Source organism: Carassius auratus, chromosome 48 (assembly GCF_003368295.1).
Source record: "Carassius auratus strain Wakin chromosome 48, ASM336829v1, whole genome shotgun sequence".
Taxonomy (NCBI): Eukaryota; Metazoa; Chordata; class Actinopteri; order Cypriniformes; family Cyprinidae; genus Carassius; species Carassius auratus.
The window spans coordinates 2,036,064-2,180,242 of record NC_039290.1 but is presented as its reverse complement, the minus strand read 5'-3'; the positions used below and the strand labels follow the sequence as shown (position 1 = coordinate 2,180,242).

General features: G+C 37.7%; 7 protein-coding genes and 1 long non-coding RNA gene across 16 annotated transcripts in view; all 8 read right to left on the bottom strand.

Moving 5' to 3' along the window:
- The window catches only part of LOC113065497 (sodium channel protein type 8 subunit alpha), a 50,847-nt gene extending 42,747 nt beyond the window's left edge, over positions 1-8,100 (bottom strand). For 4 of the 5 annotated variants that reach the window (XM_026236768.1, XM_026236771.1, XM_026236766.1 and 1 more), the window contains exons 1-2: positions 7,782-8,100; positions 2,973-3,304 (exon numbers count right to left, since the gene is read on the bottom strand). In XM_026236768.1, coding sequence (XP_026092553.1) covers positions 2,973-3,248 — 276 coding nt within the window. In that variant the 5' untranslated portion in view covers positions 3,249-3,304; positions 7,782-8,100. Of the gene's footprint in view, positions 1-2,972; positions 3,305-6,873; positions 7,298-7,781 lie in introns of those variants that run through there. The other variant, XM_026236767.1, reaches the window with a different exon arrangement.
- A 17,193-nt stretch (positions 8,101-25,293) lies between these two features.
- LOC113065496 (disco-interacting protein 2 homolog B-A) lies at positions 25,294-70,035 on the bottom strand. 2 transcript variants are annotated; one of them, XM_026236763.1, is made up of 39 exons: positions 69,786-70,035; positions 45,202-45,273; positions 43,885-44,022; positions 42,814-42,939; positions 42,267-42,506; positions 41,847-41,984; positions 38,819-38,938; positions 38,086-38,283; positions 37,795-37,886; positions 37,122-37,232; positions 36,912-37,035; positions 36,696-36,805; positions 36,519-36,621; positions 35,977-36,041; positions 35,792-35,885; positions 35,537-35,656; positions 35,325-35,439; positions 35,099-35,238; positions 34,200-34,336; positions 34,030-34,110; positions 33,726-33,853; positions 33,516-33,630; positions 33,085-33,286; positions 32,640-32,752; positions 32,259-32,282; positions 31,674-31,754; positions 31,471-31,594; positions 31,036-31,157; positions 30,838-30,949; positions 30,641-30,750; positions 30,389-30,519; positions 30,043-30,211; positions 28,823-28,993; positions 28,678-28,739; positions 28,534-28,591; positions 28,377-28,451; positions 28,059-28,233; positions 27,034-27,157; positions 25,294-26,886 (listed from the first exon to the last, which is right to left on the bottom strand). In XM_026236763.1, the coding sequence occupies exons 1-39, from the start codon at positions 69,874-69,876 to the stop codon at positions 26,634-26,636; spliced, it is 4,764 nt and encodes a 1,587-aa protein (XP_026092548.1). In that variant the 5' UTR covers positions 69,877-70,035; the 3' UTR covers positions 25,294-26,633. The 2 variants fall into 2 exon arrangements, with proteins under 2 accessions (XP_026092548.1, XP_026092549.1); XM_026236764.1 differs by lacking the exon at positions 32,259-32,282 and having other exon boundaries at positions 26,634-26,886.
- A 3,257-nt stretch (positions 70,036-73,292) lies between these two features.
- LOC113065493 (cyclic AMP-dependent transcription factor ATF-7-like) lies at positions 73,293-97,108 on the bottom strand. Its single transcript, XM_026236759.1, has 12 exons — positions 96,973-97,108; positions 85,349-85,420; positions 80,352-80,448; positions 78,780-78,910; positions 78,395-78,559; positions 77,423-77,580; positions 77,080-77,173; positions 76,761-76,880; positions 75,980-76,129; positions 75,634-75,822; positions 75,387-75,492; positions 73,293-75,309 (listed from the first exon to the last, which is right to left on the bottom strand). The coding sequence occupies exons 1-12, from the start codon at positions 97,078-97,080 to the stop codon at positions 75,074-75,076; spliced, it is 1,626 nt and encodes a 541-aa protein (XP_026092544.1). The 5' UTR covers positions 97,081-97,108; the 3' UTR covers positions 73,293-75,073.
- Positions 97,109-98,054: 946 nt separating this feature from the next.
- On the bottom strand, positions 98,055-103,652 carry LOC113065494 (ankyrin repeat and SOCS box protein 8-like). 3 transcript variants are annotated; one of them, XM_026236762.1, is made up of 4 exons: positions 103,548-103,652; positions 101,490-101,674; positions 101,311-101,415; positions 98,055-99,800 (listed from the first exon to the last, which is right to left on the bottom strand). In XM_026236762.1, the coding sequence occupies exons 2-4, from the start codon at positions 101,616-101,618 to the stop codon at positions 99,165-99,167; spliced, it is 870 nt and encodes a 289-aa protein (XP_026092547.1). In that variant the 5' UTR covers positions 101,619-101,674; positions 103,548-103,652; the 3' UTR covers positions 98,055-99,164. The 3 variants fall into 3 exon arrangements, with proteins under 3 accessions (XP_026092547.1, XP_026092546.1, XP_026092545.1); XM_026236761.1 differs by lacking the exon at positions 103,548-103,652 and adding an exon at positions 103,246-103,540; XM_026236760.1 differs by lacking the exon at positions 103,548-103,652 and adding an exon at positions 103,336-103,540.
- Positions 103,653-104,314: 662 nt separating this feature from the next.
- LOC113065492 (la-related protein 4-like) lies at positions 104,315-116,931 on the bottom strand. Of its 2 annotated transcripts, XM_026236757.1 has the most exons (17): positions 116,308-116,931; positions 113,886-114,012; positions 112,311-112,442; positions 112,091-112,178; positions 111,846-111,982; positions 111,661-111,764; positions 111,466-111,576; positions 111,331-111,384; positions 111,037-111,249; positions 110,831-110,934; positions 110,006-110,047; positions 109,069-109,278; positions 108,681-108,732; positions 108,430-108,588; positions 108,226-108,350; positions 107,954-108,146; positions 104,315-107,402 (listed from the first exon to the last, which is right to left on the bottom strand). In XM_026236757.1, exons 1-17 carry the CDS (start codon positions 116,419-116,421, stop codon positions 107,016-107,018), a joined length of 2,352 nt encoding a protein of 783 aa, XP_026092542.1. In that variant the 5' UTR covers positions 116,422-116,931; the 3' UTR covers positions 104,315-107,015. The 2 variants fall into 2 exon arrangements, with proteins under 2 accessions (XP_026092542.1, XP_026092543.1); XM_026236758.1 differs by lacking the exon at positions 110,006-110,047.
- An 838-nt stretch (positions 116,932-117,769) lies between these two features.
- LOC113065336 (uncharacterized) lies at positions 117,770-119,942 on the bottom strand. Its single transcript, XR_003278991.1, has 4 exons — positions 119,742-119,942; positions 119,110-119,183; positions 118,915-119,014; positions 117,770-118,802 (listed from the first exon to the last, which is right to left on the bottom strand). It is a non-coding gene; the product is annotated as an uncharacterized LOC113065336 (long non-coding RNA).
- Positions 119,943-124,879: 4,937 nt separating this feature from the next.
- On the bottom strand, positions 124,880-136,539 carry LOC113065491 (histone lysine demethylase PHF8). Its single transcript, XM_026236756.1, has 22 exons — positions 136,186-136,539; positions 134,833-135,222; positions 134,637-134,722; positions 133,812-133,932; positions 133,432-133,592; positions 133,201-133,342; positions 132,648-132,834; positions 132,358-132,520; positions 132,145-132,232; positions 131,950-132,056; positions 131,747-131,838; positions 131,147-131,236; positions 130,760-131,065; positions 129,888-129,979; positions 129,629-129,795; positions 129,398-129,483; positions 129,195-129,313; positions 128,755-129,071; positions 128,544-128,639; positions 128,359-128,468; positions 127,062-127,443; positions 124,880-126,979 (listed from the first exon to the last, which is right to left on the bottom strand). The coding sequence occupies exons 2-22, from the start codon at positions 134,928-134,930 to the stop codon at positions 126,891-126,893; spliced, it is 3,099 nt and encodes a 1,032-aa protein (XP_026092541.1). The 5' UTR covers positions 134,931-135,222; positions 136,186-136,539; the 3' UTR covers positions 124,880-126,890.
- A 3,228-nt stretch (positions 136,540-139,767) lies between these two features.
- LOC113065490 (ADP-ribosylation factor 3) lies at positions 139,768-143,710 on the bottom strand. The gene is made up of 5 exons (XM_026236755.1): positions 143,575-143,710; positions 142,818-142,979; positions 142,559-142,669; positions 141,663-141,787; positions 139,768-141,045 (listed from the first exon to the last, which is right to left on the bottom strand). Exons 2-5 carry the CDS (start codon positions 142,963-142,965, stop codon positions 140,884-140,886), a joined length of 546 nt encoding a protein of 181 aa, XP_026092540.1. The 5' UTR covers positions 142,966-142,979; positions 143,575-143,710; the 3' UTR covers positions 139,768-140,883.
- Between the last annotated feature and the right edge of the window lie 469 nt (positions 143,711-144,179).

The window sequence follows — 144,179 nt, the reverse complement described above, 5'->3', positions numbered from 1 at the left end:
TGCGCATGACACGAGACGTGCTTTATCAAGGGCTCGACCCGACCCGACCTGGGCCGATATTTCCTGCCGCCGGGTTGGGTCGGGCCCTTGATAAAGCACGTCTCGTGTCATGCGCAGCATCTCGTCCACTCGCAGTCTCGCATGCGTGACGCATCACGCGCGCTGTAGCCTACTATTCAGTAGATTAAGTGCAACATGGAGCTTGAAGAAGCATATATACAGCTCCACAGCAGCACCTGCGGGTTATAACGGCCCATATATTAAATAATGGTCGGGTTTAAATCAGGCTCGGGCTCATAATTACAGTGAACGTGTCGGGCTGGGCCCGGCTTTTTTATAAAAAAAACAATATAAAAAAAGAAAAAAAGATGCAGGTGAGGCACTGACCAGACTTGTGGAAGACACATAGAGAGGAGAGAAACACGAAGAAATGACATAGAGGGTGACGTAGCAATGGTGCTTTCAAACAGTCAGAGCACAAACCTCAAATCAAGAATGTGTATAAAAAAAAACGGTAAAATTTGAAAACCTTGAATTTAAAATGGTGCAGTGCTCAAGCAAAATAATGCATTGGATAGCTGGCCAATCAGCATATACCTCGCTTTTCAGAATGATGGGCTTTGTAAAAATCGATGCGTTTCAGAAAGATGGGGCATAGAGGAGAAAAAATAATGTACAGTATGTGAGAAATTTTGTGGGTAAAAATATGGAAACTTTTTTGATACTCAAACCGCATAAAAACATTTAATTATACCCAAATACCCAAAATAATGTTCTTTTTTAGCAACGTCATATGACACCTTTAAGGACCGTGGAGGATGTAGATCCAACATGTCCTACTTGGCTAAATCCTGTTAAGCCTCTCCATCTCACAATTGATTTGTTTAAAACATACTGTATAACCAACTCCTTGAATCATCTGAGTGGGGGACTCAGGGTTCATCAGCTGCTCCTGTAGCAAAGCTTCCTAGGCTAATTGCTTCAGAAAGTGTCACAGGTCTGGATTTAAATGCTGCCAGCTCCCATTTCTCAGCTGATTTTACACTATGAAGAGAGCTGCCCTGATCCTCAAGAATCAGGTTTCACTACTGCTGTAGACTGCAAGTCGAGCCTAGCATGAGGAAACAAAAGGACAATGGGATGCAGGGAGATCTGATCCCAATGCTGGCAAAGAATTCAATCAAAGAGCCATTAAATCCTTGAGATTGCAGAGCTAAAATATGTCTATGGCATGTGCATGAAAATGCAATGCAGAGACACATCTAAATATAAAAAAATATATATAATATAAAGCCTAATCTAAGCGATTGTTAATCGTTTAGACGGCATTTCACATACGCTCCTCCATGCGGTTTTCATCAGGAGACTGAAACCTCCTTCCTGTGCATGGAGCAGGCAGTTACATAAAAGACAGCGTGTGCTGCATGAGAGGGAGGAAGAGGAATGAGACAGAGGGAGAGAGCAAGAGAGGGAGGCAGGGAAACGTTTCTACACATGCACACATTAACAGACATTAACGCCCAATCGGGTCTGTTCATTATTTAGTAATGTCCAGTGTGGCAAACACTGCTGAAGGCTCACTACTGCACTTAGCGCCAAGCCAAACAGGAACACAGAGTTGAGCTCTGGGCTGAGCTCTCAGACAGAAAAGATGACCTCATCTTCCACCCATAGGCTACATCTCATAACCACAACTTGCTCCTGAAAATCTGTTTGTGGACTAGCTTGCATCTGTTATTGCTCATTTGCAAAATCAAAAATGAGCCGTGTTTTATGAATGATAACATATCAAGTAAATGTACATTTATTTAATTCTCTTAGAGCATGTGTTTTTATAATATTTACAACATTTTCACCATAAATTATATTATCAGCATAACATTTTTAATGAAAGGTTGAACTGAATTTTAAAATGTGGTGTTTGGTTTTTACTCCACAAGATTGTGAAGAACCTTTAGCATGATTTGTGAATGATCCAAAGAGCATCTTGAGCATCAATGAAAGCTCAGAATTCAGACTTTTAACAATTTCATATTCACGCTACATCATAGCATTAACAGTTTTTAATGTGGCAAAATGCAATAGAACAACCATTAATTCTGAGATCTGACTGGACCCAGCAATTCTGTTCATAACAATCATGTTTAAACATGTAAGGTCAGTAAGATTGTGACACAGAAGACCGGGCTAATGGCTGCTGAAAATTCTTTACCATCACAGGAATAAATTACATTTTAAAATATATTTAAAAAAATAGAGTCACTTTAAATTGTAATAAAATTGTAAGATATTACAGTTTTTACTGTATTTTGGAACAAATAAATGCAGTCTCTTTAAATCTTTAAATATCTTTAAAAATATTACCTAACCCAAACTTAGTCAAAATCTTTGGATAAATGGAAGTCACTTTTATTCACAGTTTTTCTCTCTTCACTTACATATAGCAACACCAAAGACTACCAGACAAGTGGCACCAAAAAAACAAAACTACAGGCCATCTTTAATTAGGCCTAACTATCTTACCATTGACCCACTACACAGAGAGTTGTTCTAATATGGTGCACTGTTCTTTTAAATGCACTGGAGCGATTCTTTTCTAAAGGATTATTGCTGGAACAATTAAAACAAGTCTGTCAGCTGGAACCATAAAGCTTCGGCAGACCACTGCTGACCTCCTCTCCAAAACTTCTTAAAGCATCATTTCATTCACAATCTACAACATACCTAAACCACAAACAAATGCTTCAGTATTGTAGCAGATTATAGGAGGAAGTTATTCATATTGGCATGTTTACCAAATAAACCCTACAGTTTCACCATCAGGGTTTTCTATATAAGAAAATAAAAATAAATGACCTAAAAGGCTGGTTAAAAACACATCAGCATCTTCACATCTATAATGATCCATAGTGCACTGCTTAGAATATAAAGTGTGAAGGCCAGCATATGAATAGACATGATGACACACTCACTTTCTTATTCATGTAGAAAGGATCGAGATCCTCCAATGGTGTTGCCACCATGCCAGGAGGGATGTCCCCATAAATGAAGGGCAGACTCTTTCCTGCCTCCAGGTCACCATTAGGCTTGGGCTTGTTCTCATCATCATCGTCGCGGTAGCTGCTGTCTGGTTTAGGTGGCGGTTTGGCTTTCTCCTCAGCAATGCGCTTCTCGATTTCACACAGAGATTCCCTGGTAAAGTATTTGAAGCTGTCAGGTCCTGGCGGTGCAGCAAGGGGTGCAGCCATGTTTTCATCCTGCAGCAACTTCTTCTCTTGTTATGTACACTACACGGCAGCCAGTTCTATGTTGGGAAGAAAAAAGGACATTACTGGACAACTAGGCTCACACAGTCAGAATTATACAGTACTCTTGTCCACACTGCAACTCGTTCTGGCTGGATACCTGTAAAGCAACTGACATTAACCTGGTGTACCCTTACCACCAAAAGTCAGCCACTGGGAAAAGTGCTTACCAAGTCAAGAAAGTCCTTTCTGACAGAATGAATAAATGCAGTTTCTGAGTCCAAACCTCGACTTTTTTGAAGAATGTGGGTAACTAAACAGTTGATGGTCCCCATTGACCTCCATAGTATGTTAAATTAAATGATAAAAGAACAAAAACATTGGAAGTCATTGGGGACCAGAAACAAAAATTTTTTTTAAGTATCTTCTTTTGTATTCAGGCAGCAGAAGACAACATACAGGATTGGAACAACTTGAGGGTGAGAATCTATCCTTTTAACCCAGGGGTCAACAAACTCGGTCCTGGAAGGCTGGTGTCCGTACACCTCCCCTCCAGGACCATGTCTTGTGAGCCCTGCTTTAACTTAAGCTTATGAAAAGCAAAGACTTTAGTGGACATACACAGACAATGCACTCACATTACTTATATGTCCAGCCTTCTAAATACAAAAGCCAAATGACAATTGGTAAAGTTATTGCACATTCACACTGGCTGTTTCAGCCTGAAAGCTTTTTATTACTATTTGAACATAAAAACAACAACAATTATCAGACCGTTTTATGAGTCACATTTTATTGCTGATTTGAAATATGTAATTTAAATGTGAGTGTGGCAAGTAGTTTTAAGATTTCAGGCTTCTCCATATAAGTAGGTAGGAGTTGGTTTTGGACACCTGAATTAGCTTCCTAGAGGTACTGCAAAAAGACTTTCACTGAGAGGGACTTTGACAGCAGTCTCTAGGCTCACAGTGTCCCGGACACCAGTATTTTAAGAATTCATTATAGATGAATCAGCCAACTGAGATTTCAGTATTGAGATGAAGGTTAGGATCATAATTTTTTAGGTATAATAGATGTCATAGAAGAACCATTTTTTCCCTTTTGTGAAACAGAAAGGTTCTTCAGATGTTAAAGGTCCTATATGGAACCATTTAGACAAAAAGGTTCTTCTATGACATGGTGAAGCACCTTTATTTTTAAGATTGTACGTAACTAATGTTTGGGGTGATAATATGTATTACTAATATGACATTAATATTACATTTGTACATTGAAACTGATCATTCATCAACATATGATCATTAATCATCATCACTTCAGTGACTATTTATACCAGCTACTACTATCTTGTATTACATTATAGCCTAAATACTTAAAATCTAAGTCAAGAGAACCCACACAATCGTGTCACAATTAAAGAAAATAATAATAATTTGCAAAATCAACTAAATGTCATTAGATTTCATTCTAGCTTGTGGAAAGATAAAGTCTTACTGAACAATACTACCTTGTTACATCATCCAATCACACAAACTGATATGTTCAGCACAAGAAAGTAAAACCCTAAGCCTTACGTCTAAAAATATTACCTTACACATCAAAACAATCCGTTGCTAAATTGAGAGCATGTTAAAGAGGGACTGGCAGTAGATCCTGGATGAGTCATCCACTTCATGAAAAATGAAAAGCACCCTCCATTATGAGCAGATGAAGGTGATACTTAATGTTTGTCTTTGGATTATGCTCGCAATAATATTAATTGATTTGGTGATAAGTGATCGATTGGACTTTTTTCCTGATATGTGCTTGCATAGGTTCTCATGGTATGGTTCTTTTGGGTCATTATGATGGATGTTTCTATTTTAGATGAAAGGATGCTGGTAGCTGAAAGGATGCAGACTGGGTTAGAAGATACCACATGATAGAACAAGAAGATTCGAAGCTGCCTCCGTTATGAACAAAACCTCCACTGAGATGTCGATTTGGGACATGCATTATGTCCCTAAGGATGCAGAATAGGAAATGGGGTGGGTGAAGGGAGGTCTGGTGAACCACATCATCTAAAAGCTTGCGTGCAGCGCACTTATGGGCAAGACACTTAACCAAGCCATATCGTGATATTACAGAGCTACTTAGCTGACTTTTAGCTTTTCTCTCTATCAAATTCCAGTTTTGTTTCAGAAATTGCATTTGCATTTTCATCCTGCCTCTGAAGTAAATATACCCCATTTACCTTCAAGCATATTAGACACGTAAACAAATATCAAGGAATGCCACAAACATTGGCTCATAACAGACACTGTTAGTGGCAGAAGTCCCATGGGTATGAACGCTTGGAAAAAAATCAGCTTAAACCAGCCTAAGCTGGTTTGTCAGTCTTAGCTGGTCTCTTGGCAGGATTTAAAAGGGTTTTGGGCACTTTTTACCATGTCAGATTAGGAGACCATCTTAAAGTGAAGACCTGCAAATCTTAGGTTTGGTTTAAGTCAATTTATTTTCCCAAGCAATTAAAATGTTTATACTAAACAAATCCAAACACATTATGTATTATGTACTTATAAGTAATCCTTGTGGTCCAAACAGCAAAAGCAAAGACAGACTTGCCTTACAGGAGCTGTCCAATCAGCACCACACGGGAAAAAGGGAATTACACGTTGTTGGGTGTTTTATTTTTATCACATATGGAGGAAATTTGAATTATTATACATCTAGGCCACATTAAAAAGATATAAATAAATAAATGCAAGAGCAGCAATATTTCTGACCATTTTGACCCACCAAGCCTAACAGATCTGTATGAATAAACATTTACATACACTGCAAATTTGAGGTTTCTCGAGTTTCCAGCATGCATTGCAGTATGAACAAATTATGCAGTTACAGTTATAATATTATTTATTTATTTGAACTGTGTTGTCATGTTAGGTATTTGTTAAAAAGCAGATCTTATTTCATTAAATTGTTTACATTTCACAAAAATTGATTACAAAATTCCTTGTTCAACAAATTATCTACTATGAAAAAATATAAGATTTTATTAGCTATAGAGAAATTTTGCTTTTGGTGAGCAATCATATTCAAATTAGTTCAACAGTAGTGTGCAGTGTTACTAAAGGCAGTTCAGAAATCACATGACACTGCTGCTATGAATTTATTTTTTGCTTTTTACAGTGCACCTTCTATAAGCTGAAGTATATGGAAGCATGTTGTTTCTCTGCGGGTTACAAAAAGGGTGTGAGGGAATGAGTGCGGTGGGCTTCTGTTGGGTGGGCCTATCTCGAAATAACTGAAGGAACTATGCTGTGCTGCAAGGGAACGCATAATAGCTCTAGAAAATCAGGTGGGCTACGTGGTCCAGCTTACTTACAGACGGGAGAACATGGGTTAATTTGCGAAGCATTATGAATAAAATAATAAATTCATTTTTATCCGTGTTTCTTTTTAGGTTGAGGTTCTATGCGCCACATCATTTTCTTGTAAAAAAAACGACACACTAACGTCTTGAAATGCAAAATACCCTTCAATAAATTGTTTATTCGTACATAACTGTGTAACAATTTCTTAAAACAAACCTCATTTCAATAACATCGTCATGTTGTATTGTTATTGACTGACGCAGTGGTCCTACCTTGAATTCCTTAATGTTTGGTCACGAAATCCTTGGCTTATTTGCACGACTGTTTCGCGAACAGCATCTTTCCGTTATCCAAAACGTTGTCACGTTTTCCTCGGGGTCAGAAAACGATTTTGTCTGAAAACGTACGTTTCTAAAAGCCCAATGCCTTCACGAGAGCGGGCCGAAGCCGCAGAGGAAAAAAAAATACTGCAGTGGCTTTTTCGCTCTGTCGTCGTATTTACCCTTTTATACTCACACAGCCAGCATCTTCTTAGTCATATAACCCAATTTCGTTTAACCCAAGTAAAACGTCTATCGTTTTCAGAGGACAGCGAGATATGTCAACGACGTTGTGCAAGGTTTCTGCTCGCGAGGAACATAAACAAGAAAATGTAGCATACCACACCCGTGCAACCTGCGTCCACCCTGCAATCAATAAGCAGCCAAGCATGTATTGCCTTTTGAACGTCTTAATTACAACGGATCACTTCAAACCTGTCCACATGTGCATTTTTGCTCATTTGCTCAGCTCTACATATGATTAATGCGGACAAGAAGACCTTTATTCATATGATGGTTTAGAGCTACAGGCTGCGGATCACGTCATTGATCATGCAAATACAAATAACACTCTACATATTGCCTTGAAGAATTTTGTTTGACTCATACGGTGAGCTCTTAAAATTGTCATTTGGCCGAATCAGAATAGGTTTATTTTAACAAAAATAAATAAATAACGTGAAAGGATAAAGCGTCATCGCAGTTATAACCGAATATAAAACCTAACATGAATTTGGCAAGAAGCATCTAGCAGAAAAATCCCCTCATCGTGCGGGGTCTCTGCGACATTTGACAGTGCGACGACTTCCACTGCAAGGAATAAACACATCGCATGTTCGAGATTTAAACACAATACCTACCCTAATTGCGTTAACGGGTATCCAAAAAATCCTCACTGGACTGCAGATGTCGAATAAATTCGGAAGAAACTGCGGATGTCGCCATATTGTTGCTGCTTCCTTCGGTGTGCTGTGCACCGTTACCATGCATAATTGATGACTCCCAGCAAAATATAAGGGACGGTCTGTCAATAGGTAGGACCAGTTCCACAATAAGAGGAGTTCGGTTTAGATTTCGTTTATTGGAATTTCAGTTCGATCCTTCTTCGAGTGGAGGTGCTTCAGGGATGTTCAGGAATGACGATTTTGATGTTACGTAGCCTATTGTGTCTGAAGTAACAAGCACACAACCTTAATTGTGTAGAGGTTTATAACCGTCTTTAAAACGCTACTAATAACAAACGGGATGTTGGCTTAGTGTATTATCATAGGGACAAACTCGAATAAAATCATCTTATATAGCCTAATGGAATTGTTTCTGATGGCACATTTATGCTTTTGTCTGCATAAAGATTTGAAATGTGTTGGTTTGCACGTTCTTCCTGTAACCCGGTTGAAATAATTTTCTTTAGTGTAAGATGTACTAGTTTGAATAATTAATTTCATTGTTTAATAAATAGTTTAAGGTTAAAAAAAAAGTTAAAATTCATTGGCAAAGAAATGTCGATTTTGCTCAATGAGAGAAATACATGTATACATGGTGTAATATTCATTTATGGTATACAGCATTTAAAATGTTAAATATTTGTTGGGTAATAATATATGTTAAAATGTTTAAAAGATGCCTGTGAAAATAATAAGAAAGAGTTACACAAATGTTTTGTGAATTTATTTTATTTCTGAAAGTTTTGTGTATGATCCAATCACTGGAGAGGTCAAGGGTAAGAAGGAAGTAGGGACAGACGTGAGTGAGACCAAGGGGCAAGGAACTCGACCGGAAGTTGAAGTCGGGTGGGGGCTGCCATCTTTTAGCAGAACTTCACTTGCGTTAGCATTCCCATTGACTCCCATTCATTTTGGCGTCACTTTGACAGCGAATAACTTTACATCTGAGGCGTTTAAAGACTCTGTTTGTCCATTATTTATTTCTAAAGATACACGACAATGTATAAAGGGCTCCATTACCTTCTATGTTACATTATGGCCCCGTATAAACAGTTTTTGTAAAAAATAGGCTAACGATTGCGTCATAACCACTCGGCTCTCTGTCGCATTACCGTAGAGACAGGAGGAGAAGCTCGCAGGCAATTAACTTAATATGGCGTACTGGCGTTACATTTTAAAATACTATACAAAATAATTAATCAGAATACTTACTCCTGCTCACTCACGCCAAAGAACTCCCAGCTTAAGCTCGCTGTCTCTGCAAGATTAACGATGGCAGTTTGCACGCACAGCTACTAGAAGATCTACATCTGTCAGACAGGTTGCTGACGTCGTCAAGCTTCGTTTGAGTCTGCGCATAAGAAACGGAAGTGCTAGAAAACGCTAAAACTGGGCTTCATTTGTCTCAATTGAGTTCCAATGGGGTCGCTGTGTCCATTTCTTTTACTGTCTATGAGTGAGACGAACGTGTGTGAGTTGGTGCGGAGAAAAAAAAAGACGGTTGCTGTTAATTGGAATGCACCTGAAAATTAAAGTGTTCAACACGAACACTTATACCAGTAATTAGTGGTGATAGTTGTGTTTGTTTGAGTGAAAAACTCATCCGTTACAACAGACATATGTTTCAGTTAGCCGCTGATTTAGTGGTTATTGTTTTACATGGACTTTGCTGATAAGCTAGCGGCCAGCGACCTTAATTAGTTAAGCCTGTGTGAAAATATGAAACGGACGATGATCAAAGACTTTCCTGGAGCCGGATAGCGTTGTCGAGTGATGGACTTTGCTGAGATCGTCAACCGTGTGAATCTTCTCTTGATCAATCTTCTCATCATCACGAATCCTCTCCACCTGTCTTCTGCTGCTGACGCCGTTGATCCGAAGCACGTGAGATTACATGCACCTTGAAAAAAGTTACCATTTGTTTGTTTGGCCTTTGTGGTGAAACAGTCATTGAGTTTAAGGCTACAACGTACCCGAGCTACATTCAGGCCTGCATCATTTGAACATTTGAAGGGTATTTTATTTTAAGATTTTTGCCGGCTATTTTATTTTCTTGGGCCCTTATTTGTTTAATGTGATTTAAATGCAGCTGTGATGTGAAAAGTGAGTTGTACCAGACATATTTAATTTCTGACATTCTTTTCTAAGTAAATCTGTTTTATATATTTTTTTAAAAACCCTTTGTGGTTACTGACTCTTTTGATATTTTCAGTTAATTAAGAAAAAGAGTAAAATTTGGGTTAAACGTGAAATTGTTTATAGGAGAAGAGTAATTCCTAGACTTTTAATTTCCTGTTAAAGTGTGAATAGTACTGCTTAAATTTTGATTTAAAGGGGAAAAGTATTTCATTTTAAAAGATAGTAATCACACCCACACACAAGGTAGATACTCATACATTTATTTGTGAAACCTCACTTATTTGATTTAAAAGATAGTTAAAGAACTCAGGATAGCCACCTCTCATTATAGTTCAGCACGCTAGAGAGGCGCTACATAAAATGGAGGCACCGCTGGGATAATTAGTGTGGGTTTCTTGTTTTGTTTTTTATTTTTTACATTTACAATTAGCATTTTTAAGCTTTAAATTGTGCTAATTGATAAGCTAAGATGGAATGTGTGAAAGAGCTAGTATCAGAATTAAAAGGATGGTGCCGTGGCGAGTCATTAGACGAGGCTCATGCAGTCCTGGTGCTCATTCAGGAAGATGTAGACACACATACAATAGAAGAAACAATGCAAACTGTGAAGTGTTTGGGACGTGTGCGTGTCAGAGGCCGAACTTTCAACAGTCAACTAAACCAATACCTGGTCTTGTGTGAATGTAAGGAAGTAGTAAAAAGCGAAATTGCTCCTGTTGAAGTGTTTCCAGTTGATGGTGGAGGACCGTGGCCTGTTATCATAGCAGATGCAGCTACCTCAGCCAGCACACAAGCTGGTATGCCCAAAACGCAACAAGCTCCAGGTAAACATGTTGAAGACATTCGCACATTGTTCCCTGAAAATGAAGCTGCTGCCAAGTCAACCGAGGCCATTTTGCGAGCTGTAAGTGATTTACTTGACAAGACGTCAAAGTCCTCCAGTGAGTATGGAAGCTATCGCCGCCTACGAACTTTCTCTGGGTTGCTGCCCACACCTTCTGGAGAAGAGCAGTTCGACCACTGGTTGGGTCAAGCACGGCTCATGGTGGAAGAGTGTGACTGCTCGCACAAAGAAAAGAGGCGGAGATTAATGGAAAGTCTCAGAGGCCCGGCACTTGACATAGTAAAGGCAGCACGAGCTAGTGATCCTGATGTGGGCCCTGAAGACTGCTTAGAGGCCCTGGAGCATGCTTTTGGTACAGCAGAGTCAGGAGAAGAGCTGTATTTTGCATTTCGTTTACTGCAACAACAACCAGGTGAGAAGCTGTCTGACTTCCTTAGACGTCTAGAACAGTCGTTAAATAGGGTGGTGCAGAGAGATGGACTTCCCCTTGGATGTGCAGATAGAGCAAGACTAGACCAATTGTTACGTGGTGCGATAGCCTCTGATCTGATGTTAGTTAACCTTCGTTTGAGAGAGAGGAGAGCAAAGCCCCCAACCTTTCTCCAGCTGTTAAAGGAGATACGCACCGAAGAGGAATATGAGGCCTCACGAAAGAAGATTACTCCTGTCATGCAAGGTGGAAATGTTAAGCACAATGCTGATGTGAAACAGATGGAAATTCAGAACTTGAAGTCTGAGATCAAAGAACTTAAAGCCTTGGTTGCTGCTATTGTGACTAAGCCCGCCCATGACAATTCAATAAGCAGTGAGAAAATTCCTCCAAATGTAGTGTGCAATGAGTGCAGTTCAGACAGTGAGGTGGCAGCTTTGAAAAAACAAATGAAGCGCTTGCAACAGAAAGTAACAAATAAAGTAACTGAACCTCAAGCCGCCATTGCAGCTGTGAATACCTCAAAACCAGTAGCCAGTTCCCCCCAACGATCATTCAAAGTATCCGAGGAACACTTCTGTTATCGATGTGGAGAGAATGGACATTTCGCAAGGAAGTGCCAAAGCCCAGAAAACCAGGCTAAAGTTATCAAGAGACTTATCCAAGCTCTGAAGCTGTCCAAGAACAACCAGTCGTCAAGTGATGCCACCGCTAATTCAGTTAACTGTTCTGTTGAGAAAAGTATAGCTGACATACCTGAGGGTGTGGCTATTCCTGATGGGTTAGTTGGGCCGGCTAGCCTAGTGCCGCTGAAGGTTAATGGACAACCTTGCACTGCTTTGTTAGATAGTGGCTCTCAGGTGACGATCATTTTTGAACACTGGTACCTGAAGCACTTGTCTGATATCCCCATTCAGCCTGTATCTGGTCTTTCACTGTGGGGTTTAAGTGAGTCTGAAGCTAGTTACCCTTACCGTGGCTATGTAGTAGTTGATGTGGAGTATCCAGCTGAGGTGTTAGGAACCAGTCAGACTGTAACTGTCCTAGCTCTCATATGTCCTAACCCTAGGACTGAAGATAAAACATCTGTCATTGTGGGAACCAATGCAAGCCATGTTAGACGTTTGGTGAGTCAATGCAAAGATAATGGCTTTGATGTCACCAAAACACTAGGCCTTCGTGTTCATGTTGAGGAAGATCAACCTGCTCTAAAGGGTGTTGTGGTTCCAGTCCAAGAGGAGGAGGCTGGCAATGTCCTATGGATGGGTCCAGGCCCCTTGGTCTTACCCCCAGATGGTGACACTCAGGTTGTGTGCACAGTCGAGCTGAATAATCCTGTTGCTAAAGAAATCCTGATGATAGATTCCTCACCAACAGCTGCCTTACCCGCTGATGTGATTTTTCATCCCATGGTTGTGCCTAGTGGGGCATTGGATGTCAACAGTTTGAGAATATTACTAAAAAATGACTCCTCAAGAGAAACTTCCATACCTGTAGGAACAGTGATTGGATGTGTGTACCATGTTGATTCAGTTGCAACAATTCCCCCGAAGGAGACTGCTTCCTCTGACTTTGATGAGAGCATGATCAACTTTGGAGACTCTCCTATCTCAGAACAATGGAAGAACAGATTATGCAAAAAACTGGCTCAAAAGTCGCATGTATTCTCAATGCACGAGTGGGACGTGGGATTAGCAAGAGGAGTGGAGCACAGAATTCGTCTCTCTGATTCCCGGCCTTTCCGTCAACGATCACGCCGGCTAGCACCTGCAGATATCGAAGATGTGAGAAAGCATTTACAGGAACTGCTGCAGGCAGGGATCATAACAGAGTCGCGAAGCCCCTATGCATCCCCTATAGTTGTAGTCAGAAAGAAGACTGGTGCTATTAGGATGTGCATAGATTACCGACTGTTGAATAGCCGTACCATTCCTGACCAGTACACAACCCCATGCATTGAAGATGCACTGAATGCATTAACAGGGAGTCAGTGGTTTTCTGTACTGGATTTGCGCTCTGGATACTACCAAATAGCTATGTCCGAAGAAGACAAAGAGAAGACGGCATTCATTTGCCCGCTAGGTTTTTTCCAATTTGAACGAATGCCTCAAGGCATTACTGGGGCACCAGCCACATTTCAAAGGTTAATGGAAAAGGCTGTCGGTGACATGAACCTCTTACAAGTGCTGGTGTACCTAGACGATGTGATAGTGTTTGGAAAAACTCTCGAGGAACATGAAGAGCGACTGCTCAAAGTCCTAGATCGTCTCGGTGAAGTTGGGCTGAAACTCTCAGTGGACAAATGCCAGATCTGTCTGCCAAGGGTCAAGTATCTGGGGCATATTGTGTCTGCAGATGGAGTTGCCCCAGATCCAAACAAGATTGAGGCCGTCGCTGCATGGCCCATGCCAACAAACCTGAAGACGTTGCAATCATTCCTAGGATTTTGTGGTTATTATCGCAGATTCATTCAGAACTATTCTGAAATTGTTAGACCGTTGACTGAACTCACAAAGGGATATACTCCAACTCAGAAGAGAAAGAAGTATGCCCAAGATGTGAACAAAGTTTACTTGAAAGAATCGGAGCCATTTGGCAAAAGATGGGACCAATCCTGCACAGATGCGTTTCATCACATAATTCACTGTCTGACACATGCACCTGTCCTGGCATTTGCCAATCCACAACAGCCATACATCCTGCATGTGGATGCCAGCCTGAAGGGTCTTGGTGCTGTTCTTTACCAAGAACATCCTGAAGGTCTGAGACCAGTGGCCTTTGCAAGCAGAAAAGTCAGCTCTGCTGAGAGAAATTACCCCATACATCAGCTGGAATTTTTGTCACTCAAGTGGGCAGTAGTCGACAAATTCCACGACTATTTGTATGGGGCAAGATTCACTGTACGTACTGACAACAACCCTCTTACGTATGTGCTGACCACAGCCAAGCTCAATGCGGTGGGGCATCGGTGGCTAGCTGCTTTATCGACGTATGAGTTTGATGTGCAGTATCGTCCAGGCCGCCACAACATTGATGCTGACCTGTTATCAAGGAACATGCCAGAGGAGGACGACAATGACTGGGTGACTATACCTCAGTCTGGTGTGAAAACCATCTGCCAGAGAATCTGCATCTTTGAGAATGCAAGCAGTATGCCAGTCTGTGTTGCTCAACTTGGAGCATCTCCCCACTGTGTTCCTGACCTCTATGCATTTCCTACACACATGGAGTTAAAGTCCCTGGAACTTATGTCCAAACGAAGTCTCAGGAAGGCTCAGGAAGAGGATGAGGCCATTGGACCGGCTATCCAAGCCATCAAGCATGGGCGCTGGCAAGAGGAGGGGACCATGAGTCCAGAGTTGTCCAGATTGAAAAAGGAAGTGGGAAAGCTGGAAATGAAAGATGGATTACTGTACCGGCACAGCAAGAAACCATCCGGAGAGGTGATCAGTCAACTCCTCCTGCCGAGAGAGTTCAGGGAGATGGTTATGAAGGCCATGCATGATGACCTGGGGCACCTAGGACAGGAAAGAACTCTTGACCTGCTCCGAAGTAGATTCTTTTGGCCTAGGATGTCGATGCAGGTGGAAGAATACATCAAGAACTGTGGGGAGTGTGTCACTCATAAAACCCAAATACATAGAGCTGCTCCGTTGCACCAGATTGTAAGCCATGGGCCTATGGATTTAGTGTGCATGGACTTTCTTTCCATGGAGCCTGACTCCAAAGGCATAAGTAACGTGTTAGTTATAACGGATCATTTCACTCGGTACGCTCAGGCTTTCCCAACTAAAAGCCAGAAGGCCAATGTTGTGGCAAAGGTCTTAATTGAGAAATATTTCATCCATTATGGACTGCCTTCCAGGATCCATTCGGATCAAGGAAGAGATTTTGAGAGCCGTTTGATCCGAGAACTGTTGACCTTGATGGGGATTCGCAAGTCGCGGACAACGCCGTATCATCCGCAAGGAGACCCACAGCCGGAAAGGTTTAACCGAACTCTGCTCTCTATGTTAAGTACCTTAGGCCGCGAGAAGAAGCGTACTTGGAGTCAACATGTGCCTCACTTGGTCCACGCATACAACAGCACCAAGTGTGATGCCACGGGGTACTCTCCTTACCTTTTGATGTTTGGCAGAGAGGCGAGACTTCCTGTTGACTTGTGTTTCGGTACGTCCCCAGATGGCATCAAAGAGACATCTCGCACTCAATATGTCACAAAGCTTAAGGAAGACTTGAAGCAAGCATACAAGTTAGCGTCTGATGCTGCAGACAAAAGGCACCAGCGAAACAAGAAGTTGTATGATCGTAGAGTTAGCTTTCAGTCCATAGAGATCGGCGACAGAGTACTGCTCCGGAATCTAGGTCTGAAAGGCAAGCACAAACTGGAAAGCAAGTGGAGTCCTGATCCGTATGTTGTCATTGGAAAGATGCCAAACCTACCTGTGTTCAAGATCAAACGGGAGGATGGAAGGCTAGGGACAAAGACAATACACAGGGACCACCTTCTTCCGATTGGACAGATGGTGAGAATGCCATGCACTGACCAGGATGTTCAACCACCTACGAAACCCAAGACCAGAGCAGACACTCATAAGAGAAGTCAAAGGAACTCAAGAAAAGAGACTCTAGAGTTACAGGAATTTTCTGACTCATCCTCTGACATGGAGTATTATATCCCTCACTGTGTCACTCGGAAAGAGCCTTTCCAAAGGGTGCGAAATGCTGCCAGGCCAGTAGTTGAATTAGAAGATGACCCTGAAACAGAACATGAAAATGACCCTGTAGCTGAACATGTTCATGAAATTGATTCAGACCCAGAAGAGGTTGATGATAACTGTGAACCGGAGTCTGAGGATGAGGAGTGTGATCCAAAAGTAGCTCTGGAAGAGACAAGTGAAGCTGGATCAGAGTCTGAAGAAGAGGTATCTGAGGTCCAGGAGGACAAAAAGCAGCCCAGCTCTGAGCCTAGACCTAAGAGAAATGTTAAACCAGCTATGAGACTTACCTATGATGAGCCTGGTAAATCCAGAGATGAGCCTTTGACCATAGTGCACAGAGGGATAGTCATTAAAATAGGAAAGCACTATACACATTAGTTATTATGCCCTTAGGACTCCTTTGTTAGTTTATTAGTGTCTGGTGAGGACACACAGACATTTAAAAGGGGGAGGGTGTAACCCGGTTGAAATAATTTTCTTTAGTGTAAGATGTACTAGTTTGAATAATTAATTTCATTGTTTAATAAATAGTTTAAGGTTAAAAAAAAAGTTAAAATTCATTGGCAAAGAAATGTCGATTTTGCTCAATGAGAGAAATACATGTATACATGGTGTAATATTCATTTATGGTATACAGCATTTAAAATGTTAAATATTTGTTGGGTAATAATATATGTTAAAATGTTTAAAAGATGCCTGTGAAAATAATAAGAAAGAGTTACACAAATGTTTTGTGAATTTATTTTATTTCTGAAAGTTTTGTGTATGATCCAATCACTGGAGAGGTCAAGGGTAAGAAGGAAGTAGGGACAGACGTGAGTGAGACGAACGTGTGTGAGTTGGTGCGGAGAAAAAAAAAGACGGTTGCTGTTAATTGGAATGCACCTGAAAATTAAAGTGTTCAACACGAACACTTATACCAGTAATTAGTGGTGATAGTTGTGTTTGTTTGAGTGAAAAACTCATCCGTTACAACAGACATATGTTTCAGTTAGCCGCTGATTTAGTGGTTATTGTTTTACATGGACTTTGCTGATAAGCTAGCGGCCAGCGACCTTAATTAGTTAAGCCTGTGTGAAAATATGAAACGGACGATGATCAAAGACTTTCCTGGAGCCGGATAGCGTTGTCGAGTGATGGACTTTGCTGAGATCGTCAACCGTGTGAATCTTCTCTTGATCAATCTTCTCATCATCACGAATCCTCTCCACCTGTCTTCTGCTGCTGACGCCGTTGATCCGAAGCACGTGAGATTACATGCACCTTGAAAAAAGTTACCATTTGTTTGTTTGGCCTTTGTGGTGAAACAGTCATTGAGTTTAAGGCTACAACGTACCCGAGCTACATTCAGGCCTGCATCATTTGAACATTTGAAGGGTATTTTATTTTAAGATTTTTGCCGGCTATTTTATTTTCTTGGGCCCTTATTTGTTTAATGTGATTTAAATGCAGCTGTGATGTGAAAAGTGAGTTGTACCAGACATATTTAATTTCTGACATTCTTTTCTAAGTAAATCTGTTTTATATATTTTTTTAAAAACCCTTTGTGGTTACTGACTCTTTTGATATTTTCAGTTAATTAAGAAAAAGAGTAAAATTTGGGTTAAACGTGAAATTGTTTATAGGAGAAGAGTAATTCCTAGACTTTTAATTTCCTGTTAAAGTGTGAATAGTACTGCTTAAATTTTGATTTAAAGGGGAAAAGTATTTCATTTTAAAAGATAGTAATCACACCCACACACAAGGTAGATACTCATACATTTATTTGTGAAACCTCACTTATTTGATTTAAAAGATAGTTAAAGAACTCAGGATAGCCACCTCTCATTATAGTTCAGCACGCTAGAGAGGCGCTACATTCCCTTTTTGAAATTACAGTTTGTCACGTCACTTAGAATCTTTTCAGATTACCTAATTAATAATAAGTTTCAAGGAGATCAGAGATCTGCTTTGTAGCTTCCTCTTACTGATTTCACATTTAAAATGTTTAAAACAACCCTACAATTATTCTTCATTAGCTCGTTATCTTGTGGGATTGCAGGTATTTGCATAGTAACTAGTTTTTTACTTAGTATGTACTAAGTACTATTAGTTTATATATATATATATATTAGTATATATTAGTACTATTAACCCATTTAATCCCAATTTTTCCCCATAAATTTGATTTTTACTATCGGAATACCCCGGTGAAACAAACTACATTCATTTTTGTAATGGGAAATGTGTGTTTTATTCCTGATGACAACTGTAATCAGTGGTAAACTGTCAAAATAAAATTGTATATATATTTCAGCAATTAATAAAGCAGCATATGTACTACCCAGAAATTGTGGGGAAACAAGAATCATAATAGCCTACATGAAAAAATAAATACATTTATTTATTTTACAATCAATTAATGTAACAATACTTTTAATTTAATTCTACAATCATTACTTGTTCAAAATAGGGACCAGTGTCTCTGACATTTACAAGCACTGTGAGAGCACCACCTTAATACATCATTAGACATTTTAATTATCTCATGTATACCAAAAAAAAAAAAAAAAAATGCATGTGAATAGTTTTTTTTTTTTTTTTTTTTTTTTATAAATGTCACTGTTGGATTAAATGGGTTAATATTATTTACAGATAATCTAATCATCATTGGTTGTGGTCACATAAAGATTAATGAAAAACGTTCAGTGCAAATTACTAAATGCTCTTAAGTTTGTGGACAGCGAACTTTGCTGGATCCTCCAAAGCAGCTTTGTATTTCAGGGGGCTTTTCTGCATTGGAGGGTGCTTGGCCTTGGCAGGTGAGCATACAGCATATGTCTAGGCACATCTGTGGTGGGTCCATCATCAGCCATTGGTGGGTGATCACCGCATCCCACTGCTTCAGATATAGGTAAGACACTTTATGCTTCTAATCCCTCATGATATGCAGCATTATGCACAGATACACACACTTACTTTCAGCAATGCTAAATGTTGTTTGAAGAAGCTTACCACCCATAGCTGATTGTTTACTTCAGTTGCACTACTGAAATGCTACCGGAAAGCTATTTTCAGGCTGAGCTAATCAAAATGACAACAGCTGATTACAGTTGAAAGTCAAATGGCTTTATGTGCCATCGATAATGTGATTAGCTACACCTGTTTGATTTTGCAAATAATTTTAAGGAAGAGCGGGGTGATCCTTTTTTAAACTCAGTGATTCGGTTTTTTTCTGACATGTTCACTTTGATGTGATAAGTTGCATTAAGTAGCCTAAATACATCTGGATACAACAAAAAACTGTGTCCATCTTAATTTCAGGCTTCAAAGCAACAAAATGTGAGTATTTTAATGGGGGTTGCTTCTTTTCTATACCCACTGTATTTATTGCTTTTTTAGATTAACATTGCTACATCAAACATTTTTACTCAAGAAATTGCCAATTTTTTTAAATAATAGTTTTCATTTCAGATCTTTTGCATGCATTCTCGATCCAGGCATGGAATGGGTGTGCAGTATCGTTCACTCCAGCAAGTTATCCGGAATGAGAACATCAACCTATCTAATTATGACAATGATGTGGCACTTTTGCATCTGCAACACCTTCTGTATTTCACTAAACATGTGCAGCCTGTGTGCATAATGGAAAATGAAATGGATGAGATACAACTAAGTTTCAGCTCATGTTACATCACTGGTTGGGGCAGCTCAGTGTTAGAAGGTTAGTGTTTAAATGTCCAAAAACTCAAAATCTACGCATTATTAACAGATGATTTTTTAGCAGAATTTGTAATGGACACTTTTTACACTTCCAGGGTTTTTAGATATGTAAGTTATCATTGTTGGGTAAAATACTATTATGTGTATATATATGTGTGTTTATATACACTCACCTAAAGGATTATTAGGAACACCATACTAATACTGTGTTTGACCCCCTTTTGCCTTCAGAACTGCCTTAATTCTATGTGGCATTGATTCAACAAGGTGCTGAAAGCATTCTTTAGAGATGTTGGCCCATATTGATAGGATAGCATCTTGCAGTTGATGGAAATTTGTGGGATGCACATCCAGGGCACGAAGCTCCCGTTCCCACACATCCCAAAGATGCTCTATTGGGTTGAGATCTGGTGACTGTGGGTGCCATTTTAGTACAGTGAACTCATTGTCATGTTCAAGAAACCAGTCTGAAATGATTTGAGCTTTGTGACATGGTGCATTATCCTGCTGGACGTAGCCATCAGAGGATGGGTACATGGTGTCATAAAGGGATGGACATGGTCAGAAACGATGCTCAGGTAGGCCGTGGCATTTAAACAATGCCCAATTGGCACTAAGGGGCCTAGTGTGCGCCAAGAAAACATCCACCACATCATTACACCACCACCACCAGCCTGCACTGTGGTAACAAGGCATGATGGATCCATGTTCTCATTCTGTTTATGCCAAATGTTCACCGTATCATCTGATTGTCTCAACAGAAATCGAGACTCATCAGACCAGGCAACATTTTTCCAGTCTTCAACTGTCCAATTTTTGTGAGCTTGTGCAAATTGTAGCCTCTTTTTCCTATTTGTAGTGGAGATGAGTGGTACCCGGTGGGGTCTTCTGCTGTTGTAGCCCATCCGCCTCAAGGTTGTGCGAGTTGTGGCTTCACAAATGCTTTGCTGGATACCTCGGTTGTAAAAAGTGGTTATTTCAGTCAAAGTTGCTCTTCTATCAGCTTGAATCAGTCGGCCCATTTTCCTCTAGCATCAACAAGGCATTTTCGCCCACTGGACTGCCACATACTGGATGCTTTTCCCTTTTCACAACATCATAATCATCATCATCTGTTTTTATTTGGGCATCAGAATTCCACAAAATCAACATAGTAACAACTAACAAGCCTCAACACAACAGGCGAAACCAAAAAGGATACATGCGCAAATGATCAAGTACATTAAAACAAATAAATAAAACCGTGGATCTGATGCTCAAAAGGAGTAGGCAGAAGCTTAAGCTTATTGACGCCTACCCCCCCTTTTTTACATTTAAACCGTAGGTATCTACTATAATCGATAAGACAATTGCCACATATTAGTGTTGTCCTATTCCAGTGACAGTACAATCAACAATATTAACTCACAATCATTCTGCTAATTCCAAGAAGAAGAATCTTCAATAAGTACAAAAAAAAACACACACAAAAAAAAAAAAACACCTCATTGCCAGTAACAACTAGCTAGTCACCAATCTTTTAATTTGATCTTTTGTTCCTTACTTGTTATGAGTTCAATACATTTACTGGCCACAATTGTTTATAATTATAAATAGTTTAATTATATTATCTTGATTAACTTATATTATCTTTTTAGTTTGTCAGTCAAAAAAATACAACATAAATAGATTGCTCTGCAGCTAATTCCATTTCTACACCTAAGGACATTCTTCTGTCCTGTACTTAGACAGTATAACTTGTTTATACTTTGATTTAAATTGATAAATGAATGGGCACTGCTTGAGTTGGGCTCTCAGGTTATTCCAGAGCCTGGCACCACACACAGACACACACATACTTTTCTTCGTCGTTCTGAAAGCCGGTACTTTAAAATGACCATAACCTCTCAAATTGTAACAGCTATCTCTTTTTATGAATAGTTTTTGAATATTTGCTGGTAGTAGGATCCAATTTGCTTTATACATTAATTGTGCAGTATAAAAAACGACTAAGTCCATGAATTTAAGCATATTACTTTGTAAAAACAGTATATTTGTATGTTCTTGGTATCCTACCTTATGAATAACTCTGATTGCTCGTTTTTGGAGAGTTACAAGGGAATGCAGGGAACTCTTATAATTATTACCCCAGATCTCAATTCCATATGTTAAGTATGACAAAATCAGACTGGAATACAATATATACAGTGCCTTGTAATTTAAAACGTACTTAGCTTTGTTTATGATTGCAATATTTTTTGATATCTTCCTTTGTATGTGTCCAATGTGTGATTTCCAGCTCAATTTGTTGTCTATTGTGATTCCCAAGAATTTAATTTCTGTTACTTTTTCTATTTCAATACCATTTATACGTATCAGTAGTTCCGGAGTTTCCTTATAATTGCCAAAAATAATCATTTTTGTTTTACTTAGATTGAGTGACATTCTTTGTAAACCCTAGAAATGGTTGTGCGTGAAAATCCCAGTAACTGAACAGATTGTAAAATACTCAGACTGGCCCGCCTGACACCAACAACCATGCCACACTCAAAATTGCTTAAATCACCTTTCTTTCCCATTCTGACATTCAGTTTGGACTTCAGGAGATTGTCTTGACCAGGACCACACCCCTAAATGCACTGAAGCAACTGCCTTGTGATTGGTTGATTAGATAATTGCATTAATGAAAAATTGAACAGGTGTTGCTAATAATACATATACGTATGTATATGTATATAGTCCCATTTGTTAAAATATCAAAAGGAAAAAAATCTGTTAAAGCATTTCAATGACATTCCAAAGGAGTAAAAAAAAAAAATACTGCAGGATTTATTATGTTGGAAGAGCGAAATGTCAAATTTGCTGTCACTCATGCATCAGCTTTAGTGAGTTTTCTGTAATTTAAAGCCAAGTTAATATAACTCAAAGTACAGTGTTTTAAATATAAATTATGAAGAATTATATATATATATATATATATATATATATATATATATATATATATAAAAACTGCTTGATTTACAATGGTAAAAACTGCGGAAATGTGTCATCACAGTCTGAGAAAAGAGTCCATATATCAGAGAGGAGCTCAATTTTCTTATATTTCTGGCAGTTCAACTGTTAATAGTATGTGGGTTTATATAATCAGTTCCCATTTGAAAAGAAAACCATACACATTTTACATGACAACAAAATTTGTATTTTTAACATTCACGGATGATTTAAGAATATTTCTTATGATCCTATTTAAAAAGAATATTTAAAGAAATAATTACCATGTTTTGAATTTATAATTATGCTATAGGAATGGTATTCAACACTCTTCAGAAAGCTGAAGTCAGTCTCATTGATACTGAAATCTGCAACCAGAGAAGCTGGTATAATGGCCATGATAATGACATCATGATCTGCGCAGGATTTGACAAAGGAAGAGTTGACACATGTCAGGTAATGTTGTCTATCACGCTGCAGAGTAAGTGGTCTGTGAATGACAGTGATTAACAATATCTGGAATACTCTTCAATCAAGGGTGACAGCGGAGGCCCTCTACAGTGTTACAGTGAAGACATGCAGAGATTTTACTTTTATGGTGTGACAAGTCATGGAGAGGATTGCGCATTGCCAAACAAACCTGGCATATATACTCGTGCATCGGTACACCGTCTAGCTGAGAAAAGCTGTAGCAAGATCTGGATCTGCTGCATCAGTCACAGATCTGCCAGTTTTTCAATTAATCTCAGCCCTGTTATTCTCTGCTTGGATGGGCCTGCTAATGTGAGCTGTCCCCGATCAGACATCAGGACAGCTCTCTCGGCTAGGCTATGTGCTGCTTTCCTGTCATTTCAATAAAGGCTTTAATTAATTACTAATTTTTTTTTTTTTTTTGCTTTTACTATCCTACATTCTGATTTCTGAAATGGAAACCAACTGGGATACCTTAAGTGGCCAGAACATAGGCTAATTGAATTACTTCTTATATACAGTATCTGTGAATTAATAAATGGAGGCAATACATTTTTGTACTTCAGTTTTGGGTTCCATATACTTATTTACTATCAAACTGACCCTAAAAGGTTTTAGTACAATTTATCAAAAATGACATTAAGAAAAATAGTAAATAGTAAAGCAAACCGGTCATAAAATAAAATGGGAGACTGCCGATCTTTGATATGAATCGTGACACATAGCAGCATACAACGCTCAACTTACAGGAATTTACAATTGTAGCCGACTGAAGATGTTTGTAGTATATTCTATATTTTACAATTACCAGATAATCTTGGCATACTGCAAGAGGCCAAAGTGTATTTAATGTCACAGTCCTTGTGCAATAAGCCAGAGTAATGGAACTATACTGTTACAGCAGAGTGTTGACAGATGTGAGATGTGTTTTAATGCTCAAGGAAAAATACTTAAAGGCATTTAGCCGCTTCTACATCGGAATTGCATAGTATAGTATCCTAGTACCATTAGCAATATCTGAGATTTTCAGATGATTTTTAAAAACAATTTAATTGTGAATATTTACACGGCCGTTCAATCATTTGGTGTCAGGAAGATTTTTCTTTTTTTGTATATTATTATTTTATTATTCAGCAATAAAGTGACAAATCTTTTTTTACCACATTATACAAATGTCTTCATTGACCATTTCAAATAAATGCAGTTTTCAATTTTGATAAAAGAAATGTTTCTGGAGGACCAAATTAGCATATGATTTCTTAAGGATCGTGTGACACTGAGGACTGTGGCTGCTGAAAATTCAACTTTGCCGTCACAAGAATAAAGTTTCAAAAGTTTTTAAAATAGAAAAAATGGTTTTAAATGGTAATAACTTACAGTATTAGAGTTACAATAAATGCAGCTTTGGTCAATATAATACACCTTTTTCAAAAACATTAAAATCTTAAAGACCCAAATCATTTGAATGGTATTGCAAATACAAATATCCATTTTTAATACTGTACGTCAATGTTGTGATGCCAAAATTCACTTGTAGCACTTGTAGAGTGAGTTAAGATACTTATTATCTGAACTATTGATATATTATTTGATGTATTTATTACATTATGTAATTGATAATACTATTTGATTGGAATTCAAGGCCACTTCTTGTGGAAAACCTAAAAGAACAAATATTTATTTGACAGCCTATACCCTCCATTATTGGATTGAGCATGATATGAATAACAGCTCACATTAAATCTGATTTTGCTAATAAATAATGTATTAGCAAATATATATAGTAAGCCTAATTCATATATATAGTAGAGTGTGCATGTGTCATGATTGTATTGAGAGATACCCAAAGCAATGAGTAAGAATCAGAGGATATAGTGACCTCTGGTGGACAATACTGAATTTAGCCTGAAGCTTGCAAGAGGTTGTATCCTGATGATTTTGATGATTCCTGGTTTTCCGTAACACTAAATTGTGGATAAAGAATTTTCTGCACAGCACAGGTTAAATATAAATGAACCATACCGCCGTTTCCTTATAGAATTGGTTGCTGTTTCGATGTGGAAGAGCATCAAATCTTTCTAGGCTCATTCAGCAGTTTGTTATTTGCACATTGCTTACATAAAATTACGCTATTAAATACAGTAAAAGATCCAGTGATGACAACAATAAATTTAATTAACATAAAGCTATACATTTTGCACCGACACACTCGATATTTTGACAATTAAGAATTGAATAAAAAATACAAAAACAGGTATGAGAATGTGTGTATTGTTAAAGAAAAAAATTCACATGTAAACAATCTGCAGGAAGAAAGAACATTTTGATATCTAAGGCCATTCTGAAATAAACATGTTAGGTGCTAATAAATGTTACTGTAATTTTAAGATAGAAAAGATATTTCCTCTCTTAGCTCACACTCTCTTTTTCAATAAGTCAGTTAAAACACCCTTTTTGCCTTTTGTCACACTCTCTCTCACACACACACATCCAAAACCCTCAAGAAAGCATTGAAGGGTCGTTCCTGTTTCTGCATCATGATCTTGAGTTAGTGATGCTAAGAACTGCCATCAAGTATGAAAGATCAGTCAAGTTTTTTTGTTTTTTTTTGGAGGACCAGATAAGGGGGTCCCATTTGTTTATACGGTAACACCAGTGAGACACTACACTATATAGTCTACATACAAACCTTTCCAGTCACCTCAAATCAAAATGAAGACAGAAATACAATTTTCATAAGGCATGGAACTGTCTTCATCTCCAAACATTTCTGTCACCCTCAATATACGTGTTTAAAACATAGATGTCAAGTTACGAATTGTATTGTGTTAAAACTGCTGTGCTTTTAGTGAGGACAATGTCACAAACCCCTCCTCACTCCAGTTCTTACAATTACATTTCTAAGTAAAAAAAAAAAAAAGAAAAACTTTTCTCGCAATCATAAAATGCGGTGCATTTATTTTTAAATCTTTAAAATGACTAGCAGTTTTGAATAAAAGAAGATATGTTTGTTTTGCTGGTGATACTGTTGATCCATAAAACGAAGTTAGCACTTCCAGAATGAAAACCGAAGGAGACTCCTCTGACCACGAGAGGAGATAAAGTGCGCAGAAAAGTTTCATGTTAGTCCCTCAGGTCTAACTGCAAGAGCACAAGCGCTGCTCTATGGAAGAGGCATATCGGAAGTGGCACCAAATGTTGGACAACTGGCGAAAATGTGGTGTCACCTGGTTTAAAGGGCAAAAATGTGTTCTAAAAGAAGAGCACCACACTCCTGGATGTCCAGAGAAGGTTGGATGGCTTGAGCCAGGTTAAATGGGCCACGATCACATTAAAAAGAACATAAAAATATGTAAAAGGCTCAGCGCAGGGGCAGAAAGAGGACTAACCGGCTTCTTCCTCCGTGTGGTGTTCAGACGGCACAGAGGAACGGCAACGTTGTGAGTGGTTCTTTGGGTGCCACGTTGAGCTTTAAGCACTTTAGTCCATGCTCACATGTTGTACGCCACGTAGATGGGATCCAGCTGGTCGGCCAGGAAGGAGTCGCGCAGGTGCATGCGTTGCTTCTCACCCCGCGAGTTGATAGGGACGACGCCGGGGTCCACGATGACCACCACACCAACTATAAGGTGATGCTCTTTCAGAACCACATTAGTGACCAGGGGAACCAAATCGAGAGCTTCCTGCTCAGATCCACTGAGCTCCACTACAACCACCAAAAGGTTGGTCCATGTAAAGACGGCACTGGAAGATAAAGCACATGATCCAATCAGAGGCAGGAACATAAAAACACAAGCATAATGTTTAGTAACAACAACAAAACATGTTTTGTGTAGTTATCGGGAAATGATGCATGCAGACAGGAAGTGTTAGTGTTCTTGAGGTTCTCACCTCTCAGCGATGCTGCGGTGCGCCCGAGACACAGAGGTCTCAATGTCAATGGGATGATAACGCAAACCTCGCAACTCCAGGGTTTCATCAAGTGAACCCACCACAAACAGAGCATCGTGGCGATCTGGGGGAAGATAAAGGACAAGAAAAAATAAAATGTGTTGCTGTCTTAGCATGTGCATTTTTAAGCCTTGCAAACTTAAACATCTAGTTGTGAATTTGACATTTGTTTGTGAATTTTGCTTTCTCTTGGGATCTTCCTGTATTAAAATAACTCTAAATCCAGCTATTTTTGCATTTTTGCCAAGGAAAACTGAACATTTAATGGAATTTATTTTACTTATTTGTATAAAAATGTACGCTACTGTTATACAAAGTTTAGGATCAGCTAGTATTAATAATGTTTTTGAAAGAAGTTTCTTATGTTCACCATGGCTGCATTTATTTGATCAAAATACGGCAAAAAATTTTTATTAATTGTTAAACATTATTACAACTGAATAATAAATGTTTTCTATTTTTTTATCAAAATGTAACGTCATTTATTCCTGTCACAGCAAATCTTACATTTTCAGCGATTACTTCCTTCAGAAATTCTTGTTATCTGGTTCTCAAGAAACATGTATTATCAGTGTTGAGAACGGTGGCTGCTTATTTGAAATAGAAATCTTTTGTGACAGGGCAAACGCTTTCACTGTCCCTTTTGATCAATTCATGCATCCTTGCTGAATTAAAGCATAAAATAAAAAAATGTACCCACTTACTGACCCCCAACATTTGAACACTACTGTAGAATAAAACATTTAAAAAATGACAAATACTAAATGTAAAAATAAATTAGACATTTAAAATGATAAAATATAAAAAGTAGACATTTAAATTCATAAAAATCTACAGTTGGCAAAATGTTGTCAGGGCAAGTCAAGGCTATGAATATAGTTTATCCAATCCAAATACAGAGTCTGGACAATCCATTTTGCTATAATATATTCACAATAATCATCAAACAGTAAAATAGTACAGACCTCCACTGGCAACCAGTAGCTCTGTCCTCTTGACAAATCCCAGATATCCAGTTCTGGCCCAGAGCGTTTCAGTGTCTCCAAAGCTCAGCCGTGTGTTGAAGTGGTCTGCCTGCAGGCTCTCCTCACCATAGATGGTATAATAACCACTGGCACTGTGAGGACTGTTCACCCAGATCTGAAAAACAAGACAAGACATTGCTGAAGATGGAATCCGCCACACAGAACTCACTGAGAATATGGAGGCATTTCATTTGTGGACAATTAAACTTTACTGAAACAAGCTGTATTCATGCGATGATTCAAAATGTGTTCGGTCACCTCGCCTAGATGAGAGTCTCCTAGTGGTCCTCTTGTCTCTGGGTTCACAATGATTACTCTCACTCCAGGAAGAATCTTAAGGCAAGGCACAGAAAACAATATGGGATGACTGGTATGTCTTATAATAACAGTGCTAGATAAAGCAGGACAGCCTTACCGTCCCCGACTCCATCAGCGGCAGACTTTGAGGAGCTCCTCTCTCCACCAGCCTCACTCTATGACAGAGAAAGAAGAACAATGTCACACTGCAAGCATGTAGCTGACTGTCTTCATGTCACTACTGGCCTCGTCTCACACATACCTGTCATGCCGGAGGGACTTCATGTCTACATAAACAGTGGACGGGTCTGGACCAGCAGTGCCCTGATGGAAGGAGACAGAAATCAAAATAAGGCTCTGCTCTTGCGTCATGACATAGGTTGACACAATGCATTTTTTGCCCCAACCTGTAGACAGATGGCCAGGTTGACTCTGGCGCCAAAGGCTGTGCTCACTGCGCGTGGAGACAGGCCCAGGTCTTTGAAGAGCTTGGAGAATGACTGCGTGAGAGCCAGACGAGGCCTCTCTTCGGCTATGACGACACAGCTCCTTACACAGGAGAGGTTCACGCCGCGCGCCTGCACATACAGCTCTCGTCAGATTTTATAGACACTTCCACAATATGTTTACCATGAACATCTCTTTCTGAAAGCCGTTTTGCTCAGGGGATTAGTGACCCCAAAATGCAAATTCTGTTTATTTACTCACCCTCATGCAATTCCAAACCTGTATGACTTCTGAGGAATACAAAAGGAGCAATTTTAATAATGTGCTGGTTGTTCTGTTGCAGTAAATGGAGATCGGAGCTTTCGAGTAAAATGAATGCATCATAAAAGTGGCACATCTGGCTTGTGTTTCTTCTGAAGCCAAACAATCCATACTGCATCAGTCCTTTTTCTGAATGAATCATTCACTGGTTTTGTTTACAAATGGACATTGCTTCTACTCTCATGCCAACTAGGGAGGAGTCTCTTTCTATACAATATGTTCTCAACTGAATCTATTGTATGGTTTCAGAAGACTTTGAATATAGTACACAAGTTTAATGGATCACTTTTTCGTTTTTTTGGTCATTTTTAGAGCTGTATAAAGTGGCAAGGATATTCTTCAAAAATACTCCTTTTGTCTTTCACCGCAGTCATACAGGTTCACAGTGAAATGCTGATGAATAATAACTTTTATGTGTGACTGTACACTGCCGTTCGACCAAAATGTGGGGTAAGTACAATTTCTTTAAGAAATTTATTCAGCAAGGATGCATTGATCAAATGTGAGAGTAAAGGCTTTTACATGGCTACAAAACGTTTTTATTTTTTCCCCCTAACTTTGTAATCTTATTCAAAAAAAAAATAATTAAGCATCACAACTTGAGCAGATGAGAATGATTTCCGAAGGATCATGTGACACTGAAGACTTGAGTAATGGCTGCTGAAAATTCAGCTGTCATCACAGAAATAAATTACATTTTAACATATATTAAAACAGTAAATAGTTCTTTTAAATGGTAATATTTCTGTTTTTACAGTGTTTTTAATCAAATTAATGCAGCCTTGATGAGAAATAGATACTTCTTTCAAACACAAATTACACGAACCCCAAGGTTTTGAAGTTGACTCTGTTGACTCACCTTCAGAGCTTCAGTCTGTGTGCCGAGGCCTTTGGTGCAGAGCTCCATGACCGAGTATGAACAGAAGGTGTCTCTGATCTTATACTGACTAAGCGTGCTCAACCACAGGGGCAGAGTCGTCTCCAGCTCCAAGGGAGGGATCAGGATTGACTGGTGACCTGAATAAACACTAGACCCACACAGATACAAATTACAGTGGGTATTCCATAAATTCCAAGCATGGCATGGCACTGTGTCCTAACCAGGTGCAGTCTCAGCTTAACCTCAGATTAACATTGAATAGATGTGATTTATTGTGTTACGCCTGGTTAGGTCATAGTCTAAAAGGTTTGACTGTGTGCACTACCTAGACATACACCATAGCACAAAGCCCAGGCCACAGTAGGGGTCCATGCAGATGGCAATTTGTCTGGTTGAGTACAGCTCACACTGCAGTTTGATGGACCGACATAGAGCATTGACTGCTGAGTGAGATATCTGAAAGAAACAAATGAACAAGCTGTTCAGGATGTGACCGGTCTAAGATCCTACATACTTGTTCTTGCCGAAAGCAAAATGAACAACTGAATGGATGCAGCGGCAAACAGTCAAGTCTTGCCTTAACTCCGGTCAGCATGCCTGTGGTGGACACACTGAAGTCCAGGTAGGCCAACATTTCCGCAGTGGGGGGTTTATAGATGCTTGAAGGCCGTTTTCTGGGAAGATCATCTGCACACATAAAATCACTCAAGTCAGGGATGCTGATTTTCAACAATTGGTATAAAAGCCATGTAAAAAAAAATAATAATTCTGTACCTGTGTCTATGATATTCGGCCAAGTCTTCACATTCACACAGCCTGCCGCTTCTTTAGACCGCAAAATCTTCATCAGGGTCTGAGTCGTGAGGATGCAGGCTGCTTTGCTCACCTAACACAGACAACATTTCTCTGATTAACATGCTACTCTTTATAAAATCATAAATGGATGGCATGTGCAAAATAGTCACGACTCACGTCTATGATCATTCGGACCGTGGGGAGTGTGGCGGCAAGGTTCTGTGGATGAGGAGGCCTGACGGTGACCGGAATGCAACCAGCATACAGACAGCCATAAAAGGAGGCGATCAGGTCTATGCCTGTAGAAAAGAAACATTTTTTTGATCAAATTTAAAGAACGGCATTTACAAATTTTCAGTGTATTTTTGTGGGTAAAATCAGTCATTTTAATGGGAATCCACACCACTGTGAATTTCTAACGAGGGCCAAAGATTTCCACACACAGATTGTGCAAAGAGTTCAAGTTGGACCGTGTTGACATACAGAAAGCTACTTGGTTTGAAAGGGAATTCACATAATCGCTACACTATTGCCTTAAGACAACAGACCATGTTTTTCTTGCATACTTTAGACCTTACTCTAAACTGTGAAAGCTTGGATGGCCGTCATTACCGGGAGGATAAAGCAGTACTACATTGTCTCCAGTGTTAATTCCTCCTCTTTCCAGCAAAGCTGCAGTGATCTTCTCTGCTCGCTTGTGCAGTTGAGAACACGTGACTGTGCTCACTGCTACACCCTGAAGACCAAAGCAAAAAAACTCAGTACCGGACAGATTGACTAAATGATCAGTTTGATGGGGGTTGTATGCATGTCACCTTTGCATTCAGCAGCATATAGAGCACATGATCAGGATCAGTCTGTGCTCTCCACTGCAGGGCTTCAGACAGGAACTGATGCTGTAGGACAGAATAGGACAGGTCTCAACTTATCATCCATACAAAGACCTCGATAAGATCAACAGAAATCATGAGAACAGGAAGCCACCAATCAACTCGTAGCATTTTTTCAGCAAACAGCATTACAAAGCCAGCAAATTTTATTACAAAATTTAAACACCCATAGCAGGACTCATGCAGACAGCAGCAATACTGACCACACCATACAGCATTAGAGCATGTGTATGCCTTCTGTTTCCATCTCAAGAGTAAAAAAAAAAAAACGCCACTTTGTAGAATATAAAAATAATAATAAACTGTGACAAATATAAAGTCACAGTTCTGAGATAAGTTAATAAAGTCCATTGTCCATTTATGTTTAAATGAAACCAAAATATCTTCAATAAAAATCTATAACTTTATACATTTTTGGTCCCTGAGGTTGCTGTTGTTGTAGCTGGTTGCAAAGAGGAATTAAAGCCCAGCGCACACAGATAGCAGAGAGTTGCTAGCATTTAGGCTTACCATGTTAGTGGGCCACACACAGAGCTACAGCCGAGCACGAGAGAAAAAGACAGAGCAGAGCACAAGCTTAGAGGAGACGAGACAAACTCTGTTCATCCCCAGCTCTCTTTAAACTCTATTTGTGTTGAGTTAAAGTTAATGACACTATCATTTAAACTAGATCGATACATGGAATGCCAGAGGTGTCTAGAGGCACTCAGAAACTGGAGGCTTAATGTTGCAAAATAATCATAATGGAGATGTTGTGTAATATGGTAAAATGTATGATTTATTACTTTATAACTTCTATAGAGATCAGATGTATTATTGAATCCTGGGACATCATGCAGGGACACCTCACAATAGTGAGTTTACGAAGTAGTCATGAAATCTTTGGCTAACCTTTCTGGATTGCTCTTGGTCATCGATGAGCCCAAGATCTCTCCCACTAGCCTGTGCGATCCTCTTTCCTGCCACCAGGTGGCCCACCATGATGGAGGCCGGACCAACTCCCACTGTGAGGAAAGGCAAGTTTATTTTTACAGCACATTTCACACATAATGGTAATTTAAAGTGCTTCACAGATACAAAATAAAGAGTAAGATAAAGACATTAAAATAAAATAAATGAACAAATAAAATAATGAACAACATTTACATAAAAAATTGATTAAAACTAAAAAAAAGTAAAAGAAAAAGTAAGTATAAAAAGGATCATAAACTGTAACAAGTGGTATACGTTAAAATTAGAAAACTTGATGCTTGAAGGTTATTCCCCTCATCAAAAAAAAAAAAAAAAGTGAGACATTTTTTTTTTTGGCTTTGATTTAGATGCAAACCAACTGTACCTGGTTGCTTTTGTCTGGGTTTTGGAAGGTTGGTCACACACGTATGAGGGCACATCAGAATATTGCAAGGGTGCAGAGATCCCTCCAGGAAGTGCTGTTTGGTGTCCGAAATATGAATACCACCCAGATGAGTTTTGGGTAGCGTGTTAGCAGGGACCAGGGCCAAACAATACAAGCCCACCTGGTGGATACTGTCTATCGCCTGTGAAAAGCATGCAGAAAGCAGGGAGTCATGACTCCTATTATTGTGAAACAGAGTCAAAATCTATAATTGGCAACACTGGATACTGTTAATGTCATTGTTATCTGCCTCATTGCATTTAGCCTGTCAACTCAAGGTCCATTCATCTAAATTACCTGCTTCAGACTAAACGAAATACATTTTCAAGCGAGGTCAGTGCACCAAGGATAATGGGTAACTTGTGTATTACCTGCAGAACTCTACTCATCCACTGGAAACTGTCCTCTTCATTGGCATCAGGCCTCTGCTCTGCCACAATCACTACTCTCTCATCATAGAATACAGTGACGGAGAACACAGCAATCCTGCGTACACGACACAGGTTCAGAACCACATCACACTATGAGATTAGCCCATACTCATCCACCTGTAATCTGATTGTGTTTCGAGTCATTCGTACCTCCCTCGGTAGACCGTTTTGACCGGCTCCACCGCCAGCGCTGTGGCCACCAGGTCGTCTGCATTGTGTCTGCGCCCACTGACTGAAAGCAAACCCTCTATCTTCCCAACAACAAACACTAAACTTCCCTGAGGGCACAGAGAATAGTTTTTTCAATAAAACACAAATTACCATGTCACAAATCTGCAAACAGGCTTTGTTTTACAGGTAATCCAACTGACCCCAAATTAATGGTACTCTGTATACACACACATATGTAGAGATGCTTTAAAAATGCAACAAAGTCTACTATACTATTACTTACCGGACCCACAAAGCCCAACAGTCCAGTGCGTGTGAAGGGAACGTCTCCAATAGGGTTACCGCCTGAGTTTACAGGAATCACCTGTGGCCGATAAGGTCAGTGAGACATTATTTTGAGTGAATGTGTATATTGCTTATAGAAATATTCCTTTTCATGCATTTTATCCTTACCTCAAAAGTGCTCTTGGTTACCCCGGGCAGGCCGTAGTACATGGTGCCTCCAGCACGAGAGTTCAACACTATCTCTCCGATCTCATCGGTCTTGCAGAGCATGGGCGGCCCATCGGTCTTCACAATACACATCAGACCTGTAGTGCAGAAAGAAAACGCAGAAATGCTCTCTAATGTAATGAACTTACTAAAATCTTAGAATATTTCAAACTAGGGCTGCACGATGTGTCGTTTAAGCGCGAGAGAGAGAGAGAGAGCGCGAGAGAGAGAGAGAGAGCGCGCGAGAGAGCTAGCATGAGAGAGAGAGAGAGCGCGAGAGCGAGAGAGAGCGCGCTTCAAACAACGATGTCTTGCTATCTCTCCCTCGCGCATATTAATCAATTGACAAGATGGCATCGATGTTTAAATCATTTAAAATGAGAATGTAAATCCGCTCACCCCATTTTTGTTTGTAAGAAAAAATTAGATTAGATTTCATATCGCAATATATATCGCAGAAAAATAAAATATCGCAATGTAATTTTTTCCCAATATCGTGCAGCCTTATTTCAAACTGAAATGAATTAAATTCAAGAGTGCATCTAAAACAATTCTGTGCCAATACAATCATTTATATTTATTAAAATAAAGTAAAATTCAAACATTTCAGTAATAGTGACATAATACATAAATATGTTTGGACTGTGTTTGTAAACACTGTATTTTTTATTGGTTCATGCTAATAAAAGGACTGAAATCAGATACACCAAAAAGTTTTTGCTCCTATATTGCATGCAAAATTTGTTGCCAAAAACCCATTAGTGGTTTCCAAGGTGGAAGCTGGTTTTCAAACTTGCAGACAGTTCACGCCACATATACATGATCTACAGTAAAATTTTCAAATGGTTGGAGAGTCTCACCTCCAGGCATGACATGTCCTACATCTTGCACAGTAAGGGCAGAGTTCTTATCCTCCGTGTTGACCCGAATCACCCCATGACTGAGTCCCGCCATTGACAGAATGGCTCTAGCAGGGAGCGGAGTGCCCTGAGTACCAGGTCTAAACACATAAAGTGACTTTAAAGCATATCTATCGCAATAACGTGTACAATGATGATGTGCATAGCTCTTGACACATGCAGGTACCTGCGGATAGCCACTGTCATGGCCTCAGGGGAGGAAGCACATGGACAGATCATCTCGGGTTTCAACCCATGAGACTGAAACACGTTCAGGAAGGCATCACATGAAGACACAGACCCTAAAGACAGAAATATGGATAAATTATTTCCACTTACAACCACTAAAGCACACAAATACAGCCATTTCAAGCTCTTTCCAATAGCTTGTTTACTCACAAGGATTGGCTCCGTCAGCTACGATCAGCATGCGCAGGGAAGACAGATTGGTGTCCTTCTGATCTCTGTGTGCCATCATAGCCCAGTGCAGGTCTCTACATTTCACCAAGGCCACACGAGCTGTGAAAGACATTTAGATCCTGTAGCACAGAACTGTAGATATTTTGATAATGTGCCATGATTTCTTTCTAAATGATTGACCATCAGCCAGATTGCTGAAACAGTTGTAAGCACATAAAGTGAGGATGTCTTTACCTTTGTGAACATGAACTCTCTGCACCCAGGACAGTGGACAAGCCTTCATGACAGAGTATGACACACTAATAGTGTGGATCCTGTTCATGACACTCTGTAAGACACAAACACATACAGCCATGCGGGAAGTCTGGAAAACTGAAAAGAACTTACAAAACTGAAATATTCAGAAGATTCACACTCACCGTTAGAACTCCATGCCAAAGGCCTGAGTCTTTCTTGAAATCCACGACATTAACCAGTGTTTCTCCTATAGAAGAGCACAGAAAAATACAATCCTCTTTGAAAAAAAGTAAATTATTATAATAGCATAATGCTTAGTAATTAAAAATGTGCACAAAACAAAACAACTAAAGACTTGAATGAAAATATACAACTGGTATAATTTACTAAATAATACTAAATGGAAAATATTAAATCATTTCACACCTAAATTTTAAATTCAAAAATGTGAATTTTAAAATTACATAGGGCTGACAAATTGACATAAGCCAGTCAACAGGTCAAGATTCAACCATTCTTCAAGGACAAAGTTCGCAACAGTTTGATTAAATTAAATGTGACAAAAATCTCCACTTCAAATTGCTATTCAGAAAAATCTAAATTATTTTTTTAAATAATGAAATAATCTATGAGTAAGCACTGGAAGTTTATCTCATTGCTTAAGTGCGGTGTTATTGTAATTACAGGTTTCAGTGCACTTGTACAGCAGTTGCGTAGCACTCACCTTCACAGTAATTACAGGCCTGTGTTAGAGCCTGACAGTGTGTCAGCATGGAAATTTTCGACACAGCCACTCCCATCACTGTACCCTCCTTAGAGGCTTTGTACTGAAAACACACACATCACAGAATTTGACGGACTGAAAGGATTCTTACTCATGTAAACACATGACTGCACTCACCTCTATGTAAGCAGTGTCAGTGTTTGCAGTAGGTATGTGCGGCTGCCAGTCCTTGGAGGGTTTCGTGAGATACTTGGTATCAGTGACCACCCATTTGAGCCGAGGCCATCCTGTAAGAAAGCAGGTTCAACTTCCAGTCTACAGCTTCAAAGGGATCTTTATGATAAATTTGAGAAAGCAAGGTGATAAAATAAGAAAAAGAAACCGGGAACTAACCTTTAAATTGCATTATTTCTCCATTCTGGGTCTTTGGAAGTCCTTTTAGACACACTTCACTAGTGAGGGCGAGACCCACACCACAGCTGCCCAATAAGAAGCCTATCTGCTGACTTCCTGCATCCTAAAAATCAGATGAACAACCGTGAACATTTCATCTAGCTAATATTATGTTTGAAAAGTTGTTCAGACTTAATCTTCTCTCATTACCTTCCGAGATAAAGGCACCTCTATTGGGACAGGAATGACCTCAGCGAGAAGGCACCCATAAAAAGCCACCCAGAACATCCCAGGGTCACTGTTAGGATAAACTAATGCCACCTAAAGGAAGAAATATGGAGAATAAGATCAAAGACTACAGAAATACTAAGACGGTTTACTCCTATACTTATGAATGGGAGAAACTGCAATATGGCAGAATAGTTCCACTTTCTAAATAATAGAGCCGATCGCTGATTGGTAAAGTCATTGCGTCACTGCAGCAACCGTTAGAAGCTCCAGTTCCCATACAAATCTGAGGCTAGACCACCCGATGAACATGCACTATGAATGCACACTGGCTGGTCTAGCCTGAAAAATAAGCTTTTTAAGGCTTTTTGAGCATAAGAAACAGCATTCATATTTTTGTTTTGTTTCATTTAATTGTGTTCATTTTTTGATAATTTCAGATTTTCTTGCTGATTTGAAATATGTAATTACTTGCGAGTTCATATGGCAGTTTTTGAGATTTTAGGATCAGGATCTATTCATTTAGACCCAGTGGCATTGCAAATATGGCTGCACAGTGAACAGACTTTTCTTGAAAGAGACTTTGATAAGACACAGCCTTGAGCTGAAAACAGTATATGATTGTGGTGTACCGAGTACTGTGTTGAAATCTTACTCTATCTCCAGGTTTCAGAACTGGTTCATTTTTGGTGCCAAGTTTGTTTAAAAGCGTGTACGCCAACTTCAGACTGCGACTCCACAGTTTACCTACAGAGATCAAAGGATGACAGAAGCTTATTAAAGACACAATATATTAAAAGAAATAGTCAGACGAATAATAAATATAATAGCATATGGGTTTTGAATGACACAAGGGTGAGTAAATATTGACAGAGCTTCTTTTTTGGGTAAACTATTCCATCAAAACAGGGTGAGTCTACTTGTGCCAATCCAAACAACACCTTACCATAGGTAAGGGTGTAGAGTGGCTTTCCGGTGATGTCCAAGGCAGTGAGGGCTGGACTCTTGGCCTGTGTGGCTCCCCAACGAGCCAGTGCCGCCTGCAGAGCTGGAGGCCAGTTACTGACCACCCCTAGTGGCTCTCCCTTTACTGGAATCATCTGTCGCCCCTCTGGCCTGGGTGTGTTGGGATCTGGCTGGGGAACTGCAAATAGAGAAGACACAGAATATAGTACACTACAGTAGGGTCAAAAAGTACAAACTGAAAATCTGGGACTGAGAATCTAATTTTAATACTGGAAACAGTAACATTACAATGTGAAATGAAAAATAAATATTTACTACTGTGCACTAATTCTAGGTCACCAATCAGATAAATTTGAGACATTGATCAAGTGACTCTGCAAAGGTGGTCAGAGGTTCTTGCTTCTACTAAAGCTCAAGATGCTCTTTGGATCATTGTTTAATCATGCTGGAGAACATAATAATCAGGTTTTACACAAACTTGTGAAGTTCATGCAACTCAATTCTGCTGTCATTAGAGTAAAATGAGAACAAACCAAATAATAAGACATTCTGAAATTCATATTATTATTATTATTATTTTTTTAACTCAAATTGCTCTTCTGATATAATTTGTAACAAAGACTGTTGAATTCAATTATAAAAGAATTTAGAAGCATAATAGAAGTGAAAAATATCAAAATAAATGTAGTATAGAACCAGAAAGAGCTCCACACCTTCCACAATCTCTTCAAAGTCATCCACAAAGAACTCGCTGAGCGGAGGACGCTTCGGTCTCTTTAATGTGTTGAGCAGCTGCTGTATTTTGGTGGAGACACGACTGTGAGCTGGAACACCTGTTGACAGAAATATTCTCATTCATCCGTTCATACTACAGGAATGTGAGCTGGTCAAATGATGACATACGATGACATAGAAGTCAAAGCAAATACAGACGATTCAATCAGGTTTGTCACAACACAGAAATCATCAACATCACAGAGCATCATACAGGATCAAGTTGGGAGGACGTAACCACTGGGTGTCACTGCACTGCACTAAACACCCCTCCACCCCTACCTTTTCCTACAGTGAGATGGCATGGGACCACGGAGGAAGCAAAACATTAAAATGGTAACGGAAACACATGACAACCACTTCAGTTTAAAATCTCTCTGAACCAGGCGTCACTTTAAACAGAAAGTAAATTACTTTATTTTATACAGTCGCTTGTGTTTACTGGATAAGGATAAAAAATAAAAATAAAAAAAACATAATATTAAGATTAACAATTAATTAGGGATGCACGATATTGGATTTTGGCCGATATTCGATATGCCGATATTTTCTAAATAATTTTGGCCGATGCCGATACCGATATCGATATATATACAAATATATACTGATATATTTACAAATATATATACTGATATATTTAAACTTTAATTTTACTGAAGAGAAATCCATGTATCTCTTCTGTACTGATTCTACCATAAATTTATTATTTTACAAATGTAGACAGACATTCACATCTGAAAAATAGGTCAATTATTTCACTTGGAGAATATCGGTTTGGCTCATCGGCAGAAATATTCATATCGGCCGATACCGATAATGGTCATTTTAAGCTTTTATCGGCCGATACCGATATTGTGCCGATATTATCGTGCATCCCTACAATTAATTAGATCTTATTATAGCTTGAAAATTCTAAAAACAAAAATTATTTATTAATTTATAATTGATTTTATATATATATATATATATATATATATATATATATATATTAGGGATGTCAAATTTCGATTATTTCCATGATCGATCGTCGTTTAAATTAACGATCAATTAATCGATTAATCGTTAACCATAATACTGCAAAATGCGTCTATTGCAGGCACGCAGTCAGCGGTATGACAGGATGTGCAAAAGCCACACACACACACAAAACGCTTTCTCACTTGAATTAAAGAGGTTTTAGTCTGAATAAAATGCTAGTAGCAGGATTATAAAATGAATAGATGCGATTATGATCATTTGATAAAATGAAGAGAGCGCGCCATACTTTTGAGGTCATTTTACTTTGTTGACAGTTTCCAATCCCGCACGGAGAACGCTGAACGCGCATCTTTAAATGGTTTTGTGGTGCTCGTTGTTGTATTTTAAAGCACAATTGCAATGTTTTCAACTGACATTATTGTATAAAATTATCCGAAATGTGGAGCGCGTGTGACTGCGCTGCACATTAAGTGAACTACATCGGCGCTGCTGCACCAAAACACAGTTGCTCACATTAATTTGATCCTGCTGGATTCTGTCCTAGAAAATGTCAGATTTTTAAAAATCCGGCATACAGCGCATTAGATCGTGACAGTGCATGCGTGCAGACGAGGATGAGCGAGGCTTTGGCTAGATTTATTTGGAGGTTATTGCTCATGTCTCATTCGGCACAAATCGAAATGTTTCCATATTCGCAATGTATTTGAATGTTAAACTATTATTTATAATGTAAACTAGGCTTGTACTTAACACGCATTCGCATATAGACGGAAAAGATGATCCTCTTCATATGAGCAAAAACGTCCTTGGAACAGCAGAGAGGACCGGTATACTACGGTCTATTTAAACTGAATGCTCCAGGAATGTGTCGGTCACAGCGCCTAATCGCGGTTTTGAATCCAGCAATTATTTATTTAGAAATGCTAAGATCTGATTATGACAAGTGTGGTATAAAAGCTTTGTTTATTAGAGGAATAATAGGTTAACTGGAAAATGTTACATCGCGACCATGCTTTTGGACCCCATAGTCTTCATTTACGCGGCTTTGTTCTGGTTTGCCGGTTGGTCACGAATTTCCACAAATTCAGTATATTTAGGCATTGTTTCTTTTCCTAAATCTTCATAGTCTAACCCTCTAATTTCCCAGGTTTATTTTATTATCTTTCGCTTTTAATAACTGTTTTCGCATCTCTTACTGTGGTAAACATGGGAAGGGAAATTAAAGATTTCATGAATTAAGAATTCGTTCGATTTATTAATTTGTTCCCTTATTTCACTTAAATCATGGGTTATTTAGGGAACAAAATTAATGAAACATGGACAATTGCCACATTAATAATTCGTAGGAATGAATTAACAAGTTGTAGGAATGAATAGACTACCTGTCCTGTCACTGTGTCCCGCAGCCCTGCAAAGCGCACGATATAAAACAGTTATCTGATGAAATGATTAGTAACTACATTTCTATTGCATTTAATGTTAAAGAACTTTTATGTTGTTTCTATTTTAATGTACTTTAAAGTTTAAATCACATTAAAAGCTTAATTTGTACATTGTGAATGAATGATGATGCTTTTATATATCGTCACCGTCACTCACAGCCGCTCGCACGTGTTGAGTGCGCATGAGCCGCACGCAGCCCAACATTGAATCGGTTAACCGACCATCGATAGCCTTAATCGATTGCATCTCTTATCGACAATTAATCGATCATCGATTAATCGTTGACATCCCTAATATATATTAAATCATATATATATATATATATATATAAAATCAATTATAAATTAATAAATAATTTTTATTAAATCTACACCAAATGATAATATTAAATACTAATATGGGTTGTGTAAAAAAAAAAAAAAAAAAAAAAACCCTGCACGAAAATTCACACAAAAACATAATACTTTACTATATTATTGTGCTTTGGATTCGAATATTACAATGTTGGGATTCAACTCTGTACTAGACATGTGATGTTGCCCATACCGCCGGCAGTGTCCATCATGCTGGAGCGGCTCTGGCCACGGCTCATGCCCCTCACTGTGATGTTGGGTGGCAGGTCCACTCTGGAGTTCCTGTCCTGGGGTGCTGTGGACGTGACGTCAGGCGGAACGCTGCTGCTCTCTGCAGTGAAGACACATGACAGCACAGTGATTCATCTCTTTCACATGCTCAATATAAAACAACTGAACAAACAGGTTTGAATAGACAGTGTTAATGCTGACTGTTTTGGAAATTCTGATTTGCTACTGCTTTGTTTTGCCTTCACCAGGTCATTAGAAGTCAAATAGTGCCTATGTAAGCGTATGACAAGTATAAAACTGACGCTCTTTTGTGTGTATTAGTGGTCGTCTATGATTCATCTCCTGAACGTGTGTGTATGTGTGACTCATTATCCTGCAGTACCTATGCGGGTGTGTGCCAGCACGTCGGCGAGCACGCTGGTCTGCCCCTGGCTGTGGTTGTGGTTCTGAGTTTTGCCATCGCCGTGAGAGAGGGTGGAGGAGGCAGAAGAGGAGGTGGAGGAGCTCTGGACGGAGCGGTTGATCCAGTACTCGGGACTCTGGAGATTCTGAGCCAGCATTGCACTGATAGCGGCCTGACGCCTCCGTAGGGAGCCCTCGTCCTCTGACGCCGACGACGTATCTGTGGCGACACACGTACAACAATAGTTAAAAAAGCTATTTATTCACAGAAGCAAAAAACTAAATGCAGATAAAAGACACCAAAAGGCAGACACCTACTTGTTAAATCTGAATACATTAGAAGAGTATTAGCAGAAATTGTGGTTCACTAATTAAATTAATCATATTTTGCTGAATATCTTCTCTTTCTCTTAAGGCTATGGTTTGCCCTAAAGGCTCGCGTGTGCCTGTAGTTTCTGAGACCCTGCTGGTCAGTGAGATCTGGACAGAAGGAGCAGCAGAAGGCTTGTGGGTGAAGCAGGACCCACCTGGAGGAGTGCAGTTTTCCGCAGCAGACTGGGCGAAGGCTGAACGACGCTTCGTGGGCATCGGAAGGGCCATCTTCTCCTCTTTATGCCTGGCCAGAGCTGCCTGCACAGCCTCTGTGTGGATATCTAGCAGAAGGATGCAAAGAACGATGAGAATAAAAGAGAATGAAGAGTACAGAAAGGCAAACATAGAGAAAAACAGTTACCCGAAGCACATGACAGGAGGCAGATGAGACATCCAGCAATGTCACCAGCAGTGACTGTAGTTATTAAACTGACTCATGTAGAGACAAAGAAATGTCTCTTTGTGGTGACAAACTCATGAGAGAACTGTCTGTTCACACTGAGGCATTCAGTAACACAATGTACATTTATTTGGGCCGGAATTGAAAATGGCTTGAGGTTTGGCTGTTTAGTACCTTCTGGTTGATGCTGCAATTACATAACTAATGGACAAAACGCATTTTTCTGCATTGTTAACTTTTCAGAAATCCTCCATTTTTACAACCACTATATATACACAACAAATATTATAGATGTTGTGCCTTTTCTTTCACCTTTTATTATTCCTTCAGGTATTACACATCTCATTTGGGTCAGCCTCAAAAAAGAAAGAGTAGAAACATATACTGCTGTTCAAAAGTTGAGTCAAAAATACTTTTTTTTTTAAAGAAATTAATACTTCTGCAAGTGACAGTAAAGACATTTGCAAAACATGCAACAAAAAATTTCAATTTTAAATAAATGCTATTCTTTTGAACCTTCTATTGTTCTGAAAAACAGTTTCCTCAAAAATATTAGGAAGCACAACTGTTTTTAACATTTATAATAGTAATATTAAATGTTCCTTGAGCTCCAAATCAGTACATTAGAATGATTTCTGAAGGATCATGTGACACTTAAGACTGGAGTGATGACCGCTGAAAATTCAGCTGTATCATCACACAAATACACTGCACTTGAATACATTAAATGCAGCTGTTTGAAAGAGATTTCTTTCAAAAACATTTTAAAAATCTTACCAACCCCAAATATTTGAACAGAAGTATACTGTGACCTGATTTTCCTTACCTGACCGGTAGCGGTCATCCCGTGTTCCTCCACTGCGGTGAGCTCGGTGTTGCCGTGGGGCAGCAACGGGGACAGCATTAGGGCTAGAGGTAGACTCTGAAGAAAGGCCCGGGGTCAACTGGATGCTCACATCCACATCTATAAAGATCACAGCTCATAAAATAAACTCCCTCATAAACTAAATCAACACCATAACGTACATTTTCAGAAAGCGCAAAGTACATGTATATAAACGGCTATTACAGGAATCAATTATTCACCCGATATTGAAAAGTACATTATAGAAGTCTAAAAAGTCTTCGTCTTATTTCTTAAAAAAGTTTTTTTGTTTTTTCCACCGAATAAAGAACTTAATCCAGGCTTGTAAAGACAAAAGGGTGAGTAAATAAAGAAAACATTTTTTATAACATTTATTTTACATCATAATTTGAATGAAAACATATCTATTAAATTCAATAAAAAAAAATTGTAAAGTACTTTTCACATTACACATTGTTTCAAAGTATCTTTACAGAAAATGCATGTGTCAGACTACATTACAATTTAGAGGGATCTGTTAGCAGAAGTGAGTGTGTTAACATTAAATTAATTTCAGGCAGTAGCTCATTAAAGCAATTAATATAAGTGTGATCATAATGATTACAATATAGAGAAAATTTGGCAGCTGTGCACAACAAATATGGCTAGATATAGCGAATATATAGATATTTGAAGATCAAAAATAGTGTGTAAGCAGTGTGTCCCTGCAATCCAGTATATAATGGCTCGTGTAACTATAGAACAACTGAAGAGGTCACTGAACTGTTCAAACCCACCAATAGTGAACTCACCTGTTTCAGTTCCTCTAGGTAAGTTGCTGCGTACAGGAAGCCTATTTGTATGTGTGTGTTTGTGTGTGTGTGGACACTAACGGGTCGGAAAATTCCCTGAGAAGTGTGATGGCTGATTGCACGATCGGAAAAGAATCAAATAATCTCAAGATTTTTTTACAGATAAAAATACTATTTCAACAGTTTGTTTTATTTTTAAAGTGCAGTCAGTCTCTTAATGAAGAGATTGATGCCTTCAAGGAGGTGATGTTCTACAGATCACCATTAGGGTGCAGCATAGAGCCACACATTTGCAAACAATACATAGAAAATAAAAACGATCTCAGATTAAAATAGTGCAACATAATTATGCAAAGTGTCAGATGTCATAATTCTGCATTATATTTAATTGACTCGATCAGTGTGACAATAACATCGTGTGGCATGCAAAAGAAGAAACCGAGAGAAGGGAAATTAGCAGACAGGAAGTGTGCATGGTGAGTCTTACTTTGGGTCTGTGGTACGAACGGGGCAAGAATCTTAGCTCGCTTCTTTTCATAGCCCTTCTGTGTGATGTCACCTGGAAGAACAAAACAAATCTATAAATATTTAGTTTGAGATGTGATGAGGCTACATGTCTACAAAACTTAAACTGAGCTTTCCTGGCTTTGTGAAGACTGGTGAACAGACAAAACACAATAACAAGTTTATTGCTGGGAATTTCATAATTAGAGGTTATTGCTAAAGCAAAGCATCCATAGTATTGCTTCTACTTTTGGTCAACTCATATCTTACTGTTTCTCTTCTGAGGAACAGGAGAAAGAGAAATGCTAAAGAAAGTTGACTCGAGCTATCGAGCTCAAAAATGGCAAAGTAGCACCAAAAAGTAATATTTAATTACTGTTCAATCATTTTATTTTATTATTTTCAATACATTTTTATTTTTATATTTTCAGTTGTCTATTTATATTTAAGTATTATTTTACCATTATAGAAATTTTTAATAATCGGAATTTTTTTTAATCATTGTTTTATTGTTTTGCAATTTTTTTAAATTTCTATTTAGTTTAATTTAATTTTAAAATAAAAATAAAAATGTTTCATGTAATAATTTATTTTAGTTTTATTTAAATGAACAAAAAATGCAATCATTCTAATTAACCAGAACAGCACTGCATGAGACCATTTGTTATATTCTAAGTCGAGCTGTTTGGTTTACACACATACTCAAAATGTTTTTAGTCTCTGTTTTAGTCTCAATATAACAGCAACTTTCGGTTCACACAGACTTTAAAGGTCTTAACACTAATCCCTTAAAATAAAAGTTAGGTTTAATTTCAGGAAACTGTTATAGAAATGTATTACTTAATGCTGTGGGTACCACTGGTCTGTATATTTAGCAAACCTGATTCAGGTAACCAGCTAGTTAAAGGAGCACTGTTCCGATTGACATGGTCCATACACACAGTGTTCATTGCTCCCTACACCCTGATTATTAATTAAAAGATTCTTTAGATTATTAAAATTTTATTAAACTATTAAAATGGAATCCAGAAAAATAATGGAAAACACAGAAATTGTTAAAATAAATAAAACTGAATTTGAGAAAAAAATAAAAATGGATTTCATTGGACCTAAAAAATGTGTGTGTTAAACTTTTAATAACTTTATGTTAAAATGTTTAGGTTTCATAATTTCAATTAATTAGACACACTTTTTGATTATTAGACATGTTTAATCTAACCAATAAAACGTAGTCCAGAAAAAAAAAAAAAACGTAAAAAAACAGATTTTGGAAAAGATATTAAACAAATTTCATAGAGCATGACATATTTGAATGGATGTGGATAGCATGACTTCCAGTCTGTTTCTCACATAAAGCCATCATCTTTAGAAGACCTGGAACATAATCATACTGACTGTTTTTCTAAAATGTTTAAGGTGCTTATGAATTATCTTGAAGGGTAAAAAGTGGCCAGTACATTTTCAACATTTCTCTTTGTGTGTCCCACAGAAAGAGGAAAGTCATAAGGTCTGAAACAACACAAGAGTGAGTAAAAAAACGACAGAATGTTCATCTGTGGGTTAACGGTTCCGTAAAATTAAGGAAAAACAAACAGAACAAGCAAAAAACAGAAGAAAGGCCATTTAAGTCACAATCACATGTATCCACCTTCACCCTGTTCATTTTCTTGTTTCTCTTAAAGTCGTTTTTGGCATACTACAATCAGTGGTTAAAGTCCACTCTGAAAGCTCCTCAAACTCACACAAAGCACCCCTCTTTCATCCATATTCACACACACACACACACGTCTCCTCTAAGCTTTGGTATACAAGTAGCTCCTAAACTCCTCTGACACGCGGCTGGATGAGATTCACACCTCGTGGCCTGTGGCGAGTTTGAGGCAACAACACATTACACAGCCAAATCGCAGCTAAACAAAACCAGGAGTGACAGATCGGCTGACGACTATCGGTTTTCCAGAGGATACAACGAGGCTCCTGGTACTTTTCTAAACCAGATCTGGTCCGTCTAGGAGACAGCTACAGCTGTCAGCTTCAGGTGATAAGATTACACACAATGGTGTTTATGCTGAAAAATCAACATGCAACATGTCGGCATGAACTTCACAGACAAAGGAAGTATAAAGAAGGTCAGAGGGGCCAAGTGGGCCAATTCAGCTATGAGAGGAGAGGAGAAAGCAAGCAAGCAAGCAGAAGAGAGAGAAAACAGTGAGGCACAAACACCCAAAGAGACAGAGAGAGAGAAAGAGAGAGATGGCTCTTTCTGTGGTTGCATGAGAAGGGACGGGTCGCACTGAGCGCAGACTTCATGCCTGGTTACTCTCTCTGCTTAAGAATGTGGCCTAGAAACCCAACAGCCCTTTCCTGCCTCATCTGCTCAGTGTGTGACCGCTCACACACACAATATTCCTTATTTAAAACCTACTACAGCAGAACAAACTTTATCAACACAAGTACAAATTCAGATGTTACAATTTATGAAGATTATGTGTTTGCTGCTCATTCATACAAAATGCCAGGGCCAGGGTACTAGATAATGTAGGTAGTTTCTTGTTATAGCATTAATGAGATATTTTGGAGAGTTGCCAGGGCATTGCTATGGCATTCTAGGTAGTTGCTAAAGGCAATGCTATGTGTCTCTGGTGTTAATAAAGTGTTCTGGAGAGTTGCCAGTAAGTTGCAATGGTGTTCTAGGTGGTTTCTAGGGCACTGCTACGGTGGTAATAGTGTTTTCTGTGTACTGCTAACTTTGCTCAAATCCATTATTATCTAGATATGTTCTTCCTTCCTTCAAATTTAAAGGGATAGTTCTCCCAAAATGAAATTCTGACATCATTTACTCTCTCATTACCCTAAACCTATATTATTTTTCCACTTTTCAGTGGAACACAAAATGATATATTTAGCAATTTGTCCATACAATGAATGCGAATGTTGTCTAAAACAACTTTTTACAAATATCTTTTATGTTCCAGAAAGAGATTGAAAGGGTTTGTAACAACATGATGGTGAATGTTCAAAATGCATACAGTGCAGGATGCCAAAAGTTTAATATGTATGCTTAGGAATCTGATTAAATGCCTTACCCTAAGTATCGGCAACTGTAATAGAGATGCTGATCTTGTCAAAATGTACTAATAAAGCACTCAGCTAAAAACACTACACACAAGTGTGTGAGAGCGTAAAGCTGCTTTTTGCATGCAGGCAGCGTGCTGGGCATATGGAGGGGTGGCTGACTGGAGTCTCATTGTGTGTGTGGGTGATGTGGGAGACTGATGTAATGCTGGGAGGGCAGCTGGGTCACGCTCACACACAGAGCAGGGTCTGTGTTCGCACAACAACAGGTCCACGCAAACTGGCAGTGCCACTCCAGCACTGAGGGAGCTTTGTGCCCACTCACTCTTCTCTAAAGAGCCATTCTTTCCCTCCCTTTCTCAATTCCTTTCATGTTCATCTACACACACCTGTCTATTTCAGAATGGAGAAATCATGCCTGACTGATTGGCTGACAAGCTCAAGAAAGAAGAAGGTCTATTATAATGGCTGTGATGTCTCATAGTGTGTGTGTGTGTGTGTAATGGTGAGCGCACAGGATATGGACATTACCCCACCCAGAGTGGCCTGCCAAAAGTGGTCCCAGTGTATTCATGGGGAGGAATGTGCTGATTGGATGATGACTAGGGCCAACTGGCTAGCAGAAAGGCAATGGTGGCCAAATGGGACCGCTAGTCAGTTCCCTTCAGTATTCAAAACACAGACTTTACACTGAACGGACACACAAGCACCACATGAGGGGCTGGGTGTTTCTACAAATACCTGTTTAACGTCCACGCTGTTATCTGTGTCCGTACTTGGATTCACCCAACAAGCCTGTCAGGATCTGTGTGTGAGTGTGTTTACCATACACACAGCTCAGGCAGAGCCATAGCAGAGGAAATGATAAGCTTGTGGGGCTTCCTGCTCCATTGGGCCCCAGGGTGACTGGAAAAACCCACGAGTACAAGGGAGGAAGTGCAATGAGAACATACACACACACACGCAAGAAAGTGATGGCAAAAACAAAGAACCCGACTAAGAGGGTGCTGAATACCCCACCACAGGAGCGGTTGCTAGGCTTCAGGCTTCTGCGGTCTGGAAAATGAGGCAAAGGTCCAGAGAAAGACAGGAATATAAATAACTTTCCTGATGATTTTTCAGAATCTAGTCCATGCTAATCATAATTCCCATCAGCTAACGGCTCTCATTCCACAACAGTTAATCAGTTGCTGAGGTGACGTCCTCATTTAACTCACAGACCACCTAATGAACAAAGCTGGGTGAGGGTTAGTAAGTCCAAACTACAATGATTACTGGAGTACATTTTACAAGAAAATACCATTTTAGTCTATTTCAAAATTTCACATTTAATTCAAGGTGTTGCTTTTGTCTTAAATCCTAAAGTAAATTTTTCAGTTTAGGGATATGTGACAGACTTGTTATTGTCAGTTTTTCCATTAAAATTGTAATTTTATGTCAAATGTTGAACTGCAAAAAGGCATTCACAATGACAGTGATTTGCAGTGAAAGAGTGACTGCAAGAGATTTGGCTTTTTGAGATGATAAACAACATTGTCTATTGGGATTCAACAAAGTTGAGCAGTTCATGTCCATCAAGACTACCAATGGGACAATTTGAAAGATGATTTGATTCATAAGTCAAATTTATAATGATTAATTTGGATTTGATTAACCATGAAATTTTATTTGATAAAATTAATGATTAAATTATGTGAAACATGAACCGCCGCTAGTAACTGAACTGCTGTCATGAACACCCTTAAAGGAAGAATGTGAGTGGTAAAGCTTTCAGGAGAGCAACATGTTGGAACCATAAACTTATTTGAGGCAATCTACATTATATAATTGTAAACTTCATGAAAGACAGCAAGTTTTATGTATTTTACAACAAAAAAGCTGCACAGGGATGACTCAACAAATCTGTGAACTGACTCTTTTGGAACTGGTTCATTGAAGCAAACAGGTCTTCCCAATAAAAGAAACCCTGAATGACTGTTCCCTACACTGAAAACACTTATCAAGGCTCTGTATACAGTCCAGCTGATTTAAGAGGACCCTTTATAAACACACTCACAAAAGCTGCTTAACAGCCGATCAGTGTTACTAATAAAAACACAGTGCCAGAGGAAGAAGAAGAAGAAGAAATGTCCTGAAGGCAGGAATGCACTGCTGCATATTTGACTATGAAACCAATTGGGAAAAATTAAGCTGCTGATGCATGTCACAGGGTGCAGGGGTCAGTCCAAAAGACTCCAAAGAGCTGTTATTAAGACAATATGATGAGCCAGTGCAGACATTAATCAGAATCAGAAAGGGCTTTATTGCCAAATATATTTGCACATACAAGGAATTTGTTCTGGTGATAGAAGCTTCCAGGACACAGAGGCAACAACAACAACACACACATAATAAGAACTTAAATTGTCAGACTAGGCAGATGGAATGTGTAGAATTACATACGGATATGCAAACACCCACAAGCACACATACTCAGCACACTTTAAATCCATATTTCATCCATAAGGTGCGGGGATAAGCGATGGACCTGCATTAATTCGTTTTCAAATACACAACTATCAAGGTTGTTGTTTGTCGGTGGCTCAGTACACATATGCAGGTCCATTTTGAAAGCAAATAGGTTGCCAGCTTCCAACATTTTCCCAGACATTAAGCTCTGATCCAAACACTCTTGATCAAATATTACTTCAAGACTTGATGCTAACACAATTTTCTCTGTGTCCCAAGGTTCAAGTTGAACTCAGCCCTGGAAATTTGTATCACGTGTGACCAATAGAAGATCGATACATCATGTTGTGACCTCTTAGCTAAATTTAAAACAAAAGTTTTAAACTTTTTTAATAATTTACATATTCTAAATAAATATGAACAAATGTAAATTATTGATTGATGATGAATTATGTTTTTAAAGAGAGTGCGGAGTGTGACATATTAAAGCCATTGCAGACCATGACATGCGGTGGCCATTTGCACAGCTAACTACAATGGCAAGTTTTTAGGCAGGTGCAAGTCAGAGGGTCTGCGGCTGATATCACTTCCTGTCAACTCTTTCAACCATCTTCACCACATGCAAACAACCCACCTGGTGCGTCTCATTTAAAACCACTCTACTCAACAGTGTGGATATCGAGGAGTCTATCGCACTTAAAGGTAAAATGAGTGTGGCGGTGCTGGGAATCAATCAATCCTAATTGTGTTTGTGTGTCTAGTTCAAAAAGAGATGATCTGATTCGCAATTTTTGGCCTCAGGTTTGTCGGCTGTAGCTCACTAGGTTTTAAAACACAATCATAATCTTATATAAATCTAAATGTCTGACACTAAAGACAGTATTTGTAGGAGACAAACTCATTACAAAGAACGAAATTGAGGAGATAAATAGCCTATGGAGATGATTGAGGCCTTTTCTTTTTTTTTAAGTATTGAACCAGTCTAAATGCAAGGAATAAATTACATCTTAAAGCTAAAATTAAGAACTGCTATTCTATTTTAATGACAGTGTTTGTTTTAGGGGTGGGTGATATACCAATAGACACATTTAACCAGTAGAAGTTTGTCAACCGGTTGAAATTTTGGATTATCATCTCTATCGCGGTTACACAATCAAGTGACGTTGCTGTGCTTTGTTTGCGCACATTTTTAAGCATTGTGTCATCGATATTCTGTTTTTGAGAATTGATACAGTACTGTCAAACAAAATATCACGATACTCATGTGTATCAATATTTTCTCACACCCCTACAGAATAGGTATACACAGAATATTAGATTTGGATCGGTCTTGTCGGACCGATATCCGACCGGGCAGAAAATGGCAGTATCGGAGCAATATCAATACCGAATATCGGATTGGCACAGCCCTAATTATTATTAATGAATTGTTTGGTTCTGCACTAGAAAAGCTAAGGATAAAGTAAAATGGGGGGGAGAGAGGCATGCATTGCCTGTAATCTGTAGTTAATCGTACCAACCAAGAATTCAGTACAGCAGACCCACTACTACTACACTACAGGGCTACATCCTCCTGATACCATCACTTTATGATTACAATCAGGGTCTGAAAGAAAAAAAACTGATTGTCTGAACTGCAGCTTGTTGTTTCATGTAATTAGGGACCGGTGGCTCTAATGACAATTAGTCTATGTGACTATTAGACTATCAGGCTGATTAAACTTCATTAGAGGATGAGAGTGACGATCATTACTGTACTACAGTTAAAAGAAACAGATACAGGCTAAATCCTTCAGCGGGTTGGTCTTCAGTCAAACGAGTGAGATCTGTCATTGTTAGAGCACAAAACAAATCAATAAATCACACTGACCTTTGAAATCTGCCGGTTTGGAAAGCACACTTTTAAAAAGTGTTGTCCCTAGCATTCAGCAGGCTGACACTTTCCATCACTTAAGTGCTCACAGATGTGCTTCTGCTTTCAATATTTACACACTGAGGCAGTTCAATGGCCATCAATGGCTCAATAAATGCTCTGCAGTCACAGTAACGAAGAAACAACCCAACAAGCCTGTGTTAGTTCCAGGGTAATGCCAGCTATTTAAACAATGTGTGAATTTAGCCACTAATCCTCTAAATAAACGAAAAGTTGGGGGAGCATTTTCCACTGAATGTATTAAAAAAATAATAATATGCAGTTGTGTGAATGGTATGATACCCTCTCTGATAGATAACATTGAGATATTGAGATATGAACACGTCATAGATTGAGGAACATCCACTGTAAATCAAACACAGGATACAAAACTGAGTCACGGCACTACATGGGCGTTCACTCTGACAGAGATTTGCAGTGACAAAGCAACCGCGAGTCATTCATTTTGAATTCATTCAATGTGCAGCAGCTACCAATGGGAGGCAGGCTAAGATTGTGTGGTATACCGGTACAAAAAAAGTAAAACAATACCACAGACTTCAAACTGTAAGATACCAATATTTTGCAGATCTTGTTCCCTGAAAACATGTTATCATCATTGAAAAACATTTGTTAAATTAAATATATAACAGATAGTGATGTAACAATGCATGGCGAGCTGGTATAAACAAATATGTGACGATTCAAATCGGTTGACATATTAATCAAATCGCAATACAGTTCAGGGTAAGAGTTTATGAATTATCTTTGAGAGGAACTGACTCTTTCAGCTATTTTATGTAGCATAATTTCACAAAGTTAAAGTTAGACCATTCTGTTTTTGTTTCAAAGAGCTGTAGTTCGCTGACAAGCTACGCAATATCGCGTTCATAATATCGTCCTCATGATTAAAATCCAGTGGTTACCTCTAACCGAATGGAAAGAGCACAGGCAAAGCCGTTTATATAAAAATATTTATTTTACTTGTGTTGTTTATTTATTTGATTTGGGGTTTGTTTTAAAATTTCATATTGCAATTACACAAAGAAATGTTCAACATTTTGTCCAAGCAATAATAAAAGGTCATCAATAGTGAGAAAATCATTTGTAATCGTATTACATTGTGACCTAAAATCAAAACCTAGATTAATTGAACATTTTACCTTGAAACAAAGAGTTGGATTCCCATGCTAAACATGGACAAAGTTTCAAAAATTAAGTTGTACGTTTGAAGGAGTATTTCTGTTCCAAAAATACTCCTTCCGGTTTGTCACAAGTTTCGGAAAGTGTTGTTCGTGTATGGCTCTGTGTGACGTTAGATGGAGCGGAATTTCCTTATATGGGTCCTGAGGGCACTTCTCCCGGAAGAGCGCGCGCTCCCGTATAGCAGAGCAGAGAGAGGCTGAGCACAGCCTGATCAGAGCGAGAGCGTCACGAATAGTCACAAAAGGAGTGTGTTTTTGGTTGCCAGGGCAAGACAACCCCGCACAGATTACCAAAAGAGAAACAGCATTAAGGGACCAGTGGATGGAGTTCATTTTTACAGAGCATCAACGGAGTTGTGCAAGTGTTTGTGTTTGTTCCCTGCATTTCGAAGATGCTTGTTTTACAAACAAGGCCCAGTTTGACGCCGGATTTGCACATCGTTTATTTCTTAAGGACAATGCAGTTCCAACGAAAAAGGGTCACGATCGTGTGTTGGAACCGCAGGCGGTGAGTAAAACTGCTTAAAATATCTCTGCCTCCTTGTTAGTGCGTCCGCCTCCCCTGCCGGAGACCCGGGTTCGAGCCCCGCTCGGAGCGAGTCGTTGCTGCTGCTGCTCTCGTTCAGTTTCAGCCTCGGGATCTGATTCTGGATAATAAATAAACGGCTGAATCTGACTGTTAGCCATGGTTTGTTTTGGATGATGGTTTTTTTTCCCTCACAGTAATGTCACAGCTTCTAAACGCTCTCAACGCAAAAGCTTACTCGCGCTCATTATTCTTTAGCTCCGCCCACACGTCACGCCTCCAGCCGGTCGTGTTTTTCCGGGAAAAATCGGTACAGACTATCTGTCTCTTATGAATATAATAAAACTAAAGACTTTTTGTGATCTGACATCATAGCTCAATATTCAGCAGTTATTTTATCCATGTTCTTAACATTTCTTACAGATTATTGCTCTGTGTAAGAGATAAATAAAAATCAGATAAAGATAAATTAGCAAAGTACCAGTATGACTAATTGCGTAGGTGAATTATTCATACCGTCTTTATATTATTGTGAAGCTGTGAGTTGTAAATAGTCTAGTTCCTTCAAAAGTATAAAAACATGCTTTAAGTTTTGAGATTCTAAGCTACTTTAGTGATAAATCACAGGACAGACTGACGACTAGCTACTGTTTTACTCTATCTTCACAGCTACTGTTTATATGAGTGTGCGTGCCTCAATGCAGCTGCGCGAACATGGTAGCTCGATATAATAATACACATGCGATAGTCTAAACGCTTGAATGTCCAAACCATAAAACAAATACAACTGACAAAGTTTAGTGAAGACACAAGGCCATCACTATGTGTTGAACCGGTGTTCACCTCCGTGTTTTGCTTTTATGCCACTGACTGGATGGGGCAGAGTCATGTGGCTACACACGTGGTAGTATGCTTTTAAGGGGGAAGTATTAACAGGATTAAAAAAACGGAATAACCAACATGGGAAAATTACGTCGGTTAGAGGTTCTGAATTTCGTTTTCGATTACTTTTAGATTAATCGTACAGCCCTAGTGAGTTGAGTGAATCGTTACATAACTAGTAACAACGCTAACCCTAAATGTCTATAATTTTTCTCTATATCTATAATAATATTAAAATCTATCTATAACAACTTTTATCTATCTATATCTATCTATCTATCTATCACTACATTTATAACATATCTATTATGGGTGTTATACATTAACTGCATTGTAGCACATTCAGTTTTGATAAGTATGTGTGTCCTTGTTTCAGTCTATTGCAGACATGTCCCTATGGGTCTCCGGCCTCATTTAACAAGCTAAATCAGGACACTACACCTCGGTAAGCTTCCCCAGAGAGACTAATGAACAGGCCATGCAAGGGTGTGGCTTTGGGAGACTTCACGAACGTGTGTGTGTGTACTTTGTGCATGTGAGGGTTACAATCTCTCTAATGCAGATGAACACAGACCCTTGGGAGCTCACTTGTAGGACCGTGAGAGAAACGGACAAGCTTGAACTAGAGCTAAACTGCTGTGGGTCAGCACGATTCTCTTTTCAATAAATTCCCTTGGTCTCTATGACAAAAACATCAGCCCATTCCCCAAACCACAGCATTCATTAGAGCCCAGACCAGATTTCTCCATGAAACCTTTATGGTACTTCAACTTCTACTAACACAACTAAACATACTCTGGCCCACATCAGTTCCCCAAAACACTTTCACAACAGTCATAATTCATTACACTGACAAGACCACGAAAATTACTAAACAACTCTGCATTCATATGATCACCATGTGTGATGGATGATTCATACAGAAGCTGTAATGGAACTTTTAAGAGCTGTCTGTTTTATTTCAAAACCTAATAAGGGGTCTATAGAGGTAGTTTAGGCATCATAGGTCCAGCAGTAAGGCCATAGCATTTTTAGCCAGCTGAAAATGCCCAGCTGTGAACGCTTGAGCACAGCAGGTTTTTTTCAGTTGAGACACAGTTGCTGTGATACCCACTTAAGCAATATGGCAGATGCGTCTTGAATTAAATGTTTCTCCAAGCCTTATTTTTCATAACAATAATATGGTAGTCCAGCAATTCCATCTGGTAAAGCCATAAAAGAGACAAGCAATATTACCTTGTCCATTGTTTTTCAGTTCAGTTGTAGTACAACCAGGGTTTGATGGTTGTTTGTTATTAACAAAGACTATAGAATACCCAAGATGTGTCACTCATAGTTTAGAATGAGGTAAAATGCGACGATCAATATGGCCACTCTATCGAACGAAGCCCCACCTTCCGAGTAAAAGAGCCAACCACTAATCTGTAAAAAATTTTTTAGAACCGATCAGAATCAGATACCAAAAGTTCTAAATACCCGACATTACCAATACCGATCCGATACCAGACAGTTTTTTTTTTTGTATTTCTATACCTCAGTGTGTGTTGACCTGATTATCACTCTTTTGTGTATTACAGAGAACCTACTAAATAGACAACTTCATTATAAAGAAATATAACAAATTAAAAGATAACCATAATCTATGAGAAAAATACTATTTTAAACTAGTGAATAATTCAGCTATTCTACAAAAATGACAATTTACAATAATTGTATAAAATCTAAATATTTAGAGAAAAAAAAATTTAGTGGGGGAAAAATAAAAGTAAATCGGTGTAATATGGTAAAATGTTATACATTGCTCTTTGTATTGTTATATACATTAATGAAAAACAAGTAAATAGAATTCATTATTATATATAAATAAATGCAACAAATTAAGCAAATTTCTTTTATATTTATAGCACAGTAATGAGGCAGCAACATATGATAGATAAGACAGAACAAAAAAAGCTTTTAAGCATCTTTCATTGTGCAAAATTATTATAACATGAAAGGCTCCAATACAGAGTGGCACAAATCACTTATGCGCATCCCGTGCGCAGAACGATGTGCTTGAAGCAACACGGAGCCACAGCGTGCAGTGTTCGGCATAGACAGAATGGAGAATGGAGGATGACTGACAGCAGCAACAGAGAAAAGAGTTTAGAGAACTCTGTACCTCACATTAAACTATGAAATGCTTCAGAACGCGTGGAATATAGTGCACAGAAACTTTATGGTAGTTTATAATGTTTTTGTGGGGTTCGTAGGGCTTAACAATAACAATAGTATACGCACTATATCAGATTTGGATCGGTCTCGTCTGGCCGATACCCGATCCAGCAGAAAATGCCAGTATCGGAGCGATACAGATCCTGAATATCGGATCTGCGCACCCCTACTAATCTGTAAAGTCACAAAGTGACATGACTTGCCTTAAAGGGACTCTGGTATTAGTCCCGCCCTTCCTCCACTGTGATGAGAATTGTGTTTTACCCAAAGTTGAACATTCTTCAACTTTCTGCAGTGAGAAAAAAACTCGGAGTGCTCCACATGCTATCGACATTAAAAAAAAAGCTCCCATTTAAAACAAATCGAAAAATACGCTAACCTCAGGGAAAAAATTCTTTGATGGACACACGGCTTAAGGTTGTTCCAAAAAATAGATAGCTTAATTGTGCTAATTGTGTGAATTCTCAGACAGCTTCCCTTATAGAAGATGCTATCCCAGAACGCACTACGACAAGCTCAAAATTTTTTTTTTAATAAATATCTACTGAAAAGCATCAATTAAAAATGAAATAAAATAAATAAAATAATAAAATGTGTCTTCCATGTGTAAATAAAATACATTTTCAGTCCCCTGTGTGCTTTGCATAATGAGTGCTGTTTAACTATGTAGAGCATTTCAAATCAGTGACTTATGGAGTTGACCTTTAGGATGCTAGGCAGCTGCCTATATAGGCAGTGAGGCAGCTCACTACAGTAGGTTGAAGGAGCAAAGCTGATGGGTCCGGTTCATCCAGGCTTAACTGGAGTCATTTAAAGTGTCAAGGTCAGATTCCATGGAATTACATTTGTTCAATAAAAATGAACCTAACTTTTTCAGAAACTATCAAAAATCTGCCATTACAAAAGAAGAAAAACACAATGAAAAATGAAAAAAAATTATTGAATGGCTTCTGTACTTCCAGAGCTTCCAGACCATCAAAAGCTCACTATCCAATCAGAGTAGATCATTGTTAAGCATCCCCCCCACCCCCCCACCACGAGAACTTTGTGTCAAAACACCAAACGAAAACCTGCGAAGTGCAAGCAAAATCTGTGGCAATGCATTCAGAATCCACGATTAGTGAAACCGAATCTTTGAAAAACGTTAACAAAGAATTGAAGCATATTTGAAGAGCCTGTTAAATGTGTTACATTTAAAAACACATAAAAACGTGTTACTACCTCTAAGTTGCCTACAAGTACATCCACAAATCCAGACCTATCCGCTACACTGCAGCTAAACCTGTTAGGTTTGTTTTCCAATTGTCTTCATACTTTGTACTTCATACTGAAAAGTAGTTTGACCAATAGCATGTAGGCACTGTACATAGTCAACAAATTGTGGCGTGTGAATAGGTGGGATCTACAGAGAATGGTCAAACAAAACAAAAAAACATTTATGGAGGACCATAGAGGGCATATTCATAAGAAAAAGAAAACCAAAACCTAGACATTTTAGTAATTTAGTAATCCTGGCCAGGATAAGTCAGGGAAAAAGAGCATCACTCTGTTATAAGTATGACATACATTTTCATATTAACATTTTTGCATGACAATTTAGGAAAAATAATGGGAATAAAAAATAAACATTAGGCTACAATTTTATTTCAGACACTTTAGGTTAAACTAAATAATGTAATAATAATAATAATAATAATAATAAGATTTATTGTCACATTGTATTAATATTTTTATGCAAAAAATTTTTTTAGCATAGATTACTTTTACCAAGATTACTATATTTTATCCATGTATGACACTTAGAGTGAATAAGAAAGTATGCTGGGTCAAGCACAAGTGTCTTTGCAAGCATGACATCTAAATCAATCTTCAAACAGAAAAAGGAGGTTTCATGTCGCAACTAGATATCTGGAGGGCTTTGTCTGAGACGTGTCTGGTGATTACAGACGATGTAATGGAATCAACGGCACAAAACTGACTCAAAAATTCTGTCTACCTGCACTGATATCTGAAAACAGATTCAGAAACAAACCCATCAAGTGGGTCACAACTACAGTTAGGCAACACATTCAACACAGGCCAGTTAAAGTCAACCAGTGCTGTGGATAAACCACCTCACACTCACACATACTAAACAAACAGCAGGAGCTCGCAAAGGGCACATGTTCCTCTTCTATGCTCAGAAGACTTCTGATTGGTCGAAAACATGTATTTTAATCATGTCAATCAAGAGCTTTATTATTTCCAGCTTATAACCCACACAAAATCTCCCTATGACAGAGTTACACTGATTTCAATATATTGTACACTCCTTGTTATTATAAAATGTTACTGATTTTTTTTTTTCTGGGTCATTGGAGGTTGGAAATTTATTATGTTTAAGGTCTAAATATTCATAGAAGTGTAGTATTTTGGGGCTACGAACATTTTTGGGTTCAATGTTTAACTGGTGTGGAGTCTATAAACAGCCAAGATTATAAAAGAAAAAAAATAATTTCACTTTCTCAAACACAGCTATGCCATATTAAACATATATTTCTCAATCCACTCTCCTCATGAAACCATCCAGTCTTCAAAACAACAAACATGAGGAAGCACAGATTCATGTGCTCTTACAACATGACTACTCACGGCCAAATTTAAATTCGTAACATTCACTATAGTGGGAGGAGACTGGATTTTCAGCTTCAAACTGAGTTTCCCAAGAGAGTGAGCATTGCTCCCTCAAAACTGTTTACTCGGAAAACTATGACATCATTGAGGCCAGCCCTGTAAGAAAATAGCTGATTAAACATGACCAGGAGGGGAAAGCCCTGCATTCAGGATATGTTTACTCAGACCGCTGTAAATGCACACTGATATACGCAAAGGTTGGCTGATCATTATATCAGGAGTGTATCATAAGGCAACATGGGATTGGTTGAGCTGCCAAGCTCTGACGCATCCTGGTCTCAATCCAACCTGTTGGAAACATGTAATAAGTCCCCGAGCAACAGGGTGTGTCCCAGTAGAAGAGTGGGAGGAAGGGAGAGTTTCATTGTGAAAAAGGCATATGCTAGATCCTCATTCATTTCTTACCATTTCATGACAACACACTCTCTCGACCCTCACTCACCTTTAGGTGGAACCTACAGACAATTAGATGAGTCATTTGAAAAACAGGTGATTGGCAGGTTAGCCCACCCTTTTTTTAGAAATTGATTTCTGTCACCAGATATAATGATGTTTGCATAAATTGTAGATTACACAAAGAAAAACCTTGATGTTTGACAGCTTTATGATGCGGCAAAGTGCCAACACATCTCAATCGCTGACAGAGTTCAGGGATCTGTGCAACCACACCTCTAAATATCTCCAGCTTTTGTTCTTATGTAGTCCTTGTAAACTAAAGAAACTCACACATGCCTTTGTGTCAGTTAGATAGTGGTATATGGTATTCGTTTGAATTTGTCCTTACTGCACAAACCAAAAAAAGTCACGTTGGGTCAGATTCACAACCCATTTTCATTCTGTAATGCAATACTGGTGTTATTTTCCAAGAGGAACAGCATACTGAAGGAAACAGAGTGCAGGTCTATCAGTCAGAAATTATTTGGATCTGGATAAGTAGGCTTTACATACTAGAGAAAAGACATCTTGGGCTATATGTGTGTATATATTTACAAGTTTTGGCCTTCTTGAGAAGTGACAAGATCTTGCGAGCCCTTCTGTAGCTCGTGATGTCACACTTGGATTTAAAATTAGACCACGTAGAGCTCCTGGTAAAATGCTTAACAATGGCGACACCCTCCACCAACAATCGAATGCTCATAATCTGATTCAGCAGGCCCGACTACAGCACAATGACACACTGAGAACAGACAGAGCGAGGAAGGGGAGGAAGATCTGGGAGAGAGGATTAGAGCTGAACTTTGGTTAAAACATAAGAGAGGTCATTTTATCTGAGTAGACTGTTGCTTAAATCAGTTTTTCATTACTCATGGGTTAAATTGAGTTCACAACAACTTTGGTAGACAAGTAGACAAGACAAGCAACACAACAACGAAAGAGAACATGAGTGTTATGACTCACTCCCGACTGAGGCATTTGCTGACAGAATAATAAAACTTCTGATAGACTGATTAATCGGCCAATAATTAATCATTTTGAGCTTAACTGCATCATATAGCTATAAATCCACTGGGCCGACCAAAACTCTCATGGAATAATGCACATTTTATGGCTTCAAATATTTCTGTGTAAAATAAAAGCTAATTAGTGGTGTTTGAAAGGCAATCATCTTTAATTTTTTTACTAAAATGGAAGGAGAAATGCCCTGGCATCTTGGTGGCACATTTGGTCAACCACTAAACAACTTCAACTATGCTGTGTTTTATTTTACAACATATTACGCAAGAACTCCCACAAATGAGTCATGAAATATACGTATCTGAGAGGAACAGCAGACCAAGTTTCGACCCAGAACCTCCCCTTCACCATATCACAACAGTCAGACAGATCTAAAGTAAAACAAACTATTGTAAAGAAGCCCAAACTGAAACCTGATGTCAGTGAATGTACGTGGGACTTCAGGAGGGATATGTCAGCACTTGCCAGCCAGTTCGCACTAACTTTGGGCCTTGAGGACAAGAGTGTGGTTGAGCAACGGCAACAAAACAACCACTCCAGCTCATTCACGTCAAGCATCAAGAGCTCAAAACTCAGGTTAATCCAGTGCTTGTCTGAACCGTGAGATTACAGTCCCCCCCTTTTCTGAAATGTAAGATCTGATTCAGTGTGCTTTTACTCAGAGAAGAGTGCAGAGTAAAATACCACAAGGCATGAGTGCAAATCAAGCAAAAACAATAGGACAAACACAGGGAGAACAGGTTCTCACAGTCTGAACGTGTGTGAAACGCTTTTCCCTGAAGGGAAGTGTAGGATGGAGGGATACAAAAACAGGAGTGTCCCGGGTGCTTTGAATAAAAGCTGTAAACAAGGCTGAGGTTTGGGAACAGCAGCAGAATGTGGACTGGAGAAAGCTCTTGACTTCTACACTCATCTGTCTGTAAATGTTCAGATTTTTCCTTTAACTACTGCAGGGAGTTCTGTAAACAACTTTGTGGGGACTTAACTAACCCAAAATGTACTTTTTGGGCAGTATCAGCGAATAACTTGCTGAATATGAACTTTGGTCTTAGAAGTTATTGCTTTCTAGCACCAAAAGAAGCTATTTTATATCATTTTACTTTTCCAAAGAAGTCCACTTTTGTTATTAGTCCAGGTTTCTTTCACCATGCAGTTTCCCATCTTATCTATGAATCTAAGAAAAAAAGCCTGTTGTTATGACTTCTATATGTAAATGACCTTTGTTATGATTGGCTGAGCTCTGTGCACCGGGAATATTCGCGGTGTTGCTCACTAGGGTTGAAACTGCTGGAAACTGATTCCAGAAGTAAAATCAGTGGAATTCTGTTTCCAAAGTTTGTGGTCAGTAAGATCATGAAAAAAGTCTTGTATGTTCACCAAGGCTACATTCATTTGAACAAAAACACAGTGCAACAATAATATTCCGATTTATAAGGAGTCCTCATCCTATTATTCATGGATGGTGCATTGTGTTGTAAGTTATGAGTGTTTCCTTGGCAGCGCATAGCTCCGTTATGTCACAACACTGACTTTGACTGATGGAGCAGTGTGATGGCACTTCCCCCGTACACACCCTGGTTCGCATAGTGCCAGTAAAGGGAGGTTCAAGCAAAGCCTCGTCGTATTTAATGTAGCATGTTAATAATTCAGGTTCAGCCCCCTTTAAGACCACAGCAATGCGATATTAACTATTCACAGCCAAAGGGCAGCTTGGATCGGTTCCTTACACGACCCACGCTGAGGGAGCAGACCCAGTGGGCCCAGTACCAGGAGAAGAGGCTCTGGGCTTTTGTTTGAGGGAAAGAGAATCTGTGTGAAGCCTGGACATCGGATCATGTCCCATCTGTCTAAACTTAGCGCTCGATATAAAGTTTAAAGTTCAGAAACTTCATTTGATTATCCAGCAAGTATGTGACAAACCTTTCCTCCATAAAATGTGTAACAAAGGGTCATTTACAGAAAAGAGGAACTGTGACGATGTACTCGTGGTCAGGGTATATCTACATGCAAATAGTCTGCCTATAGTCAACTGAACATATTTTCAAGTCAAGTCATTCTTATTTGTATAGCATTCTTCACAACCCATGTTGTTTCAAAGCAGCTTTACAGAAAATCAAGTCTTCATGTTTTAAATGAAGAGCTTTTCACAGCAAATCTCACACATCATATGTAACCCTGGACCACAAAATTACATATTATACATATTACACCTCAAAGTCAAAAGAACAAAAATCCTTTTTTTTCATAAAGAAAATGAGGCCTAGTTTTAGTGAAGCAATTCTTTTACATTGAAAATTTTCATGAAAATTAAGCTTTTTTTCCACAAATTCTGATTACAGTAATAAAAAAATATATTTAATTCTAACATGCATTAAAGGCAGTAGAAACAACTATGAAGCACATTCAAACTGTATATAAAATAAATAAACAGCCTACATGCTTATGTTTATAATAATTTATATATAATATAATACGTATTTCTAATATTGTACTGTTTTTTTTTTTTTTTTTGCATAATATTAATAAGCGTTTCTTTAGGTTACTGAAAATTGATGGGGGAAAATGTGCTTAATTTTCATGAAAATGTTAATGTAAAAAATCCTTTACTTTCTTTATAGTTTTGTTCCTCTAATTTTTGCTCAAACATGTCTCGACCTTGACTTTCCAATGGGGGAAAAAAAATCCTTAGTCTCTCTTAAAAAAATTTGATAGAATACACAAAACAACAGAAGAAAAAGGGAAACAACTTTGTGGCAAAAAGAGATATCTGTGGCTTCCCTTAATGGTCAGTGGACAGTTTAACAGAGTTAAAAGAAACAGCGAGCATGACTCTGAGCACAAATGAACGGGGTTCAGTCCATGTTCGGTCACTCTGTGTCCTAGATAGGAAGCAGCTGGCAATAACATGCCCCCTCCATCAGTATGGCAGCAGTCAAGCACTGAGTCTCCATCCTGCAGACAGCCTGAACTCAACCCTCTGCATAACAGCAATCAATACTAACAGACTATACACATTAGTTCCACATCACAGCTGTCCACAGACGCCACTAACAATCCAGGATTTTAAAAGACCTTCCCTTAAAGAGACAGAAGTGCTTTAAGTAAGCTGGCACAGCACAGGAGCCGTCCATGATGCTCAGACGCTGGGTTAGGTAGGTAGCAGGCTAATTGTCCATTGTTCTAAAACTATTTAGAAGAGATTAGAGATTCAAAGATCTTCTGACCAACATCACCAGGGGCTTGAATTATTTTTGTATTGAGTTCAGTTCCAGGTTAAGCTGGTTAGACAGAGTGGAACACATTCAAGAGCAGATTCAGGCTGCACTAGACTTCCTGCAACACTTTACATGACTCATATATGACAGCACTGGTTTTATTACAAGGTGTACAAGCACTACTAGACAGAAGAATTAGGGCTCACTAGAATATAGAGATTATCAAGGTGCTGTTTTTGTTTAGAAGAGTCTACAACTGTTGATGGGATGCCTCATTTGGTAAGGAGGCCATAGGGTGGATGACCCCAAACATGCGCTTGCAGACTGAGTCCATGTCTCCTCTCTCAGAGACGGTCATTTGGGACACAACAGTTTCGGTTGAAAGCTTCAAATACCAGTTCAGATCAAAACCACCGAAGTCCAGATCAGCTCAATGGTGCCTATTGTTACTTCGATCACTAAAACCCTGCAGAATTAGGTCATTAGGAGATCATTTGGAAAGAGTCTTTCCACTGTAAAAAGCCCCAGTGAAGCATGGTAATGGGAAATATCTCTATCCTCCAAGGTCAATATGTGCCCTTGTGAAAACCACAAGCATCTAAAAGATTGGCCACATTGCCGACTCCTAATATTTTAATAAACATGATAACTGAATATTGACCAAAGAATCTTGATAATGACTTTTGCCATAATCGAGCAGTGCTAGGACATTTGAATGTAAAGATATAATCTTATCTGCTAGTCTGATTAAGATGATTAATTTGCTTGTGGTGTATTTTGATTGGTCAGTGAGCAGTGATTCATTTGAGTCATATTTGTAGAAACTCAACTCTCTAACTAAGAGTGAGAGAGACAGAAAAGGAGATGGCGCAAGCAGAGGAGAAGCAGGGTCATGACTGTGACACGCTAGTGGGGAGGTGACTGTCCAGGGAGGCAACAGCCAAGACTGACAGCTGCTCCTATAGGAAGAGGGGAAGAGGGAGCCTGCAACCATCCTAAAGTTGACCAAACACTCTGGATCACTCACCTGCCCCAGGGGCGCTTAAAGCCTTCCACTAAACACGAAGTTGCAAGAGCTTTCATGTTGTTTGCACACACTCTCAAAAGTCACAGACCTCTAGTTCACATGCAAAACAGTGGTTTAAAACACAGCTCATCCAAAAATGAACATGATTTCCTTACCCTCATGTCACGGCAAAGACGTATGACTTTCTTGTTGCAACAATTGTGTAAACAATTCCATAAAAAACATTAAAAAACATAGCTCAAAGTAGGGCTGCACAATTAATCAAAATTAAATCGCAAAGGCAATTAATCGTGATTAGGCAGAAGCTGCAATTGTGTTGCATATCTTTCAGTAAAGCACAGTTCTGTGATCAGTGGTAAATCTCCATCCTATGGGCAGAGGGCGCTCTCATGCTGAAAATCCAAACAGGCCCCATGAAGAAATCCAGGAGATGCCCTTCCTGCAGCTGAATAAACAGATTGAACTACTGACTAGATGCGCATGATCATATTGTTAGATATATCGCCCAGCCCTAATTATCATTATCACTGCTTAGAATACAATGAAATACTGTGTGCCTTAATTATTCTGTTTAAGAAGCCACATCATCTCACAGAATGATTTATTTCAAACACTCTGAAGACTGAAGTTATGAAGTAAGTTTGGAGGAAAAACATGTTATTAAATGTGGTATTTTCACATGCTCTCAGATGGAGCAGCGTTTACTACAAAGAGCAATAGTTCAGTGAGAAGATACGCAAACAGCTGTCATTATCGCGAACGATTTTATAGACTTCATAATCCTACAATTATAACAACTGTGTTATGAACGCGATTTTCCATAGCTTGTCAGAGAACTACGGCTCTGTGTAGTAAATGCTGCTCCACTGGAAAGCAGGTGATGAAGCTTCACTACTAATCACAGAACCGTCTTTACTGACAAAATGTGCATCACAATGCATCGCGTTCGATTTATCGTGCAGCCCTAGCTCAACGGTCATCAGTAATTATATTGTCATGATTTATAGTATGTCATCCAACCCTATATTGCGAGTAAATCACTCGCATTTGCGACTAAATCTTCATTCTGGTGACTAAATAATGTCTAATATTAGCCAATGGCTAATAAATTCTCAGATTTTACTTGCCATTGTGTTAATTGGAGGCTAAGTATAAGTTTAGCACAGATATATTTTCACTCGCAAACACTCTCTGACTGAGCGCTCTGTGATCTGTGATATTTCTCAGTTCATCTCAATGGATGCACAGCGCACCTGTACTTGATGTACCGTAAACTGTAGTGTGAAGGAACACAAATCGCCATTGCTTTCTCTCACACACAGATAGAGAGAGAGAGAGAGAGAGAGAGAGAGAGAGAGAGAGCGAGAGCGAGAGCGAGAGAATTGACGTGCTACATTTAAACGATATTCTTTGTTTTATTTCCCTTTCAAAATATAAGCGTTCTTATGGAAGTTTTCAGCTCTTAAGAACAGCCGGGTTTCCCGGAAGTGGGTGGAGTTAATGCACAAACAGTAATCCCATTGGCTGGTAATTATTGTCCCTGTTTTGATTTCAGCAAATCAGTTCAAGCGAATGCACAAAGCCTGATTAATATTCATGAATCCAGCTGCTAATTAATCCTTAGTAATCCTAAGTGTGTTATATAGTTCTTATTATAAGAATTCATACCATTATTATCCTATCAGTATTGTTGTTAGTTTTTTCCCATTTTTTTCAGAAACATTGAATGACAAAAAACAACCACCTCTCAATTTTAAATGTTCAGTTAAAATGATTAATCAAGTTTACTTCTAATTACTTAAGTTATATTAAATAATTAAATAATACTTTATTATAAGTAAAAGCTTGACTGACTGACATTAAAAGTGTACTGATGTTAAAGGTGTATTATAAAAAAAAACTGCTCTATTTTTCAAATATATATATGAAATATATATATATATATATATATATATATATATATATATATATTAGGGCTGCACAATTAATCGAATTTGTAATCGCAATTACAATTACAGATGACACAATTATGTAATCGTTTAAAGGCACAATTACACAAAAAAAAAGTTCACTTACATCATTCTGTGTGCATAAGATATGTTGTTGTTCTCTCTACAGATTATCATAAGGGTTTTTTTCCCAATTGTTTGAATTTCTTTGTTTTAATATAACATAATACATGCATATATTTACTTTGGTTTGGTTTCTCAGAAAAAAATAAAAATAAAATAATAATAATAATTATATATATATATATAATATGATATTTGAGGCTTAAAAAAAGAGTGGAAGGAAGAGTGTTTTCCGCTGGTTTATTTTGATATAACAATATGGCATGCAGTGGCTTCAAACAATGGCATAAAGCTATTAAAAAAATTATTCAATCTAAATTGTGTTAATCGTAATATATAATCGCAATTACAATTTCAAGGGAATAATCGACAATTATGATTTTTGTCATAATCGTGCAGCCCTAATATATATATATATATATATATATGAATATCTCAATCAGTCTGGCGAGTAAACTAAAATATTTACTAGCCAATGATGATTCAATTGCCAAGGTGTCCATAGAGGGCTGTCATCATACAGTCATAAGATGTTGTGTTACAGTTTTTATTGCTGGTTTTCTTGATAAGTAGTTGCACACATCAACAAGCTGTTTGAGAGCGTGGTCCACACACTAAATGCTTCCAGTTGAATAAAACTATTACTAAGCTGAAAACCAGCACATCTCCCCCACAAAGTGCTCTCTGACAGAGTGAATGAGTACAGCGACAGTGCCTTTCACAGACTGAAAGAGGATACATGACGGTGCATGAAACACCACTGCTGTGATGTCATGAACACTGAATGAACTTCTAAACCCTGTGAATAGATAGAATATTAAATATAAAAATATGTATATAAAAAGATAGATAAAATATGAAAATATTTCGGTTTTACTGTGTCATGTGTCAAAAGCAGCCTTGTTGAGCATTCAAAAATATTTTTAAAAAAATGTGCTGCATTACTGTACAGTCAACTGTCAATGAAAGAGATCAATAAAACTATAAACTACATACACAACATTATGAATGAACTAAATAACTGACAAGAACATTTAATAATGAGCTCCATAAGCTGACTAATATGTTTCCAAAGGCTGAAAATAGTTTACAAGAATGAAGCCATAACATCAAATTGGATGATCATCATTTTACTACAATGAATAAAAAGAGAGAAAATAATTTTCTACAGAAAAGGTGTGTTTTACAGTTCCGTGTGTGTGTGCAGACAGGAATACAGCAAAAACAGACCAACGCTGTCATTGCAAAAGTGATGCCCCTTTAACAACGTCTCCTAGATTAAAACAAAGGCTTTGAGAACAACAAAGATCGTAACACATAAATTCGTGCACTCGATTTGTCTCTAGTATTGTGTCTAGCCTAACGTTAACTATCAAGGGCTCATGTTTTCTTTGAGATCTAGATCAGCGAACAAACAATAGTCTCAAGTCTCTTGAGGTTAAAATAACGGCCGGATGCTGCACCATAGCTATTCTAGTTCACCAGTTTAAAAGCACATTTGAAAAATGAAAATTCATAATTTCTGCCGACACACTCCGGCTGTGACTCGAAACCTAGTTAGCTGCCTACCTATACAGCATGTCTGGGCATCACAGGCGCGTTCGGAACGTTAGAAACTGCATTTCGGAAAAGCAGACATACTCTCTAGGTAGGCAGCTCACTAGTTTTTAAGACACAGCCTGTCTGAAAAAAAAATTATTTGAATAGAAACAGAGGACATTCAAACATTAACACAAAACAGTAGACAGTCACCCATTTGAGCTTATATGTGTGTATTTTACAGCGTCAAACGACTGTGGGATTTAAATAATAGGTTAATTGTATTAACATTATTGAGGCTGAGGCGATAACTCCATCTCTTACCTTCAGACAGCTCGAGCTCCAACTCCGCCAACTGATCTCTAACCTCCTTCGGTAACGTTAAAACTGTCAAATCCACACCGCGGTCTGCCATCGTCGTGAAAATACGTTGAAGTTGTTTTAAGTGTGATAAAATGCGTTTCGAAAGACAAAAATCCTCCCGTCAAGACTGAGGACATAAGTTAAAAGGTGAGTAACAATCCACCCGGACAACTACTCCTTCCGCCATGCTGCGAGAACTCACGGTCACGTGATCGCGTTTACCTCCTGTGTGGGATCGATGGCACACACACACACACGCACACGCACACGCACACACTTCGAGACGGCACGCACGCGCCCTCTAGCGGCAACACGACAGATTGTATTGGTTGTAATACTACCATGGACATGTACCATGCTGCTATGTACTACAGTAGATACATAGACTATCAAACAGATCACCACTGTACTTTTACCTTCAAAAACTTGTTGGTTCATAAGAAAAATTATTTGTTAATACATTCAAATATATGTTTTTTTTTTAAATGTGTGTATTTATTCATTTTTTAAATATAATATTAAAATGCATGAAAAATAAGTCTATTATAGTGTATGGTGCAAAAGAAACAGTACATATTAATACATCATATGATTTTTTTTGTATTTTAATATAGGTATGTATTTACTTTTAATGTAAAATTATTTTAATACATATTATCATTATATATGTATATTACTGATACTTTTATGTTACTGATATTTAATATATAATATATATTAATATAATATTTTATAATATAAGACCATTATATATTTTTAAATATAGTTGTGTATTTATTTCATTTTTTAAATTAAATATTTAACTTATATAGGTAGATTATTACTATTTTTAAGATTATTTATATTCAAAATGTTGTATATATTTGTATTAAAAATATTGCATATGTTTATTAAACAGGTTGAATCTAAAAAATAAATTGATTTTCCATAAAATGTTTAAATAGTGTATTGGCATTAACTTATGAGTCAAACTTCCAAACTTTTGGTATCACAATAAATTAAATAAATAAATAAAACCCTGGATGTACTCAAAAATATTTCAGAAGTTAGCTTAGTGGACCAATAAATCTCTAAATAACAAGAATCAAACTCTGCCCAATTATATTATATGAAAACAAAATTATATATTGTATAATCTTTCATTGTGTGTAAATGAGACTAGAAACTTTTGTTTTGTTTTTCATTTAATCAAAACTGCAGCACTGTGTTCACTTCAACATGCATGAAAAACTGTAAAATATATGGTACACATATGTACATAAGGACAATTCAAACAACTATCAGTCCAACTTGGAGTGAGGTTATTTCCAATTAAGGACATACTCAAAGCATTTCCCCCCAACAATATCCTTTTTTTCTTAAGCCTAAAAGATCATCCTATTCTAAATGACTTTTTTTTTGTTCAATCTATCTCAGGGAAACTGCATTCAATTTGACTTGCATGAACTAATTCTATAATAAATTAATTGTGCACTATGTGGGATTTATGGAACATAAAGTCCATCAAAATCTGGTAAAGTGACTATCAGTAAAAAGGGGAATCAGGCAGTCTTATTAAACTACACAAATACAAATAACTACAAATAGTTGAGTACAAAGTGTTAGAAAAACAAAATAGAATGAGAAAAGAAAATCTACAAAATTTTTGGGTCTTAAAACACACAAACACACAAAAAGATTTATTATAACAGGTAATCGGTATAGTCCTGGCAGCGTACAATGAAAAAAAAAAAAGATGAAATCTTAGAAAAAGTGCCAGTGAAGCTGAAAATCCTCCATTCTGCTCATTTCAGATCAACAATCCTGTAAATGGGTTTGGCTTAATGACTACAGTGCCAGCAGATAATATAACAGAAAAGCAGGGTCATCTGTGAGATATTGGTTAACCTTGATATGCTATTTAAAAGTGTAGCTGACAATCTCATGAGACACCGAACTGAGAACAAAATGAACCCAAAATGTATTTTAGTGCATTCTGACAAACCTATATACATTTTTGCACTGTGTTAATGCAGGATTACAAGCTGCAGATAACAATAGAAAATGAAAGAAAATTCAAGTTACATACATTGAGCGACAGTACATCTTAGTCCCTTGATTACATGCTGCCTTATTTTTTAAAAGTGTCTGATATTTCAGAAATTGACCATGTGTTTGGATAAACATCTTATTACAGATAAAAGCATTCAAACAGTATAATTTGATGCTCTTTGTTCCCTGCAGTCTTTCTACTTACATGTAATAGCACCCTATTACATCCAGGTGGCAGTATAGTATGCTAAAAATCAAGGGCAGCGCTCTCTAGCTGCTTGAAAAGTATTAAAAGGCATTACTATCTGATGATTCAGATAAAGCTTTTAACATCTCCTGACAGATTCCAGAATAACACCAGGTGAACAGTCTGCTCAGCAACATTGAGTGAGGTCAACCTAAAAAGAGGCACTCGTGTGATTTCATAAAGCAGAATCCTCATCTCTTCTAATTGTTCATGATTGATTGTGTATGTTAATGTGTTGATAAGCAATAAGAGAAAAAAAATAGTGTTACAAAGCATTGTGACATCAACCATAACAGTCAGGTAATGGTGAAAGTGACTGAATGGGAGGATACAGAGTTCTGTAAACGGAGCAGAGAACCATGGAAGCCAATTTCTGCCACATAAGAAAAAAAAAATCATGCTGTAGTAAATCACATTTATGACATAAATAGTCAATGCACAGTATGACATAATTATCACATAAAGAGTCAAAATTTCATCATGAGGAAAAAAAAAAAGTCTTTAATGAGAAATTATGACAAGTCAAAATAGTAAATAATTTTCATAATAATGACAGTAAAAATAATGACATACTAAGTTATCGTTACGGAAAAAAAAGGTAAAATTATAGGAAAAAAAACTAAATTATGATTCTTTTTTACTTCTTAATTATGAGTTTTTATCAATTAAAATTTTTGGGTGAATTTTTACTTTTATCTTATTAATTTTTATGACCTAGTAAGTCATAAATTGGAAATGTTTTTTTCATTTTCAAATTTGTCACAGGTTCCACTTTTATTCCGTAATTCAAATATTTATTGCATAATTATGACCTTTTTGTTCTATTTTCTACTTTTTAATCTCATAGTTATGTCATACGTTTGAAGTTTTATGGCAAAGGCAATTTAATTTATATAACACTATAGTGCTATATCCTAGTCATCTCAGTCATTAAACCAGGGTTTATCTCATAATGACTTTGTATCGAATAATATTGACATTTTATGTAATAATCATTTAACCTTTTCTTTTCCTTTTATGTGGCGGAAATGGGATTCCATAAAGAATACAACAGCAGGGTTTATTTCATGAGTTATAAAAGTTAGATAATAACTAATAAAAACAGAAAAAGACAAGTCTAAGACTACTGAGAGCCTTAATAATTCATGTCCATCTTAACTCAATCTAAAGCTGAAATGAAAACATTGTGATCACAGGGAAAGGAAATGGTATAATTTAGGACAGTCAATACATAGATTTCTCAAGACTCTGGACCGGACACAATGGTCCTGATTAAATTGAATCATTCATAATGTCCTCAGACAGTATGCTGTTTGCGGTTTCTGAGTTTGTTGTACACAAGAAAACAATGATAGGACCAAACAAAACGACAGTTATGAGATTCCATAGGCCAAACTGAACGCAATGTGCCAATCAATAGTTTATATATAGCGAAACGTTTGCATGCTAACAAGGCAGTCTTAGTGTATCAGTCCTTCACAAGCTGCTATTTTCATTAGACATTACTGTACACCCACACGAGAAGCACACATGCACACGTTGATTATAAACGTAGATATCAGGTTAAAAATGAGGTAAGATGAGCGAGGGTCAGATTAGGGAGGTGGCCACCTGAAAACTAAAAAACTGTTCTAAAATAGCAAAGTAGAAGAACCTACAGAACATTAAAGCATCATGTTTCTCTCAAACACACATACACACACACACACTTACTAATACATATATTTATATTTATGTGTATATATATATATATATATATATATATATATTAGGGCTGGGCAACTTAATTTTTAAAGCATTAATTGATTTTTTTTATTATCAATTAATTAATAATTATTATTTTATTATTATGAAAGTCCGTTGCTCACTGGCTCTGAATGCACAGACTGACAAATCATCTGTCACAGGAGGGGATGCGCCGATCAAATTATTTAGGATAAGAATCAACATTCACAAACCACTGTGCACTGTTATTTTTTACAGAAAATAATGCAACAAGCTTGTAATCATGACTCTATAAGTTGGAAAGAACATTTCCAGTAGCATGTGAAGACAGCAGAGAAGTGCTCTTACTCAACACAGTGGAGTGGATCATTTTGTTAACTTTGGTTTATTATTCTGAGTCGTATGGGACGCGGTAACACACGGCCCTCTCACAATATATTGCTTTACAGATCTATCGCTTTTGCAGTTTTTGCAGCAATATTCACGCAATCATGCAGCACGTATCAGAAGATCTGCACTCAATAATGTTTAAGGTGTTTCCAAACCAAATGTTATTACACTTTTGTTAATATAGCACTACTTTTAAATGAAAAAAAAAGTGTACAATACACTACTTTTGAATGCATTATTAGTTCTGTGCATAATGCGATTAATCTCAGACCAATAATGGATTAATCGCGATTAAAAAATGTAATCGTTGCCCAGCACTATATATATATATATATATATATATATATATATATATATATATATATATATATCATCACAACTTCTAGATGCAGCCTGCTTGTGTGTGTGTGTGTGTGTGTGTGTGTAAATTATTGTGCACACACACACATAAACAAAGTGCACAGTCACGGTTCAGGCAATGTCCTTATTGCAGCGTGTGTCTGTGGGGATACATTTAATGACAGGAAGTGCTTTGCAGTCCTACAGCCAGTGGAGGAGCAGAAGGAAGTTGAAGGAAGGAGCAGGAGTTATAGAGGATGCAAATGAGAGCATGGTTTGGAGTCCAGCCCCCGTAGTCTATGGCATAGTGAATGTCAATCTCCTTAAGTCTCTCTCTATAACAGTATGTGTCCACAGTCCCAGTTTCATTCCCAGAATGCAGCTGATCTCCAGGCCAGAGCTTGATGGCATGAGAGAGAACCAGACTGAAGAATGGGAACAGAGTGCATTCTCCTCTCACGGATCTGCCCCTCTCCTGGGATGTGGAGAGTCCCAGGCAGACAGTTAGCTGCGCTCATCATCTGCTGGATGGGTGGGACTGTGTGGCCATGATGACGTGTGCCGGTCCACCACTCTCCCCCCGCTGGCTGCCCATCCCCGCCAGCACTGACATGGCCACCGCCTCGGCCGCGGCGCGGGAGCTCAGGCCATTGGGCCCTGCTGCAGATGAGGGGCTGGGGGCCAGAGAGCTGTGCTGAATGACCGGTGCCGGGGAACCCGTGGGCTCAGATCTATCTTTCATGTGTTCCTCTCCTGAGAGACATTAAAAAACAAATGAAGGATTGATCCTGTAGTTGCAAGTGAAAGACCTAGACGTGAGCTCCACTCACCCAAGTAGACAGCTTTCTTCTGGCGGTTGGTGACAGGACAGTCTTTATGGGCTAACAGCAACTGTTTCAGATGCGCAACTTCATTTCGTAGATGAGACACCTCGTTCTTGTACAGATACAAATACAGGAAGAAACTGGTGTGAACATCACACTTGGACAAAAACTTTTGTACCTACTACATTTCAAAGTACCAATGCACACTCATTCACATTTTAGATGAGTCTGAAAATCTTTCGCACACACTAACCGACAGCGAGACGTTGAAGGAGGTGAGTTCTTCAGCCTTCTTCTCCAGAGAGCTGACCCATATCTTGCGTTTCTGTCTGCAACGAGAAGCTGCTGCCCGGTTCCGCTCCAGGAAGCGCTGCCTCCTCTCATCGGGGTCGTCATCAGTTGTCCTCCGCCTGCGCCCTCCGGTGGGCTGAGCGGGTGACACCTGAACACAGCAGGGCAGAGTAAACAGGGATGTTTACTGCGCAATGCCACAGCAAAGTGAAAGATTGCTCCCTGACAAACATTAAATGTACAACAGATGCCTGAACAGATGCCTTAATGTTTGCACTCGACAATTCGAGTGTGAAAACATGCCACACCTGTGGCTGAGCAGGGGATGGGGCATCTGGATGCTGGACCAGCAGCTGGCTTTGCTCCACTCTCTGAGGGATCATCGCACTGGACCCCATCGCCACACCAAGACAACCCTGAGCCGCATACGTCTGCTGAGACAATGCTGCCTTCAGCCTCTGAGAAGAACAACAAATACACCATGGTAATGTGGCACAAGATGGCATTCTGTCTGATTATAAGGCAGATGTTTCAGCCGCGACATTCAATTTGATTTCTCCTTCATGTGGACTGGTGAGAGAAGTCATTTCATAAAACTGAACCGTAACTCAGAGAGAGAAGTCATGTGACCGAAAGGAAATAAACGTGTGAACTTCTGCATTTATTTTTATGGGTCGGGACGGTCATCTAGAATTTTTTTTTCTTTCTTCCTAATCTCGAGCAAGTTTATAACTCAAGAAACCGAGAAATGTACTGCTATTTATTAATAATAAAGAAAACAAACATAGCAATGTAGCAAAATACTACTATTATAGTATTTTACAGTTAAACCACCCACAAACTACTCTATTATAAAAAAGGTGTTTTTTTTGCATATCCCTGTATAACAAGTGTATTTGAAATAAAGACTGTTAATTATAGAGCTGCTTAGTCTGAAAAGCCGCTGTTTGTTTGTTGTGAAAACTCTCACCCATGTGATGTGCCGGATAAAGACTTTCAACATGGGAACACTAAAGGAAAGCTATGCATCCGAGCACACTGCTAAATGATCCACAGGCTGGATTAGGAAGAAGACAGTTTTGCCCTCACCATCTTGGCCTCATTGTGGGGGTTGTAACCAGAGGGTGAAGACGAGCCGCTGCTGCTGCCCCCTAGTGGAGGGCCGGGTATTCCTGGAATGTTGGGAACCATACACAGGGGTCTCGCCAGCTACACCACAGGGACAAATGCAAAACATAGACTCCAAAGATCAGAAACCACCTTGCAGACCCCAGTTTGAAAATCAGTTTTACAGTAAAACAAAAAGTCAACTGTCACAAACTCTCCCATTCTTTTTCCTTTGGGTGGGCCATCTCTTCATACTCCATAAATTTATATTCATTACTCAAGAGATACACTTCACACTTACAGATATTACAGAGGGCATCTGCATAGGACCTGGAAGAACAGGAACTGTTTGACCATTGGGAAGCATCATCATTGGGTACGGCACTGTGGGAGACCTAAAACAGAAGTAGAGAAATTTCAAGTTTGCACAAGCAGCAACAGCAGAAAGCAATACACAGACTGAAGTTTTTCTCTCTTCCTATCAACTACCTGGCATAAATGAGCCAGCTTCCCACGGATTACTAAGAATTCCTACAAGACTAACTTATAGAAGCGCTGTGAGTCATATAGGAATGAGTCACAGAGAATAAGCTGACGGCCCAAAACAATGGCTCCTCAGTGATAGGCTGTGCTTGCACTCTTACCCCAGTGTGCGGTTGGATGGTGGGGTGTGTGTGATGACGGAGGTAGGGGAGGGCATGGTGGGCTGCAGGCCGTCATAACCCAGGTGCAGGGGGAGGGAGCCAGGACGCACTATGGCAGGGGTGGGAGCCGAACTGAAGGCAGGCTTCGAGGGAGAATCCTGTAAGAAAGATAATCAGCCGGCTAAGCACAAAATAATTCATAAAGCAACACTGCTTGTTGCCAAAAGAAATGTCATCCAGTCACGACTGTTTGTTTAGTGATGCAACACATCTAGTTCAGTTACTGCTAAATACGTAGTTTAGTGAAATGTACAATTATGGTCTGTACAGTGGCCAGTTGAATGCCAAATGTGTGCTAGCATACCTTTCAATTAACCATTTGATATATTTTATATTCTAAGTATTCTACAAAAAGTCTTCAGACAACTAGTGATAATGATTAAATTGGCATTTTTTCATTTTTTTTTTTTTATTGTATTTGAACTAATTAAATTAATTTAGGATAATTAAGTAAATGGTTTAAAACAACTATAAGAAAATATAATTTATAATCATTTTCAATTCATTATGAATTAATTATTTAACTTTTTAACGTTTTATTAACTAACCTGTTTTATAGTTATTTACATTGTTAACATGCCAAAAGAATGTAAAAAAAAAAAAATGTACACCAAATTCATGTCTTAGTATTTAATTTGTCCTTCTTTTGCAGAACTCAAGCTCTGATTATAAACCTGGATTATCATGTTCTCCATGATTTGAGAATGATCTAAAAAGTATCTAGTGCTCCAGTAGAAATACATCTGACTGTCTGTACAAAACATTCACATGATAAATGTCAGAATCTTTAATATTCACGTACAAGTTTTAAAATCATAACATTTTAAATCAGACAGATATCCAATGTGGTTTCAGTCTTTTGGACTAGCATTTAGTTTCACTCTAGCAGTCTGGTTTGCATAAAGCATGTACCTTTCCTCTTCTTAAGGGCTCTTTGCTGCTGTCTGACATACTGGACATGGAGTCAGGGCTGCTAGGTGGAGAGGAGTCCACCTCCACAGGGTCCTCCTCTTTCACCTTAACATCTGAAGGCGTCTGCAAACTCATATCAAGTGCTCCTGAATTAAGAGCAGGCAACTACATGGAAAAAAGAGAAAGATAAATGAAGAATGCGACAGACAGACAGACAGACAGAGAGAGAGAGATAGAGAGACGAGACGGTGTTAAACATGAGAACTGATAGGGAACTCTGCAGTCCATAAATCTTGAGTTTCTGGCAGCAGGCATCCCGAGCTCCTCATGTTTGGAGCACGTCTGACTGTATGACTGAATCCCTCCGCCCAGTCCCATAGCTCACCGGGTTCTTGGCCCTCTTGTCCTCATCTTCCTGGGCCTTAGGGAGCTCCTGCTCGAAGGAGCTGGCCAGCTCATTGAACAAGCCCACCTCTTCACAGTTTTTCAGGAAACGAGTGGGAGTCGGCGTCTGGTCTGGAGTAGAGAGCGAGAAACTGAGAGATCTCATGGTTTCCTTATGCAAGATGGCCTCAAAGACAATATTAACGGTTCAACGCAGCTGAACGGCTGTACCAGTACAAACCAAGTCTGCTTGCGATTTAACATGATAAATCTGGTTAAATCTGGTTCAAGTCTGTTATTACATTTGTTTTTTTCAGAGGGTTTAATTTTACAAAAAAAAAACAACAACATCACATTGTGAATTTTTACATCTTAAAATTACCAGCTTATGGGTACTTCACTCCACAGCTATAAAGTAATTATATCGAATTACTATTTGTTTTGTCAGTGCCACCGAAACAAGCAAACTAGGTTACCATTACCCACAAAAGAAGTGATAAAAAACATGGAGTCATGGACATAAATATGGGGATGGATGCTAGGGACATGCAGCTACCAAAGACAAATTAGGATTAGGATTAGTTCACTTGCAGAATAAAAATGTCCTGATAATTTACTCACCCCCGTGTCATCCAAGATGTTCATGTCTGTCTTTCTTCGGTCGCACAGAAATTAAAGTTTTTGAGGAAAACATTCAAGGATTTTTTTATTTGTTTTCGTCCTACCCTACCTTTTTGAACCGGAGAACACAGACGAAGTGTTAACCGCTTGTGACCTTTCTAACATGATTATGTAATGCATGAATTTGCGGACACACATGATGAGCAAGATGATCATTTGTGGTTATAAAGTATATAATGGTTTCATTTTTAGAAAATGACCGATTGATTCAATAAATAAGAGCCCTATCCCTAGGCTTGGATCACGTAGAGCCCTTTGAAGCTGCATCGAAACTGCAATTTGGATCATCAGCCCATTGGCCACCATTTAAGTGGAGAAAAATCCTGGAAGCTTTTCCTCAAAAACTTTAATTCCTTTGCGACTGAAGAAAGAAAGACATTAACATCTTGGATGACAGGAGTTAATTATCAGGACATTTTCATTCTGGAAGTGAACTAATCTTTTAATAAATCACTACAATATCTATTTTATAATATAAAAATGCATTCAATATTTATATAATTTAATTAATATATAAATCAATGTCATAATTCAATTACATCATTAAAACACACACACACACTTAATCATAACCTTTTAAATGTTTTATATTAAAAATCTAAAATATATTTTAATTCATTTTGAAAGGTAATTAAATGTACTATTATTTATAGTAAAATAAATTTTACTATTATATTATATATATATAATAATTATATAAATAATTACAATACATTTTATAAATAAATATAAAAATATTATACATATATTTTTTGTGTGTGATTTTATATTATATACATACACACACAAACACACACACACTGAGATGTGCATAGTTATATTTAAAAAGAATATTTTTGACAACTGTTCACTGTGGATTCATACTGAATCATACTGTCTGCGTGTAAAGTACCTGCAATGATGACTGAGTCAGTCCTGGCGGGTCCAAACTTCAGCGTCATTTCATGTTTGTGTTTGTGGACAGCCAGGTGGTCCTCATTAGTAAACCTCTACAAAGATGAACAGATGGATTACGAGACAAATCAGACCAGAAAAAGAGAAAGGAGCATTCCAAGACCTCAGGGCAGAGACATATTTCCAGAAGAAAAAGAGGGAGTGGCATTGACAAGATTTGTCTTTGGAAATGTAGGCCAGAGAGGACTTTATAATGATCGTTTTTCACCAAGCCCATGCTCTACTCAAAGTCTCGGAGGTATAGGATGGAAGAGTGTCAATGTCAAAGATGTAGAGTAGAGCTGGATTTCAGCTTCACAGCTGACCTTTGTGCCCTTACACAGCCTCAAGGCTTACAACGCTCACGTTTCTTTACGCTTCCGTTCAGAAGTGCTGCTACAGCATTACACAGTAAGCATTGAACTTCCACATTTGTCGAATAATAAAAAAAAATGTTCCACCAGCTTTCATGACAATACAAAAATAAAAATACATTGTGCAAATGACAAAAGAATTAATGCTAAGGTGGAGTTCTCTGGTTTAGGACTTTGACCCAGTGCTTGAGCCAAGATGTTATGCATGCGAGACACAACAGCTCATGGGCTGAGCAAACTACACAGATGTATTCAATTAACATTTATGACAGGCAATCGCACATTGTCCTAAGTTTTTTTTTTTTATTTACCTTTGAAACAAAACAGCTGTTAAGGTGGTAAAACTGTACGTTACAGATGCACAGCCAGTGAATCATGGATATTTAAGAAACCAGTATTAAAGATGCTTTTTTGAAATATGACACATAAAATGTAGAGATGCAACGACTACGGTTTTCTTGGCCGATTCCCATTGGAGATTTTTTTTTGTAAGTGTGACCTGCCTTTAATGTTTTTTTTGCTGATTTTTATATGCGGTTTATAATTGAAAATTATAACTTTAACACCATATACGAACAAAAATCTGCCCGAAATCACCATAACATGAGATCGACCGGCCAGTCATGTGGAAAATCAGCTGACTGGTCCATTGCCAAATGATGAGTTAATTTTTGCTATATAAATATATAACAATTCTTGAAAAAAGTGTTTACATGACTTTTCATTTTCTAAGAAGCAACACTGTTTACACATTTAATTACATGTTAAACTAATAATATTACTTATAAATTATGAACAACAGTAGTAAGTACAAGATTAAACCGTAATACACTTTTGGTTGTTATTAGTTTGTTTTTGATTCACTAAAACTTCTTTGGAAAGGCTCTTTTGTATGATTCACCAAAAAAATAAAAAATATATATACTCAAAAGAGTCGATCATTTGGGTATAAGAGTACTTTGGATGTGATGTATGTTTGATTCACTCAAAAGAACTGGCTTATAAAAGTCATTCATCAAATCAGACTACATTGATAGAACTGTATAGCACTTGATTCACAAAAAAGAACCAACCAAAATTGCTTTGGATTCAGACTGGTTTGTGATGCATGTTCTTGATTCATTAAAAAGAACCAATTCAAAAGAGTCATTGGTTCAGAAATTGGACTGTTCTGGTAAGCCCTGTATTTGTTTAATTTGTTAAAAAGAATTGGCTCATAAGAGTCATTGGGAATCAGACTACACTAGTCAAATGTCATTCAGTTCGCTTAGTTTTTTCTTTTCCATGGAGAGGTTTGCGGAAAATAACACTTTTTTTTTTTTTTTAAAGAAGCACCTCAACTACTGGATCCTTGGTCTTTTCCAAAACAGTTCGAGCGGACGTGGAGCCTCTAGGATTAGCTTTTCCTCTTTCTGTGTGGATTTCATGACTCAAGCCGTGCTCAATGGTCTTCACAGTCTTCTTCAGACTATTTCTGGCTGCGTGTCACGGCTACAGTTCAGCCGTGGAAACATTCAAGTGTCAGATGCGTATTTTTAGATGTGCCAGCATCACCAATACAACAACTGCATGGCCCGTAGCTTCTTCCCCCTCGACTTAAATGACAACACAAGGACAACAGCAGGGCTGAAGCAAACACAGGAACTAATTAACGCCACCAAACGAGGAGCGCAGCTAGAGTGCCTTATGTGCATGCAGTAGACTTTTTAGACTTCCTCTTTTGCAGTAATAGCTTAAGCTTGTACCTTCCTCTCAGAAAGAAGAATGTGACATGGGGAAATGCAAAAAATAGAGCTTTTCTAGTAATCAAGAATGAGAATGGATGTTATTTAGCAGCATAGTTTAGTATTAAACTGACCTTACTTGGATCAATATTATTTGCATTTCCAAAGACCTTGTTGAAATGTTTTTCATTTGATTTCATTAATACACGTCAACATAAAGGGGAAACATAGTTAGCTGAAATAACAATGCATAAAGTAATGCACATTATTTGTCAAATACTAAAGTATAAATACTCTGACAAAGTTCTCCCAATAGGACATGGTCATCTATACATACATTTTTGTTGGCCTAAGGTTAGTACACATGCACCTACATGTTGAGCTGAGGTGCTCGTGCAGGCAAGACAAATGTTAAGAGCCTAGCTCACTTGTTTTCCTCATCTTCTTCGCATTATTTTCAATATCTAGCAGAAAAATATACTTAATATACTGAAGAGACAGTTTATTACAGTCTTAGCTAATATTGCTCATCCCATTTGCTAATAGCTATTAGTGTACCTTAATTTACTGTAGATTTGAATGAAAAAAAGAATGAAAACCAAACCTACACTTCACTACAATTCAAAAATTTGTGCTCTATAAGATTTTTAAAAATGTTTTTGAAAGTGATCCGTTATGCTCATCAAGACAGCATTTTTTTCTTAAAAAATTATAACAAGTAATATTATAAAATATTATTAGTATCTATATATCTGCTTCTTATTTTAAAATATATTAAAATGACGTTTATTCATGTAATGGCAGAGCGGATTTTTCAGCAGCCATTACTCCAGCGTCACATTATCTTTCAGAAATCCTTCTAATATACTGATTTGGTGCTCAAAAATAAATAATTTCTTATTATTATCCATTTTAAAGTTGTGCTGCTAATATTTAAATAAGTAAAGCATTTGAACTGGAAATCTTTTGTAATGAATGTTATTAAATATCTTTACAGTGACTTTTGAACAATTCAATACTTTTGCACCGAACAAAGTTTTTTGTTTTGTAAAAACGAAACCATAATCTGACTAGCAAGCACTAGCTAAAGTCCTATAGATTTGGTTAAACCCAATTAGAATTTTGTTGCACAATATTTTTTTTAGAATAACACGATGATAAAGAGGAAATTAGTCTAAAATGTCAGACATTATAATCAGAGTACATTAAAAAAGGATTCATTTATTCTGAAAATGGCTTTAAACAAGCACTAGCAGAATCATTTTAAATCTCAGTTTCCTTCGGCGTGTTATTTTTCAATAACAGGTTGACAAAACAGAGGAGTCACGTGAAAATCTGGTTCACTGGGATGAAGCAAAACAATGTTAAACCCCTGTGGACTTCAGTATGACGCAAACAGCGTTTGCTCGTCAACAAAAGAACAATACCTCCACTAGCATAAACCCTCACTCCCCTCGTGTTAATCGAGCCAGACAGATGTGCACAACCTGATCTCCAGTTCAACCATTATACTTACAGGAACGGAGGAGTCTTAAAACTGCCTTATTTTCACCCCAGGACAAGATATGAATTAAGATATTCAACTTAGAAACCAAGATGCTTCAATGTACACTTCTATTCAACAGTTTGGGGTCAGTAAGATTTCTGAAGGATCGCGTGACACTGAAGACTGGAGTAATGTTGCTGAAACTTCAGCTTGCCATCACAAGACTAAAGAATGAAAAAGAACTATGGCATCTCTCCTCAAAATCCAGTACAAGTTGAAAAAGTATGTCCACTTTAATATAAGCTCGAACCTTAAGTATTAGCAATAGTAATAGAGATGTCAAATATCAAAACAGATTTCTCCTGCTCAAAGTCTGGCTCGGTCAGAGCAAGAACTATTAAACAGTCAAGGTCCCTTTGGCTTTTGAGAAAGAAACATCTGCAAACAACTAGCATAAATTATTCATCAAGTTCATGTTGTTCCTCTTAATTCGCAAGATTATGCCGCCAACGGTACGGTTAAATGATCATTGTTGCACTCGGTATTGGAGAGGCAATGTCTCACTGGTAAATTGCTTCATTCTGATCCACGCTACTTTACTCATGCCGTTTTACGTAACTGCGAGCATAACATTCAGATCAAAACCACAAAACGAACATCACAGTCTCACTGAGTAGGATGGGTCTCGATCACTTCCTCTTTCGGTTTTCAATGCCTTCAAAAGCAGCACATGCCTCCAAAGCCACATTGTTTTTCAGATTTTACACTTTTCTCGTATTAAATTTATGCATTTAGCAGACGCTTTTATCCAAAGCGACTTACATTGCATTCAATTATTTATACATATATTTTATTTATAGATTCTAAATATTTTTCCAACAAAAATGTATTTACAAATTTAATCAAGGCGTACATTCTCTATAAACTGTTTTATTGCCTTACACAATTTGGCTTGTTAGGTACTTTTGTTCCCATCTGCAAGTTAATTGGAAGTGCACTTATTGGCATCAATAACCTCCTCAAAGCGTCTGCATGGACTTTGACTCAAACCAGACAAGTGTAGATTATAACTGAGCTGCGATTACTCACTGGCCAAGTTTGTGAGTGAGTCAGACAGTGCAACAGACGTTAGCGCAGTTTCACAAGTGCGCTATCAGCTTCATCAGTGTGGCCCTGGGCTGCAGTGTGACAAAAACAACACGTTTTCAGAGCGGTGCAGCTGGCGCTCCGCCCCCTCCACACACACGCCAGGCAGACGTCTTGCAACAGTGCAGCCGAGAGGTCGATCACTCTTCAATAACCAGAGAATGGCCTATGAACCAGAAACGAACACCCACACCTGAAACCCAAGACAAAGTGAAAGCGAACTTACCTGCCCACAGCCAGGAGCACTGCACACAAAAGGCTTGTCGTCCCCCATCTTTGCAAAGGCTTTGCAGTAGAACTGTGGAAGAGAAGACGAGAACATTACCAGGGTTTTTCTAGAGGTGCAAGCCAGAAAAAGTTCTACAGTCTTTCCGAGGGATGATTCAGCCTGGATCCTTGCTCATGCATGTTAGTATAGAGCCAGACTACAAGTTTCCTCGGTGATACTTCCTTCACACTGGGGGCATCTGCCAGACCAATGATACGTGGAGTTCGGAACTTGCTCAAAGCAAAGTCTTTTTAGCCCCTCCCCTACTTTCCATCGTAGTCCTCCTGACACCATCTCCACAAAGCTCTTCTGCGGCGACGATTCTTGTGCCACTCTACACCTTTGTCTGCAGTCATTCTCTGAACTCCTCCACCCGATTCTAAGGCTCAAATATCAGCAAACCGCACTCCCAGACGCTCATCGCTTTTCACAGGAACTCAAGACATCTACACAGACATCAAGAGACTGTGCTGGAACCGTGTTGCCAGATGCCGGGACCCAATTTATCTCGGAGATAAGATCGATTGATTGCTTTCATCCAATTCAAGAGGGTGCAATGAGTGTAAGTGTCATCAATGAGGAACGGACAATGCAATAATGCTAATTCTGAAGAGACATGTCTGGAATGAGCCGCTCTGATCCAGGGGAATGGCATGCGTGTGTATTGGCTTGTCATAGACACTCCCTCTTTTCCTGTTAACCAAACCACTGCAGTTATTCCAGACAAACTGCCAGCACCTCCCATACAAACACACATGTTCGTCATTACTCTGAAATCAAATGAATGCTAAACTAAACAAAAGCTTCCCTGGACTCTGATGGATCCATGATATGGTCAAAAATGGCTGGGCGGCTAAAACTTACACAGGGTTTCCACAAATTCCGATCAATTACTTTTCAATGACTTTTCCAGCTGTTAATGATTACCAGGCCTTAAAGTCAGCATGACATGAAAATCATCCTTTCTTTTCTTTTTTAAAATCTAAATCCTAAGACTTTTCTCTGGTGATGTTTGAAGGCCTTCTCCCAAAACAAATAAGTAAATAAAATAGTAAAATAATACTTTATTTTAATTTTTCAATAACCCATTCTACTAGTTTAAATCACAACAATATTTTAAGAAGCATACATTTACAAAGAGCAATTGAATCATTTAAATTTAAATCCACCAACATAATATATTGCAATAAACAGCAATATTTACCTATACACCTATACAAGGTGGTTTTTAAAGATAAATTTAAGTCAAGCAAATGAATCACTGAATGAAAGTTTTAAATCAATTCACAGTTTGAGGTCATTTACATAAAGGTATCATAAAATTTGTCAAATGTCAAATTTCTTTGGACTTATTGGTCAAATAAAGGGCATTAAAGATCATAATGGTGCATAGTTTTAACAGAAGAAATATATTATAATAATCAATATATTGCCCAGCTCTAGTTTCAAATCTGTTCATGTATGACACGCATATGTTCAGTATCCATTATACACGTGTTTTATATTTAGCGGTGGTGGAATTTGTCAACAGTCTTCACAGCAGTTCAGTTTTCTGCCAAAAATAATAAGCTTGAAGCCAAAATTTTTAAATGCAAGTAAAAACATTTTGCTCAAAATTCTATTTTAAATCAAAAATGTAATAAAAAAAGTATTGAGTATGAATTAAAACTTTAAATACATTCAAAATCATACTGCACAAAACTGAAATATCAGCCGATTTTTGGCATTTTTTTTTAATTAACCGACATTTGCCGACTATGCTTAAAATTGGGTCAATTTATAGGCAGGCGTACCGGCGGGCAGCTAAGCGTTGTTGCTGAACTCCCTCTGAGGCTGCGTGAGAGATGGAGCAGCTCACACTCTGCAGCAGAGGCTTGTTAACACACAGCTTTAGCTAATGGCAGGGCAACACAGCCAGTTTCGGAAATTATCATATTCATAAGTGCAACATGTTATTTGCATGTAAAATTAGAAACACGTTCAATTCAGATGAAACTTCTGGTCTGATTATAACGTGCACGTTTACTTTCCTCATGAAATGTGTGTGTAGGTCTGACAATATCCTCCACAATGTCATCGCTCGTGGCCAGCGCACTCTTAAGCGGTTAGGAGCAGCAGGCTGTGTAATAGGTATGAAATCTCTTATTTTTTAAATATTTGTATTATTAAGTTATTTATGACGGCTTGCAAATATATCAAAAGTGAACGCCACAAATAGGCAAAAGGATTATATTTTGTTGAATAAAATGAGTTTCAAAATTAAAATGCAGCGGCTGTTTTTATATGAATGTATCTTTGAAAAGAACTCACTGTCTTCAGAAAAGCTTTGATGTCATTTTAATTTTGTCTTTCCTGCAATACCTTGTAAAGTAATGTTTGTGAACCGCTTGTTTGATTACAGCCATTACCATGGAAACCGCTATATCTCTGCTCCAAAAGCACCTCCTGTTGGCAGGGAACTGATTTGCGGTCTGTGGGACACACTGGTGTCTGTCAGTCGACAAACAAAAAGCGTGCTTCAGAACTGTTTTGAGAAGGTGCTTAGGATTTGAGTCATGCATTTTTAAATTGGGAAACAATTCAAAGGAAACGGTTACTGTGCATTTACACCTGACGCGACTTGCGCAAAATAAATAGTGCTATTTGCGCATAGTTTGATGCTTAAACATTTTGAGTTTATTCACTTCCTTCGTGCATGAAATTCGCTTCATTCGCGAGTGAAATTAACTTCATAACAGACGCAAATCTGAGTCATAGGAGGGGCTTCTGCCAGTTGAGTTCACGCAGCATTGTGATTTCAACCACCATTTATTCTGAGAATTTTCAAAATATTACTGTTATCGTGTCATGAAATGTAGTTTTAAAAGTATTTCAGGCGAGAACGTAGTCGTTTTAAAATCAAAGATGTGGTTTATTCATAAAGACGGCGCCCATTTAAAAATGTGTTTTGCCGATTTCGGAGACGGTCAGCTCCACGTGATCAGCGGGAGCTCAGTGATCATGTCTCCGCTTAGAGCACTCTCAACTCGGCTAGTCCTTCTGACATTTGCCGCTGGCTCTGATGTCTCTTTAGTGGTTCAAAATAAAATATAATTTGTTTTGGGTAAATCTACCAGGTAATATTTGGTCTTTATTCAATTAATCTATTTCTTCCAAGCAACATCCTTTTTATTCCTGTTTCTGTAAAAGTATGAAGTATCATACAGCTCCGGGTATCCACATACAGGGAGAATGACTTTGTCCTCCATTGTTGTTTCGGATTTTCCCTCTGCTCGCCAAGTCATAATCACGTCACTACTAGAGCATGCTCCTGATTGGTTAATGCAGTGCCAAAGTTCCGATTTTCCATCAAAACGCTTGAAACGCTCAATTCGCACTGCATCTATCGCACAAATCCATCTTTCGCGCCAACTCATTCGCGCAAATCATGCCGCAGGATGTCTATCCGCATCTTTGCATTGACTTAACATGTAAATCACTCGCGCTTAACGCTTCATTGGGGTCTGGTGTGAACGCACCATAACAGTGGCCAGGTGGATTTAATATACACAATGATTTATTTGCATACTAATTGGGTTTATGTACATAGCTACAAATATAATTGTAGAACACTGTCATTTTAAAGTTTTAAATCATTTATATATATATATATATATATATATATATATATATATATATATATATATATATATATTTACTGTTGTTTTGTTGTTGTTGTAATATCTGCAATATCATGCACATTAAGCATTGGGCTCTGAGAAATGCAATTTCGTTGTGTTGTACACTTTTTGTATTTATTTGAACTTTGAATATAATTTGAATATATAGTTTTAACATAGCAACAATATAAAAGTAAATCTGTGAGTAGGTGGCGGCAAGTTACTTACTATCTTTAGAGTGAATCATTAAGACATTAATTCAAACTCTTGATTCATTCAGTGAGGAATAGAGTGAATCATTCACTTGACTGATACATTCAAATCCAAAACTTCATTCAATATGAAAGGCTGCTGTGTAGTGCTCGTAGAAGACACCGTTCTGCTGTAGCTTTGTTTGAACTCTTCATCGAAATATAGAAAATAGGTACAATATTGTGTTTAAAACGGAAAATTAACTTCTTGTTATATTGATTTTATACTACAGTTCAATAAACATTTGCAATGGTGCTGATATTCAGGAAAACAACACTCTTCCTCGTGTGATATTGCTTAACTCTATGTCATTTTATAATCTCAGACGAACAAAAAATGTGATAAATCTTACAAAACCAACTACCTTATCAATGACACACTGTACATGAAAGACAAAGATGGAAATCTGTTTACAAAAACAATACATGACAGAAAAGTAACAATTACAAGAGACAAGAATAATTAACATACAGTGATCCAAATAATTGTGCCTAACACATATTATTCCTATTATTCTCTCCTAACAGTAATAACAATAACAAGACTTATCAGTCAGATACAGGCTAGTCAGACACATTTAACAGTGTCTTCACAAGGCCGGTGTATATAGTTGCTGCTGCCTTTCGTAATGTGACCATAAGTGAATAAATCTAGGAGAATATAATGGCGACGGATTGCTAGGATGGCTCATTTATTTGGTTACAGATCGCCAGTGACAGGCAGACACATATAACAGTGTACTGTATGGAAAAGATTTTACCCCAGCTGACATAGTGAACACTGAGCATCAGCAGCTAATGAGGCGCATTGGAGTGACATCAGCTCCCCTCTTCCACTGATTAGCTAGAGGAGCTGTCAATATAGAACTAGTGGACCAATGAGAATGCTTAAGCACACTCTGATTTCTCTTCACTGCAACATTTGGAAAAGCAAGCGCAGAAGACGGAAACAAGAGCGGAGGGAAAAATAGCATAAGCATATAAAAAATACAAAATATGAGCAGAAATTGTCTGAGCACAAAAAAAAAACAGAAATATAACCAAGGGAAGCATGATTTTGTGTGCAAGTCGGATAATTTTCCTTTAATATTTTCAGTTTTGTGCAATATCGTTTTCAATGCGTTTAAAGTTTTGATTTATGCTTATTCTTTTTTTTAAAAGGCATTATTAAATTTTTCATTTATGCTTATCCCTTTTTGATCCGTGACCATTGTTTGCTATTCTAAAAACGTAAACTTTACATTTTGTCAAAATATTTTATATTTTACTTTGGTGTCATGCTTAGTTTTTCATCCATGACTGCAATATTTGATGGAAAATCGATCCCATAGTTCACCTCAATCTACACACTTTAAAACCCACACCATGCACGGAGAGGCTGGGAATTTTGGAAAAAGTAACACATTCATTAAATTTAAACGGAAGGAAGTTTCATTAAACTTTCAACATGCCCCACCAGCTCTGAATGACGTCTGGTGAGTTACACAAAACCACCAACGCAAACAAAAGGTGAAGAAAAAACCAAACATCTTCCTTGACTATAACAGCAGGGATTTAAATGGATAAAGCTTCTACATGTAATCTGTAAAAATGTAAAAAGCCATTTAGAATGACATGTCAGCAGGCTGAGACGCTGCTAAATTAAGTAACATTAGTGCTGTAAATTTTACAGCTAACAAAAGCACCTGCTCTCAAAGTGCCAATGGAGAAGAAATGCAGGCTACAAAAATGTACATATTTAAAAAAAAAAAACTAAATTATTCAGTGGACTGTCTGAACAAATAGTCAACTAATCAATGTGTAATGAGGCTGGTTTCAGCTGCAGTTATATGGGCATGCTATTTTTAGGGGGCCTTCACAAAAAAAAAAACTTTATTACTTCAAATTACTGCATTAAAATACAAGTAGACACCGAGCACAAAAGAACAAAACAGAATACAGTGGCCTCAAACAGGTTTTTTAAAGGTTAACAGGACTACTCTTAACTTCATGCCACCTTAAAACACAAACAACACTTGTGGGAGGACACTCAAAAAATACTGCAAGATGTGACACAGTGGATGAAGACAAATTTAAACTAAAGTTTTATAAAAACAAAAAACAAAAAACAAAAACAACCTACAATTAGGATAGAATCCTGCAACCCTAAATAGGACAATTTAGAAACAGAATTTAATTCAACACTAATCTAATGTCTATATATCCTTATGTCAATTGTGTTCAAGTGTCTTGGATGGAGGGACATGCGGTTATAAGCTGAAATCAGCAACCACTGCCAAGACCCTTGTTCTGTTTTCCATAAAGAAAATAACTGCATCTTGTTTCCCCCCGAAAACCCTTCCCATTACAGCCGAGATCAAAGTGGAGTACAAGCTAAGCAGCTTGATTCCTTGCAGACCTCACACGCTCTACAAGTGAGCCAACAGCTTGGTGCCAGAACTTTCAATCTGGTTGCAATACACACAGACAGTTTGGTCAGAGAAATGCACGGAGAGAGCATATACAAATGAGTACCACCCATTCATTATCCCCTTGGTGAAGTGTCCGCATCTCAGTAGGCCTCAAACTAACGGAGCACACTCATGGAGGAGTCTGAAGTTTACCATGGCACAATAAATCAACCGAACAGAGAACCGGCCACCAGGATCGTCAACTGACCATCCAAAGCAAAAATAGAGCCTTGATGGATTATTCACAAACACATTCTGAAGTAATCTAAGACCACTAAGATTAAGATAAAGTTTGCAAAATAAAAGCATAGGAAGCATGTGTAATTAAAGTCTGTTTAAGAATGTTTGTACTTTATTTCCAACAAATCCTTTGTCTTCTCAAACATCTCAAAAGAGTCTCTGCATTATAACCAACTAAGTGGACCTAAAAAGATGAAAAACTAAATTGTGATGCACTGAATTTTTGGCAACCAAAGCATAATAATTTCTGGTTTTGGCTGAAATTGTTTTGGAGGGCCAAAGTTGTTGACAAAACAGTGATGTTTAATTAGCGTTATGCAATTACATGCTTTAATTGTATCAACAATTATTTAGTGCACCCAACATGTTTAAACTAGCACGGATGCACTTCACAGTAAGCAAATTAGATGCTAAAGTAGCAATAAGTAAAAACTGTTATGCTTAAATGTTGAGAAGCGACTCATTGCCGAAGAACATAACTACAAAGGCACTCAAAAAAATTGTGTAGGACTTAACTTTGAAACAATTTTCACTCAGATATTGCTAGTAAATTTCAAAAATAATTTTAAAAAAAAAGGTAAGTTACACTCTGAAGTAGAAAGACTGAAAATAGTAATTTATTGTAAAACTTACTCCAATAATCTTTGTTTTATTAACAACTTCAAAAAACTGTTTTACAGTGTTGTTTGTCACCTGAGAACATGAAACCCTAAACCGCATACCAACTTCAATTACCCAGTTTCCCAAAATCAATTACCCAAACGTAATTTTTGGTCTTCTACATGAGAATCCCAAATCTCTGCATGAGTGCTAGCTGCTCTGCCACGGCTCTGACAACATCCACCATCTTTGATAGCACTACTGAAGATAAACTGAACAGCTGGGTTTGTCTATCATCAATTATTTAAACAGGAAGACAGCTGGCCGAACTGCTTGAGTTTTTTTTACAATGTAATGGATTCAAGGTTCCCACACCTTCTGACCAATGGATTTCAATAACTTTTGCATTTACATTTATATTTGCATTGAATCATCAAGAGGACACTTTCATCCCAAATTACTAACAAATGAGGAATCACAGTAGATGATACAGGATCTAACATTAGCAGTTCTGAGTAAAAAACAACTGTTTAATATGTAAAATTTGATTTTAATAGACTGTATATATATATATATATATATATATATATATATATATATATATATATATATATATATATATATATGAGCTATGAAACATCTGAAAGAATTATATTCACTATAGAAATTTCCAAGACATTTTAAAATGTCATCAACTTCCCAGACTTTTCAAATTGATATTTCCACATTTTTTTTTTTTAATGCCCGTTCCTCAGGATTAACTGGGTCTTAGTGGTCCGACATGGGGACAAGCAGCATCCTGCTGTTCAATTGGATTTCTCCTATTGAGCAGGTGGACGGTGTAGCAAGGTCCGGCTATAATCTGCCTCAGGCGTGCACTGTTTGATGCTGTCTGCTAGGAAACTGACAAAACAAACTGTATTAATAGCGCCAGCTGAAGCCAAGAATGAGGAATCTGGAGAGTGAGCTGCCAGAGAGTAAGGGAGACCCCACAAAAAGGGAGCGATGGAAAAGGGTGGGTGGGGGTTGAGTGCAGAGAATGGAACGAATGCTTTCGGAGAGTGTTCGGTAACTCGCAGGTAAAGGCCAAGGGTCCTACGGATGGATTTGGGGATGGGAGATCTATGGTGTGGGGTGTGTTTAATGGTTGAATTGGATTTATGTAACCTTAGTGAACATGAGCTCTGGGAAATGGAACAAATGAAACTTTAGATCCATGTCTGGATGACTGGAGTGTGCCTGGTGCTAAATCCATGGTGAGGAAATACACAATGTAGCCCAATGCAGCTCCCTTGGCCTGTATTCTGCTAGAAACAATGTAGACCCGAAGTCCCCCTCTGTAAACCCATAATCCTCATCAGATCAGTTTTTACTGCGGCTGCAACAATGTTGGACATGCTACAAGTCAACAAAACAGCAACAGTGTGTCTTCTCTCCTGCATGCATAAATAGATCAAATGTCCACGATATAATTTTGTTGGCAATATAATATTATGCAACACTGATTCGAAACTGTCTCATTTGCATCATTACTCAAAAAGTCATTTAAAAGTCCTGTAGTAAAACCATATATAGCTAAATATGCAGGTATAGTTAATAGTTATATAATTAGTATAGTAAAACTTATTCAGCAAGGACGCAATGAAGTGGTCAAACATGACAGTAAAGACATTTATGATGTTACAAGCGATTTACATTTCAAATAATGCTGTTCTTTTGAACTTTCTAGTCAGCAAGGAATCTAATGTACTACAAAAATATTCAGCAGCACAACAAATTTTCAACATTGACAATAATAAATGTTTCTTAGGCACCAAAATAACCATATTGAAATGATTTCTAAAGGGTCCCGTGACACTGAAGACTGGAGTAATGGCTGCTGAAAATTCAGCTTTACCATCATAGAAACCAATTAATTGTTTTAGTAAATTAAACAGTTATTTTGAATTTTAATAATATTTACAATATTACTGATTTCACTGGGGGGGGGGTTTCATCAAATTAATCTAGATTTCTTTCAAAAACAGATTTTTTGCAGAGCCAAAACTTTTGAACAATAACAATGTATATAACTTAAGATAAATGTTGTGTTCCTGTATTATAAAACAGTGCAAAAAAACATCTCTTCATTATTACTATCCAGATTGTTCACCATATTTGACTTCTTGCATTAAAGCACTGTGTATGGTCAAAATGATGGTTCCTATGATTTGACTGCAAAAACATTAAGCAATTTCAGAGCTAATAATCATCAAGATTATATTAAAAGGTTGGGATATCAAGATGTATTGCTGTCAGCATGGCAATGTTCTAAAAAAAAAAAGAGCAGCTAATTACATATAATAGACATACCAATTCAATTTTGACATATTCTGCTGGTTCTCTAACATTACAGCACCATGAAGGCATGCGAATATCATATTTTAATGATTCCTAAATCTGAGCGATCCATCAAGCCAGGAGTGCTTGCCAAAATCTGATGAAAACAGCCACCCACATTGTCCATTCATTATTTCTATGCAGTATCTGCCTCAATCTTTGCGAGCTCTCTCACAGCACTTCATGAGCAGCGCAGACCAAATATTACATAACTTTAAAAGAGCACAGTTGCCCGGAATCAACTCAAGCACAGCTGGCAGTTTACCCTTATTGTCTGTTTTATTTGTGCAGTCTGTTATTTGGTCTGCTGGATATTTGAAACAGTGTTATTTGGTCTGCTCAATTACTCTATTGTCACATCCGGGCAACTATCATCATATGCTGTCAATTATTATATCCTGTATACAACCGTTGCCAGGACAACTAACATAATCATAACATAATCTTTCATTCTCAGTTCTGACTTTTAATGGTTAGCATGGTTCAACAAATGACCTGGCATTCACAAACAGCGCCCATTTCATCATATGAAGATATGAAGTTCCTTCCTGTAAAACGTCTTCACTTAACACATTGTGAATCTGCCTGATAGCAGAGGTGAAAGTAACAAGGCTCCGAGCTGTCATTAATCAAGCTGCTAGGAGGCAATTACTGTAACAGCTGCAAAAAAAAATCCCTAATTAGTGCACAAGCGAATATGTCTGCTGAGAGGATGATGTATTATATGGAGACGTACAGTCATTCCAAAGAGTAACATTACTGGAATTCAACAAGTGCCATGAGAAGATGACCTAGATCTACAATTACCATCCTCAGACATACAGCTGGTGTTTACAAGCACTCTCGGATGAAATCAAGTTGATTGTTGTCAGTGGTTTTAGGATGCCCATTTTCACACTAAATTATGCGCATTATAAGCAAAGATTATCTTTTTTTTTCAGCTTTATTTGATCTGAATTATCTTGGCAAACTGATCAACAGCAGGTGCTTTATATAACATATTTATATGGCCAACAAACACGACATCATCATTAAAGATTGTATATTTAAACTGCAAGCAAATTTTGTGATTTATAATTTTGACATTTGTGTGGGGTTGACCTCTTGGAAACATCTTCCTTAATATAACAGTAATTACTGCAAAGCACCTTTTATAAACCTGTTAAAAAAAAGTTTATATGTTAATGTGTACTAAAAACACAAGGCACGATTGCCGAATTTGTTTTAAATACAGTTTTGGGACACTTAAATGTGCAGTTTCTACCTTCTTTGTTGGATTGCTGCAATACACCAAAAAAAATTACGTTCATTTCTAGTGGCCTCGACGAAAATAAACGTTGCTAACTATTTAGCAAACCCATGCTAGCTTGGTGTCCTGCGAACATGCCAACTTTAAAGCCAGCCCTTTCCCGCATGTGCCCGCCCTACCAGTGTTCTGATTCGTCACATGAGCGTCAATCACGAAAATCGAGCTGCTGTTAGGCTACAATAAACGTCAATCACGATTATTAGTTGCGTCTCATTGGCGCACGGAAATCCCACTCAAAAATGGGTTTAAAGCATACAGGCCGCTCAATCCCCCCTCCCCCTCCCGCTAGAAACAAAACTATGCAAAGAGCACTTTGAAGAAAACAAACTGACCGTGATATCGATTTTTTCATTTTACATAAGCAAATAAACGTATATACTGACACAACATTAAAATCTCTATAGTATATTGTAATATGGCACATACACAAGATAATACATGACGCTAGGAACAGTTTTCTGTGCCTAGGATTTTCTTCTCTCGCTTGTCAAGGGCTCTGAGCGAGCCGCGGTTACGCGCAGACTTCGGCTGGTAACCCACTGCCAATCTGACAGCCTCACAGTCTCCTCATAAAAGTTACTCTTGATCACAGACAAGCCTTGTTAACGGATATAAAAACAATTGGACACTGTTTCAAATTAAGACAATCATCGATTCCACATTTTTGACAAAGGAAGAATGTTTAAAAACTTACCACAGCGCCCCTATCCCACTCACTCTCTCTCTTTCTCTCACGTTCTCTCTCTACTCCTGGAATCTGACACGCCCCTCCCGATGAAGTATCGCGAGATTTTGGCTTCATACTACCCCGGTCCCTCAAAGCTCACCTGTGGTGTTCAATATACACACAGTTGATCTTTTTTTTCATGATTCTTTCTGATTAAGAAACTGTAGTTCATTTATTTTATGACTGTAATAATGTTATAACATTTTGGCACGAACTTTGAATGTTGCGATGGATGTGAATATAAATCATATTCTTACTCTAAAATAGAATATTTTTAATTGTGAAATTTTTGCAATATTAACGCCGGACTTTTTAAAGAAGTTTTTTTTTCAGTCTTCCATGTTTACAATCTTGATCAGTAAAATATAGATTTTGCTGTGCATTAACTCATGTAAAGCGATGATGAAACTGAAGATGATGGCTTTGAAAGCAGAAGGAGGATGGTTGCAGAGGGCCTTTATTCCGTCCAGCTGTAGTTTCCTTCCTGACCGATTTACATTCTCTTAAAGAGGACATCCTGTGCTTAGACGGGAGTTTAAATAAAGCATGATGCAAAACACAAATTCACTTGCTGAAGTTAGGAAGTGAAATGTATGCAATTAAAATATAATTATTTCTCATTATTACATTTCCTATTCAGAAAACAAAAACATGGATTCACGGAAAGCGTTTTTAAAGTCTTAAAAAACTTACCGAAAATGTTCATGACAATCAAATGTACGTTTTAGATAATTAATATAAAAGTCTTAGTAAGCAATGGCTGCATGACTGTTTACGTATGTTTATTAAGCTATTATAAATAAATATAGGTAATTAACCTTTTCTTGAAGGTCTGATGTGTTAAAAAATATTCTTATTTTACAAACCAGGTAAATGGCAAAATTCCGTAGCTTTAGCTGACTGTTTTATATCATCTGGTATTCCAGCACCCTCTACTGGTTACAATTATACACACGTTACTTATCTAAGGTTTCTTATCTTGATTTGTTCGTAATCACGTTAAGGTTTCACTTGTTTTGGAGAAAAAAAAACTGCAGCAAAAGACTTGCAACAATGCATGGAGGATTTTACTGGTTAGTCTGCATGCATAAAACTAGATGTATGCACCACATACCTCTTAATCAAGCAATATAACAACAGTGAAATGAAAACAACATCAAAAAAAATAATTAATATATATATATATATATTGAGGTCCACAAGATGTGACACTAATGTTGACATGAATTCAGTTAAGACATCCCATTCACGGTTTACAAGCATTTATAATGATCATGCCAACATGACACTCTGAAGCTAAAAAAAAAAAATTAACATTCCTATTACTGACAGAATATTCTTGTTAAGGTTTGCTGTGTTTTCATCTCAAAGGCAAAAGTACAACTCACTTTCAGCACCAAAAAAAGGAGTACAATCCAACACACTAAACCAGGTAGCTTTCAAGATAAATATTCATAATTCCCAAAGTGATAGATGGACATCGATATTGATTTGAAATCCAATTAAGTGTTCATTCATTTTTCTGCTTCAAAATGCCAGAGATTAGTAAACTAATATAAAACAAGGTTACTTTGTGGTAAATTTACTATATTTTTCCAAGATTATTTTTGATGACTGGGAACCCTCATAAAATTATTTAACAAAAATGCTAATATTTATTTGACTTAAAAATGTTATCTAAAGGTTTACTATCTTTAAAAAAAATTACTGCATAAATAAAAACTTTTATCTTCAAGTATAAGTTTGAAATAAATGTAATATATAATTATAACTTAGAAGTGCTGTCAAAGTGTTATTTGTGTGTGCATATGATTTACTGGTAAATAATATTTTTTAGTTATTTTCTTGTTTTTGCAATTAGTGTTTCACATATTATCTACTGACATTTTAACATTATGGGTTCATAAGTGGTTTATTGACCATCTCTCTCCTACCAGATCAGTATTTCTCTGCACCAAAGCACATAATTGTACTGCAACCCAAGTCTGAATCTGCTTGATGACATTATAGCAACAAACGAAACGTGAAACTTCCTCACTTATTCACCCACTGTATATGGACAGACACACGTCAGATTGCAGTCTGATTACAATCACATGTTCACGTACACAGAAGACATCTACCTCCTCCACGTCTGACATTAAGGACAGTCTTCTCGCTCAGTCTCTGAGGAGCACATATTCTTTCACTGACTCTGGAAGCGGGAGCTGTTTCACTGCAGATGGAAGGTACTGAACTCCCAGGCTGTTACGAACGGCGCAGCGCGCCAATGCTCGCAACGAGGGCGGTTGGGCTACGAGGCTAGTGAGTCGAGCCAGTAACTGAGGATCTTTACTGAGCTCACGTGGTAAAGAGCCGTCGGCCCTGCGGATCTCGAACCTCCCCGCGGCGCGGGAGAGCAGCTCCAGGCACTCTTCCTCCTGTTCCGTGCCCAGACCCCGAGCCAGCAGCGCCACCAGCCGAGAGATGGGCGTCTGGCCCTTTAGATTGGTGACGTGGACTTGAGCGCCGTACTCTAGCAGCACACGGACACTCTCCAGGTTGCCTTTCATGGCTGCCCAACTGAGGGGTGTGTCGTTATTGTAATCCCGGACATTCGGACACGCGCCGCTCTCTAACAGGGCCCGTACACACTCAGGGTTATCTTTGAAGGCAGCCCAGTGCAGGGGTGTATCCTTGTTGCCGTCCAGAGCATTTGGCTGGGCCCCGTATTCTAGAAGCAGCTCCACACAACCCTCATCCTTCTCCGCTGCGTAATGCAGGGCAGTGCGGTTGTAGCCATCCAAGGCATTTACCTGTGTGAGAAAATTATTATTATTATTTTTTATTCTGAATTTAAAATTGTCAAAAATTAAGTGAAAAATGTTGGGGGTATGCATCTTTTCTAAAATGATAATGAAGAAGACAGACACATGACAAAAAAAAAAATGTTTTAGTGAAAACCAACGTTTTTCAGGATTCATTGATGAATAGAAAGTTCACATCAACAGCATTTATTTGAAATATAAATACTTTATATTATTAGCAATGTCTTTACAGTCACTTTTGATCAATTTTATGCATCCTTGCTGAAAAAGTTTTCATTTCTTTTAGAAAAAATTAATACTGTCTGCAAAATTTATTTTATATATATTTTAACCAAACTTTCTCAAATATGATAAAAAATATAAAGGGATAGTTCACGCAAAAATGAACATTATGTCATTAATGACCTCCGATCATCTTCGCAACACAATTGAAGATATTTTTAGATTTAGTCCGAAAGCTTTCTGTCCCTCCATTGTAAATGTGTGTACAGTATACTGTCCAAGTCCAGAAAGGTAAGAAAAACATCATCAAAGTAGTCCATGTGACATCAGAGGGTCCGTTAGAATTTGTTGAAGCATCGAAAATACATTTTGGTCCAAAAATAACAAAAAATTATGACTTTGTTCAGCATTGTCTTCTCTTCCGTGTCTGTTGTGAGAGAGTTCAACCGAAGGCTTGAATCAAGGGCAATCATCGCAAATGACGCCATTACGTTGAGCGCAAAAGAACCAGTGAACCATTTTCTTCAACTGGTTTATTGAATCGAATTGTATTTTCGATGCTTCAAGAAATTCTAACGGACCCTCTGATGTCACATGGACTACTTTGAAGATGTTTTTATTACCTTTCTGGACATGGACAGTAGACCTTACATAGGTTTAACTAAATCTAAAATACCTTAAACTGTGTTGCGAAGATGAACGGAGGTCTCACGGGTTTGGAACGACATGAGGGTGAGCATTAATGACATCATTTTCATTTTTGGGTGAACTATGCTTTTAAATCTGCCAAATCAAAGTTATGTGCTGCAACCAAAAGGCAAAAATATACAGGGGATAAAAACCTGGAAATTATGTCATAGAGAGGACCCCTGCAGATGCATGACTGAGTATTAAAGATAATAATATAGTTTAAACTTTTTATAACAAAAACCTAATGATCTTTATAAAATACTAATTTGAGATATTTGTAAATAAATACTTTTACCTTGAAAATAACGATTTAATAACTTTTTTGAAAAATAAAGATTAAGATTATTCAAAATGTAAGAAAAGAAATCTTGACATGTTTTAAACTAGATTTGAAAAACCTTTATATCACTTACTTGCCACAGAGCCCTTAACAACTTAACAGTAAAATGTGTAATTGCTCCGCCACTAGTGGCAACAAAATTGCACGCTTTACTTTTAAACTGTCAAAACACTGAATTTAGGGAATTGACTTCGGTTTGCAAACTCAAAAAAAAAAAAAAAAAAAAAGACTCCTGTTACATTGTACCTCAGCACCTTTCTCCAGCAATAGCTCCACACAATCGGCATCAGCCACCATACAGGCACAGTGCAGGGGCTTCAGCGTGCCATGCATCCGGTTCACATCTGCTCCCTGTCAAAGAAGCACATATTCATTCAGAACACAATATATGAAAGACTTTCTAAAGCTTTGGTAACACAACTCACCCTGCGTATAAGGTCTTCCACATTATCATGTGGGAAGGAGCGAATGGCAGCTATGGTTCGAATGAGCCTTTCTGACAATGAGTATTTGCTTTGAATACTCTGCATGATGTACCACATAGTAGAGCTCATGTGGAACTAAAGGACATTTCACCCAGACCGGGTGACACCGCACCGAAATGAGATGGCTGTGAAGGGGAGAAAAATAATCAAAGAAAAAAGAAAACAGAAAACAGATTAACAAGAGAATGAAGTTGATAGAACAAGTAATATGTTTACATTAGGAATCATACAATCATTTAATCTCTTTAAAGGCAATGCCAATAGTGTATCAAGTACCGCTTCATGTCAACTGTGATATGCTTACTGCCACGGTTACAATTTATTTAATAATAATAATTATGATAATAATAATCAGACAATAATCAAAATAAATATAATAAATGTCAATAAATATGTTAAACAAATAAATGTTCAAATAATAATAAATATTTATAATATATTTATTTATACGATACACTTATAATAAATAAAATTATGAATAACCTTGCAAATATAAAAAATATATACATGCAAATATATGACTAATAAAAAATAACTATAAATATTTCCTTTCGCATCAAAATTAGTACTTTATTTTAACATCAATTTGCCTGTTAAAATAAAGTACATACTGTTTTACATTAGTTTTAGCTGTTTTTATTTATTGTTTTGTTTAGAGACTACTGTGCTTATTTAATCTTTAATTTCAATAATTTTTCAAACATTATTTGTTTATTTATTTTTTGGTTTATATGGTAACGAGGATCAACAATGTAGCTCTTCAAAACATTTGTTTATTCATTTAATATTTACTTTTGGAAAATTCTGCTACTTCATCTAACCTTAGGTAATACTATAGTGGGTTATATCACGTTTCAGACATATTTTTTATACTAATATCATATGTGACCCTGGAGCACAAAACCAGTCTTAAATCACTGGGGTATATTTTTAGCAATAGCCAAAAAAAAATACAATAATAAACATTGTATGGGTCAAAATTATAGATTTTTCTTTTATGCCAAAAACCAGGATATTGAGTAAAGATCATCAGATATTTCGTAAATGTCCCACCGTAGATACATAAAAACTTAATTTTTGATTAGTAATATGCATTGCTAAGAACTTAATTTGGACAACTTTAAAGGCGATTTTCTCAGAATTTGTATTTTTTTTATACCCTCAGATTCCAGATTTTCAAATATTTATATCTCAGCCAAATATTGTCAGATCCTAATAAACCATACATCAACGGAAAGCTTATTTATTCAACTTTTAGATAATGCATAAATCTTAATTTCGGAAAATTGACACTAAAGACTGCTTTTTTTGTGGTCCAGGGTCACATATAGTTATTATTTGTGTAGCAGGTGCCTGCCACACTCGATCTGCCTTATAAATATTGATCAGAGCATGCATGCAACATGGTCATGCTAATAAATAAAGCAAAGGGGCTGTTTGCTGTTCGCCTCGTCTTCTTGTCATTCTGTCAACAAAAGCTCCCATGACAGATCAGCTAGCGAGCTTTAACAAGCAAATGAAGTCTAAAACACGACAGCTTAATAGAGCAGAGAAGACTGGCTGTTTTTTTAAAGGCAGGTTTATGTTTATCTTTATTACTTATTTCTGTAACGTATGGGTCCTACCGGAGTGAACTAACGTTAGCCGTTTGGAGCTAGTTTCGACACCCGGGACATTAAATAATATATTTTCTTACCTCTGGGTCGTCTTAAGCGCAAGAGCTCGAATAAAACAAAAGCAAAACGCAAAGTATGTAATCGAAGACGATTAAGTGTCAAAACGGTACCTGCAAGAAATGAAAACAGCTGCTGGCTTGTAGCTAATCTGCCAGTTCTCAACACAAACACGGTGACGTCACGAGAGGAAGTGACAAACAATTTTAAAACGCCATTTATCCGTCGGTTTGTATTGGCGAAACACATTTGTAACGTGGAAATTCAGCATGAAATATGGCTGAAATTAGTTATGCGCGTCTGTGCGAGGCCATTCTTCACATACCGTACTGTTTGTGCCAGATATAGCCACGCACACGATGGGCCCTCTGCTGAGGGAATGACACTTTACCACTCGGTGTCCTCACACTTGTAGTTTGTTTTCCGGTTATATTACATTTTTTAAAAGCAACATCACATGAAACGGTGTTATAAATGTTGATAGTTTACGGTTACAGTTATACTCTTCTATACTAAATATTTGTATTTTTATTCAGCAAGGATGCATTAAATTGTTCAGAATTGAAAGACTTGTATTTTTACAACAACAAAAAAATATATATTTCAAATTAACTGTTTGAACTTTTTATTCTAAAAATCCAGAAACAAGTATTATGGTTTCCACAAAAAAAAAATTAAATAAATACAAAATAAAGCATGTATTCAACATTGTTAAGAAATGCTTATTGTGTAGCAAATCAGCATATTAAAACAATTTCTAAAAAATCATGTGACACTGAATGATACTGAAATTTCAGCTTTGCCATCACAGAAATAAATTACATTTTTCAGTATGTTCATTTAAACAATATTACTGTATTTTTGATCAAATAAATGCAGCTTCAGAGGGAAAAAAAATCTAACATTTGAATGATATTGTACAGTACATCAGGAAATGTCTGGGAAAAAATGACATACTCTTTAATTTCCTATATATTAGTTACGATGTAACTAATATAAAATAATACATTTCTATAAATTTCTTAACCAGACAAAGGCAACACTAAATATTTTGACAACAAATTAGAATACAGCAAATGAACCAGACAAAGGTAAGGCCAAAACAAAATAATTTATTTTCTTTTTGTGACATTTTATGCAGACAGCTAGAATTTAGTGTCTCACTTCAATCCATTGTTATATAATTCTTCCCTTTGCCACACCAACCCCAAATCAATTAACAGTAATAACCCAAACATTAAAGAGAAATTTGCTATTTTCTGTAGATTTCTGCAAGCCTGTCAACATCAATATCATTACCTTATGCTCCTAGTATAATTTCACATTACATGACAATAAGATTTTTTAACAAGTTAGTGCATTTCATTATCCTAAACCACTAGCTGCTCATATTCATTAATGAAAACAAGAAAGAAAAAAAAGCCCCAGTGATTTGTTATGTACTGCATTACCAAGCCTCTAGTAAATGCATCAAGTATTTTTTCTCTGCTGAAATCTCAAAAAAAAAAAAAAAGTTAAATCTGTGATGCTCTCCCAATGTCTTTCTGTACATAAGTCATGATAAACTTACAAGGAACAGGGGACTGTATTGGAGATGGACAGCAGAATTAAAATAAGTTAAAAATATTTTTTTTAAAAGCAATACTTTACAATGAATTGAACAGCAATACTGTATCCTCCTGATTAAACATTCAAATAACAGCACCAATTCACCACAGCAATATTTTGTAGTGAACGCACCCCTGTTATTCATTTTCCTCTCAGTCACTATCAAGTACCATCTACCAATGCATCGGTCAATTTCTAATTACCCAAACACATGCCACCCAAATCACAAAAAAAAAAAAAAAACACACACGCTGACATTGGCATAGCAATGACAACACTCACATTACCTTGGCAAAGCTATAAGAAACCTTGCAGCAATCATAACGAGGATTTTAACAGATATTGACATTTATCCAACAGTCAAAATGTTCATTCTAGGGAGGAAGAAATGTATTTGTTTAAATATGGGGTTTGTGTTACAATTCATGGAGGACATAATCGGGGAAATCAAGTATATAACATTTGATTCTCCTTTGAATCTCAACTCCTTCAAACTATAAAACTGCATGAAATGACTGTGCCTTTTAAGCATTACCGAATTGGATGTTCATACATATATATATATAAATATATATGAAACTAGTATGGATGCTGTAAATGACAGGAATGAGATGAAACGTCAACCCTGAGCCAGAAAACCCACTCTGGGCATTACATTTCCACATAAATCATCAATTCAGCACTGGAGATTCCGTTGCTTTCTTCCACTGAAACACAAACAGACAAGCTGAATGTGCCTTCATTTAGAAACAATTGCTTGGATATAACAGTGATCATTTCAACAGTAATGGATAGAAACTAAACCTCAGAGCAGCTTGAGCTATATCATGATGACCAACAGCTACATACAATCACTCAACTCTGAATGTACTGATTATTAACATAAGAAAACCTCTAAATAAGAACCAATCCACATAACGAACATGATTCTTGACTCAGTCTTGCAATATCCCAATCCACCACCACAATCTTGTTGTAAACATAGTCAAGAACCTGACTGATTTTCGGGATATTTGAGTGGACATTTGAGCGGTCCAGGAAGGAGAATGCACAAAAAACAAAGAGCACAAATCTGAGATGACACAACGTTCAAGAGTGCCTATGTACCAGACTGTTAAGCATTATCATTCACAGGCTGTTGGTTACTCAAACTAGCTACAAAAACAATGACAAATCACACATAAAATAAAAAGAAAAAAAGAAACAAATCACCCATTAGCAAATCAGTGACATAACAGCATCATAATTGGCAGGCTTTGACTTCTTGAAGTGATAGTAGGCTATATATCTGAATCGATAACAAGGCTCCAAAGTTGATCATAAGTTAATCTGAGCGCCCGTTCCAGAATTAATCACTACAGTATGTCACACAAACTAAAGCATAACTCCAGACCAAATCGCACTGTCAGCCCTAAAGATACTTGCAAAATTACTCACTCAAGCACGCATGGCATATTCTACACAGGATCTAAATCCCAGAGGAACTGACTCTAAAGCAAACCACATCCTTCCACACGAAGGTTCATTTACATGGTCAAACCACCGCAGGGGTCGAGCGCCCAGTGTCCCGTGATTGCGAATGAAGCAACCGAAAACAAAAGAAAAGAAAAAGATGAATCATTGCATGTCAAAGTGATATTTTTGTATAGGTTAATGACATCATTTATGCATGTTCCTTTTCTTAGTGCATATGATCTTTGCAGACCACCATCAGGGCCACCAGACCTCTCATTTCACCTCTCCAAAACTAAGAGAGGCCCCCCCTCCTTTCAAGAAGAAGAAAGAAAAAAAAATCACCATGGATTTACATTCTGAAGGGACATTGTCAAGTTAGAAGCATAAAATGTTTTTTTTTTTTTTTCCTATGCAATGGCGTCCTTCAGCAAGCAACAACTTGTTCCAATTTCTGATGCCCGTTTTGCCTGGATACCCGAGTCTGTGCATTGTCACTTCATGAGACGTTTCCTCTGGAAGTGCTCCAGGCAGGAGAGGTGAATACCATTTTAAATTTGATATCATATTTAATATCTTATAGACACATTTTTTTATATATATATATATATATATATATATATATATATATATATATATATATATATGTGCTTATATTTATTTATATATTTACATATTCTTCTTATATATGCGTGTGTAAATATTCATACATTAAGGATTCTGTTTAGAGTCTTTACTTTGGCGATATGGGGGGGATGTTCTGCTCTTTTCCAGTGTGTCTGGAACCTCCCTGGGGGGAACTGCGATGGCCGAAAGGAGGGCGTCTCTGCTGCTCCCGTAGCTTGAACCCCCCTGTATTGGTTCTGGGGGGTCCATTGCTGCGAGAAAAGCCCTGGGAGTCACGGGCCGGTCGGCCCTCCCTGGCCTTGCAGTTTCCCCCTGATTCCTGAGGGCGCTCCTGTTTGTTTGCAGGGCTGGAGGGCTGCTCCTCCTCCTTGTTGACGCGCAGCTCTCTCAGAGGCTGCGTGCTGGCATTGCTGAGGCTGGAAGTGGATGCTGGAGGAGGGGGATCCTTAGGTGGTCGCTGGCATACTTCGGCGTAACTGAGTTTACGAGGTTCCTGAAGAAAAGAGAAGAACATTTTGAAGTATATTGAATTAGCATTAGCCTTTCTCAACAAAATATTCAAAGATAGGTTAGGATAGCTGTGGTATATCTAAATGTCTGAGAGACTTCATTTAATCTATGTCTGTTTTAGTGTTGAGTTAGACGGAGGGGGTTAATGTATTTGACCATGTAAACCATATGTAAATAAGACATTATCAGCAAAGAAAAAAAAAGACATTACTATTGCAAAAAAAGGTATTAATAATAATAAAAATAATAATCATTTTTACCCAACATCAGTAAAATTACAATGCTAATATTTAGTGCTGTCTTAATTTCAAACATTCCACCATAGAGGTAACCAAAGAAAATATTTATATTAATAAGATTATAATTTGTAGGACAGATTAGAAAGAAAGAAAAAGTGGAGAGAGTAAGTGAGAAAAAGAATAGGGCCTTGAACCTACATCCCACTGAATACAGGGTCTATAGTTCTTCTGAAAGACCACTGACTACTTGGCACTTCTAAATCTAATCATCCGCCTGAGAGAAGCTAGAACTCACCAGCGCGGGGGTACTGGAGGGGGCAGTGTTAGATTGGGGGGCTGCAGGCGTGGCCGAGGTGGCCTGAGGCTTTGGACCAGATGCTGTTGGGACAGGGTTGGGTGGCACGGCTGTTACAGGGGCAGAGGTCACAGACGTCTCTTTATAGACCGGAGGCTCCACCTTCTCCGGTTTCATCTCCAGGTGGTTGGAGCTACAAAACACAAGTAGCAAATCTCAGACACTAATAATAAAAACAAGTTTCTGAATGCCAGCCATTTACAATCGCTTACCTGGAGGTCACAGGATCAGGGATGTGAGCAGTCATCTTGGCTACAGGCTGGGTGGGCCTGGAGACGGTCTCCTCTGAAGCTGGGGCTGCGGGACTCACAGCAGGCTCTTTGTTTGAATCCTGTTGCTGGAGAGAAATAAAACAACAAACGATGAACAAAAACAATCTGAGTGGTGTAAAAGCTGTTTATCTTACATTAACATACCTTTTCCCTATTCAGGCCCCGTACAACATCAGAAAGGCGGTTCTCCAGCACAGGCTCCCCGGGTGGACTGGCAGAGCAGCCCGGCAGCGGAGGGAAGTTGGAGGCAGCCAGGTCAAACTTGGGGGGTGGTACCCTGACTTGAGACAGGGGAACTGGTCTCTGTAGAAACAGAGAAAAAATATATATTAAGAGGGCATAAATAGAAAGATGTTTAACAGTAATGAGCAATACAATAAATAGAAATGTATTACTGTTGTGCGATCATCCTCTCGCCGCCTTCGAGTGCCTCTGTACGTCGTTCTCCTGAAAACAAAAGATTAATCCAAATTTACAAAACGTGCAATCTGACTGAATTTGAATTTAAATGACATTCCAAAGAGGTGAAACTAAAATTAAAAGTACTACATTTTGTAGGCCACATGGGATTTGGAAAAGGAAGTAGGGCTGCAACTAATGACTATTTTTATAATTTACACAATACCATTTAAAAGTTTGGGATCGGTAAGAGTTTTTTTTTTTGTAAGAAATTACTACTTTTATTCAGCAAGGACCTTTTAAACGGATCAAAAGTGACGGTAGAGACATTTATATTGTTACAATAGATGACATTCAGTATTATAAGAGGGAAACTTGACAAACCTTCCATGTCCCACCATGGTACCATCATCATTCGGATCATTGGAAGCTAGGTGTGGAAAAGATGAGTTGAGCTCAGTGGATGACAGCACTGGCCCGGCGCTGGAGGGAGGCTGAGGACTGTGCAAACCAGACAGTCCATCCACAAGAGCCACCGGGGACACAGTGGAAGAAAGACCATCATTAGCTCTCGTCTGAGGCTTCACATGATTCCTACATAAAGCAGAAACAGAAGAAAACATGAGATTTGCTTCTGTGTAACAGTGTCCATACAAACATCTTTTTGCTAAACAACGGGCAGCATGCAATGGCTCCAAAAAACAAAACAAAAAAGATGACAAACAGGCAAATTAGTTGAAACCAGTATATTTTTTCCTGCCAATGAGCTTAAATTGGCTTCTATCCCAATTTTATTAGATTTTTTCTGGTTTACTGTCTGTAGTAAACTCACTTCAGGCATTTAAATTAGGGCTGTAAATGGAATAAAATATATATTTTTTAGTTAACATTTTAGCTAAAATTGTATTCTACACATAAGTTCTGTCAGCCCTTAATCTAAATGTTTCTTTAAATGAATAAAACAGACAGAAATGTTTAAACACCATTCATGAAGATAATGCAACATAAAAAGCTGTTAGTGTGATGATTTTAGTGTGAATATAATAGACAAATGAATGAAATTATGCAAATGAGTTAAACGCAAAGGAAATGTAATTCTCTTTCTGACAGAAGTTGCAAAATATGCATTCTGTGTGTCTGAAAGATCATTTGAATTAAGGTGATGATAACCGCAATAACCATTTTCTTCTATAACCCTCCCCGATTCGTTTTGTTAGTAAACCAGAGTTAGCTGAACACCAAAGCTGGTATTTTAGGCGTCTGAAGAGGATAGTAAGAATGGATTGATGATTGTTGATATTTGAAATTTTTGAAGCTGTACCTGAAAGCATTTATTACATTCTTTCTTGAATAGAGTGGAACACTGTGGGAACAGTAAAAAAATGTCCAAGTGATCTACTGTAACTGCCTATATAAATACACTACAGAAAATAAGCTTATCCATGAATTAAACTTTCGAACTTCTTGTATCAAATACAAAAAATGGGAAAGCAGATTTCAGACATCCTTTTACAATAGAGTACAACAGTGCCTGTCCACTTTTTCAACAGCCTTGGTTCTGGAAGTATTTTTACAGTAATTTTTCTCCATGGGAGTAAGAAATAAAAAGTCATCTTTGAGTTCTAACAGACAAAAAAACCTAAGAAACAAGACTGTGTACACACAGGCATTAATGAGGCAAAGAATTACAATCCCTAGAAACACTGTGAATGACAAATTAAAACGGATTTCATTTTTAATCTAACACTGAGTGTAGGGAGACTGACAATCACATCATTCGCAGTGCTTCATGGGAGTAGATGGGCCCTAAAATGTTCTTTTGGCGTTATTTATTGTGTTTCGTTTCTCTGACTGGTGGAGAGGTAATGTAGTTGTTCACCTTAAATTCTGCAGCTAAACAATTATTTAAGAAAGTTAAAATAATGCAGGCTGATGGCTTCAACAAAAGCATATACCATTGATTTTTACCCTCACAGCTCACAGTAATGCTGTCTTTTAATGATTTAGAAGTTATCATCAATTCCCTTATAGAGAAAAATGAATCTGCTGCCAGAACCCTGTTGCACTCTATAGTGAGTTTAGAACTAGACAGTTAATTCATTCAAAATAAACTGATGGTAGAATGAAAGAGCCCAACTTGACCCACCGGTTCCTGCTAAAGGGACGGTTAAGGTTGAGAGAATTTGAGCCAGTTTTGTAGTGTCCAGCTGAGCTAAATCCATTGACGAAACCACTGTTGGGAAAAGGTGCCTGTGGATAACAGCATCAGTCAAAATAATGAAATGCAAAAATGTATTGTCAGGTCAAACTAAAAAATAAATAAAAATAATAATAATTAAAAAAAACTCTTACAAGGGGAGTCTCAAAGTATGGAGTAGGAGAAGCCGTCCAGGTAGGAGGTACTATGCCATAGAGTGGGTACTGCTGCTGGGGGCTGTAAACGGGCTGCATGAAGAGAGGGGAGCTGTACTGGGACTGAGTGTGAGATTGCTGAGGATATACACTGCAGTCCAGACTGCGGTAACCATTCTTCGCAAAGAAAGTGTTGATGGCTTTTATTCTGGCCTGAGAACAAAAAAAGCAGGAAGTTAATAGCCCATCTGATATAAACAAATTGAACGCTGCACATTTTTGTAAAGAACTTACCATGATTGGTTTTCCCTGAAATGTCTTCACTTCTTCCCTTAAATATTTGTATGCCTGGATGGAGGTAACCCAATTAGTTTCAGATCCAAAAGCAAGCAATTTGTTTAATCTCTAAATAACAAGAGAAATTCATACCTGTTGAGCGTCTGTATCCGATTGGAATGTAATGTACCAGTTGTTGTTGTGTGCAAACTCCACACTTATTACCTTGGGACAGTTGTCATTCTTGAACAAGGTTTCCACTTCCTGATAAGAAACAACAAACACGCATATAAATATAAGAGGATCCAAAGATAGCCCCAGCTTCTACTTCTTGATAATACTTCTCACCTCAACAGGTGTTGTTTCAGGGACTTCTCGCAGAATGATGATGCATCGCTTGTGATTTGGCCGCACTTTTTCACCTTTTTCGTCAACTTGGACCATAGGAGATGCTGTAGATGGTCAGAGTAATATTACTTTTGTACTTTGAATTAAAAAAAAATGGACCATACATGCAAAATGCAAGATCGTACATCTGAGGACATCCAAGATGAGATCCGTATTGGTTGTTAGGACCTTGATTCCTTCCATGCTGGCAATAGTCCAAATAGGGACAAACTGGTCACTGTCCATTTGAGATATTAAATATAGATCTTTAGATAAGTTCTCCCTGTGGGATAAAACAGAAGCTTCTGTAACCGCAGCTGATGGGAGGAGTGCTGTTTACTTAGTTGCATTTAAATCGAAAGCTTACATTGCATTACAGGGCTGCACTTACCTGGAGAAACAGAACTCCAATTCTTTTTTGAGAGACTCACGCAAAGTCTCTTCAGAGACAGGCTGTTCCTCAGGGAGCTTGGACTCCACTGTGTAAACAAACCGCATAAACAAAAGGTAAAATTGTGTACCGATAGCAGACAACAGGGATGGATTTACAAGATTTATCTAATAAACATACACGAAACTGATCATATTTCACAATTACGAACATCAAATACCATTAGTTGCTGTAGTGTGCTCAGAAACCGGGAAGCTTTGGTCAGGGGGGTCCATACCGTTCACCACACCAACTACAGTACCAGAGGGGCAGTTGTCCTCAGGAGTGAAGAAGCCAGGGGTGTACGGTTTACCTACCGAGGTATCCAAGTGAACACAGAAACAAATAACAGAGCGAATTATTAAAATCATTATAATATTTTATATATATATATATATATATATATATATATATATATATATATATATATATATATATATATATATATACATATATACACAAACACACTAATCTGTGTTAAGGAGGACCATTGTAAATATAATCCAATGCACTTCTTAGGAGGCTTTTCCATTGGATACTGATTGTACATGTGTAGAAAATCCGCCAGATGCATTTTATAATTAACAAAACGCAGGGGTCTTGTCACAAGAATGTGTCTTAAATGGTTGTGTTAAGGGCAGAAGGCATTTTTTGGGGAAAAGTGAGACAACACACAAATGTTTTGCAACTACCGTTCAAAGTTTGCATTCAGTAAGTTTAATAAAGTAATACTTTTACTCAGAAAGAATGCTTTAAATTGGTCAAGTGATTTCCGAATGACCATATAACAGCATTTCAGATGCTGTGGAACAAGATCATTCCGCTGGTTAGTCAGGATTTGCCATCCCACAGTGCAAAGTCACATGACTTTTTTGATCCCCTTGGAGAAATTTATTTGCAAAATGCATTTCCATTTCCCAATCCTGTCATTAACCCTTTTTTTGCACAAGTCAAAAACCACCTCAAGCGGAAATTTTCCTGTTCTGACTTATTTGATTTTTTTTTTAATTTGAGGGGAGAGGGCTTTTTTTCTGTTGACATTTTTCTAAAATATATATTTATCTCACCTAAATGTTCGATCGTGCAGTGCACTTGTGGTTTTATACTCATGCAATTGTTGCACAATAGCTTACACACTGTACAAAAAAGTTGCTCAAGCAAGTGACAAAACATTTAAAATATTTTTCTTACATCATCACAGACATCCTAAATTAAAAATTACCACTGAAAGAAAAAGTCACTCTACTGCCTTTTCTTTTACATCTAAATCTTTATTAAATGCAATCCTGAAGTTCATAAAAGAACTTTGTTTTCCTACCTACACAAGTGCCATCTATTATTGCCTTGTTTATCTAAAAGTGCTCTTTTTTTCTTTAAAACTAGCCAACAAGCCATATGTGTTGACTGTGAGAAACAGTAGACTTTAATTATATGCATTCATGATGTAATTACTACATTTTCGTTTACATATTTACCACAAACAATACGCTGTTACTTTAATTCAGCGTGTACAGTGCAGCAAAAATAGACTCAAAAATAGACTGAAATGATCTCTGCACTGCTGCAGACACACCGCTTCTGAAACACATTGCCGGACTGAAAACATGTGCAATGTGAATGCTCTGCTCCGTTAACATGAGCATGAAAAAAAAGCAACGCATATGCACTACAAACAGAGTAATGTGAACCCGGTGTTATGTGTGAGGGCCCAGTAACATATGTGAGTGATTTACTGGCATTGTAGAGGTTTGTTTACCTTCAGCCGTATTGTTCTGGGACCAGGGGGAGGCGACGGTGCCATCCACAGGAGCTTCACTTTGTGTTGCAGGGATCTCCTGCCACACCTTGGCATTAGGGTTCAGACCAGCTCCTTTAGCGGTGACCTGGAACAACAGAAGGAAATGCATTGAATTCATTAAACCTGAAAGTTTGTTTTAAAATCTTCAAAAGACAATATATAGTATAAGCATGATTATCTTGTCATTCCTTATTCTCATTTGATCTCTCATCATAAGCACGACATTAAAAAAAATTCCACATCCTTTATCGACACCTTCAGTCAATACTAACACACAAAGGCAGCACGAGGTGAGCAGAATCACATGGGCTCATGTTTACAACTCGTTACTTGCCAAAACTACCACTTTCCCATTGGTCCAAGCAGCAGTTTCTTGAATCGTTCTCTGCCAGGGAAAGACTGACAGCTCCATTTCATCCAAAAAACAGACAGCTTTCACAGGACAAGAGCTGATCCACTGATCCAACAGCACTATGGAGTGTGTGATTTTGCTTTAATAGAACAGTTCAATAAATAATTAATATTATGTAACATACATTTCAGACAAATCTTGGCCAGATAGTTGTAGGTTTCTTGTCCACCAGAAAAAAAACCAATAAGCTAAAGTGTTTAGTATCCAGTCTGGAACAGCGGCGTTCAACTCACTTCAACACACTGTTGTCAAAACACATCATTAACATTTTTCATTTTAACACACTGTGGAACACCAAACTTTGAAAAGGTTAACAAATAAGCATACAGAGTCAGACTGTCCTCTTATTGTTCCCATCAAAATAGAAGTATCCAGAAGTCTAATCTGCATGTTTGTTCAAAAGCATTTAGTCTTCAGACTTAAAAGGAAAGCATTGAAGCAGGTGCAAGAAGAAGAAGAAGAAAAAAGGTTTCCATATGTACTTTTATTACACGTTTAATATTTTGGCTACAAAAGTGCATCCAATAATCCATACCTGCTCATTTCACATGGCCACGGGGGCGCCATTGGGAACCACCACCTGCTTCCTAACCCTCATCCTCCACATAAACTATCAAAAACAGCGGTTAAGCTTCGTGAGCCTGTAACACAAACAACACTAAAAGACCCTCTAGGACACTAGACTAAAGTGTTTCTAGAATATGTCAGCCTGAAGATTTAGGCCGAGAGCAGAGATTGTCCTTCTCCGAAAAGCTACAGGGTTGCTACGGGTCCTCCCGAGCAAAAATGCAGGAAATATTAGGTATATTACAAGGACGTCGGCTTACAACTACACACGCAGAAACAAATATTTGATAGTTATTACTCAGAAAACCGTATAAACTCCCTAAGTCAGTGTTATAAATAATATAATTTGGAGTTAGTATGTTCTATTAGGTTATAACTTCACGAGAGCTCTTGTCACATGACTGCGACTGCGTGAATAAGCTTATGAAAGCAGGCCACTGAATGAATGTTGGCGAATTACAGCGTGTTTTACGGTTGAATATGTCGGGTAAAAATCTGTAACGTTAACGTTATCCCCAGGCCAAATTGTGAATTAATCTATAACTAACAAGCGAAACGTTTACATGTGTATCTTCGCTAGCATATGGGCTAATTTAACCGGTTAACTCCTGTCATGCTCGACAGCCTTAAAGGGCCAGTTTACCCAGAAATTAAAATTTTGTCATGTCGTGTCAAACTTCCTTTATTCAGTAAAAAACAAAAGGGTGCTTGTTTGGTTGCATTTGAGTTTATTGCCATATCAGATTCACATACCATTCTTACGGCAGACACAGATTCAACAACAAATAAACATTTTATTTTAAATGTGAAATTCAGATTAGTTTGTACACAACTCCAAGTAGCATAAATATACTGTAAATCCATTTGTGACTACAAAATAATAAAATTTTTATGGGTTCATCTTAGAAAACGAGTGTTTTTATAACTCAAAACGAGATCTGTTAGGACGTGAGAGACTGACAGCCTCAAGTCTCCAATCATTTTTATTGCATCGTTTTCCAGTGGAAGTCCATAGGGATTGCCCCTGTCATTCTGAGTGTTCATAAGGATTTTTAACAATAAGAGCATGGGGAAATTGTGTTTTTTGGGGGGTGAACTATCGACTGTGAGAGAGAAAGCAATCTTAAAACCACAAACATGCTGCAAAGTTCAGCCGCAGATCAGAAATGGCTTTTGTAAGCAGGACATCGAAGAGATTAATTAATCATACTGTCAACAAGAACCGTCTTCAACAACATGGCCAGCTTGCAATTTAGGTGATGTCAGAGCTTTCAAGCTGTCTGAACGGACCGATGGCCTTATATAGCGAGCGATCATACTTCCTATGACCCTATTTTTAAGAAGGGCAACGACCAGAGACCGATCGTCCGGTTGGGGAGGGGTGAAGAGGCCCCGACTCACCATGACGCCTGAGTCTCCCCCGGTCCCGGGTGTGATCTCGTCCTCCCCACGGGGTTTGGGTCCCGGCTCAGCCTCCTCCTGCAGCTGCGGCTCTCCGCCCTGGTCTGAACTCATCGGCCGCTCCTGGCTCACCGCGCCTCCGTCGTGCTCTCCCTGCCCCCCTCGAGTCACGCTTTTTGCTGATTGAGTAACGTTGGTTTGCTAATACACCAGTGTACTAACAGTAGGTAGTCCGGTTCAAGAACCTGAACTTGAGTGCTCGGTTATAAAAGCTCAGAATGCGAGCTGGCTGGCCAGTCACCGAATGGACTAGTTCTCCTGCTAACTAGCTGGCTAGCTATCAATGCATCGACAAATACGGCGCAAGCTCCGACGTTTGTCAACCGATGGTTGAAAATGACAGCGCAAGCGCCGAAAACAGCGAATTCGTCCCTAACGCGACTTCCTCGCGATCTACACCAGCTCCAATGCCATAGGGTGCATTCCTAAACAGGCGACCGAAGCGGACACAGGGGACACGCACCTTACCAATGAGTAGGCAGACATTAATACAGTCCGCCACCGTCCCACACTCCTCAGCGACCTCTTGATACCCTCTGAAGCTGATCTGCTCCGCTTCCGGTTGGGGCAATGGCTTACAGTAGGCTGACTGCCAAAATAAAAGTTATATTTTACAACAGACACCCATGCAGTTTTCTTGTTATACTTCTTCTGTCAACAAAGACGACTTTTTTGTGTGTTTGTCAAAACATACTTGGCAACAGAACTCAATCTGATGATTGGTTGCTGTTGTTTTTATTAGTATACAGTATTAGTATTGATTTACTTATTCTTGAAGGGAAAATCTAAATTCTGTCACCATTCACTTACGTTATTCCAAACCCATCACTTTCTTCTGTGGAATAAATATATTATTATTTATCATATTTTATTTATATTGGGCTATTTCATACAAATTTTTTATTCTGTCATCTTTTATTTATTAAATAGCATGTCTGTGAATGCTTTTTCTAAATATAAACAGATAAATCTTAGTAAACTCAGGTAAAACTAATTAACTCCCCCAAAATACAAAGGTGTTTTAACAGATATTTATCAATTAAATAAACAGATATTTATCAATTAAATAAACAATATGTATATATATATATATATATATATATATATATATATATATATATATATATATATATATATATATATATATATATATATATATATATATATATAGGAAATTTATCTTTCTTTTCTATGAAATGTATATTCAGTCAGATTTTGTATCAGATAAAATAGTGCATGAGCATGGGTTCAGTTGTTCATACTTTTATATACGTATATATATAATAAATCACAAAATAAAACATGTAACATTTTATTCCCTTCCAAAATGTAAATATATTTATATGAAAAAAGGGTAACAAAACCAAGGGTATTTAACAATAAGATCATTTTAATTTGCATGATGCAACAGCGTTACCATAAACACTAAATTTACAAACAAATAAAAGAATAAGAAAAAGACAGACAAACAAATAATTATTTAAATAAATAATTCAGTCATTTCATATGCTTGATGTATCTGTCAGTCCACATTTTTGCTCACGATTACTTCCGGAGAGTCATGTGCACTGGAGGCTTCTTGCTGATGACATGCTCCCTAAAAGCATGTTCAGAGGTGTCCAGACTAATCTTGTTCTTGGCCAAGATCTTCATAATAGGCCTCAGCTTCAACCATCACGGGTTCTGCGGAATACAGTGTCTGAGGGAAAGACACTTCTCATGCCCAACACACTAACAGAGTCTGGGGTGTTGGCAAAGATTAATATAAATACATTACACAAGACAAATATTAAACAGATGAAGAAGCCTAATGGTTGTTCGGCAATAAAGTGCGTGTGTTACACAGTCTACATTATACTCCAGCTGACAGCGGCATTGTCTCTCGAGTGTACACCTCAACAGTATGGTGGTATGTCCCGCAACAATATTGACAAGCAACACTGAAACAGTCCATCAGCACATGTCACAAGTGTCAGCGGTACATGCCAGTGAAAACCAGAAGTGTCACTAGATGAGCATAGTGGCATCTACCAGTGGCTTCTGTACATCAGATGCCATGTGACTTAATTTTAATACTGTCTCTCAAAAATGTCCACACAATGTCCAAATTTGTTGGTATTATTATCCTTGTGGGGACATATTCCCAATAACGTATAGGGAACACTAGTACTCACACACATACACAAACAAACTTTTAAAAAGTTAGTTTTAAATTGTAAATAATATTTTTAATAAAATGCCTGGTTTACATTTGCTGATAAGACTTTCAGCAAGTCACTCCACTCTGTGCGAAATAAGTTGGCACCAATTAAACTGCCATCGGCAGTTACACAAAGGTGGGTGACGCCTAGTTTGACGAGATTGTAGGCAGCCTTCAAACGCCCCTCTCTGGTCTGGAAATCCTTACAGAGGGCACCGCCAATGACTGTACCACCCTTTAGACAGACACAAAAAAGACACGATCATAGCACTGCTTGAGAGTACCTGGAAAATTTGCATTGAAATTAAAACCCTAGTATGCTAAGAAAAATAAACTGAATTTAATACATTCTAGCATCTGAGGTCACACCAGCTGTAGTATCACGGACACACTCTCCCAAGTAGCAGGACGGATGTGATTCCCTTCATCAACCAATCCCTGATAGCCCTGCAGATGGTGAACAGACGTGACTTCAACAACACTGTTAACAGAGGTCACTGGCATGGACACTTTTATTAGTATTCATATAAATGAAAATGTACCTCATGGACAAAGACGACTTGTGCTCCAGTGTAAAGGCCAACTCTGACAGTGGCCCTCACAGCTGCATTCCTCCCTGCAATAGTCAAGAAAATATTCGTCATTTCATATCTTTAACTATAGAAATACACAAGGCTACTTAGAAAGTAAGGAGAGATACCTCACATTACATTTCATTACTTGACCAAATTGTGGAATGGTGTGAACAAGAGTGTCTGAGATAATGTCTGTGAGCTCAGAACTAAAGGTGTTGTGCACAAACACGGTTCTGTGTCTCTAGTTTCAACAGTGTGTGGCTGTGGAAAATCCTAGTACTCTCCATACACTTATGTCATTTCAGAAGATGAGATAAATTTAGCCTTCAATTATGGAAATAGGAAGAGGGGGACAATAGCTACAGGCTAAAGCTAAAGGCTACAAGAGCATTGACCTTAATGGACCAGAGCAATTAAAAAAAAACTAAAGATTTCATTTTGTCTTATTTTCTGCCCAAGTTTCTTAATTTTTTGATGATTTATATATTATTTGGGGTCATTTATCACGTCTTCCAATTCAGTACAATTCTTGTTACATTCTATTTCTCAACAGAATGTAGACAACACATGTAGATTACACAAAATGTAAGCGGCATTACCTTGGCCATCACCACCTGACATCAGTACAGCAATGGCCCGTCTGACCACAGCTGTTTCTTAGCCATGGTTCATGTATTCCAGAAATTGGTTGCAGAGAGAATAGGAAAAGGAGGCGAATGAAAGACGTGCTTGCACCATCTCTCAAAGCAAGGGGCTCCAGAGGGAAGAGTTTAATAGGACAGTGTTCCAGCAATTTGTATCCACCCCCTTGATTTCATTTCACTAACATGTCAGTTGGACACCCCCTGTCTCAGCTAAATATAAAGTATCAACTTGAATTACACAGCAATGGTCACATTTGAGATGCTTAAGAAGAAGAAAATAAAAAAAGATAAAATTTGCCATGTCTCAATGTTAAAGCAATAGTCAGGAAAAAAGAACAAATACAAAAATTTTATGTAAAACCGTGTTTATATATAAACATTTATTATACACTTCATACAAGAGACAAGTGGAAAGCACACAGTGTTTCCAGTCAGTGACAAGTTCAGTGTAAAAATGGTGCATTCAGTTACATTGTCAATACTGACCAAATATTGTGTCTATCCAAGATTTTGCTGCTTGTGGAATCTGTGGCCAGATGCATCTCTGTATCAAAATTGCAACTAGAAATACGGTTTCAGACAGTTTTACATAGACTAAGATGTGCAGGGTGTTTTGGGACACCTCTCTTTATGCTCTGATAGAGAAATCTGAAGGGACAGGACTCAGACATACAGGAGAGGACAGGCCAATGGGTAAAAAACACTGTGGAAAAGACAGAGATAACAAGATGATGTATTAACAGCTATTCAGCTTGACAACCAGTTTAATAAGCACAATCCAAAATACAATCATCACTCACTGTAGAGTCTTGAAACAGAAGTGTGGCAGCCAGCGGGTTACCACAGCGGGGCTGCAGTGGGCAGGATGGCAGACGAGAAGTATGAATAGCACGTTCCTCATCCAGAAATATCTCCTCCAGAGGAGTATGACGCCGCCGCAGAGCAGACACAGTGGTAGACTGCATTACAGTAGGAGCTACAGACAGGTGTGGAAATGCATTTAATGTCACAAGTGCTTAAGTTTTCAGGATGTGTAAAATATCTGCTTAATCTCATTAATTACAACACTGGACAGAAATGGTCATTTGCAGCAATGCATGTAACAAGAAAATAGAAAAAAGGTTCATATTAGTTTCACTTTGCATGGAATGCTTACCTTTTGATTGGCTTTGTTTAGGCAGGTCTAAGCTGGGATTGATCTGTGATCCATTGCTTTGGTCTGATTGTAGTGGTAGTGCATTATGGGATGTAAGCTGGCCTTCAAAGAGCTGCAGAGGGTCACTGGTCCCATGAGTCTTCAGAGTATCCTGAGACCAGTCTTTTCCAAGTCTTAGGCTTGATGAGAAAACAATGACTGACCCTCTGTGTGCTGCTTGTATGAAAGGCTGAGCTGCCTTGGTTCTTAGTGTGACAATGATTTGAATTCAAATTTTCTTTATTGTTGACTGCACTTCAGTCTGCATGGAGAAGATCATGTCAGACTTTTTTTTAGGCCATAAAGAAATTGATCAGTAAAGCAGAAATTCATGTTTTAGACTAAAATCAATCGTACAGTTTGATGGCTGTTCAGTAACTGTTGTGAAGTAGCATCATCTTGGTCTATCTGGACATCATCCATCTGCTCTTGGTCCTCAAATAACCTTTGAATGACATCTTCCCTCTAGAACACATTCAACACTCCGTATTAACCTGACCTTAACCTTAAGGGTTCTGCATTATGGGACTGTTTCTGTGACATCAAGAGTCCAGTGCTGGGGTTGTGGGCTTCACGCAAACCTGGGGAGCACCTTAAACTGGACATCTTATGGGCAGTACAAAGTTTCCTCTGTAAATAGAAACAGTAAACATAAACCTGGGATACAAATAGTTTCAAAACAGAACACACACAAAAAAAATATTATTAATATAATAATAACAAAAAGGATAATGAACACTTTTCACAGCCTTTATGCCAATGGATACTGTACAGAACAATTAGCCAAGACCAGAAAACACTCACTAACTGTGGTTTGGGGTTTGCAATCGGCTGTGGTGTCCATTTCATCACTGGGGTTCTATTTGCACCTGCACCCCAGCAGAGAAACAGTGGTTTACAGGAATGAAAACATGACGTTGAAAGGGAAGAAACACTGCAGAGTCAAACTTACTCCGAGATGATGTTGCTGCTACAACAACTTCAGGCTTATTCTTCTTCACTGGGACTCTCTGGGCCTAAAGTAAAGACAGTTCAAAACACCTTCATTATGGCACACAACTGGAATCTGAATCATTTCAAAACTCTTCAAAACATACAATACTCTCCTTTGTCCCCCTCCGCCACTTCCCACCACCTCTCTAGCAGGATATGATTTTGCTAATTACTTCACAAACAAAACCAGATCCAACAGCTTTCAGGTCTCTGCTCCACTCACCCAGGAATTCACAGCAGACAATCACACAGCCGAATCCCTCACAACCTTCAGGAAACAACTGAAAACTATTTTTTTCCTGCAAGCATTTAATTGTTTATATGCCATTTGTTTATATCTTTATCCCTTAATCTTGTTGTATTCCTCAGCTGTAACTCACTTTGGATAAAAGCATCTACCAAATGAATAAATGTAAATGAATCCATCGGAGCAGACTCACAGAATAAATGGAAGTTCCTCTGCCAGTGGGACAGGTGCAAACTCTGGGTGTTGCTCCACCAGCCCTCACACCTTCACTCAGTAGAATACTGCGCAGGGCCACATGGTCAGGGGAGAAGAACACACCACTTCCTAAAAAAAAATATTTTTGAATCACATTACATTCATATTAACCTTATGGGGGGAAAAAGCACTGCATAATAACACATAGTTTGTAAATGGTGCTGTAACATCAGTATACACTGGCATTATACATAGCTGCATTAATTAAAAAAATATTGTGAAAAAGTACAATTGTAAATATTTTTTTCATTTTAACATTTTAAAATGTCATTTGTTCCTGTGATGGGCTATGGCAAAGCTTAATTTTCAGCAGTCATTACTGCAGTCTTTAATATCATATAATCCTTCAGAATTCATTCTAATATGCTGAGTTGTGGCTCAAGAAACATTTATTTATTATCAGTGTTGAGAACAGGTGTGCTGCTTAATATTTTTGTAGTAACCATAATAAAAAACCTTTTAGAATTCTTTGAATAGAAAGTTCAAATGAACAGCATTTATTTTAAATAGAAATCTTTTATAACATTTTAAATATCTTTACTGTCATTTAATGTATCCGTATTAAATAAAATTATTGATTTGAGCAGAAGTGTATACACTTTATTTTATTTTTTATTATATTCATTAATGCAAAATCAATGGGCTAGATTACCTGCAGAAACTTAGACAGCTGTTGAATCATCTGTTTGAGGTTTCCTAACTGGTAGTCTTTGAGCCTGAAATGAACAAGGTATTTCAAACCTTGTTTTTTAGCATTCAAAATTAAAATGTTAAGACAACAAATCTGACTGGGCATTACAGAGTAAACAGAAGTTGCTCTGCCAGTAAGGCCGGTTGGTGCATGAGGTGTTGTTCCACGTATCTGTAAAATACCACGGAGTGCTGATGGATCAGGAGAAGGCACTTCCTGCAGGCACAAACCATACACAGATTACTGAACACAATTTGATCAATCTTAATCTTTCTTAAACTCTTATTCTTTTCATTCAAACAGTTAAGGTTGAGTGTTTTTTGGGGGGGGGGTAGTGGTACCTTCTATTCATAGAAGAATCATGAAAGGAGTAATGGCTGTTGAAAAAGCATCTTTAGGAATTAATTATATTTAAAAAAAAAATGTAATTGTAAATTGTAATAATACATACCTGTAGGGCTTTTTGCCTCTGCTAGAGCTTCTTTTGAGTCTTTTTGGCAGGTACTCTTTGAGCCTGAGGTGGACAAGGTAGGAATTAAGAATTTTATTCAGTCTAAACGGCCCACTAAAAAGTGAAATATCATTATCAATTTATGAAGGGACTTTGGACAATGGAATTGACTCACAGAATAAACAGTTTTCTCCAACAAGCTCCCCGAGCCTCATTCCATCACTCTGCAGAATACTACATAGTGATGATGGGTCAGGGAAAAACGGCCCAGCTTTGTCTTGAAATGATAGGATAAAGAAAACGATAACATTCTGTGATCAATGAGACAAGTTTGAGTCTTTGAAAAGGAACTAACCTGCGATGACATCAACGCAGTGAGTCTTCTTCACAACTCTTTGAGGCTACAAGATGAAAATACATGAGCACCAGAGCACATACTAGACTGAAAAGATCATGATCATCATGAAGGGACAGTAAACACTTTGGCTTTATTACCAAGATCAACAATTTCTAACCAGATTATTGAAGGTTCCTGGTCCAGGGGGGAAGGTAGATAAACGTGGCATCATGCATTGTGCTCCAACAGCACTTCACATGGGAGGACATTGTGCACAGCTGATGAATGATTTGACTCATATTTACATACATTAATTATAAAAAAATAAATAGAAAAAAAAGCCTATGAACACTGTTGAGATCGAACTAGACGTGGCATCAGCCAATCGCTGACTGCCATAAATTTAATTTGTGCTGTTCATCATTCCATTTCCATGGGTTCATATATTTAACGTCTGAACTACTGCAAGAGACAAAGATTTTTTTTTCGCGGGGAAATGTGGAGTTGACCAACTAAGCATGTGAGAGACTATACTGCAAAGCAAACGAAAACAGACTTAAAATGACAAAAATGCAAACACTTTTTATTTAACAAATATCTTTTAATAGAGGTCATTAGGAAAAATCTGCTCAAGCCAAAACCAAAGGTGGTGACACTAGCAAAAGACAACGTCCAATTATAAATAGTAAATGGGTTCAAATTTGACTTGGTTTTAAAGTGGTCCTGAATGTGAACTCCTAACACTACTGTTGCTCTTTTTAAACGATTCTATCAAAATGAAATTAGATACAAATTAAACCCTGAGAGGAACTGTGATCAACAATAATAGTTTCAAATTAACTTTAACAGAAAAAAAAGATTAATAAATACATGAATCCTAAATGCACACAATTAATAAAGAAGAGAGAAAGATAGAGAAGAGAATAACTTAAGTAAATGTACGTTTTAATAAGAACATATTTGAAAGTCAGTCCTCACATATTTTGAGGTTTTTGAACAATTTCTTTGTTGCACATCTTGCTTCACATCGTTCCTGTTTTTTTTTTGTTTTTTTTACTGTCAATTGCTAGAAATCCTGAATAGCTGTCTCAGTAGACAAGAGATGCCATTAAACTAAATCTAGTATCAAAAGATGTGCAGATATGCACAGTTTCAGTAAGAGAGCTCGCTATGTACTTTTACTGAAGGCACAGATGTTTAGTAAAATATGAGTGTAAGAAGCAACATTAAGAGACGATGTGAAGTTGATGACAAATCAAACGGATGTACAAAAAACTCAAAATATTACAAAAATATCCAGAATCATCCGACAACAATATCTAAAAATAATAGTTTTACCAGAATATTCGAACAACTTTCTTCTGTTATTTCACGTTCAAAACATATTTCTACAAACCTCCAAACAAATTTCCAATTACACATGGATAGCATGATGACAAGATCCGTGATATTTTTAGGGGGAAAAAAAGAAGAAGAAGAAAAAAAAAACTAAACAATATTTACACTGGCCCACTAATTTATCAATATTTTTTGGTTCTGACATAATTGTCAAAGGAGAAGACAAAAAATATATATTGTTGCCATTACATAGAATTACAAGAAAATGTTACATTTAACTCTTCTAGAATGAAGTATTATATAAAAAAGCAAAACTAAAGTATATTGACATTAAAATTAATATCATTGATAAGTGGGGGGGGGGGGGTAAAATGAACAATAACATTGAAGTAGAAATAGAATACATTAACTTCATCAAATTGCTAATACCATAAGCGTCAATGAAAAATAACAGCATAATTATCCTATACAAATAAAACTGAACTAAACAACTCATATGCTGTTATTTACCCAAAACGTATTTTTGTACAAGGTGTCAAGAAAGATTCCAATGCATTTTTCTTTCTTTCTAAATAAAAGTTAATAATATAAAAAATAAAAAATAAAACAAAACACCTAATATGTACACTGAACCTACTGAATCAGCCGTAAGATCTCAAACTGCACTAAAGTCAATTTCTGTGTTCTTTACAATTACTATGTTAAAACGTGCCCACCACTGAGCTCAATCTCTACAATTAAACATGGAGCTGTACTATGGATGGGAAAGACAACCTTGGCCAAATGGTGACAGGACACTATGCTGCCCATGCTAGGTGGAAAACAAACAAAACAAGACAAATTTAAAGTATATACACATCTTAAAATACAGTTGTTGATAAAAATGTGTTAGTATTACTGTAAAAACATTTCAACAAGCAAAGAGACGTTACTACAGGACTTCTACAGCAATTACGTTCAATTGTGTATCAAATTGCCTACTATGGTATAAAATAATTTGATATGAAAAGATACTAAATGAGGCATGTAAACAAATAATATGCATCGATTCAGGAGAATGGACCGGGACAAATAGCCATGAGAAAGGGACATTTATAAATTGACTTTTGACAATTCAGGCCAATTTTTTGGGAAGCAAATTTTTCAAATAAACCAGTCAGAGATCTTCTGAACAGTGTCATCTTTTTGTTTGCAATGGCTTTAGGCAATTTGATCTAACATCAAGTGCTCCTCAGCATTTTTTTTCTACAAATATACAATTTTCAAACTAAGTCAGTATATAATTATAAAACAAAGGGTGGAGTACTGAAAATTATGGAAAAAGAATTAGCAATAGTCATCACTCCATTATTGTATCCATCTATTTAGCTCTATTTGCTTTTCAAATAGATTTTCTATTCTAAAACACAATGCTAAATGGATTTCAACTGAATTTTCTCATTCTTTTCACTTTTCATCCCGATGAAGCAACTAAAAACCAGGCTAGCAGAACATTAACCATAAAACAGTCACATAAATTAACACCAAGTCCTCTCTGATCCTTATTCGTTCTCTCCTCCTCTATTGTTCCCTGCAGTCTCCTCTTCATATTATCAAACTACAGGAGAAGCTTGCCGTTTCTATGTATTTTCAGAATCTTTCCCAGTCTCTGTTTAGCCGTAGCAAGTCCTTTCTTCGGACGTTTTCCTGTGAGAAAGAAGAGTGGAAAATGTTAATGTGATTCCAAACACTTATTCTTTTAAGGGTTACGTACGGTAAATCTAGTTACCTTGACACACTCCTGCTGACGTTGGAGAAGCCAGCCCTCCAGGTGAGGGGGCAGAGGGAGGATAACTGCTGCTGTTTTGGGGAGAGAGTGAGGGGCGTCTTGAAGTCAGGAACACGCCAGGTGCCATGGCACCACTTCCTCTTGGGCCCCCTGGGCTGAAAGGACCTGGTCCTGCTGTGTACTCGTGGTCCAGCAGGCTGGCAGAGTACACCTCCACTCTCCTCTCCTCAACGATGCAGTCCACAGGAGGCTCAGAGGGCAGAGGAGGAGACACAGGGGCTGAGTCCGGCTGGCACTGGAGCTGGGCAGCTGCAGAATGTACTTTCTCTTGAGGGACCTTCTTCTTGGTGTATTTTCTCCTGGTTATGGTTTTCTGCTGTTCCTGACATTTAAGTAACAAGATGTTTAAGGTCAGTGTTAATCTTGTCAAGGAAAATACTGAGAAAACAAAATGTTTTGATGATCAACGATAAAGACAAGACAAAAAAAAAATTGGCACAGTGACAAAATACTTATAATTTTAATTATATTAAATTATAGCATTGATGAAAATATAAAAAAATATATATTAATGTTTATATACGAAAGTTTGGGGTCAGTAAGATTCCACAAAAACAATAAGCAGCACAGCTGCTTGATTTTAAATTGTAGTAATATTACAGAATATTAAAGTTTTTATTGTACTTTGGATTAAATAACTGCAGAGTTATAAACCAACTTAATGACTTCAAACTTTTGAACCATTGTGTACGTTTAAAGGCAATGTTTTTTTGAAGAAAAGCAAAACAGAATATAGTTTTAAAAGTCCAATTATAGTCAAAACATGCTAATTAGAACCTGCAGATCAAGTTGTGACAGCACTTGAACTATAGCAATAAAACACATAAAGCATGGACAATGAATAACTAAAGCGTAATTTAATTTCAAGAGAACAGGTTTTTATGCATCAATTAATAGAGACATTTTCATATATATTTATAAAGTTTTTTTTTTGCACACCAAAATTCTCATAGTTTTGTAAAATGATGGTTGAAACACTGATATCACAAACCATTTTAACAAAGTTTTTACTAAATTTATGTGCCCTGAACATGATAGGAGCCTTGCTGTCTATGGAGGATCAGAAAGCTCTCAGATTTCATCAAAAATATCGGGTTAACGAAAATAACGACATTTACAATTAATTATAGAATTTTCACACCGTATTTGGGTGAACTATCCCTTTAAAGATTCACATCCAAAGTTGTAATGGTCCACATCTATAAAAGTTCAGGCAAAGTGTGGGACAAAAGCTCACCTGTTGCGCCAGTTTGGCAGCAGCAGCTGCAAGCCCAGTTTCTACAGAAGCCACCCTTGCACCCTCTCTCACCGGCCGCTCCTGCTTAGGCAGTGTAGGGGTCACACGGGCTGAGGATATGCAAAGAAATGAGGTTTAGAACCATTAAGAAATGCTCCATAATCATAAATCATAAACACAGATACCTTTTGGACTCCAGGGTGTATCATCCCAGTTTCGCTTTCTTTTCATTTTGGACTTGCTTATGTGATCCTCCTCGTCAGATTCTAGTGATGGATACACTGTAGAAGAGGGTGGAAATTCTCCTTTAAACAGAATCACTGTGGGTCGCAGTATTTCCTCTGCTAAGTTATGTTAGCAACAGTGGTGTAAATGTTCAAGAATCTGTGACCTCACCATAATCCGAGTCTTTAAAACAGGTACCCAAGGTCTCCTGTTCATCCAAGCTTTCTTCATCACTGAGGTGCCGTGCTGGTCGTTTGATAGGCCGTTTTCCTGGCCTCTGAAATGTGGTCTTTTTCTCACTCTTCTTGACTCCACTTATCCACCCAGCTCTCCCTCCTTTCTCCTTTATAAGCCCCAGCATCTCACCTCCTCCAGAGACAGACAGGGGAGAGGAAGAGGAGGAAGAGGATGAGGATGATGGAGGGTTGGCCATCGAGAGCATGCCCTGGATAGCATCACGGGTGCTGGGGGAGGCTGGTGCTTCCTCACTTCATGATAAGGGGAAAATTAGTAGAGTTGAGCCTAACAGCAAGTACATAACTACATATTTGACTTTGAGATAAAGGCTAGTAATGATCAGCATGTAGTATAAAAAGTTCCGTGTGAAGTACCTCAGTGCAGAATCAAGACCTGCAACCTGTTTGCTTGCCTTGAGCAAGTCTAAAATCCCGCCTGCTCCACCTTTTACTCCCTGCACTGTAAGCATCTCCTCATCTGTGGTGTAATCCTCCTATTTAAAAGCAAGATATAAAAGCAGTGACAACCAGACACCTAGAGAGGAATCTTAAGCTTGCCTATAAGAGACTTGGGATACCTCAATATCAAAGTCCACTTCTCCAGGCTCACGAATCCTGTGGGGGTCGCTGCACGGTTTGGCCCGAGGTAGTTTCCTTGGTAGACCTTAATGAGACCATTGAGCCAAGATATTACTGTTATTAAATTGAAAAGTAAATCTTACGGGTTTGGAATGATATAAATGGGGGTAAATGATGCGTAAACAAAGGAATCATGAAAGCATGAGTAATAAATAGGAGAAATCTTTTACCAGCTAATTTCTTCTTGCTAGATAGAGACGGTCTACGGCGAGGTGGAGGGGTTTCATCAATCTGAAGCTCGTCTTCAGAGTCAAAGTCAGACAAAGTAGCCATGTGGGGCTGGAACTGTTGAAGTGAACTCCCGGCTCCATTTGCACTGCCAGCACGACCCTTCTTTCTATGAGAGGAAGAAGAAGAGGTATTAAAAATAAGTGTCATCACATAACATTAAAAACTCTTCAGGGAAATGGCTGAAGGACACGGTTTTACCCTTGGATCTTTCCATTAGTCAGCACAAGCTTAAGCTTGCTCTTGTTGATCTTCTCTTCAAAATCATCTAGACAGTCACTGGGCAGCTCATGCTGAAAAGTTAAATTATATTCTTTACAATGACGATATAATATAACACTACTAGTTTTTCAGTTTTGGTTCCATCATAAAAATATGTTTTTTATTGAGTATATATGTGTGTATATATATATATATATATATATATATATATATATATATATATATATATATATATATATATATATATATATATATATATATATATATATATATGTGTGTGTGTGTGTGTGTGTATATATATATATATATATATTTTTTTTTTGTAAAACAAATTTCATAATGTAATAATTTATCAGGCAGAGAATATACAATAATAATAAATCATAACCATAATAATATTCTGTAAACTACTGTTCAAAAGGTTGAGATTGGCAAGTCTCTTATGCTCACAAAGCTATATTTACTTTTATATTATAGTAATATATTATATTATCACAATTTTAAATAAATCGTTAGACACACACACACACACACACACACACACACACACACACACACATATATATATATATATATATATATATATATATATATATATATATATATATATATATATATATATACACATATATATAGTTTTGCTGCTTAATATGGAAACAGTGTTACATTTTCTTTATTTCTTCTTTAATGAATAGAAAGTTCAGAAGAACATAATTTATTCAAAATAGAAATCTTTTGTAACATTAAATGTCTTTTCTGTCACTTTTGATCAATTGGTTGCATGTTAACTGAATAAAATTATTACTTTCTTTAAAACAAACAAAAAAAATCTTATTGAGCAGAAACTCTACCTTGCTCTTTTTGACTTTGCTTCCTGGCTGGAACTTCTTGAGCGTGTGTTTAGTATGAATCTCCAGCAGGTCGAGCTCTCCGGCTTCTGTTTTTATCTCTTTGCCTTTTTGGCTCTTTTTCTTAGCTCCTGGAAGGCCTACACCCCCTCCTCCAAATCCATCCTTCAGCTTGGTGCCTCTCTTTTTACCAGGGTGCTGGCCAAAACTGAGGGATGTGTTTAATGGAGCTTTGGGGTGAGGAGAGGGAAGACCCTGAGAGCCCCCAAATGGTGTCCCACTCCTGCCGATGTTCTGCTGGAAGATATCCTGCAAAAGAAACATAAATTCAGAAGCAAGACAAAAATGACTAGATTTTTTCTCTGAAATCTAACCCAGAGCTACTCTCACCTCGACTAGGCGTATCTCCTTAGCCAGATCCTTCACTAGCTGCTGGGTCTTTATAGTCTCTGGTATCTCTTGTTCATGTTCAGCCAGGGACTGAGAAGGAGAAAAAATAAAAAATTATACATATATATTCAAAAAACAAATTTATGATGGTAAACAACAATGTAAAGACAAATACTTGACATCGTTAGCATGCCATTCAAGATTGATATCAAATATCTAATTCTTTTATGGTTTTTAGCCTTTTGACAAAATTCTATATAAAACTAATATTCAAACTCTGTTTTCTTCAATAAATGTAAAATCATTTCAGTCTAACCAATTACGCATTAATACATTTATTAAAAATGACAAGTAAAACAGTAAAATCTGGTTTGCCAATTACTTTTTTCCCAAAATTAACTCATTTTCTTTCACATTATCGACCTATATTTACATGAGGTGTTTAATGAACACGATGCACATTAATTACTGAATTACAGTTTTGATTAAACTCACTGAAACACTTTTAATGTTAAATTCCAATTGACTTCATATCTACAAATATATCTATTAATATACTCTATTAATCACCACTAACACATCTAACATAATTAGCCATACTTCCTTCCGTGTCCAGCCGCGGAAAGCATTATTGAGTGCTTTGGCTCCATGGACCAAGTATGTGGCAGGATGCCGCCGATTCTCTCTTAGACCTAATATAGATTGGAAAAAACAGAAAAACCAAAGTACATGAAAGAATGCTGTACTAAAACAAAAATAAACCGTAAAAAAAAAGCCATTTGCTTTATGAGGAGAAAGCTCACCTCTGAAGGTGTCCAGCAGATGCTTGCCAACATACCAACACACGGTCTCAAAGTTTGGAAACCTGAATAAGTCTGCTGTGCTCAGTCGTTTTTCTATTTCATATGCTCTGAAAGAAAAAAGAGAAAAGAATGACCGATGAAAAAGCCCAGTGCAACACAATACTACTAAGGAGACAAACAGAAGCGTCATCTCACCGAAGCTGCATGTCAATGTTGAGGCTGTGTAGAAAATTTCCCCCAAATGCCAAACAGTCCACAGGGGTCAGAACAGCATGAATCCACCCTGACGGCAGATAATTATCACACAAAGAATCCCCATTATTAATCTAATTATAATTTCTCTCAGTCACATGGGATATCAAAACAAAGTTATTTTTGAAATAAATCTGTCAGAAAAAGAGATAGTACCTGTTGGGATGAAGAGGGTGTTTCCTTGCTTTAGTGAACATTTGTAGCACATGTCTACCTGGTCCCCAAAAAACAGCTCGTTCTGATTGGAGGATGAACTCCAGCGCTCAAAAAGCGACAGGTTAGCAGCAGTGGGACGAATGAGGTAAAAGATCTTCTCACCCTGACATGCAGAAAAAGAAATACCATATGACCACTTTCGTCTGGAGGACAAAGCATGATGCTTTCTGGAGAGTCATTCTCTTTCTCCGCCATTTTCCACTGCATTTGATTAATAGAAAACAACTGACCCGGAGGACATGGTACCACACAGAAGTTCCACCAAAGTCAATGTGAAAGTCTGTGTAACTGTCCTTCACTCCCATCAGGCAGTATTTCTGCACATTAGGCCTCTCAAAAATAGACTCCTCAGGCCAGAGGTTCTCCACCCATGACAGCTTCCTCACAATCTTTGGTGTCTCCACTAGATTTGACAACCTACAAAAGGAGACAAGGAATGCAAGACAGTTTGCAAGGTTAAATCCTCTTAGAAAAGTTATACCTTTGAACCCCTCTGAAGCTGTGATGTAATGGAAATAGAAACAGATCTTTTCTGTATTGTGTGATACATTTAAGTGAATCCAATTATCAAGAAAAATGCAGGGCAAGGATTTGGTTTGTAGACTGGACAGAAACAGATCTGAACTCTAGCTTGTAGTTGATTGTAAGAAATGGCAGTTTTTATGGATCATTCAATCACAGTAAGAACAATAAAGGGTATATTTCCATTTCCTTCAAAGCACCGATGCTACAGATGTACACATTCAGATGGACATTTGTAGATTTGCACATCCCTAAAAGTACCTGGTGTCTGAGAACTCTAAGCTGATCACATTGAGCACTCGGTCTCTGTTTGGGCTGTTGTAGTACTCGACAAACTCTCCCAGTTTCATCTTCAGGTCTGCTTGGCGGCTGACATCAATCACATCAATTTCCTTGTCAGAACCTATAAAGCAATAGTAAAGCATTACATTCCCCTCTAAAATCCTACTTAAAAAGTAGCATAGCATGGGAATGCAGATTAGAGTTATTTACCAATATAATGCTCTACATCCGACACTGAGAAAGATGACGGGGGCAAATTCATGCCCAGACCATCTTTCCTGAGGACCAGGACCGGGACGCTAAAGGAGCGCTCTTCTAGAAACTCAACCGTGAGCTGGGTCCCAGTCGGCTTCAGCAGGACCTCATCAGCACTTAAACAGAAACAAATAAAAAGTCAAGTACATTTTCCAGCATACTAATCATAAAATGTTTTAAAAATCCAAAGACACCAAAGATTGCTAGCCAAAGCTGAACAGTGTGAATCACAGCTTAAAGTCTGATCAGAACTAAATTAATCTGGGTTAATAAAAGTAAGGTCATCCAGTGGCCTAATTTGGACATGGCAATAAATAATCATCCTGTGACCATACCTGGGAAAAGTGCGGCTGCGTAGCTCTCTGACAAACTGAGCACTGCCCGTCTTCACAGGACGTCCGGACTCTCTCACCACTCCTGCATCAGAATGTTTAATAGCCCCCCGACGTTTGCGCACTGAGAGGGAAACAAATACCATAGTTACTAATCAAATTCGTGCAAGCTCACAATTTTGGTAGTCCATTCTGATCTACTTTAATGGTTTAAAGTTGTCTTTACATTGTGTTTGTGTTCCACCATGAGGTTATAAACGGTTTATTTTCATGCCTACATGCGCTTGATAGATTATTAGTCTGTTTCAAGTTATTATGGTTAAATAAAGCTGTAACTAATGTTAATACCATAAACCTTTTTAGAACTTTAAACAAAATCAACATTAACGGAAATATATATTTCAGCTAGTTACCAAGGTTAAAATTCTCGTTGTAATTTAACATACGAAAAGAAAAAAAAACAGACATAAAAAAGATTAATAAACTACACAGACACTGCTTTTTGCTTGATCAGTATGGTGTATGTAGTGTAGATTGATGTGGGACAAAAAAGTTAAAATAGTTTAACATAAGGCTGCAAAATAACAAAACGTGAAAAAACCAAGGGGTATGAATACTGTAAGTATAACAGATTCAAAATATTAATAAAAACTATAATAGTACCTCAATGATAGTAAAATAACACTGGATACACATGAAGACAGAGTTATCCCAGTACTCTTAAAATAGTGATTTTTAATGAAAATAAAATAAATATTTCAGAAAAAAATGCATTTAATCTATAAATCAACAAAATGGTAGGTTTTATGCAGTATTTGCAGCACTTACTGACAGAGGGTCCATGTGTCACCTGGCAATTAGGACAGTGATACTGGTCGATATCTGCCGCTTTGTCTTCCTCCACACCAACACAACTACAAGAAAGAAAAAGAAAACATTACAACTGCAAACAAATAACATCATGTATACCATAAAGGTGATTTCAATTTGGCTTTCAATTATAATTTACAAAATGCCACCTCACCTGCCATGAAACCAGTCCTGACAAACATCACACTCTATCATGAACCGCGTGACATCATAAGGGAGACGGCATAAGCAGTAAACTGGAACAGATGCCATCGTAAAATCTCTGGCCAAATATGTCAATGTAAAGAAAAAAAAAAAGTCTTGTGATATGGTATTGCTTGTTTGGGGACCAAAGTTCACTTAGCTGCCTCTGTGGAGAGTCAGCTTCATTTGCGAGTGGTTCACCAATCAGCTTGCAATCCTGTCAAGACCGCTGTATTTACAGTAGAGTGTTGTATAAGAAGTATGTGGGCAGTGACAAGAGCTCTCAGTCAATCGTAGATGAGAAATGTGTCGCTACTAGGACCACTGCTGTCAAACCGAGGACTAGGTGGATACCATGCACCTGTTGAAAGAGTGGAGGAAAATTAGCTGAAAAAAAAGGAAGAATGATCATTCATATACACAAACGTTTATGAAAATAATACTACATGCACTCTAAACTAAAAAATTTTTTATGTCCAACAGGATCTGTCAGCAGTTTCCCGCTTCATTTGGTTAGCTTAAGTTCGACACCCATGCACCTGCTGCCTTTATTATAGTCAAGAGACTCCATCTAAGCAAGTTTCTATTCATTCTAACACAAGACTTCATACAATAAAGGGCAAAAGCACGAAAACTGTTATAATTATATATTTTAAGATCAAAATGTGCAAATTATTAAACATCATCCCCAAACCATTTGTGCCTAGTCTATCTGGTCCTGATATTCATTTACTTTGGGTTAAATCGGTGATTAGATCTCGAGAGGTTTTTGAGATGCGAGTAATAACACTTTTATACACATTTATGCATTATAGCTGTATAAACCACACATTTATGAAAGCGACCGCTGAAAAGTTATTAATAATCGTATAAATGAACTAATAACTTAAACAGTAACTACTCATCTTTGTGTTTATAGTTCATTCAGATAGTTCAGAGCTGCAGAGCTTACACTTGGACGATGCTTATAATTATAAAAGCTATTATGTGCAATGCACAATTAATGTGTCCACTGGATTTGTTAATTTAAAAAGAAATGTTTTTGATTTAGCCACACGGTCTGTGATAGCAGAAAACTGTTTGTTGAACCACAATAGCTAGTTGCTAGCTTAGCTGCTAATAACATAGCATGCTCGTCAACGTCTAACTACGTGGATCTGCCTAATCTTTGTGTTTACAATCCAACAACGACACGCTACTGAGTTAGCTCACTAATCTAAACTCAAATGTACCTAAAATATGAAATATGGAGGTTGGGATCATACGACCCATTGGGAAACTTTTTGCAGCGCGCGCTGTTTCGAAAGGCGCTAACGGGTCTTACCGGGTGAAAAAAGCCGCGAGTATTCCGTGGGCCGAGCGTACCATGCCGGGCAAAATTGTAGTAAACTCCGAGGCCTAAGCGGCCTGCTTTACAGACAACAAGATGTTTTCTAAAAATCGTACACTTCTTCCGTTCTTACGTATCTAACAGAGGAGATTGGATAAACAAATCTGGCAAGATCTCGAAAGAATACAGTCCACAGCTGAAAAGCAAAGATTTTATGAAATTCATAACGCAGCGATTTCCCGTGCTATAAATCCATCCCAATCCGCCCGAGCAGCGACCACTGTCTGCGGGAGAGGGAACAATAAAGTTGCTTCGCATGTCGGTAGCTATTTCTTCGGACTGCAGAGGCTTTAGATGAGGATGTATCGCTGATCTATAATAGAAAACATATAGATCATATATAGTTCAGTTGCATGTATACTCCACAACACTATTTCATAGTCACTATACTAACTATAAGATTGACTGACTGATTGATTTAGCAGCAGTTCTTGTTCATTAACCAAATGTAACACCATGGATAGCTCCTCATCACAATGGTTAGCTCAATGTAACAAGTAAAAAAACAAAAAAAAGCTTCTCACTTCATTTAAGTTCTACACAGCTTCTAAAGCAAACTATTATGTTTAATCTATAATACGAACATTAACCATGGTTTTATTGTAGTGAAAGTGTGGTAACCATGTTTTTTTTTTTTTTTTGCCATATTGATTACCATTTGTATAACCACATTTTTACTACAAATATGGTTAAACTATGGTTAGTGTAGCTATGGTAAATTTGTGGTTACCATGGTTTAACTATACTAACCGTGATTTTTAGATTTTAGGTAGGTAAACGAAACCATGGTTAATATTCGTTAGGGATATAAAATAAATGGACTACAAAATGTAGAAACTACAAATGCCAGGGTTTGTTTATCTGAATATGAATGTATGATTCTACTACATTAATGCAATAGCTTTTACTGCATTTTCTATGGTTGTATTGTTATTATTGTTTACATATAGTGTATTAGTGCTACATTGGGTAAAGCCAAGCTAAGTTTTCTGAAGGGCTTTTATATACTGTCTTCAACAAAGCTCAGTGGAGTTGTTACTACGTGGTAGATTTTAAAAAATATTGCTTTGTTGGAGAAGCTTCATTCCTAGGAATATTGTCGGCTTGATTGCACAGACACGATTTGAAGAGAACTGCATGATGACATCACTGTATCAAGTTTTGTTATTGTCCTCTTGCATTATTGACTATTTTACTTTATAAAACTATTTTCCTGTTTGTACCTGTAAAGCTGCTTTGACACAATCTGTATAAAGCTTTACTTAAATAAAGTGGCTTGACTTGGAAGACGGACGTAACGATTCATTTCGTTGTCCAGCAGATGGAGACATCAACTAAATGAGGATGTTGCTAAAACGTCAATCTTTATCACTTCAGTTTATTTTGTACTGTACAGCTATAATGGTTACTCTGAAGGAATACAGACAAAGATTTACACTGACAGTAATTATATCCTACTGAACACCCCCATGTCCATAAATCACTTACATTTCCCTGTTATATTATCACACCACATTTTGACCCATTTCAGTGGACTTATTTGTTATGAATAAGCAAAAATGTGTATTATTATTTAACTTTTTTTGCATTTTGCTACCGTTTGAATGAGCAAAACTACTACTACTAAATTAATATTAATATTAATTACAACTACAACTTTTCTGATGTTTGCTGGAAAGCCATGTTGAACAACCACTAATCTGGAGTTGATGTGTACCCTTCAATGTTCCTGGCTACAGCCCAGCCTCACTCCAAATTTAACATTATTGTGTTAAAGTGTGTGTGTGTGTGTGTGTGTGTGTGTGTGTGCACTTGCTTGTTCATGCTTGGCAATCCATGTATTAAATTGAAACTTTTTGACTTTTTGACCCTCCCAAAGTAGAAGAACTCTCATTATGGCCGTCCGCTGTGACTGAATATCATCCCCACAAATAATCAGCTGTACGCAATCCAGCTCCGGATTTCTCCAGTCCTACTTCTCAGCCTCATTGCTGGTGGTCATGGCCTGGATGAGGGGTGGGCTGGCCTGGCTTCAGTGGTCGCCACTCCCATCACAGATTGATGAATTGATTGCAGCATTGCTGCCAGTGAGTCTGTGCCCTGGGCGAGGGTGCCCCGGTTACGGGAGGGAATCCCAGCTATGGCACCCACAATGGTGCCGCTATTATGAGCCGCCTGCAGGGGGCCATTGGGGCTGGCAACCCAGGGAGCAGCCCTGACCCACATACTGCTGTCACACCCCTGGAGACACACACTGTGAGGGCAGGCAGGGAGGTGTGTGGGATTTGCCACAGAATAAGGGGGTGAGGTACTGGGCATCTTGCTAAACAAACAGACTTCCCTTCTTATTATTTATAGGCTTTTCTAAGACTAAGAGCCGTAAGTGTTCACACAGAGCAGATGAAGTGCTCTCAGTATGCTCTATGAAATTTTCACAAACCACACAAAGATAAGATTTATAACATTCTATGGTGTCTGATAAAGTTCTCAGAATGCAGAAACAAATTTTATAATTGCACACCAAACCACTGAATGACTGAAGCGAATAAGCTGTTTGTGTAAACCGAAAAAAGATCCCAGAATGGAAGCAATTATAGTAGATGAACTTCATCAGACATGTGGGTTCATTTTTGTTATAAAGACGTGGTTGGTTCTGAAAGACTTGAGTGGTTTTGTTGTGTCATGTGTTGTTTTTTCCATAATTTTTACTTTGTGGAGCACAAGCACCTGTCTTATATGCAAATACTTCTGAATTTGATTGAATGGAATCATTGTTATTGCTAGTCAAAACTAAACTCTTAAAATCATCATAATTTTATATAATTTTATAAATATATAAAAAAAGATTTAAAGAAAACTTAAAGAAAGAAAGAAAGAAAGAAATTCTGTCTTGGCAGCTAGTTGAAATATAAACTTAAATGGACATTAAATAACAACAACTAATAATAAAGATGACAAAAATAAACTTTAACTAAAATTACAATGAAAACTCAAAATATAAAATAAAAGCTAATTCAAAATATAAATAATAAATATTATAATACTATAACACGTTGAAGGTAATGATTTGATGAAATATTATAAAATACACAAGTAGACTAAACTATTTGGTATTGTTTAATATATATTTTAATATTTGACCATATTTAAAGATTTTGGAGTGTAATAAATGAAAAAGCCTAGTTGACAACAGTGTTATTTTAGTATTATTTATATACTAATATAGTATTTATTAATATTTTGAATTTCTTTATTTTCTTTTTTGAATTTTGTGATGTGCTTCTGTTGCTTTTTTATTAGTTTTTAACTAACTTATAAGCATTAATTAACTTATAAGCAATTTTTGTATTTATTTCAGTAACTTGGAACATTTAAAAATATATCTTTTTAGGCAACATAATTTTAATGCATGCAAAATTGTCTCCATAGTATCTCAATCCAAGGAAGTGATGGAACATAAATAAATAAAAATGTATGGACACAGGACTACAACAAATAAAAGATATTCACATGAAATGATCTAAATGCATGCTTTATTGAGCGTGTAATATATAAAAACACTTAGTCATTCATGAGCATACACACACAGCCATAAATACTTGAGTCTATTAGTACCTGCGTCTACTGTAAAGTCGCTTTGACAATCTTTCCAGTCAGAGGTCTATAGAGATCAACTCTTGTTCAGCTCCTCAGATCTGCCCATGCAACACTAGCAAGAAGTTACTAACACGAATGGAAGGACAGAGTCAATGAGCATGTCTACACGGCGTGACACAGACGAACAGCGTGCAATGGGTAAAACAAACACAATTAGCTACACAACAGAACAGCAGCTTGGGTAATGGACAATATAAGCACAGAAAAACAGTTCTTGAAAACGGAACAAGGTGCTATTTAATCGTTTGCAAAATGTGCATGCCAAGACAAGAGCTCTACATTCAGATCTATTTACATCCAGCACTAACCAAAGCTTGCTCAGCAACCTGTGCAGAGACACTGGTTATTGTGTGAATACATGCAATAAGAGCATCATCACCACTTTGTCTGAAACACTGACAGTCATGAAGTCTGGCTGATATGCTAATAATAAATCACAATGCATATTCAAATTTCAGTAGCAAAATGACACCACTGTAGCAAAAAGCGCAACGTGTTTCTTCATTGTGTTAACACTTCACTTGATTTTATTTAAATATTTCAGGAAACTGAATCAACAGGTTTCTCATCTATCAGTGTAGTTAATATAATTTAAATGACCTGCATTTAAGATTTGCTCCCACAATATTAATATAAGTAAAAGCATTTCATTCACTCCCCGTTACTGTCTTTTATATATTTACAGTGTAGAGACACAAGAAACTGAGATGTTTAAATCACATGACAACAGCAAAACATGTCTATCTTCACTAGTGAATATGAATATGAATCATGGGTGCTTCCCCAATCATCTCACAGATCTGCTAGGTGAGACATAGCGAGGGGTTAAACGGTCTGAAATGACCCAGCTCCTGTTGGTCTCGGCTTGTACAGACTGAAAGAAACTTGGAAACCACTGGTGCTCCCTGATGAGCTGCCACTCAGGTGACTCTTTGCCCACCCCGGCTCCTCTTGGATCCGGTCTGCTTCTGCTTCTCATTTCTTGCTCTTGAGCTGGTTGGCCAACCAGTCCAGACCCTCGTATAGACCATCTCCACTGGTGGCACAAGTGGCCTGGATGTACCAGTTACGATGGCGCAGGGAGTGGAGACCCAGCTTATCTGTGATTTCTGCAGCATTCATGGCATTTGGCAGATCCTGGAGAGTGAGACAGAAACAGACACAACTACATATCTTACCATTTATGTAAATACGACATGCCCTCATCATTGACGATTTCCTGTTAACTTTTTTCAATAACTAATTTCCCTGGACCCAGTGTCTATAATCCCGGCCTGCATACACTGAAAAGCCTCCATTTCTCTTCAGATCTTTTACAGATTCAGTGTTGGGAGCATCGTGACCTACTGCTTCTCACTAAGATACAGCAGCTGCACATCATCAGATCAGAGAGACCTTCAGAGACCTCAACAACCACTGTTCTCCAAATCATCAGAGAGCCAATCCAGCCCAAAAATAGCCCACTTTCACCTCTGCCATCTGGAAGATGAGGCAAACACATACAGTCCCGACTGATGGAAATTTTCTATCTAACAAACGTTGCTTGGCTGAGCTCCTTTGTAACTAACAAACTACAACCATACATAATATTACTGCAGCTAGGTTTCCATCTTCAACAAATAACCACATGCATTACAGAAACTGATGCACGTGCTAGGGCTGCTTTAAAATGGGTAGACAGCAGATGCAAAGCTAACATCAAAGAACTGTTGGTGGTTTGAAGGAAACAGCAGAAGCACAAGGAAAGCTCTTGCCTGCTTGTTGGCAAAGATAAGGAGTACAGCGTCTCTCAGTTCATCCTCTGCCAGCATCCTCATCAGCTCTTCTCTGGCTTCATTCACTCGCTCACGGTCGTTGCTGTCCACCACAAAGATGAGACCTTAAGTGAAATTTGGTTATAGAAAGTTAGTAATTAATAAAAGGAAAAAATAAAGACCCTTGTGGACCTCGATATAAGATCTTAATTCAAATTTCAATGCTAAATGTAAATAAGATGCATTAAAGATCAAATGATAAAACTTGAGACGTACTGTTTTCTTTGTTTCTGTGTTGATGTAGTTCCTATTGAAACGGTACATTGTTAAGAAAAAAATATTTTTTTAATCAACACGGACCCCTTCCATTGATTAAAAGGACCAGAGGTATATTTATTATATTTATATAAATGCTGAACCTGTAAACTTTCTGTTCATCAAAGAATCCTGAAATAGTGCATCACGGTTTCCACAAAAATAATAAGCAGCACAACGGTTTTCAACGTTAATGATAATATAAGATGAGAAATTTTCTTGAGAACCAAATCAGCATATTAGAATGATTTCTGAAGGATCATGTGATGGCTGTTGAAAATTCAGCTTTACCATCACAGGAATAAATTACATTTTTAAAGAGGTCATATGATTAGAATTTTCCTTTCTCTTTGGAGTGTAACAAGCTCTTGGTGCATGAAGAAGATCTGTAAAGTTGCAAAGACTAAAGTCTCAAATCCAAAGAAATATTCTTTATCAAATTTTAGAAAGAAGGATAGGAATATATGTTTTTCATTTTTAAATACGAGTTGGGTTTGTTACATCCGTTGGCTATTCATCATGGCTCTGTCTGACACAAAACCCTGTTTGTTTTTATGTGTGTGTATGAGTCCCCTTCTCACCTTGTGTGTTCTGGAAGTAGTGACGCCACAGAGGTCGGATTTTGTCCTGGCCACCAACATCCCACACTGTAAAACTGATATTTTTATACTCAACAGTCTCCACGTTAAAACCTAATAACAAGAAAACACAATGGCACACAAATTATACAGTGGCCAGACTCTTAAGACCTGACATCAATGCCTTTGTCTCTATGCAAGAGGAAAATAATACAATAATAACCAAGCAATTCAACATTTCAAGTCTAAAAATGTGCTTCACCAATAGTAGGAATGGTAGTCACTATCTCTCCCAGTTTCAGTTTGTACAAGATTGTGGTCTTCCCAGCTGCATCCAGCCCGACCATTAAAATCCGCATCTCCTTTTTCCCAATGAGGCTTTTCAAAAGGTTGCCAAAAATGTTCCCCATGATAGCTGGTTAGCCTTTAACAACATCAAAAGAGAAAATCTATGGTCAGTTTTTTTTTATTGACTCATACAACTGTCATACCTCCAGATAAAGCACTGGCTCTTTCAAAAAGAACACTTGCTACCACATTGTACTCTCTTATCTTCATCCAATTTATTACACATATGCCAATGTTGCTCTTTTAAATCTTCTAGAAATCCTTCTGCAATTTTAATGATTAATACGTCTATGATCTTTAACTTTGGCTGGACAAAATATATATAGAGAGAGAGCAGAGAACCCTGATATGAGAAATTATTTCTAATGTCAGCCTACACGGACTGTATGTGGGCTCCTCATGAATACACAAAGATGCTTGCGTCCTGTTGTATCATTCATAAGACAGAAATGCCTTCTCATGATAAACACATCAGGCAGTGATACTGTTTATAGGCTACGTCTAATGTTAATGTTAACACCTTTTATTTTTGTCACGACGTGAAGATACTATAGTAGCATGAGCCGACCTACATATTATAAATTGCTTCGCTATTTAATGCAAATAATAACACATATAAATTCGCTAACAGACTCTAATCTAATTGCCGTTTTACAACATTGCCTACTCACCTCGGAGACCAACACCGGATAATTTCACGCAAGTCACTCCGTTCTCGCGACGACATCAGCGAAATAGGCAGGAGAGTCTTAAAGATCTCGCGATATCATCGAAGCGCATCCTGGTATGAACATTAAGCAGTGGTCTGTATGAACCAAGATGTAAAATCTATTGAAATTAACAGAAGAAGATTATTAAGTATTTACCAACAAGCATTACTACGTTCAATTATCTAAAAACCAATGTTTATAATATATATAGATCAGTGGTTGTGACAGAAAATATAAGCTCGCGCGCGCACACACACACGCGCGCGCGTGTCTGGTTTACTATTCTTGTGAAGACCGTCCATAGGCGTAATGGTTTATATACTTTACAAAACGCATATTCTATAGCCATACATCAACCGTCTACCTCTCACAGAAAACGTTTTGCATTTTTACATTGTCAAAAATAAATAGGTCCCAATGTGACATGAGTTGTCAGAAGTCAGTCTGTATTCAGGTTTAATTCTCCACCAGGATAGAAAACATGTACACACACACAAGGTCTGCATGATCTTGTTGAATTCATAAAAGGTGAAATGTGACCTTCAGGACCTGAAAGCAGATTTTGA

What these genes read in the sequence shown, in the direction of transcription:
- LOC113065496 (XM_026236763.1), bottom strand. Translation starts at nt 69,876, where the DNA reads ATGGCAGACCGCGGTGTGGATTTGACAGTTTTAACGTTACCGAAGGAG. An exon ending in AGCTGACGGAGCCAATCCTT is followed by an intron (nt 35,440 to 35,536) that starts GTGAGTAAACAA and finishes TTCTGTCTTTAG; the next exon opens with GGTCTGTGTCTTCATGTGAT. An exon ending in CGGTCCGAATGATCATAGAC is followed by an intron (nt 30,950 to 31,035) that starts GTGAGTCGTGAC and finishes TGTCTGTGTTAG; the next exon opens with GTGAGCAAAGCAGCCTGCAT.
- LOC113065494 (XM_026236762.1), bottom strand. Translation starts at nt 101,618, where the DNA reads ATGAGCTCTACTATGTGGTACATCATGCAGAGTATTCAAAGCAAATAC. An exon ending in TGGAAGACCTTATACGCAGG is followed by an intron (nt 101,416 to 101,489) that starts GTGAGTTGTGTT and finishes CTTCTTTGACAG; the next exon opens with GGAGCAGATGTGAACCGGAT. An exon ending in TGCTGGAGAAAGGTGCTGAG is followed by an intron (nt 99,801 to 101,310) that starts GTACAATGTAAC and finishes TTTCTCACACAG; the next exon opens with GTAAATGCCTTGGATGGCTA.
- LOC113065492 (XM_026236757.1), bottom strand. Translation starts at nt 116,421, where the DNA reads ATGAGTTCAGACCAGGGCGGAGAGCCGCAGCTGCAGGAGGAGGCTGAG. An exon ending in TTGGAGTTCTGTTTCTCCAG is followed by an intron (nt 111,983 to 112,090) that starts GTAAGTGCAGCC and finishes TTTATCCCACAG; the next exon opens with GGAGAACTTATCTAAAGATC. An exon ending in GAGAGGATGATCGCACAACA is followed by an intron (nt 108,589 to 108,680) that starts GTAATACATTTC and finishes CTGTTTCTACAG; the next exon opens with AGACCAGTTCCCCTGTCTCA.
- LOC113065493 (XM_026236759.1), bottom strand. Translation starts at nt 97,080, where the DNA reads ATGAAGCCAAAATCTCGCGATACTTCATCGGGAGGGGCGTGTCAGATT. An exon ending in AGCCCTTAAGAAGAGGAAAG is followed by an intron (nt 77,581 to 78,394) that starts GTACATGCTTTA and finishes TCTTTCTTACAG; the next exon opens with GATTCTCCCTCGAAGCCTGC. An exon ending in CCTTCAACGTCTCGCTGTCG is followed by an intron (nt 75,493 to 75,633) that starts GTTAGTGTGTGC and finishes TATCTGTACAAG; the next exon opens with AACGAGGTGTCTCATCTACG.
- LOC113065490 (XM_026236755.1), bottom strand. Translation starts at nt 142,965, where the DNA reads ATGGGGAACATTTTTGGCAACCTTTTGAAAAGCCTCATTGGGAAAAAG. An exon ending in GACTACCATTCCTACTATTG is followed by an intron (nt 142,670 to 142,817) that starts GTGAAGCACATT and finishes TCTTGTTATTAG; the next exon opens with GTTTTAACGTGGAGACTGTT. An exon ending in TTATCTTTGCCAACAAGCAG is followed by an intron (nt 141,046 to 141,662) that starts GCAAGAGCTTTC and finishes CTCACTCTCCAG; the next exon opens with GATCTGCCAAATGCCATGAA.
- LOC113065491 (XM_026236756.1), bottom strand. Translation starts at nt 134,930, where the DNA reads ATGGCATCTGTTCCAGTTTACTGCTTATGCCGTCTCCCTTATGATGTC. An exon ending in GCAAAGTCAAAAAGAGCAAG is followed by an intron (nt 129,980 to 130,759) that starts GTAGAGTTTCTG and finishes TTAACTTTTCAG; the next exon opens with CATGAGCTGCCCAGTGACTG. An exon ending in GGTCTTGATTCTGCACTGAG is followed by an intron (nt 129,072 to 129,194) that starts GTACTTCACACG and finishes CTTATCATGAAG; the next exon opens with TGAGGAAGCACCAGCCTCCC.